At 49.8% G+C, this 139,691-nt stretch overlaps 4 protein-coding genes and 1 long non-coding RNA gene across 22 annotated transcripts in view; 2 read left to right on the top strand and 3 right to left on the bottom strand.

Annotated features, from left to right (window-relative positions):
* Positions 1 to 12,403, top strand: part of KMT5A (lysine methyltransferase 5A) — a 26,840-nt gene extending 14,437 nt beyond the window's left edge. For all 6 annotated transcript variants that reach the window (XM_033220186.1, XM_033220184.1, XM_033220188.1 and 3 more), the window contains 3 exons: positions 5,257 to 5,316; positions 6,846 to 7,036; positions 10,537 to 12,403. In XM_033220186.1, the coding sequence (XP_033076077.1) occupies positions 5,257 to 5,316; positions 6,846 to 7,036; positions 10,537 to 10,747 (462 nt within the window). In that variant the 3' untranslated portion in view covers positions 10,748 to 12,403. The remainder of the gene's footprint in view (positions 1 to 5,256; positions 5,317 to 6,845; positions 7,037 to 10,536) is intronic.
* On the bottom strand, positions 10,821 to 39,180 carry RILPL2 (Rab interacting lysosomal protein like 2). Of its 3 annotated transcripts, XR_004439506.1 has the most exons (5): positions 38,438 to 39,177; positions 31,265 to 31,416; positions 23,980 to 24,093; positions 13,569 to 13,670; positions 10,821 to 12,481 (listed from the first exon to the last, which is right to left on the bottom strand). XR_004439506.1 is itself a non-coding variant. In XM_033220190.1 (4 exons), exons 1-4 carry the CDS (start codon positions 38,798 to 38,800, stop codon positions 18,163 to 18,165), a joined length of 660 nt encoding a protein of 219 aa, XP_033076081.1. In that variant the 5' UTR covers positions 38,801 to 39,170; the 3' UTR covers positions 17,653 to 18,162. The 3 variants fall into 3 exon arrangements, 2 of the variants coding, with proteins under 2 accessions (XP_033076081.1, XP_033076080.1); XM_033220190.1 differs by lacking the exons at positions 10,821 to 12,481; positions 13,569 to 13,670 and adding an exon at positions 17,653 to 18,193 and having other exon boundaries at positions 38,438 to 39,170; XM_033220189.1 differs by lacking the exons at positions 10,821 to 12,481; positions 13,569 to 13,670 and adding an exon at positions 19,618 to 19,716 and having other exon boundaries at positions 38,438 to 39,180.
* Positions 26,848 to 28,276, bottom strand: LOC117089220. The gene is made up of 2 exons (XR_004439507.1): positions 27,738 to 28,276; positions 26,848 to 27,403 (listed from the first exon to the last, which is right to left on the bottom strand). It is a non-coding gene; the product is annotated as an uncharacterized LOC117089220 (long non-coding RNA).
* A 22,653-nt stretch (positions 39,181 to 61,833) lies between the features above and the next one.
* SNRNP35 (small nuclear ribonucleoprotein U11/U12 subunit 35) lies at positions 61,834 to 72,188 on the top strand. Of its 7 annotated transcripts, XM_033220176.1 has the most exons (3): positions 62,290 to 62,411; positions 67,706 to 67,751; positions 71,337 to 72,188. In XM_033220176.1, exon 3 carries the CDS (start codon positions 71,340 to 71,342, stop codon positions 72,078 to 72,080), a length of 741 nt encoding a protein of 246 aa, XP_033076067.1. In that variant the 5' UTR covers positions 62,290 to 62,411; positions 67,706 to 67,751; positions 71,337 to 71,339; the 3' UTR covers positions 72,081 to 72,188. The 7 variants fall into 7 exon arrangements, 6 of the variants coding, with proteins under 6 accessions (XP_033076069.1, XP_033076067.1, XP_033076071.1 ...); XM_033220178.1 differs by lacking the exon at positions 67,706 to 67,751 and having other exon boundaries at positions 61,834 to 62,411; XR_004439505.1 differs by lacking the exons at positions 67,706 to 67,751; positions 71,337 to 72,188 and adding an exon at positions 63,154 to 63,201 and having other exon boundaries at positions 62,298 to 62,411.
* Positions 72,189 to 78,107: 5,919 nt separating this feature from the next.
* Positions 78,108 to 138,723, bottom strand: RILPL1 (Rab interacting lysosomal protein like 1). Of its 5 annotated transcripts, XM_033220174.1 has the most exons (9): positions 137,754 to 138,723; positions 129,274 to 129,424; positions 108,195 to 108,313; positions 107,321 to 107,542; positions 94,119 to 94,291; positions 92,375 to 92,467; positions 81,998 to 82,085; positions 81,701 to 81,724; positions 78,895 to 78,976 (listed from the first exon to the last, which is right to left on the bottom strand). In XM_033220174.1, exons 1-8 carry the CDS (start codon positions 138,060 to 138,062, stop codon positions 81,722 to 81,724), a joined length of 1,158 nt encoding a protein of 385 aa, XP_033076065.1. In that variant the 5' UTR covers positions 138,063 to 138,723; the 3' UTR covers positions 78,895 to 78,976; positions 81,701 to 81,721. The 5 variants fall into 5 exon arrangements, with proteins under 5 accessions (XP_033076063.1, XP_033076064.1, XP_033076062.1 ...); XM_033220173.1 differs by lacking the exon at positions 81,701 to 81,724 and having other exon boundaries at positions 78,112 to 78,976; XM_033220171.1 differs by lacking the exon at positions 81,998 to 82,085 and having other exon boundaries at positions 78,112 to 78,976.
* Positions 138,724 to 139,691: the final 968 nt, after the last annotated feature.

Raw genomic sequence — 139,691 nt, 5'->3', positions numbered from 1 at the left:
TGGGACTACAGGTTTTTGCTGCCACACCTGGCTAATTTTGTATTTTTTTTCTTTTAGTAGAGACGGGGGTTTGTCCATGTTGGTCAGGCTGGTCTCGAAGTCCCGACGTAGGGTGATCCGCCCACCTGAGCCTCCCAAAGTGCTGGGATCACAGACGTGAGCCACCACGCCTGGCCTGCTAGGTCTCTCTTAAAGACAGCACTGGGCCAGGTGTGGTGGCGCATGCCTGTAATCCTAGCACTTTGGGAGGCTCAGGTGGGCGGATCACCTGAGGTCAGGAGTTCGAGACCAGCCTGGCCAACATGGTGAAACCCTGTCTCTACTAAAATACAAAAATTAGCCGGGCGTGATGGCAGGTGCCTGTAATCCCCGCTACTCGGGAGGCTGAGACAGGAGAATCACTTGAACCCTGGAGTTGGTGGTTGCAGTGAGCCGAGATCACGCCACTGCACTCCAGCCTGGGTGGCTAAGCGAGGCTCCGTCTTTAAAAGAAAAAAAAAAGACAGCACTGCAAAGGGTGAGGTGGTGCCAGGCCACAGAATCCCAGACACCTCCCAGCAAGGGCTGGAGCTGTGGCGTGCCCACACAGAGGGCCCCTACTGAGCGCCCATCAAGGGCTGCTGTGGACTTTAGGGTGGGGAGAGCTGAGTGGCCTTGTTAATAAGAAGCAAGAGTTTGTGCTGGGCAGAGTGAAGGCTGCGATGGGACAGGATGCAGGTCTGCTAAATCTTGCGGCAGATAAGCAGAAGGGAAGGATGCACTTGCTTCCCTAAAGCATGGTCTGCAAACACAAGAAAGCTTGCCCTGTTCCTGGACCAGGAGCTGTGCTGTGCCCCGACTGTTTGTGTTGGCTCTGCTGAGTGCAGCCATGGAAGTTGTTGCTGGCCAGGGCAGGGAGGCCGTAGCTGGCCGGGATGACGTGGCTGAAGCTGGTTAGGGTGGAGTATTTTCTGACTGCACAGATAAAGCTCAAGAATGGGACAGCTGGGGCTCATCTGAAGGATGGGGTCAGTCCTGACCTGACTGCCATGTTGGGCCCAGGCTGTGAGTCCAGGAGGGTGGGGCATAATAGAGCCTGTTGTTGGCCAGATGGTCTGGGGCGAAATTGCAGTTCAGAGCCTCTTGTATACCTCCACTGAGGCTGAAGGCAGCAGCCAGGGCGGGCGTAGCGCCAGGGCGTGGGTCCTGGGCAACCGGGTGGGATAAGGGCTGCTGGGTTTGGACACAAGGTGGGCTTTGGAGAGATGCCCTACCCGCCGAGTGCTTCACTACTGGGGCCCCTTGGCTGGCCAGCCTGGCTGCGGGTGGGGTGGCAGCCAGCAGCAGGGCAGGGACCATGCCTCTTGGCAATGCCTGGGCTTCTTCATGCCCAGCTCGACCCCAGGGCCAGATGTGCAAGCAGTCTGCTGATTCCACTCGGGAAGGTCCGCTCCTTCCTTGTCACAGGTGCTCCTCACCAACCCTAGTTCCGACCTTGTATTGCTCCCACTCCATCTGCCTCTAGGCCTATCTGTGGGCTTCTGCCAGAATTCCCTTTAGGAAGCCCAGGGCTGGTTGTTTGCAGGCTCCAAACTCCAGGCCTTTGGGAGACTCAGCCTCCCTGGCTTTGTGCTGGGGCATCTGGCCTCGTCCCAGCTTCCCTCTGCGCATCTCCTACCTGCCGTGTTCGGTCCCAGCAGAAAAACCCCCATTCCATTACTGCGGTCTTTCTATGATCACTCCCATTTCCATGGGCCCCCGTACTGCTCAGCACTCTCTGCACAGTTGTAATGAATGGGTCACGCAGCAAGGCGGTGGTGTGTGTGATGGCGGTGGTGTTGCTTTGAGGGCCTGCTGTGTGCACTGTTCTAGACCAGGAGATTCCACAGTAAACTAGACCAGCCCCTGGGACTCATGGGGCTTATTTTCAAATGGGGAGTAATTAACAACAAAAAAGACACCAGCTACTTGGGAGGCTGACGTGGGAGGATTACTTGAAAGCAGGAGTTCAGCACCAACCTGGGCAACATCGTGAGACCCCATCTTTTTTGGCTGGTTGGTTGATTTGTTTTTGAGACAGAGTTTCACGTTGTCACCTGGCCTGGAGTGCAATGGCGCGATCTCGGCTCACTGCAACCTCCACCTCCCGAGTTCAAATGATTCTCCTGCCTCAGTCTCCCAAGTACTGAGATTAGAGGCGCGCACCACCACACCCAGCTAATTTTTTGTATTTTCAGTAGAGATGGTGTTTCACTATGTTGGCCAGGCTGGTCTCAAACGCCTGACCTTGTGATCCACCCACCTCGGCCTCCCAAAGTGCTGGGATTACAGGCGTGAGCCACTGAGCCTGGCTGTGAGACCCCATCTTAAAAAATAATTAAAAAGGCCAGACGTGGGGGCTCACACCTGTAATCCCAGCACTTTAGGAGGCTGAGGCGGGCGGATCATGAGGTCAGGAAATGGAGACCATCCTGGCTAACACGGTGAAACCCCATTTCTACTAAAAATACAAAAAATTAGCTGGGCATGGTGATGGGCGCCTGTGGTCCCAGCTACTTAGGAGGCTGAGGCAGGAGAATGGCGTGAACACAGGAGGCGGAGCTGGGACTCCAGGCGCCGGCCACCACGCCTGGCCAATTTTTTGTATTTTTAGTAGAAACGGGGTTTCACCATGTTAAGTCAGGATGGTCTCGATCTCCTGACTTTGTGATCCGCCTGCTCGGCCTCTCAAAGTGCTGAGATTACAGACGTATATCTTTCTTTCTTTTAACCTTCTTGACCTTTATCTTCCATATCTTTTAAGTGGAAAATTTAGTCCATTTATGTGAAAGGTTAATATTGATATGTGAGGTTTTGTTAGGTATGTTACTATTAAGTAAGTTTATGGGAAGGTTTTTTTGGTTTTTGTTTGTTTCTTTCTTTTTGAGACGGAGTCTTGCTCTGTCTCCCAGGCTGGAGTGCAGTAGTGCGATCTTGGCCTACTGCAAACGCCACCTCCTGGGTTCAAACGATTCTGCTGCCTCAGCCTCCTGAGTAGCTGGGATTACAGGCATGCACCACCATGCCCAACTAATTTTTGTGTCTTTAGTAGAGACGGGGTTTCGCCACTAGGCTGGTCTCAAACTCCTAACCTCAAGTGATCTGCCCACCTCAGCCTCCCAAAGTGCTGGGATAGCAGACGTGAGCCACCATGCCTGGTCACGTTTTCTGTTTTTTTAAGACAGGGTCTCACTCTGTTGCCCAGGCTGGAGTGCAGTGGCGCAATCATGGCTCACTGCAGCCTCAGCCCCCTGGGTTCCAGCAATCCTCCTTCCTCACCCTCTAGAGTAGCTGGGACCAAAGGTGTGTGCCACCACACCCAGCTTATTTATTTTTTGTAGGGACAGGGTTTGGATCTGTTGCTTAGGCTGGTCTCTAACTCCTGTCCTTAAGCAATCCCTCCTCCTGGTCCTCCTGATATGTTAGGATTATAGGAGAGAGCCATCGCACCTGGCTTCATTTACATTTTATTTTATTTTATTTTTTATTTTATTTTATTTTATTTTATTTTATTTATTTTATTTTATTTATTTTATTTTATTTTTGGAGACGGAGTCTCGCTCTGTCGCCCAGGCTGGAGTGCAGTGGCCAGATCTCAGCTCACTGCAAGCTCTGCCTCCAGGGTTTACGCCATTCTCCTGCCTCAGCCTCCCGAGTAGCTGGGACTACAGGCGCCCGCCACCTCGCCCGGCTAGTTTTTTGTATTTTTTTTTTTTTTTTTTTTTTAGTAGAGACGGGGTTTCACCATGTTAGCCAGGATGGTCTCGATCTCCTGACCTCGTGATCCGCCGGCCTCGGCCTCCCAAAGTGCTGGGATTACAGGCTTGAGCCACCACGCCCGGCCTCATTTACATTTTAAAAGACCCCTCTGGCTGCCCTGTGGAGAACTGAGTGTTCTCTGGGGTCAGAGTGGAAGCCTGGTGACTAGCGAGGGGGCGGGGCCATGGCTGGGCTGCTGGGCAGCTGTGGAAATGGAGATGGAGAGGAGGTGGCAGGATTTGGAACTGTCCTTGAGGTTACTCATTCACAATTGTTCCCAGCACAGACTGCAGGGCCTGGCACGTTGCAGGTGTGGACTGAGTGCCTGGAAAAGCTGCAAGCTGGTTTGGGCCTCTGTGTAGGGGGAGTGGGTTGAGCTCAGCAGTTGGTGTCAGGCTCCTGACATGTGCCATCTGGTTTGGTGAAAGTCTGTGCCAGCAAGACATGCTGGTTTGGGGTGAGCCACACTGGTTTGGAGCTTCTGGTCTGTCTTCATTTGGTTCCCTTTTGCTCCGTAGTATCTGTGCGATGGCAGAACAGTAGAACCCAGGGATAGGGATGGAGGTAGGTGCAGGAGGGGTGGCCTTAGAGGAGAGGTGGATCCCTGGGTGCCCCCTTCCTGTTCTCTGTTCAGGGCTGTATTGACCCTCGGGATTGGAGGCCCTCTTCCCATCCATGGTGGTGGCCTCCATACAGGTGAACCTCAGAGATCCTAAACATTTTGATAGCAGTACGCGCCATCAGACCAGAGGGATGTGGACCACGTGTGTCCCATCCAAAGGGCACAGCCTCTGATCTGCTGTACCCGATTTTCTTTTTTTTTTTTTTTGAGACAGAGTCTTGCTCTGTCACCTAGGCTGGAGTGCAGTGGCACAATCTCAGCTCACTGCAACCTCCACCTCCCAGGTTCAAGCGATTCTCCTGCCTCAGCCTCCCTAGTAACTGGGACTACAGGCTCCTGCCACCACACCTGGCTAATTTTTGTATCTTTAATAGAGACAGGGTTTTACCATATTTGCCAGGCTGGTCTCGAACTCCTGACCTTACGATCCGCCTGCCTTGGCCTCCCAAAGTGTTGGGATTACAGGCATGAGCCACCACACCTGGCCCGCTGTACCTGATTTTCTATGAAGTCAGAGGCCTGATTTTCAGGTGTGGGCAAGTTGGACATTTTTTAACGTGCTGCATGGGCAACAGAACATATCTACAAGCCCCATTCTGTTCTTGGGTCCTCACTGTTTCCCCCCGATCCAGTTGAACCTCAGGTGACAGATCTTCCACAACAGATGGGTGATGAGAAAAGGAGGGATACTTGGGAGCTTTGCCATCAGTGGGGACCCGTCATCCCCAGTGATGCCAAATGAGGCCGACTGTGGCCCTGTGGGCATGGCCTGGGGCAGTCAGGGCTCAAGACCATGAAGCTACCCATGACGGGCCTGGGAGAGGATACTGATGCTGCTTTTCTTTCTCTCCACCCAGTCTGAAGAAAGGAAAAGAATAGATGAATTGATTGAGAGTGGAAAGGAAGAAGGGATGAAGGTAAGGGGCTGCTTACTTGCTGCATCGTAGCTGAAGCTGGAAGAGCTCACCTTCCCTGGTCCCGTGGCTGAGAGTGGCCACCGTGTGGCTTTAACCCTCTAATGGCCATGGTGACCAGGCAGACTCTCTTAGGTTGTCAAAGAGCCAAATACTAAAACTTGTTAAGGAAATGTCTTATGAAGGAAACATAAATGGACTTTGTATATAAATGCTATCCAGGGGAAACTTTTCTTAGAAATTGTGGTTAAAAAATTCAGTGACTTTTTGTACATTCACAATGCAATACAACCATCATCCCTGTCTAATTTCAGAATTTTTTCATCCTCCCAAACGGAAACCCTTACCCATTACTTAGCACTGCCCACCATCCCTGCCTGTCCCCTGCCCAGCCCCTGACAGCCACTCAGCTGCTTTCTGTCTCAGTGGAATTGATCTTCTGTACACTTCATATAAATGGGATTATACAATATATAGCTGATGCCCAGGAAAACTTTTTTTTTTTTTTTTTTTTTGAGACGGAGTCTCGCCCTGTTGCCGGGCTGGAGTGCAGTGGCCGGATCTCAGCTCACTGCAAGCTCCGCCTCCCGGGTTCATGCCATTCTCCTGCCTCAGCCTCCAGAGTAGCTGGGACTACAGGCACCCGCCACCTCGCCCGGCTAGTTTTTTGTATTTTTTTTTTTTTTTAGTAGAGACGGGGTTTCACCGTGTTAGCCAGGATGGTCTCGATCTCCTGACCTCGTGATCCGCCCGTCTCGGCCTCCCAAAGTGTAAAAGGAGAAACTAATACATTTTTAAACTCTGTTTTCCCAGATAGTGACAATGCCCAAGAAATGTGCTTTTCTCTTACTGTATTTCAAACATACGCAGTTTGGGCAAGAGGAGAACTCTACAGGGGGGCTCAGATTGGGCCTAGACTAGGGCTCAGGGCTCAGAAAGCTTCCACTTCCAACCACCACCTAGGGAGATTCCAGCTTAAGTCCTGGGCCCCTAAGAGCAACCCCATCCAACTCCATGTAGGATAGAGTGAGGAGACAGAGGAGAGAAACTGTGGAACGAGTCAGAGACCCAGACCACTGGGCCTGCTGTTCCCCTAGGAAGGCATAGCGCACAGCCCCTAGACAGAGAAACCAAGTGTGTGGATTTGAGCTGTGTCACTGCCTAGCTGTGTGGCCTCAGACACGTGGCTGTGCCTCTTTTAAGCCTCAGTTTCCTCATCTACAAAATGGGGCAGTCTCCACCTAGCAGATCTCTCACGAGCTCTGATATAACTGCTTTGCAGATGAGCACCAAGGAATCACGTTTGTGGAGTGAGGGAAATGTTCTACAGCTGGCCTGTAGTGACGGTTGCACAGGTGTATACACTTCATAAAACCCATCAACCTGTACATGTAAAGCAAGTGAATTTTATGGCATAGCTCAGTACAGCTGTTAAAGATTGGGGTAAGCCCCCAGCTCCCCAGAGACCTGCCGTGGACAGTGGCATCCATTGCTATTATGAACCAACACACTCTCTTATCACTTCCTGACAGATTGACCTCATCGATGGCAAAGGCAGGGGTGTGATTGCCACCAAGCAGTTCTCCCGAGGTGACTTTGTGGTGGAATACCACGGGGACCTCATCGAGATCACCGACGCCAAGAAACGGGAGGCTCTGTATGCACAGGACCCTTCCACGGGCTGTTACATGTACTATTTTCAGTATCTGAGCAAAACCTATTGGTGAGTCCACTGTTGCTTTGAGTGGCTTTTCTGTCCTCTGGGCAGTGAGGAAAGTCCAAAGGGCCAGGAACTCCTGATTCTGTTTGGTGGCCAGTCTTCTGGTTTTATTGTTGTTGACTTTTTTTTTTTTTGAGACAGAGTCTTGCTCTGTTGCCTAGCCTGGAGTGCAGTGGCGTGATCTCAGCTCACTGCAACCTCCTCTCGGTCTCAAGGAATTCTCCTGCCTCAGCCTCTGGAGTAGCCCGGCTAATTTTTTTTTTTTGCATTTTTAGTAGAGATGGACTTTTGCCGCATTGGCCAAGCTGGTCTTGAACGACCTCAGACGATCCACCTGCCTTGGTCTTCCAAAGTGCTAGGATTACAGGCGTGAGCCACTGTGCCTGGCCTGTTACTGCCTTTTTTCAAAGCTGTGATGCAGCTATCCCCTGCTTCCCTTTTTTTTGAGTTTCAATCTGTCGCCCAAGCTGGAGTGCAGTGGCACAATCTTGGCTCACTGCAACCTCCTCCTCCCAGGTTCAAGGGATTCTCCTGCCTCAGCCTCCCACAGAGCTGGGATTACAGGTATGTGTCACCATGCCCAGCTAGTTTTTGTATTTTTTTTAGTAGAGATGGGGTTTCATTATGTTGGCCAGGCTGGTCTGACCTCAGATAGTCCGCCCGCCTCAGCCTCCCAAAGCGCTGGGATTACAGGTGTGAGCCACTGCGCCTGGCCCCCGCTTCCCTCGAGACGGAGTCTCTCTCTGTTGCCCAGGCTGGAGTGCAGTGGCACAATCTTGGCTCACTGCAACCTCTGCCTCCCGGGTTCAAGTGATTCTCCTGCCTCAGCCTCTTGAGTAGCTGGGACTACACACACATGCCACCATGCCCGGCTAATTTTTTGTATTTTTAGTAGAGATAAAGTTTCATTGTGTTAGCCGGAATAGTCTCGATCTCTCAACCTTGTGATCCACCTGCCTTAGTCTCCCAAAGTGCTGGGATTACAGGCATGAGCCACTGTGCCTGGCCACCAGCTTCTTCCCATTTTTAATCTTTGGAATTGGAGCTGTCCTGGATGTTATCTCATCCAACGAAGGGGAGAAGTGGACTAGTCACATGAAAACCTGTTAAGCAGCTCACCTGGCTCTCCTTCAGGGCATTTGGCCTGAGCAGCTCTGGAAATCACTAATTGCTTTTTCCTGGCTATGACCAGTGGTGTTGATTTTTTTTTTTTTTCTTTTTTTTTTTGAGATGGAGTTTCACTTTTGTTGTCCAGGCTGGAGGGCAGTGGCGTGATCTTGGCTCACTGCAACCTCCACTTTCCAAGTTCAAGCGATTCTCCTGCCTCAGTCTCCCGAGTAACTGGGATTACAGGCAAGCACCACCATGCCCAGCTAATTTTGTATTTTTAGCACAGACAGGGTTTCACCATGCTGGCCAGGCTGGTTTTGAAATCCAGACCTCAGGTAATCCACCTGCCTCAGCCTCCCAAAGTGCTGGGGTTACAGGCGTGAGCCACCACCCCTGGCGGGGTTGATTTTTTTAATCCATGTATTTGTTTTGGGAAACTCTACCATTTCCTCCTGTGCCTCCATAAAGAGCCGTTTGGGTCCCACCCCATCCCCCCACCCAGGTCCTGTGCAGGCTCTCAAAAATAGCTTTGTGGGCCAGGCGTGGGTGCTCATGCCTGTGATCCCAGCCCTTTGGGTGGCTGAGGTGGATGCATCATGAGGTCAGGAGTTTGAGACCAACATGGCGAAACTCCGTCTCTACTAAAAATACAAAAAAATTAGCCTGGCGTGGTGGTGCACACTTCTAATCCCAGTGACTCAGGAGGCTGAGGCAGGAGAATTGCCTTAACCCGGGAGGCAGAGGTTGCTGTGAGCTGAGATCGTGCCACTGCACTCCAGCTTAGGCGACAGAGCAAGACTCTGTCTCAGGAAAAAAAAAAATAGCTTTGTCAATTGGGCCAGGTGCAGTGGCTGATGCCTGTAATCCCAGTACTTTTGGAGGCTGAGGCAGGAAGATTGATAGAACCCAGGAGTTTGAGACTTGGGCAACATAGGGATATATCCTGCCTCTACAAAAATTTTAAAAATTTTTAAAAATTAGCCAGCCTTGGTGGTGAACACCTGTAGTCCTAGCAACTCAGGAGGCTGAGGTAGGATGATCACTTGAGCCTAGGAGGTTGAGGTTACAATGAGCCATGATCGTCCCACTGCACTCCAGCCTGGGTGACAGAGTGAGACCCTGTCTCAAAAAATACATTTAAAGGCCGGGCGCGGTGGCTCAAGCCTGTAATCCCAGCACTTTGGGAGGCCGAGACGGGCGGATCACAAGGTCAGGAGATCGAGACCATCCTGGCTAACACGGTGAAACCCCGTCTCTACTAAAAATACAAAAACTAGCCGGGCGAGATGGCGGGCGCCTGTAGTCCCAGCTACTCGGGAGGCTGAGGCAGGAGAATGGCGTAAACCCGGGAGGCGGAGCTTGCAGTGAGCTGAGATCTGGCCACTGCACTCCAGTCCCGGCGACAGAGCGAGACTCCGCCTCAAAAAAAAAAAAAAAAAAAACATTTAAAAACAATGCTGGCCGTGCGTGGTGCCTCACACCTGTTATCCTAGCACTTTGGGAGGCCAAGGCGGGCTGATTACCTGAGGTCAGGAGTTCGAGACCAGCCTCACCAACATGGTAAAGCCATGTTTCTGCTAAAAATACAAAAATTAGCTGGGCATATTGGTGTGCACCTATAGTCCCAGCTACTTGGTAGGCTGAGACAGGAGAATCTCTTGACAGGAGAATCTCTTGAAGCTGGGAGGTGGAGGTTGCAGTGAGCCAAGATCGTGCCACTGCACTCCAGCCTGGGCAACAGAGTGAGACTCTGTCTCAAAAAAAAAGAAATCCCGTCTCTACTAAAAATACAAAAATTAGCTGGGTGTGGTGGCGCATGCCTGTAGTCCCAGCTACTTGGGAGGCTGAGGCAGGAGAAACACTTGAACCTGGGAGGCAGAGGTTGCAGTGAGCCGAGATCACGCCACTGCACTCCAGCCTGGGTGACAGAGCGACGAGACTCCCTCTCAAAAAAAAACAGACCTAGTGGCTCATGCTTGTAATCTCAAAAACTCAGGACGCCAAGGCCAGAGGATCACTTGAGCCCAGGAGTTGGAGACCAGCCTGGGCAATGTAGGGAGACCTTGTCTCTACAAAAACAATTAAAAATTAGCCTGATGTTGTGGCATGTACCTGTGGTCAAAGATACTGGGGAGGTTGAGGTAGGAAGATGACTGGAGCCTGGGAGGTGGAGGAGGTTGCAGTGAGCTGTGATCGTGCCACTGCTCTCCAGCCTGGGTGACACAGCGAGCCCCCTCTAAAAAGGAAAAAGAAAATAGCTTTGTGAACTGAATCTTTCCAAAACACGTGGCTTTAAATCAACATCCCACCAGAGCTGAGCACAAGTGTGACTCTCTCCGGGTTAAAAAGCCTCTTTATCAATTTAATCCTCTCTGGCCCTCCCTCCCCTCCAGCGTGGATGCAACTAGAGAGACAAATCGCCTAGGAAGACTGATCAATCATAGCAAATGTGGGAACTGCCAAACCAAACTGCACGACATTGACGGCGTACCTCACCTCATCCTCATCGCCTCCCGAGACATCGCGGCTGGGGAGGAGCTCCTGTATGACTATGGGGACCGCAGCAAGGCTTCCATTGAAGCTCACCCGTGGCTGAAGCATTAACCGGCTGACCCCACACCCTCCCCACCCCACCTTCCCTTCTGCAAAGGACAAAGTGCCCTCAAAGGGAATTGAATTTTTTTTTTTACACACTTACTTAATCTTAGCGGATTACTTCAGATGTTTTTAAAAAGTATATTAAGATGCCTTTTCACTGTAGTATTTAAATATCTGTTACAGGTTTCCAAGGTGGACTTGAACAGATGGCCTTACATTACCAAAACTTTTATATTCTAGTTGTTTTTGTACTTTTTTTGCATACAAGCCGAACGTTTGTGCTTCCCGTGCATGCAGTCAAAGACTCAGCACAGGTTTTAGAGGAAAGAGTCAAACATGAACTAGGAAGCCAGGTGAGTCTCCTTTCTCCAGTGGAAGAGCCGGGGACCTTCCCCCTGCACCCCTGACATCCAGGGACGGGGTGTGAGGAAGACGCTGCCTCCCAATGGCCTGGACGGGATGTTTCCAAGCTCTTGTTCTCCTAACGTCTCGACAGGCGCTCACTGAAGTGTATGAATATTTTTTAAAAAGGTTTTGCAGTAAACTAGTCTTCCTCTCTGCTTTCTCGAAAGCTTACTGAGCCCTGGGCCCTGAGCCTGGGCGGGGCATAGATTTCCTCTTCCACAAGCTGCCGCTTTTCTGGGCACCTTGAAGCATCAGGGCGCGAAATCGAATTAGATGTGGGCAGGGAGAGTGTTGCTTACCTGCCCTGCGGGGGCCGGGTTTCCTGAAACTGGGTTAATTCTTTATAGAAATGTGAACACTGAATTTATTTTAAAAAAAATAATAAAAATTAAAAAAAATTAAAAATAAAAAAAAAAAAAACCACAGAAAACAACTTACATGTATATAGGTCTTGAAGTGAGTGAAGTGGCTGCTTTTTTTTTCTTTTTCTTTTGCTTTTTTTTTGCTTTTTGTAGAAGAGATTGAGAATGGTACTCTAATCAAAAATAAAGTTTTGTAGTGGGACCAGAAATTACTTACCTAACATCCACCCCCATTTCCCCTCATCCTGCTGGGGTTGAAGGTTCCAGACCTGCTGTCAAGGCCTTGTGTTTGTCAGACACCCGGCATCCTTCTGCAAGGACGCAACTGTGAGCTGAGGTGTGAGCCTAGGAGCCCAGGAGCCCTGACCCCAGCCGCTGCTGCCAGCCTCCGAAAGGCACCCAGGTGTGCAGGGGAGCACACAGGGCCTGGCGGCCCCCAGGAATCACAGATAGGGTCAAGGTTTTCACCTTAACTGTGAAGGCAGGAGTAGGTGGCTGCCTCCTCCCGTCCTTCACAGAACTGATCCTCACTCTCTGTCCCTTCAGCCCGGGGGGCCAGGGCTCAGGAGCCATGACCTGGTGTCTCCTGCCAACCTGGTCCCAGGTAAATGTGAATGGAGACAGGTATGAGAGCCCGTCCTAGTCTTTGATTCCCCCCCAACCCCACCTTGGGCCTCGCGACGGTGCTACCTAAGAAAGTCTTCCCTCCCACCCCCGGCTAGCCTGGTCAGTGGTCAGCAAATTGGAAGAGGATCCGACAGGAGTGTAAATGTGAGACACAATGTCGATTATACCTATTTGTGGTTTAGCTTTGTATTTAAACAAGGAAATAAACTTGAAAATTATTTGTCATCATAAAAATGAAACAAACATTAAAATATTTATTGCCAGGCAAGGCCACCTGTGTGTCTTTCTGTTTTTACAATTTGACTGTGTCACACCAACATGAGTCTCAGCTTTGGTAAGCGTCCTCCTGGGGAACCAGAAAAGCGTACTGATGTGATTTTGAGCATGTTTTCTAGAACTCTTGAGTTCTTTGGTTTCCTTATCTGTATACTGGGGACCATAGGGTATGTGAAGATTAAAAGGTAATGCTTTTTTTTTGGAGACAGTCTCTGTTACCTAGGCTGGAGTTCATGGGGCAATCTCAGCTCACTGCAACCTCCTAGGTTCAAGCGATTCTCGTGCCTCGGCCACCTGAATATCTGGGATTACAGGCATACGCCACCACACCCAGCCTTTTCTCTTTTCTTTGAGATGGAATTTCGCTGTATCGCCCAGGCTGGAGTGCAGTGGCACGATCTGGGCTCACTGCAACCTTCACCTCCCAAGTTCAAGCGATTCTGCCTCAGCCTCCCAAGTAGCTGGGATCATAGGCGCCCGCCACCATACCCAGCTAATTTTTTTGTATTTTTAGTAGAGACGGTCTTTCACCATGTTGACCAGGCTGGTTTCGAACTTCTGACCTCAAGTGATCTGCCCGCCTTGGCCTCCCAAACTGCTAGGATTACAGGTGTGAGCCAGTGCACCCGGCCACAGTAGAGACGGTTTCCCCATGTTGGCCAGGCTGATCTCAAACTCCTGACCTTAAGTGATCCCCCTGCCTTGGCCTCCCAAAATTCTGGGATTACAGGCATGAACCACCACACCCAGCTTAAAAGTTAATGCATTTTGAGCCTTAGAACAGTGCCTGGCACATAATAAGCATCATAAATTTTAGCTGATGTAATTGTCATTGTGACTTATAATTTACTAGACTTGATGATTCTCAGGACGCTCTGAATCATCACTGCACCTGTCTTGTGTTGGAAGTCCCTATTACCAGCCCAGATCCCTGTCCCCTCCATGCTTGGGCACTGGTGGCAGATTGGAACGGTGGTGAGTAGAGCCCTTGGTTTAGATACAAGAGATCCAGTTCCAGCATTAGTTTTAAGTGTTTGTCAGCTGTGTGACATTGGTCAATTCCCCTCTCTGAAACTTGCCTGTCAAATAGAGATAATCTCTGCCCACTTGACTTGCCTCCTCCCCCAATGATTCAGGCATCAGTATTATAGCCTCACCTTGGAGGGGGCATGTGGCTGCTGGAACAGAACCTCTGCTTCCAATCCACTGCTGTGTAACTCGGGCAGGTACGTAGTCTCCTTGTGCATCAGTTTCCCTCCCTGTAACATGGAGACGGTAATAATACTTGTACGGGGCCAGGCGCGGTGGCTCATGCCTGTAATCCCAGGACTTTGGGAGGCTGAGGTGGGCGGATCATGAGGTCAGGAGATCGAGACCATCCTGGCTAATAAGGTGAAACCCCATCTCTACTAAAAATACAAAAAAAAAAAATTAGCTGGGCGTGGTGGCGGGTGCCTGTAGTCCCAGCTACTCAGGAGGCTGAGGCAGGAGAATGGCATGAACCCAGGAGGTGGAGCTTGAAGTGAGCTGAGATTGCGCCACTGCACTCCAGCCTGGGTGACAGAGCTAGACTGCATCTCAATAAATAAATAAATAAATAAATAAATAAATAAATAAAAGTAATACTTGTATGGGGTGATTGCGAGGATTTAATGAGTTAATACGAAAAAAAAAGCACTTGGAACAGTGCCTTGCACATAGACAATCTTCAGTAATCAGTATTAGCTATTATTAGAATTAAAAATTTGGCTAGCTTCTATTCAGTGTTTACAAGTGCTCAGGACTAATAGCTAATAAGTGCCTCCAGGTTCTGATATGTAGTTGCTATATTTATTTGTTCATTTTATTTTTTGTAGAGATAGGGTCTCATTATGTTGCCCAAGCTAGTCTCAAACTCCTGGCCTCAAGCGATTCTCATGTCTCACCCTCCCACAGGGCTGTGATTACAGGCATGCGTGAGCCACTGTGCCTGACCTATTTGTTCTTTTTCTTTTTTTTTTTTTTTTTTTTTGAGATGGAGTCTTGGTCTGTCTGTTGCCCAGGCTGGAGTGCAGAGGCGCAATCTCAGCTCACTGAAACCTCCACCTCCTGGGTTCAAGCAATTCTCCTGCCTCAGCCTCCTGAGTAGCTAGGATTACAGGTGTGCGCCACCACACTCAGCTAATTTTTGTACTTTTAGTAGAGATGAGGTTTCACCATGTTGGCCAGCCTTGTCTCCTGACCTCGTGATCTGCCCATCTCCCAAAGTGCTAGGATTACAGATGTGAGCCACTGCGCCCGGCCTTATTTGTTCATTATAAAAGATGACTGCTGGCAGGGCACGGTGGCTCACGCCTGTAATCCCACCACTTTGGGAGGGCGAGGCAGGCGGATCATGAGGTCAGGAGCTGATATCGTGCCACTGCACTCCAGCCTGGGCGACAGAGCGAGACTCCGTCTCAAATAAGTAAATAAAATAAAAGATTATTGCTACAGCAACTACTTCCTGTGCCTTCTGAGGCTTGGCTTGAAAATCTACTTCTTTTTTTTTTTTTTTTTTTTTTTTGAGATGGAGTCTCACTCTGTCGCCCAGGCTGGAGTGCAGTGGTGTGATCTCAGTTCACTGCAACCTCTGCCATCCAGGTTCAAGCAATTCTCCTGCCTTAGCCTCCTGAATAGCTAATTTTTGTATTTTTAGTAGAGACAGGGTTTCACCATCTTGGCAAGGCTGGTCTTGAATTCCTGACCTTGTGATCCACCCACCTCAGCCTCCCAAAGTGCTAGGATTACAAGCGTGAGCCACTGCACCCAGCAACAAACCTACTTCTAAGCCTGTTCCCCCTCCCCAGGCTAGGTTTGTAGTTGGAATCCTGCAGTGTGAGAACCGCCAGAGCTCAACTGACGTCACAACTCTGTTATCTGTGGTCAAGCTAGGCCCGTCTCTGGGAGAATCACCCCCCAGGACTTACTTTCCAGAATGCCCACCTGCCAGCATCGGATTTTACCAAGAGTTGCACTCCAGGCATTTCTCACCGTAACTTTTTTTAGTCTTTTTTTAGTACCAGAGCCACCCGTGCCATCTTAACCTGGCATTTCTTTCGGAGTGGGTTCTCCCACCCTATCTATCCCCACAGGGAGGCAGGGGAGCATTTATATATTTGGAGACAGGGTCTCACTCGGTCACTCAGGCTGGAGTGCAGTGGTGTGATCATAACTCACTGCAGCCTTAAACTCCCGGGCTCAATTCATCTTCTGGCCTCAGCCTCCCCAGTACCTGGGACTACAGGTGCTCACCACCATGCCTGGCTAATTTTTTATTTTTTTGTAAAGACAGGGTCTTACTATGTTGCCCAGGCTGGTCTTGAACTCCTGGGCTCAAGCAATTCTCTCACCTTGGCCTCCCAAAGTTCTGGAATAACGGGCTTGAACCACTATGCCTGGCCAGGGTTGCAGTGTTACACAGGGTTCTAGGGATCAGGAGCCCTGATCTAACGATGCTGTTGAAACAGTGTTATGGACTAGACTCTTAAACACTGCCAACTCTTCCTGGAAGGCAGAGTGGTTGAAGCCTGGGTCTGGACTTTGTATCTGGGCTGAAGTCCTGCTTCTACCACTTTCTAGCTGAGGATCTTGGATAAGTCTTTTCACCCATGATGCCTTAATCTCCTTGGGAGGACCCCAAGGACAAGGACAACAGTGATCCCCATCCCACAAAGGCATGTGAGACAGCGTCAGAAAGGTACTTAGAATGATGCAGGCAAAGTATACAGTAACTTATTAATATTAAATTATTAATATTAGACTTGCCAGTGACTCTGGACCCATAGAGCTTGGCAGCTCCCAGCCTGGGCCTTGGAATCAGGCCTGCATTTGCCTCCTGGGCAAGCTGCTTCCTAGCTCCACAGCCAGAGTTTCAGTTTCTTTTTTTTTTTTTTTTTTGGGACAGAGTCTTGCTCTGTCGCCCAGGCTGGAGTGCAGTGGCCAGATCTCAGCTCACTGCAAGCTCCGCCTCCCGGGTTTACGCCATTCTCCTGCCTCAGCCTCCCGAGTAGCTGGGACTACAGGCGCCGCCACCTCGTCCGGCTAGTTTTTGTATTTTTTAGTAGAGACGGGGTTTCACCGTGTTCACCAGGATGGTCTCGAACTCCTGACCTGGTGATCCGCCCGTCTCGGCCCCCCAAAGTGCTGGGATTACAGGCTTGAGCCACCGCGCCCGGCCCAGAGTTTCAGTTTCTAAACCTATAAACTGGCCGGGCACGGTGGCTCATGCCTGTAATCCCAGCATTTTAGGAGGCTGAGGCAGGCAGATCATGAGGTCAGGAGTTCGAGACCAGCCTGACCAATATGGTGAACCCCCATCTCTACTAAAAATACAAAAATCAACCCAGTGTGGTGGCACATGCCTGTAGTCCCAGCTACTTGGGAGGCTGAGGCAGGAGAATCACTTGAATCTGGGAGGCAGAGGTTGAAGTGAACCCAGATGGTGCCACTGCACTCCAGTCTGGGCAAGACTCTGTCCCCTGCCTCAAAAAAAAGCCAGGAACGGTGGCTCACGCCTGTAATCCCAGCACTTTGGGAGGCCGAGGTGGGCGGATCACGAGGTCAGGAGATCGAGACAATTGTGGCTAACACGGTGAAACCCCGTCTCTACTAAAAATACGAAAAAATTAGCCGGGTGTGGTGTCGGGCGCCTGTAGTCCCAGCTACTCGGGAGGCTGAGGCAGGAGAATGGCGTGAACCCGGGAGGTGGAGCTTGCAGTGAGCTGAGATCACGCCACTGCACTCCAGCCTGGGCAAGAGAGAGAGACTCCATCTCAAAAAAAAAAAAAAAAAATCTATAAACTGGTGCACCAGTACCAGTTCCCATCTACCCAGGTTATAAGGAACAAATGAGATAAGCCACAGAGCAGGTGAAACACACTGAGTAAGCCACTGTTCTTTACTAAGAGGACAGGCTCACAGAATGGGTGCGGTAGCCTCATTAGTTCCTTTGCAAAGTGCAGACACCGACTCTGTTCCATTGATTCCTAAATGCATTTTGTTCACATCTTAACACCTCTGAAATCAGGATGAGTCCTAAAATCAATAGCTTCTTAACATTTTAGTTTGCAGCAATCTTTCCCTTCATAGTGACACCAAATAATGATTTATTGCTTAGATTCAATGAATGCAATTGATTCATTATACAATGAAATGTATATATGTGACATATACACATATACATCACCGTGTATACCATCATAACTAAGAGACCACTCTAGATAAGCTATAGAAAGTATAAAAGTCATTTTACTTTAATACAAAATCACATAAAGAAAGGCATGTTGGCTAAATCAAATATTCACTAAATATCAGTGAAGTCACCACTGGAATATCAATAGCACATTTTCCTGCTTTCTTTTCTCCTTTCTGCTAAACATTGAAGACCAGGGTCATCCCTGGGAGCAGATGAATAGGACATGCATCTGCACGCTGGAGGCCCTGGGGGTTGACGGGGGAGCAGGAAGTGGGCCCCAACCCTCACACATCCCTTCTGTTTTTCTTGATTTCTGCTTCACTGGCCCAGGCCAAGTCTTCAAGGGTGTCTAGTTCCGCAGTCAGGGAGAAAGTGATGCCAAGAGAACCTTGTCTCCTCCCTCCTCAGTCTGCTTTGAAGGGGAAATGAACACACAGGCCCAGTGTGTCTGTGTGGCACAGAGAGGTGGCTTTGCCAGGCATCTTGGAAGGCTGTCATCTAGAATCAGAGCCATAGCTTTAGTTGTGGCCTTGGATCTAGGTATGTTTCCCCGATCGAAAAAAGAACCTGGTGTGGAGAGAGAGAGGGGTCAGGGTAAGCAGAAGGTACAAAGCAAGGGGTGCAGAACCCCTGTAAAATCTCTAAGTAGCTCTTGCAACTGTTGACTCAAAAATATGTCTAGGCCAGGTGTGGTTCACGCCTGTAATCCTATCACTTTGGGAGGCTGAGGCAAGAGGATGAGAATCACTTAATCCCAGGAGTCTGAGACATGCCTGGGCAGCATAGTGAGACCCCCCATCTCTAAAAAAAAAAAAAAAAACTAGCCGGGCATGGTGGCGTGCACCTGTAATCCCAGCTACTCAGGAGGCTAAGGCAGGAGAACTGCTTGAACCCGGGAGGCAGAGGTTGCAGTGAGCCGAGATTGCGCCACAGCACTCCAGCCTGGGCAACAGAGCAAGATCCTATCTCAAAAAAAAAAAAAAAAACCCGGGTGCGGTGGCTCACGCCTATAATCCCAGCACTTTGGGAGGTGGAGGCGGGTGGATCACAAGGTCAGGAGATCGAGACCATCCTGGCTCACACAGTGAAACCCCGTCTCTACTAAAAATACAAAAAATTAGCCGGGCGTGGTGGCGGGCACCTGTAGTCCTAGCTGCCTCAGGAGGCTGAGGCGGGAGAATGGCGTAAACCCGGGAGGCGGAGCTTGCAGTGAGCTGAGATTGCACCACTGCACTCCAGCCTGGGCGACAGAGTGAGACTTTGTCTCAAAAAAATAAAACAAAACAAAAAAAACCACTCATTCATTCATTCATTCATTCACTCATTCATTCTAGTAGCTCATTAAGTTTATCTGAACCTGAAAGGGTGGCCTCACGTTCATTAGCCACTAGCCACATGTCCTCAGGCTAGCTCATGCACAGAACACACACTTCACTTTTGCCCTATCAGGCTCAAACTCCACTTAGGTGTCCTAAGCTCCCGTAGAAGGACGCTGAAATAAACCAGTCGTTTATGCCTTCTGGAAGCCTGATTTGCAACAAGATAGCCAGTGAAAGTCCTAAATGAATACCTTCAGGTCTGACACGGGGTGGAGGTGCGCTTTCATTATCTTACCTCAGAAGACCCTTCCTTGTGGAAGAAACACTTCTATTAGGCTGGGTGCAGTGACTTATGCCCCTAATCCTAGCGCTTTGGGAGGCTGAGGCGGGCAGATTGCTTGAGCTCAGGAGTTCCAGACCAGCCTGAGAAACATGGAGAAACCCCATCTTTACCAAAAATACAAAAATTAGCTGGGCATGGTGGTGAACATCTGTGGTCCCAGCTACTTGGGAAGCTGAGGTGGGAGGATCACTTGAACCTGGGAGGCGGAGGTTGCAGTGAGCTGAGATCGAGCCACCACACGCCAGCCTGGGTGACAGAGTGAGACCCCATCTCAAAAAAAAAAAGGAAAGAGAAACACCCACCTTGGCCTTGCTTTGACCCTGTCTCCCAACCCTTCTCCACAAGGCAATCAGAGTGAGCTTTTTCTGTGTAAATACTGTCATGTTACTCTCCAGCTTAAAACCATCCAATGTCTCTTCCCAATGCACCTAGAATAAAATCCACAGTCAGCACCAGAATCCAGGTGGCCCTGGGTGACCCAGCCCCTCCCACCTCTCCAATCTTGCCTTCATTCTCTTCCCTGTTCCAGTCACCATGGTCTTCTGTTCTGAAAATTTCTTTTTTTTTTTTAAGACAGAGTTTCACTCTGGTTGCCAGGCTCAAGTGTAATGGCAAGATCTCGGCTCACCGCAACCTCCGCCTACCAGGGTTCAAGCAATTCTTCTGCCTCAGCCTCCTGAGTAGCTGGGATTACAGGCGTCTGCCACCACGCCTGGTTAATTTTGTATTTTTAGTTGAGACGGGGTTTCTCCATGTTGGCCAGGCTGGTCTCGAACTCCTGACCTCAGGTGATCCACCCGCCTTGGCCTCCCAAAGTGCTGGGATTACTTGATTTCTGAGAATCTGAATTCCACACAAGCACCTCACTCTTGGTATAAGAGGCAGCATCTGAAGAACTATGGGATCAACCCCGGTGCACAGACATGAGGGAAGCATTCAGAGGAAAGTGCATAGCATGTTCCAATGCTGGGACATGGGCTCATTCAAGAGGAGTGGTCCCAAGTGGGACAGGGAGAGATCCTCGGGCATTCCCCACAGCCAGGCTGAAACTGCCTGTTGCTCCTGTTCTATTCTGGTTAGCAAGACGACATTGACTTCCCTTTTTTTTTTTTTTTTTGAAATGGAGTCTTGCTCTATCGCCCAGGCTGGAGTGCGGGGGTGAGATCTCAGCTCACTGCAACCTCCTCCTCCCAGGTTCAAGTGATTATTCTACTTCAGCCTTCTGAGTAGCTGGAATTACTACAGAAATTACTACAGAGGCCACCGCCACACCTGGCTAATTTTGTATTTTTATTTATTTATTATTTATTTATTTATTTTATTTTTATCTATTTATTTATTTTTTTGAGACAGAGTCTGGCTCTGTCGCCCAGGCTGGAGTGCAGTGGTGCAATCTCGGCCCACTGCAACCTCTGCCTCCCAGGTTCAAGCAGTTCTCCTGCCTCAGCCTCCTGTGTAGCTGGGACTACAGGCATGTGCCACCACACCCAGCTAATTTTTGTATTTTTAGTAGAGATGGGGTTTCACCATGTTGGCCAGGATGGTCTCGATCTCTTGACCTGGTGATCCACCTGCCTTGGCTTCCCAAAGTGTTGGAATTACAGGTGTAAGCCACTGTGCCCGGCCGATTTTTATTTTTTTGAGACAGTCTTGTTTTGTTGCCTAGGCTGGAGTGCAGTGGTGCAATCTCAGTTCATTGCAACCTCTGCCTCCTGGGCTGAGGCAATTCTCCTGCCTCAGCCTCCCGAGTAGCTGGGATTACAGGCACCCGCCACCAGGCCCGGCTAATTTTTGTATTTTTAGTAGAGACGGGGCTTCACCACGTTGGCCAGGCTGGTCTCGAACTCCTGACCTCAGGTGATCCTCCCACCTCAGCCTCCCGAAGTGCTGGGTTTACAGGCATGAGCCACCGTGCCCGGCCGAGTTTGACTCTTGATTCCATTTCCCGGGCATCACCATGTGCAGCAGGAAACATTCTGGAAAGGGGTTTTTCCTGCCGTAGATTCTATGTAGCCCAAGATTAAGGGCGAATGAACTTAGGAGGTAAATAGATGCAGCTTCAGGTCTGAGTTTCACCACCACCAACCCGCTGTGTAACCTTTGCAAGTCACTGATCTTCTCTGACTCTCAGTTTGCCCATCTGTAAAACGGACCTCCTGACTAGATGTTGACTCAGCTCAGTGTATGGCACATAGCAAATGCTCACTAAGTGGGAGCTATGGTGAATCTTTTTTCTTTTTTTTTGAGACAGGGTCTCACTGTCACTCTGTCACTCAGACTGGAGTGCAGTGGCACCATCTCTGCTCACCTCAACCTCCACCTCCCAAGCTCAAGTGATTCTCCTGCTTCAGCCTCCTGAGTAGCTGGGATTACAGGCGCATGCCACTACCACCCCGCTAATTTCTGTATTTTTTAGTAGAGTCAGGGTTTCACCATGGTGGCCAGGCTGGTCTCAAACTCCTGACCTTAAATGATCCAGCCACCTCGGCCTTCTCAAGTGCTGGGATTACAGGTGTAAGCCACTGCACCTGGCTCAGCTATGGTGAATCTTAAGGTACAGGGAATTATCTTTTCCTTTCCTCAGTCCTGCTTTATCTCCTCAAATTAAACCAACAGCCTCTGAGTAATACTGGGAAGAAAACTGCTATTTCCTTGCCCACCATACTGAGCTCACATGAACCACTGCCCCCAGAGGAAGAACCATGACTCTGCTCTCCGGAAGCTACATGCCTGGCTGCCTCTTCCTTTGCTTCTTTCCGGAGCTGCTGCTGCTGCTGCTGCTGCTGCTGGGCCAGAGGTGTTCTCCTCTGTGCTCCTGCCCTTTGCCCTCTGCCCCCTGCTCCCTCCCAAGATCCTCAAGGTCCTGTCCCTGAGAAAGAAGGCCTGGGATATTCCTTTTTTTTTTTTCGAGTCTCGCTCTGTCACCCAGGCTGGAGTGCAGTGGCATGATCTTGGTTCACTGCAACCTTTACCTCTCGGGCTCGAGCGATTCTCCTGCCTCAGCCTCCTGATTAGCTGGTATTACAGGCATCTGCCACCATGCCCGGCTAATTTTTGGATTTTTAGTAGAGATGAGGTTTTGCCATGTTGGCCAGGCTGGTCTCAAACTCCTGACCTCAGGTGATCTGCCCGCCTCAGCCTCCCAAAGTGCTTTGATTACAGGAGTGAGCCACAACGCCCGGTCATCGTTATTCTCATTTTTGTTTTCTTTCTTTTCTTTTTTGTTTCTTTTTTTTCTTTCCTTTCTTTTCTCTCTCTCTCTCTTTCTTTTTCTTTCTTTTTCTGTCTCTCTCTCTCTCTTTCTTTCCTTCCTTCCTTTTTTTTTTCTTTTTCTTTTTGTTTTTTCTTTGAGATAGGGGCACGCTCTGCTACCCAGGCTGGAGTGCAGTGGTGTGATAATAGCGATAATACCTTACTGTAGCCTCGAACTCCTGGGCTTAGGTAATCCTCCAGTCTCATCCTCCTGAGTGGCTGGGACCACAGGTGCAGGACATCACACCCAGCTAACTTCACTTGATCTCAGCCAAAAGTCTGACAAATGATACCAGCTAATTAAAAAAAAAAAAAAATTGGCTAGGCTCAGTGGCTCAAGCCTGTAATCCCAGCACTTTGGGAGGCTGAGGCAGGTTGGTCACGAGGAGTTCGAGACCAGCTGGACTAACATGGTGAAACCCCATCTCTACTAAAAATACAAAAATTAGCCAGGCATGGTGGTGCATGCCTGTAATCCTAGCTACTCAGTAGGCTGAGGCAGGAGAATTGCTTGAACCCGGGAGGTGGAGGTTGCAGTGAGCTGAGATTGTGCCGCTGCACTCCAGCCTGGGCGACAGGGCAAGACTTTGTCTCAAAAAAAAAAAATTTTTTTTGGTTGACATGGGGTCTCACTTTGTTGTCCAGGCTAGTCTCAAACTCCTGGCTTCAAGTGATCCTCTTGCCTCAGCCTCCTGTAATCTCTGTTGAGATTACAGGTGTGAGCCATGTACCCAGCCTGGTCAAACATCACAGAGAGGCCGGGCGCGGTGGCTCAAGCCTGTAATCCCAGCACTTTGGGAGGCCGAAACGGGCGGATCACGAGGTCAGGAGATCGAGACCATCCTGGCTAACACGGTGAAACCCCGTCTCTACTAAAAAATACAAAAAACTAGCCGGGCGAGGTGGCGGGCACCTGTAGTCCCAGCTACTCGGGAGGCTGAGGCAGGAGAATGGCGTAAACCCGGGAGGTGGAGCTTGCAGTGAGCTGAGATCCGGCCACTGCACTCCAGCCTGGGCAATAGAGTGAGACTCCGTCTCAAAAAAAAAAAAAAAAAAAAAAAGAAAAAAACATCACAGGGAGGCAGTAGAGTGTAGAAGCCAGATTTCCTTGGGTTCCTGACTTCACTATTTACCATCTGTGCGACCTTGGGCAAATTACCTTACCTCTCAGTAGCTATTTCTCCACCTGTAAAATAGTATCTACCTTGTAGGGTCACTGTGATGATTCGATGAATATATGCCAAGTGCCTAGGCTACTGCCTGGCAGATATCATTATAATACACTGGCATTGAGTTTTCCCATGAGCTGCAGCACCACAGCCGGGCGAGTGGAGGCAGCTGCCCACCTGCCCTGGGCAGCTGGCCAGCCTCTTCTTGCCCCCAACTACTTCCTTGAGTTATTATTTAGCGCGACCGGGGGGCAGCAAGGTGACACTTACAGCTTTTTTATGATTGTCTTCTCCTCCTTGTTCCTGCCAGCATTGTTGGCCCTAGTAACCACAGCATCTTTTTCTCTTCTTCCTCCTGGGCCTTCTCTTGGTGGAATCAGGCCACTGGAAAATGGGGCAAAAAATAAATGGATTATTTTTTATTACAGACCTTTTTTTTTTGAGTTGGAGTCTTGCTCTGTTGCCCAGGCTGGAAGGCAGTGGCGCCATCTCAGCTCACTGCAACCTCCGCCTCCCGGGTTCAAGCAATTCTCCTGCTTCAGCCTCCTGAGTAGCTAGGACTACAGGGGCCCGCCACCATGCCCAGCTAAGTTTTGTATTTTTAGTAGAGATGGGCTTCACCATGTTGTCCAGGCTGGTCTCAAACTCTTGACCTCAAGTGATCCATCTGTCTCAACCACCCAAAGTGCTGGGATTACAGGCATGAACCATTGAGCCTGGCTTTTATTACAGACCTCTTATCTTTGCAGCTCTGAAAATAAAGGGTCTTAATGATGATGATGATTATAGTAATATTATGGTTGAAAGAACTAGAGTCAGAGAAATTCTGTTTATTTTATTTTATTTTATTTTTTTTGAGACGGAGTCTCGCTGTGTCGCCCAGGCTGGAGTGCAGTGGCCGGATCTCAGCTCACTGCAAGCTCCGCCTCCTGGGTTCACGCCATTCTCCTGCCTCAGCCTCCCGAGTAGCTGGGACTACAGGCGCCCGCCACCATGTCTGGCTAATTTTTTTGTATTTTTAGTAGAGACGAGGTTTCACCATGTTAGCCAGGATGGTCTTGATCTCCTGACCTCGTGATCCACCCGCCTCAGCCTCCCAAAGTGCTGGGATTACAGGGTTGAGCCACCACGCCTGGCCAAAATTCTGTTTAAAATTAGAATCTTCCCTCTACCTTTCCAATGTGATGCCTCTTATTTCTTTCTCTTACCTAATTGCATTGGCTACTGCTTCAAGCTTCTCGGTTTTCTAGGAACATGATTGTGTATAAATTCTCTAACTTAAGCCTTGGTTTCCTAACCTATAAAATGAGTCTAATAATAGTACCTACCTCAAAGGATTGAGAGATTATGTAAGATAATACATAGTGATTAACATTCAACAAATATTTATTAAGCTACCTACTGTGGTTAATACATATTTTGTCTCTGAACTGTTTTTTCTCTGAACAAAATAGACAAAATATCTTCTCTCAAGTAATCTATATTCCAGTGGGAGAAGGAAACAGTCAATAAAGAAATAAGTAAAATAAAAGTACAAATTGTAAGACAGATGGTGTTAAGAGTTAGATTTTTTTTTTTTTTTTTGAGACAGTTTCACTCTTGTTGCCCAGGCTGGAGTGCAGTGGCATGATCTCGACTCACCATAACCTCCTCCTCCTGGGTTCAAATGATTCTCCTGCCTCAGCCTCCCAAGTAGCTGGGATTACAGGTGTGCATCACCATGCCTGCCTAATTTTTTATTTTTAGTAGAGATGGGGTTTCTTCATGTTGGTCAGGCTGGTCTCAAACTCCCAACCTCAGGTGATCCACCCACCTTGGCCTCCCAAAGTGCTGGGATTACAGGTATGAGCCACTGCGCCCACTCATTACTTAATATTATCAATAATTAAAAAAAATTTTTTGAGACAGGGTCTTGATCCATCACCCAGGCTCGTCTTAAACTCCTGGGCTCAAGTGTTCCTCCTACCTCAGACTCCCAAAGTGTTGGGATTACAGGCATGAGCCACCGCACCCAGCCTAAATTTTTGTAATTATAAAATATTATATTATTTATATTCTAATTTTATTTTATTTTTGAGACAGAGTCTCACTCTATCGCCCAAGCTGGAGTGCAGTGGCAAAATCTCTGCTCACTGCAACCCCCACCTCCTGGGTTCAAGTGATTCTTGTGCCTCAGCCTTTTGAGTAACTGGGGTTATAGGTGTGCGCCACCACACCCAGCTAACTTTTGTATTTTTAGTATTGACAAAGTTTTGCCATGTTGGCCAGGCTGGTGTTGATTGAACTCCTGACCTTAGGTGATCCACCCTCTTTGGCCCCCCAAAGTGTTGGGATTACAAGTGTGAGCCGCCCACCCAGCTGATATTTTATTATAGATACTTATTATAATAATGGTTTAACAAGAAGCATCATCTAACATTTCCATTTTTCCATGATCTATTATTACATAAATTAAACCTGGTGACTAAAAACAACGGTGACATAATCTCCAATGATGACTCTTTCTTATAATTGGCTTTTTTTTTTTTTTTTTTTAGATCAGGTCTTACTGTGTTGCCCAGGCTGGAGTGCAGCTGGTCACAGGTGCAATCATTGTCCACTGAAGCCGCACATTCCTGGTCTCGTGGGATCCTCCTGCCTCAGCCTCCCAAGTAGCTGAGACTATATGCACTGAGACTATAGGTGCACGCTGCTGTGCCTGGCTTCCTATGGTTGGCTCTGTGGTCCTGCTAGCCTGAACTTCTCACTTGGCTGTGTTCAGTGGGGCATCGGCAGAGGGCTGTGCACAGCTGGGGCTGTCCACAGGTGCGCCCTGGTTCTCCTTCCCATGACCTCTCCATGGGACTCCACCTTGAGCTTCCTCACAGAATGGTGGTCTCAAGGCAGGATTCTAAGAGCACAGAAACAGAAGCAAGACCTCTTACCACCTTAACCCCAGAAGCCTAACAGCGCCACTTCCCCTTCCACTTCCCGCAGTCCAAGCAAGTCACAGAGCCAGCCTACATGCAAAGAGAGGGAACACAAAATCCACCTCTTGAGGAAAGGAGTGGCAAAGTCTCACTGCAAAGTACGCAGGGTGGGAAACACTGCTGCGGCTCTCTTTGGAAGCAACTTACCATATTTCCCTGGAATTACAATTTTTTTTTTTTGTGATAGAGTCTCACTCTGTCGCCCAGGCTGGAGTGCAGTGACACATCTTGGCTCAAGGCAACCTAAGCCTCCTGGGTACAAGCAGTTCTCCTGCCTCTGTAGCTGGGACTACAGGCGTGTGCCACCATGCCTGGCTAATAATTTTTGTATTTTTAGTAAAGACGGAGTTTCACCATGTTGCCCAGGCTGATGACGAACTCCTGACCTCAGGCAATGTGCCCACCTCGGCCTCCCAAAGTGCTGGGATTACAGGTGTGAGCCACCTTGCCCAGCTGTAATCACGATTTATTACCAGTATATTATCTGTATGAGTTTGTACCTTCGAATGGATGCAGTTGCCATGAGAACATCTCAGTTGGCATGCTGGCTTCTCTAGAATATCTAACACTAGAGACAAAGCTGAATCCTGCCTCTCTTGGCCTGTGCCAGATGGAAAGTGTACGTCTCTTGTTCTCTGAGAATTCAAAACTAGAAAGTGTGTGGTTTTGCCCACTAACAAGCTGCTCATGACACCAGCAGCTTGGCAGTTTCTCTTTTTAACTACCTGTGCCTGGCCGGGCGCGGTGGCTCAAGCCTGTAATCCCAGCACTTTGGGAGGCCGAGACGGGCGGATCACGAGGTCAGGAGATCGAGACCATCCTGGCTAACACGGTGAAACCCCGTCTCTACTAAAAAAATACAAAAAACTAGCCGGGCGAGGTGGCGGGCGCCTGTAGTCCCAGCTACTCGGGAGGCTGAGGCAGGAGAATGGCGTAAACCCGGGAGGCGGAGCTTGCAGTGAGCTGAGATCCGGCCACTGCACTCCAGTCCGAGCGACAGAGCGAGACTCCGCCTCAAAAAACAAACAAACAAACAAACAAACAAAAAAAAAAAACTACCTGTGCCTGAACTACTTATTAAATGAGACGAAGGTCTTTCCATGAACACGGTCCCAGCCTTAGCAAAAGAGAGACAATAAATTTGGCTTCTTACAATGCTTCTGCTGTATCTCTGCTCTCTTAAAGGTGCTACATTTAAAGAATTTAAAGAATCATATCACTTGGGCTTTGTTTCATTTTTGATCAGGGTACATCCTTAATTCCAAGCTGTCATGATCTAAATGCGGCATGCTAATTAAAAGCACAGGCTCTGATGTCACACTGTCTGAGGTCACATCACCGCTGTTGCCACCACCGTTTAAGCAGGTGCCCACCTCTCTGGTCCTCAGCTCACCATAGTGATAACATCACCTCTACTCACAGTCTTGCTGTGAGAACTAATTGAAATGATGTTTGGGATACATTTAGCAGAGTGCCTGGCACATGGTGAGTATCAATAAATACTAGCTAACGTGACATTTGTATTTCTCTGGTTTTTCCTTCCTCTACCTATAAGAAAACATGCTTTGTTTAACTCGGTGTTTCCCAGAATTATTTGACAATAGCCGGGCGCGGTGGCTCAAGCCTGTAATCCCAGCACTTTGGGAGGCCGAGACGGGCGGATCACAAGGTCAGGAGATCGAGACCATCCTGGCTAACACGGTGAAACCCCGTCTCTACTAAAAAATACAAAAAACTAGCCGGGCGAGGTGGCGGGCGCCTGTAGTCCCAGCTACTCGGGAGGCTGAGGCAGGAGAATGGCGTGAACCCGGGAGACGGAGCTTGCAGTGAGCTGAGATCCGGCCACTGCACTCCAGCCCGGGCAACACAGCAAGACTCCGTCTCAAAAAAAAAAAAAAAAAAAAAAGACAATAGACCCTCCTTTTCAAAAAATACCTATGTAAAGGAAACCATTTTGGGAATAACACAAATGGAAACAGCTACGAGTCCCAACGTGATTATGGCAACAGCTTTTTTACAGCCTCTCTTGCTTGTCCCACAATCTATTCTGTCTGTGGTACCACTGCAGTCTTTTTTAACTTTCCTTATTATTCTTTTTTAAATTTCTCTTTAGAGACAGGGTCTTGCTGTGTTGCCCAGGCTGGCCTCCAACCCTCGGGCTCAAGTGATTCTCCCGCTTCAGGCTCCCTAAGAGCTGGGATGTAACACTGCACTAGGCGTTTTTGTTTTTGTTTTTGTTTCGTTTTGTTTTTGAGACAGAGTTTTTGCTCTTTCGCCCAGGCTGCAGTGCAGTGGCGCAATCTCGGCTCACTGCAACCTCCACCTTCTGGTTTCAAGTGATTCTCCTGCCTCAGCTTCCCGAGTAGTTGGGATTACAGGTGTCCGCCACCATGCCTGGCTAAGTTTTGTATTTTTTAGTAGAGATGGGGTTTCACCATGTTGGCCAGGCTGGTCTCGAACTCCTGACCTTGTGATCTACCTGCCTCGGCCTCCAAAGTGCTGGGATTACAAGGGTGAGCCACCGCGCCCAACTGTGTTTTTTTTTTTTTTTTTTTTGAGACAGAGTCTTGCTCTGTCACCTAGGTTGGAGTGCAGAGGCACAATCTTGGCTCATTGCAACTTCTGCCTCCCAGGTTCAAGTGATTCTCCTGCCTCCCTCTACCGAGTAGCTGGGACTACAGGCATGTGCCACCACGCCCAGCTGATTTTTGTATTTTTAATGGAAACTGGCCTCTTGTCATTCTCTTGATCAAAACCTTCTAATGGCGAGGTGCGGTGGTTCACACCTGTAATCCCAGCACTTTGGGGAGGCTGAGGCAGGTAGATCACTTGAGTCCAAGAGTTTGACACTAGCCTGGGCAACATGGTGAGACCCTGTCTCTATAAAAAATACAAAAATTAGCCGGGCATGGTGGCATGCACCTGTGGTCCCAGCTACATGGGTGGCTGAGGTGGGAGGATCACCTGAGTTTGGGGAGGTCAAGACGACGGTGAGCCGTGATCATGTCACTGTGCTACTGTGCTCCACCCTCAGTGACAGAGTGAGACTCAAAACAAAGAAACACTTTCCAGTGGTCACCTGAAATCCCATCACTTTGGGAGGCCACGGTGCGAGGATCACTTGAGCTCAAGAGATCGAGACCAGCCTGAGCAACATAGCAAGACTTGTCTCTGAAAAAAAAAAAAAAAGGTTAATTAGCTGGGCATTGTGGCACATGCCTGTGTTCCCAGCTACTCGGGATGCCAAGGTGAGAGGATTGGTTGAACCCAGCAGGTCGAGGTTGCAGTGAGCTGTTATTGCACCCCTGCATTCCAGCCTGGGCAACAGAGCAAGATTCTGTCTCAACAAAACAAAACAAACCAAAACCTTGCAATGACTTCTCATTACACTCACAATAAAGTGAAAGCTCAGCCAGGAGGGATGGCTCATGCCTGTAATCCCAGCACTTTGGGAGACTAAGACAGGTGAATCACTTGAGGCCAGGAGTTCAAGACCAGTCTGGCCAACATGGTGAAACCCCATCTCTACTAAAAATACAAAAAATTAGCCGTGCGTGGTGGTGGGTGTCTGTAGTCTCAGCTACTCCGGAGGCTGAGGCAGGAGAATCGCTTGAACTCGGGAGACGGAGGTTGCAGTGAGCCGACATCGTACCACTGCACTCCAGCCTAGGCGACAGAGCAAGACTCTGTCTCAAAAAAAAAAGATAATAATAATAATAAAATAAATTAATTAATAAAGTGAAAGCTCCTTCCTGCAGCCAAAAAGGCGTACGCTCCTAGTTTCTTTCCAACCATCTTCCCCCTGGCTTTCCTGGTTTCGCCTTCTTGGGCCCGTTTAGTGTAAATTAGCCAAGCTGGTTCCCACCGCAGGGTCTCTGCACTTCCCGCTCCATTTTTGCGCCATCAAATCTTGACAGGGTTGCCTCCTTTTCATCTTTCCTGAGAGAGGTCTGTCCTGACCACCCCTCTAAGACAGGCCCTGCCCCTCCCACGTCCCTGCTGGCCACATAGTCTTGTGCCTCCTTCAGAGTACCTGCCACCATCCCCACGTGTTTATTTTGGGTTTCCTTGTTGATTGCTTGTCTCTGGCACTGGACTAGCAAGGATTTCCACTCACTTCGTTTTGTTCACTGCAGTGCCCCTGGGCCCGGCACAGTGTCTGACACATATTAGATCTTCAATGAATTGGTTGAATGAACATATAACAACAAATCCGGGCTGGGCGCGGTGGCTTCCGCCTGTAATGCCAGCACTTGGGGAGGCCGAGGCGGGCAGATCATGAGGTCAGGAAATCGAGACCATGGTGAAACCCCGTCTCTACTAAAAATACAAAAAAATTAGCCGGGTACGGTGGTGGGCGCCTGTAGTCACAGCTACTCGGGAGGCTGAGGCAGGAGAATCACTTGAACCTGGGAGGCAGAAGTTGCAGTGAGCCAAGATCGCACCACTGCACTCCAGCCTGGGGGACAGAGTGAGACTCCATCTCAAAAAAACACAAAAAACAAAACCCAAAAAACAAATACGTAACCTAGCAAGGAATTCTGGGCCAGGTCTGGGTGCAGGACCCTCCAGGCGGTAGAGCCCACCTCTTGTAGCACTGCAGCTCTTCCTGCACCACCAGCAGCTGCGACTTGAGTTTGTTGCGTTCCTGCAGCACATCCCTTAGCTCCTGCAGAGTGAAGCGGGGTCGGTTGGGATCTGTCAAGTCAACCACCATTTTATTTGGGCTCAGGTTCACCTGGAAGAAAAGATGCAACCTTTGCAAGCAACTCTATATAATTAAATTATTATTATTAATATATATATATGTTTTAGATGGAGTCTCTGTTGCCCAGGCTGGAGTGCAATGGCACAATCTTGGCTCCCTGAAACTTCTGCCTCCCAGGTTCAAGCGATTCTCCTGCCTGAGTCGCTGGGATTATAGGCGCCCACCATCATGCTTGGCTAATTTTTGTATTTTTATTAGAGACAGGGTTTTTCCTTGTTGGCGAGGTTGGTTTCAAACTTCTGACCTCAGGTGATCTGCCCGCCTTGGCCTCCCAAAGTGCTGGGATTACAGGCGTGAGCCACCGTGCCTGTAGCATGGCCATTCTTTTAAAAATTAAAAATAGAATTACGATTTGATCCAGCAATTCCAATTCTGTGTATGTTTCTGGAGCACTGAAGGCAGGACCTAAAGAGATATTTGCACACCCATGTTCATAGCAGCACTATTTATTTATTTATTTTTGAGATGGAGTCTTGCTCTGTCACTCAGGCTGAAGTGCAGTGGCATGATCTTGTCTCACTGCAACCTCCGCCTCCTGGGTTCAAACGATTCTCCTGCCTCAGTCTACTGAGTAGCTGGGATTACAAGTGTGTGCCACCACGCCTGGCTAATTTTGTATTTTTAGTAGAGATGCGGTTTCACCATGTTGTCCAGGCTGGTCTCAAACTCCTGGCCTCATGTGATCCGCCTGCCTTGGCCTCTCACCACAGCAGCACTATTTACAGCAGCCAAGGGGTAGTAGTAGCAACCCAAGTGTCCATCAACAAATGAATAGATAAACAAGTGTCCATCAACAAATGAATAAACAAAGTATAGTATATGCCTCCAACAGAGTATTATTTGGCCTTCAAAGGCAAGGAAATTCTGACATGTGCCACAACATGAATCAATCTTGAGGACATTATGCTGAGTGAAATAAGCCAGGCACTTAAGACAAATACATGATTTCACTGATATGAACAACCTACAATAGGTAGATTTAGAGGGACAGAAAGTAGAAAAGTAGTTACTGGGGGCTGGGGGAGGGGAAGGAGAAGTTGTTACTTAACACGTTAGAGTTTCAGTTTTGCAAATTGAAGAGAGTTCTGGAGACAGATGGTAGTGATGGCTGCACAACAGTGTGAATGGACTTCATGAAGCTGAACTGTACACTTAAAAATAGTTAAGATGGGCCGGGCGCAGTGGCTCACGCCTGTGTAATCCCAGCACTTTGGGAGGCCGAGGCGGGCGGATGACGAGGTCAGGAGATCGAGACCATCCTGGCTAACATGGTGAAACCCCGTCTCTACTAAAAAAATACAAAAAAGTTAGCTGGGCGTGGTGGCAAGCCCCTGTAGTCCCAGCTACTCGGGAGGCTGAGGCAGGAGAATGGTGTGAACCTGGGAGGCGGAGCTTGCAGTGAGCTGAGATCGCACCACCGCACTCCAGCCTGGGCGACAGAGCAAAACTCCATCTCAAAAATAAAAAAAGTTAAGATGGTAAATTTTATGTTACTTGTATTTTACTACTTTTTTTTTTTTTTTTTTTTGAGGCGGAGTCTCGCTCTGTCGCCCAGACTGGAGTGCAGTGGCGCAATCTCGGCTCACTGCAAGCTCCGCCTCCCGGGTTCACGCCATTCTCCTGCCTCAGCCTCCCAAGTAGCTGGGACTACAGGCGCCCGCCTCCTCGCCCGGCTAGTTTTTTGTATTTTTAGTAGAGACGGGGTTTCACCATGCTAGCCAGGATGGTCTCGATCTCCTGACCTCGTGATCCGCCCGTCTCGGCCTCCCAAAGTGCTGGGATTACAGGCTTGAGCCACCGCGCCCGGCGTATTTTACTACATTTTATTTTATTTTATTTTTTTCTTTTGAGACAGTCTTGCTCTGTTGCCCACGTTGGAGTGCAGTGGCATTATCTCAGCTCACTGCAACCTCTGTCTCCCAGATTTAAGCAATTCTTCTGCCTCAGCCTCCCTAGTAGCTGGGATTACAGATGCCTGCCACCACGACCAGCAAATTTTTTGTATTTTTAGTAGAAATGGGATTTCACCATGTTGGCCAGGTTGGTCTTGAACTCTGACCTCAGGTGACCTGCGCCCACCTTGGCCTCCCAGAGTGCTGGGATTACAGGCATGAGCCACTACACCCAGCTTTACTACAATTTAAAAAACCAAAAAGAGGTCAGGAATAGTGGCTCACACCTGTAATCCCAGAACTTTGGGAGGCTAGGGAGGGTGGATCGTTTGAGCCCAGGAGTTTGAGACCAGCCTGGACAACATGGGAAAACCTCATCTCTAGAAAAAATACAAAAATTAGGTGGCCGGCCGGGCGCGGTGGCTCAAGCCTGTAATCCCAGCACTTTGGGAGGCCGAGACGGGTGGATCACGAGGTCAGGAGATCGAGACCATCCTGGTCTACACGGTGAAACCCCGTCTCTACTAAAAATACAAAAAACTAGCCGGGCGAGGTGGCGGGCGCCTGTAGTCCCAGCTACTCGGGAGGCTGAGGCAGGAGAATGGTGTAAACCCGGGAGGCGGAGCTTGCAGTGAGCTGAGATCTGGCCACTGCACTCCAGTCCGGGCGACAGAGCAAGACTCCACCTCAAAAAAAAAAAAAAAAAAAAAAAAAAAAAAAAATTAGGTGGCCATAGTGGCGTACGCTTATAGTCTCAGCTACTAGGGAGGCTGAGGTGGGAGACGTGAGCCCAGGGAGGTTGAAGCTGCAGTGAGCAGTGTTCAAACCACTGCATGCCAGCCTGGATGACAAAGTGAGACCCTGTCTCAAAACATACAAAGGAAAAAACAAGGCATATTTTTGTGAACTGTCTAGTGGCACTAAACATTCATTTTCTTAATTCATGCATTTTTCCCTATCCCAGTTCTTAAGGCTGCGGTTTGGGAAGAAAATATGCCATCTCATCTGCCGCCCGATGAAACTTGTCCACCTTGCCCCATACGGGAAACTACCCAGCCCCTGTGCACACCACACTGTTCTCAGCTCATAATGGGACTTCCTCCATATCCTTGTGCCCGGAGATGGAGGCAAAAATAACACAGAATGTGGCTGAGCAATCCTGTGCAAGTCATTCAACTTTCCTTGACTCTCAAAAGCCAGGATACAAGTCATCACACTTAACCATGTCACTTGACAGATACTAAAGTAGAATATTATCTAGAAATACAATTGTCACCATCACTTAGGAATAGGTGAAATAAACTACCGGGCTCAGAGAAAGTATGAGGTAAATAATAATAACAATTAAAAAGAAGAAGAAGAAGGAAAAAAAAAAGTTACCAGAGAAGCTACTGGGAAACTTCACACTTCCCTGTGAATCTCAGTGACTCCGTTCCTGTTCTTTCTAGGCTTACTTCTTGGTTTGTATACTTTTTTTTTTTTTTAAGACAAAATCGTCTCGCTCGGTTGCCAGGCTGGAATGCAGTGGCGTGATCTCAGCTCAATGCAACCTCCCCCTCCCAGGTTCAAGCGATTCTCTTGCCTCAGCCTCCCAAGTAGCTGGGAATACGGGCGCGTGCCACCATGTCCAGCTAATTTTTGTATTTTTAGTAGACGTGGAGTATGTTGGCCAGGATGGTCTCGATCTCTTGACCTCCTGATCTGCCTGCCTCGGCCTCCCAAAGTGTTGGGATTACAGGCATCAGCCACCGCGCCCAGCCTTGGTTTGTATACTTGGTTTTTGTTTGTTTGTTTGTTTTTGAGACAGTCTTGCTCTGTCGCCCCGGATGGAGTCCAGTGGCATAATCTCGGCTCACTGCAACCTCCGCCTCCCGGGTTCAAGTGATTCTCGTGCCTCAGCCTCTGAGTAGCTGGGATTACAGGCGTGTGCCACCAGGTCCAGCTAATTTTGTATTTTTAGTAGAGACAGGGTTTCACATGTTGCTCAGGCTGGTCCCGAACTCCTGGCCTCAAGTGATCTGCCTGCCTCGGCCCCGCAAAGTGTTGGTATTACAGGTGTGAGCCACTGCGCCTGGCCTGGTTTGTATACTTGTGTCCTGGTTCTAGGACTGTGTGTCTGGCCTCTCCCACTAGATGTGAGCTTCTTGAGGGCAGGGACCTTGTCTACTTTATCTCCATAGCCCCAGAGCCTAGCATCAGTTACTGCACTCACTCATCAAATGTTAGTACAACAAGTAAGGTCAAATGTCTGTATTTGCCGGGGGCGGTGGCTCAAGCCTGTAATCCTAGCACTTTGGGAGGCTGAGATGGGTGGATCACGAGGTCAGGAGATCGAGACCATCCTGGCTAACATGGTGAAACCCCGTCTCTACAAAAAATACAAAAAACTAGCCGGGTGAGGTGGTGGGCGCCTGTAGTCCCAGCTACTCGGGAGGCTGAGGCAGGAGAATGGTGTAACCTGGGAGGCGGCCTTGCAGTGAGCTAAGATCCGGCCACTGCACTCCAGCCTGGGCGACAGAGCGAGACTCCGTCTCAAAAAAAAAAAAAAAAAAGTCTGTATTTTAGGATGGAGTATTTAGGACTAGCATCTCTGAATGAAGATCCTGACTTCACCTCTTACTTGCCGTTAAGTCCTTAGGCAAATTACTTAATTGTTCTGTGCCTCAGTTTTGTAAAACAATAATAGTGTGAAGATTAAAAAAGACATCGTCCACTTCCAGCAGCTTTTTTTTTTTTTAACTGTGGCTGGAGACATGCTAGTAGGTCATAACATTAATGAGTTTCGACAAGAATTTTAAAAAACTAGGACGAGTGCGGTGGCTCACACCTGTAATCCCAGCACTTTGGAAGGCTGAGGTAGGCATATCACTTAAGCCTAAGAGTTTGAGACCAGCCTAGGCAACATGGTGATACCTCGTCTCTACAAAAAATACAAAAGTTAGCCAGGCGGTTGGTGTGTGCCTATAGTCCTAGCTACTCGAGAGGCTGAGGTGGGAGGACTGCTTGAACTCAGGAGTTTGAGGCCTCAGTGAGCTGTGATCACACCACTGTACTCCAGCCTGGATGACAGAGAAAGACCCTATACCCTAAAAAAAGAATTTTTTTTTGAGACGAAATCTCGCTCTGTCACCCAAGCTGGAGTGCAGTGGTACGATCTCGGCTCAGTGCAACCTCTGTCTTCTGGTTTCAAGTGATTCTCCTGCCTCAGCCTCCCAAGTAGCTGGGATTACAGGTACCCGCCACCATGCCCGACTAATTTTTTTTGTAGTTTTAGTAGAGACTGGGTTTCACCATGTTGGCCAGGCTGGTCTCGAAATCCTGACCTCGCGATCTGCCCGCCTCGACCTCCCAAAGTGCTGAGATTACAGGTATGAGTCACAGCGCCCAGCCAGATGATTTTTTTTTTTTTTTTTTTGAGACGGAGTCTTGCTCTGTCGCCCAGGCTGGAGTGCAGTGGCCGGATCTCAGCTCACTGCAAGCTCCGCCTCCCGGGTTTACGCCATTCTCCTGCCTCAGCCTCCCGAGTAGCTGGGACTACAGGCGCCCGCCTCGTCGCCCGGCTAGTTTTTTGTATTTTTAAGTAGAGACAGTGTTTCACTGTATTAGCCAGAATGGTCTCGATCTCCTGACCTCGTGATCTGCCCGCCTCGACCTCCCAAAGTGCTGAGATTACAGGCATGAGTCACAGCGCCCGGCCCGGATGATTTTTAACATATGTGTAGATCCCTATAACCATACCCTGATTAGGATATAGGACACTTCTAGCTCTCTATCAATTTCCCTTCCATTCCCCCCACTGCCAATTTGCCTTCTACAACTATAAATTATTTTGCCTGTCCCTGAATTTTATTTAAATGTACAGTAGGGCCAGGTGAGGTGGCTCACGCCTGTAATCCCAGCACTTTGGAAGGCTGAGGTGGGTGGGTAACTTGAGGCCAGGAGTTTGAGATCAGCCTGGCCAACATGGCGAAACCCCGTCTCTACTAAAAACGAAAAAAAAAAAAATTAGCCAGGCATGGTGGCAAGCGCCTGTAATCCCAGCTGCTCAGGAGGCTGAGGCAGGAGAATTGCTTGAACCCAGGAGGTGGAGGTTGCAGTGAGTCGAGGTCACGCGACTGAACTACTACACCTGGGCAACAGAGCAAGACTCTGACTCGAAAAAAAAAAAATCTACAGTAGTTTCTCTTTTGTGCCTGGCTTCTTTCTCTCAATGTAACATCTGTGAGATTCATTCACACTGCTATGTGTATCAGCACCCTGTTCTTTTTCTGTTGCACAGTATTCCATATATCACAATTTCAAAACTCAAACTGGGTTGCATTTAGATTGTTTCCAGTTTGGCAGTTGAGACTAAAGCTGCTCGGAATCTTCTTGTCTATGTCTTTTTGTGGTCATATGCACTAATTTCTCTTTAGGTAAAATGTGTTTCTTGCCCAAGTGTGGTGGCTCACATCTGCAATCCCAGCACTTTGGGAGGCCAAGGCAGGAGGATTCCTTGAGCTCAGGAGTTTGAGACCAGCCTGGGTAACGGTGAGACCCCCATCTCTACAAAACATCAAAACAGTTAGCCAGGCATGGTGGCACATGCCTGTACTCCCAGCTACTTGGAAGGCTGAGGCAGGAGAATTGCTTGAGCCTAAGAGGCCAAGGCTGTAGGTGAGCCGTGTTTGCACCACTGTACTCTAGCCTGGGCGACAGAGCAAGACCCTGTGTCAAAAAAAAAAAAAAATTGTGTTTGTTGCTCTAGGTCAAAGGTTCTCAAACTGTGGACCCTGGGCCAACAGCATCAGCATTAACTGGGAACTCGTTAGAAATACAGATTCTGGCCAGGCAAGGTGGCTCACACCTGTAAACCCAGTACTCTAGGAGGCTGAGGCTGGAGGATCACTTGAAGCCAGGAGTTTGAGACCAGCCTGGGCAACACAGAGAGATCCCATTTCTTTAAAAAAAAAAAAAAAAAAGGAAAAGAAAGGAAAGGAAAGGAAAGGAAAGAAAAAGAAAAGAAAAGAAAATAAGGTGTCTTCCTGCTAGTAGGCGCCCTCCTACGCCCCGCAGGCGCTGTGGGCCCAACACCCTTGCGCTATGGGCCCAACACTCACCTCCCGGCTGGTCGGAGGGTCCTGTCTCCGCAGCCCCTCCACCTCCTTCCTGAGGTTGTCCCTCTCCATCTTCAGCTCCTCCAGCGCCAGGCTGCCCTCATTCACCAGCGCCTCCAGCATCTCCAGGACGCGGACGACTTTGAACTGCAGCTGCGTCACCCGGGGGTCGCTGCCCAGGGCCATAAGTTCGCGGCCCAACAGGTAGGAGATGTCATACACGTCCTCGGCGGTCAGCTGGAAGGGGCTCTTGCCCAGCGCCCCTTCGGGCCCAGCCTCGTCCCTCTCCTCGTCCTCAGTCTCGTCCCTCTCCTCGTCCTCCTCTCCCTCCTCCTCTTCCTCTTCTCGCACAGGGGGCTCCTCCATGGCCACCCAGACCCCCGCCGACCCCGGAGCTGCTGTCCTGGAGTCTCCCAAAGGTTGAACTTCCTCCCGGCACCCAAAACTTTCCGCTGGGCAGAGTCCCTACCTGCCCAATCAGCGCGGCCCGAGGGTGGGCCCGGGGTGGGGGTGGGGGATGGAAAAAGGGGCCGCGCACGCGACTCTAGGGCCCACGCCTCGGGTGCACCGTCTCCTCTGCAGGCCGCGCGGGCAAGTGCGCTCCAGGATGTGATTTGGGGCGCGAAGGGACAACGGAAAAGGAGGGCGGCCGAGAAGAGGAAAGTTCAGTGGTGAGGGCAATCGCCCCAGCCTGGGAACAGTTGCAGCCCGCGGGGGAGAGCCGCCCTGAGCCCCGCCCCTGGCGACCGCTGCCGGGAGGCGCGTTCCCGTGGAGACGGACTTTCCACCGCGCAATCGAGAGCAGGGCAAAAAGAACGCAACTTTTTCCTTTCTACCTTCGTGCTTTCCAGCCGTAGAATTTGCATCGTACGTGATGGAAGATCCGGGTCTCTCTTTGAGGGAGTTTTCTGGAACCTGCGGCCAAATAGAAAGCAGCTGTTGTGGGCAGCGCGACAGAGTCCCCAAGGCTTGAGGATCTGGAAAACTCCCAGCAAATTGTCATTAGGGTCTGGGGCATCTGACTTCTGTGACTCTCAATAAAATGGAGAATTCCTACCCTGCTCACTTCGCTGGGTCCTCGGCTCCTCCACGTAACCAGCGCTGACACCTTGGCAAGTTACTTAACGTCTCCAAACCTCAGTCTCCTCTTCTGTAAAATGGGGGCAATAGCGGGACCCAGGTGGCAGGGTTGCTGCGAGGAACATGAACTTATGAGATCATGTGTGTGACACCTCACGTACTTAGGAAGCACTTACATATGTGATTGTGATCCTTCATTCTTTCTTCCACAGCGCTAGGGAGGAATTGCTGGTGTTGGAGACACCTTGCTACTTGCGTGAGAGAAGGAGGTGTAATTAACAAGAGAGAAACCCCTGTCTGAAAATCACAAAGCATTCGACACATATGCAGAATCCATATTACTGAGAATATTAGCAGTGTGGCTTAGAAACTTGAGTTATTCGCTGTGGCTCATGCCTTAATCTCTACACTTTAGGAGGCTGTGGCAGGAGGATTGCTTGAGCCCAGGAATTCGAGACTAGCCTGGGCATCATAGTGAGACCCTATCTCTACAAAAAGTAAACAAAATTAGGTGGACACGGTGGTTCATGCCTGTAGTGGCAGGTACTCGGGAGGCTGAGGTGGGAGGATCGCTTGATCTCAGGATGTTGAGGCTCCAGCGAGCCAAGATCGCACCATAGAGTGGTGCCTGTGACGGAGTGAGACCATGGTGACAGAGTGAGACCATGTTTCAAAACAAAAGCACAACAAATCTCAAGTTATTTTAGGTTCCATTGGAGGTCTGTGATAGTCTCAGGCAGAAAGCTCAGCAACAGGCAGTCTCAGGCAGAAAGTTCAGCTTATCTTTCCTAGGAATGTATTGGCAGCTTTCCTTGTGATAGGTGTGTCCATTTTCTTCACACTGAGGTACTAGAATCTCAATGGAGAATGTACACGGATTAAACCAACCAACTAAAGCAAAGCAAATTAACAAAACATGACCGGGCGCGGTGGCTGAAGCCTGTAATCCCAGCACTCTGGGAGGCCGAGATGGGCGGATCACGAGGACAGGAGATCGAGACCATCCTGGCTAACAACGGTGAAACCCCGTCTCTACTAAAAACTACAAAAAACTAGCCGGGCAAGGTGGCGGCGCCTGTAGTCCCAGCTACCCGGGAGGCTGAGGCAGGAGAATGGCATAAACCCGGGAGGCGGAGCTTGCAGTGAGCTGAGATCCGGCCACAGCACTCCAGCCTGGGTGACAGAGTGAGACTCCGTCTCAAAAAAAACCAAAAAGATAGGCCGGGCGCGGTGGCTCAAGCCTGTAATCCCAGCACTTTGGGAGGCCGAGACGGGCGGATCACGAGGTCAGGAGATCGAGACCATCCTGGCTAACACGGTGAAACCCCGTCTCTACTAAAAAATACAAAAAACTAGCCGGGCGAGGTGGCGGGTGCCTGTAGTCCCAGCTACTCGGGAGGCTGAGGCAGGAGAATGGCATAAACCCGGGAGGCGGAGCTTGCAGTGAGCTGAGATCCGGCCACTGCACTCCAGCCTGGGCGACACAGCGAGACTCCGTCTCCAAAACAAACAAAAAAAAAACAAAAAAAAAAACAAAAAACAAACAAACAACAACAACAACAAAAAAAAACCATACTATTTTCAGAGGGCCGTTTTTATTTTATTTACTTATTTATATATTTTTAGTTTTACTTATTTATTTTTTTTGAGACGGAGTCTTGCTCTGTTGCCCAGGCTGGAGTGCAGTGGCACAATCTCAGCTCACTGCAACCTCCACCTCCCAGGTTCAAGCAATTCTCCTACCTCAGCCTCCCGAGTAGCTGGGACTACAGGCGCATGCCGCCACGCCCAGCTGATTTTTTCTATTTTAGTAGAGATGGGGTTTCACCGTGTTGCCCAGACTGGTTGTGAACTCTTGAGCTCAGGCAATCCTCCCACCTGGGTCTCCCAAAGTGCTGGGATTACCGGTGCACGCCACCATGCATGGCTAATTTTTTGTATTTTTAGTAGAGATGGAATTTTATCATGTTGCCCAGGCTGGTCTTGAACTCCTGACCTCAGGGTGATCCACCAGCCTTGGCCTCCCAAAGTGCTGGGATTACAGGCGTGAGCCACCGTGCTTGGCCTTTCTTCTTCTTCTTTTTTTTCTTTTTTTGAGACGGAGTTTTGCTCTTGTAGCCCAGACTGGAGTGCAGTGGCACGATCTTGGCTCATTGCAACCTCTGCCTCCTGGGTTCAAGCAATTCTCCTGCCTCAGCCTTGCAGGTAGCTAGGATTACAGACATGAGCCACCACACCCAACTAAGTTTTATATTTTTAGTAGAGATAGGGTTTCACCATGTTGGCCAGGCTGGTCTTGAACTCCTGACCTCAGGTGATCTGCCCCCCTCACCCTCCCAAAGTGCTGGGATTACAGGTGTGAGCCACCGTGCCCAGCCCATTTTTTCTTAAGAGATGAGGCCTTGCTCTGTCACCCCAGCTGGAGTGCAGTGGCATGATCACAGTTCACTGCAGCCTTGAACTCCTGGGCTTAGGTGATCCTCCCACCTCAGCCTCCCGAGTAGCTGGGACTACAGGTGCTTGCCACCATACCTGGCTTTTTTTTTTTTTTTTTTTTTTTAAAGAGACAAGGCCTCATTCTGTTGACCTGGCTGGTCTCAAAATCCTGGCCTCAAGCAATCCTCCCACTTCGGCCTCCCAAAGTGCTAGGATTACAGGAATGAGCCACTGTGCCCCGCCACCAATGTTGTAATAATCAAAACAAAGCTCCTGGGCAAGGGACTAAAAGCCCACAAATCACAGAGTGACAACATCCAGTGGTTAAATACTGAGATGAAACATTAGGCCTGCCATACGTAAAAGAAGGTATGTCTATCCAATAGAATAGTATTCAACCGTAACAAAGAATGGAAAATAAAATAGAGAGCTGATAAATAAATGCTTGCACATATTGGCAAATGATTTTCAATAAGGGAGCTAAGATCATTCAATGGGGCAAGGACAGTCTTTTCAACCAATGTAGTTCACCATATACAAAAAATTAACTCAAAGTGCATGTAAAGGGCCATCACAGTGGCCAGGAGTTGGAGACCAGTCTGGGCAATACAGTGAGAACCCTCTCTACAAAAAATAAAAAAGGAGCCAGGCGCCGTGGCTCATACCTGTAATCCCAACACTTTGGGAGATGTAAGTGTGCAGATCATTTGAGGTCAGGAGTTCGAGACCAGCCTGGCCAACCTGGTGACGGAGAATGGAGAGTTGTTGTTTAATGGGAATAGAGTTTCAGTTTTGCAATCAGAAAGTTCTGGAGATTCGTTGCATTCGTTGCATGTGTGCCCGGCCAAGAGGTGTTAATTTTGAGCAGCCTGGTGGCTCATGCCTGTAATCCCATAGCACTTTGGGAGGATTATTTGAGGCCAGGAGTTCCAGACCAGCCTAGGCAACAAAGTGAGATCCCATCTCTACTAAAAAAAACAAAAAAATTAGCTGGGTGTGATAGTGCATATTTGTGGTCCCAGCTACTTGGGAAGCTGGGGTGGGAGAATCACTTGAGCCTGAGTTCTAGGCTGCAGTGAGCCGTGATCATGCCACTGCACTCTAGCATGAGCAGCAGAGCAAGACTTAGTCTCAAGAAAAAAAAAAAATTAAAATAAATAAATAAATAAATAAGTAAAATAAAGCTGGGTGTAGTGGCTAATACCTGTAATCCCAGCACTTTGGGAGGCCGAGGTGGGTGGATTGCTTGAGGCCAGGAGTTTGAGACCAGCCTGGCCAACATGGTGAAATTCTGTCTTTACCAAAAATACAAGAATTAGCAGGGCTTGTGCTAAGCACCTGCAATCTCAGTTACTTGGGAAGCTGAGGTGCAAGAATCACTTGAACCTGGAAGGGGAAGTTGCAGTGAGCCGAGATCATGCCACTGCACTCTAGCCTGGCTGACAGAGCAAGACTCAGTCTCGAAAACAAAAAAAAGGCCGGGCGCGGTGGCTCAAGCCTGTAATCCCAGCACTTTGGGAGGCCGAGACGGGCGGATCACGAGGTCAGGAGATCGAGACCATCCTGGCTAACACGGTGAAACCCCATCTCTACTAAAAACTACAAAAAACTAGCCGGGCGAGGTGGCGGGTGCCTGTAGTCCCAGCTACTCGGGAGGCTGAGGCAGGAGAATGGCGTAAACCCGGGAGGCGGAGCTTGCAGTGAGCTGAGATCCGGCCACTGCACTCCAGCCTGGGCGACAGAGCAAGACTCCGTCTCAAACAAAACAAAACAAAACAAAAAAACATAAAATAAAGACGTATGAATTTGATTAAACAGTTTATCTTCAATAACCTAGACATGAGTCCACAGATGGCTTCTATGGTTTCATAGCTGTCTCTCACAGCTTTGGTGAGTTTGTTTTCTGACTTTCAGTCACGTGCTTCTAAACTCAACAAGAAACTCCCTCACCGCAGCTGGGCTTCTCACTGCCCTAACTTTTCAGACAAATCAAAGACCCAACCAGTGCTACAGTCTGCAGTGGTAAGCCCGCTCGAGGAACTCGGCGTATTTGCCCAGGATTTAGTCCACAAACACTCAAGCAATTTGCAATTCAAAGAAGATTTGAAATATAAAGACTTCCAAGGCATCATATGCTCGCCCGTTTATGATAAAGGATGTTTCGGAGGATATAGATGAAAGTGAGGAATGCGGGGAGGGGGCAGAGCTCCCAGGCCCTCCCCAGGGCACCACCCTCCAGGGACCTCCCCTTGTTCAGCTGTACGGAAGCTCAAAGAAGGTACTATATCTTGCTCTTGGTGGAGGTCACATGAGTATACACGAAGGTAAAAAGTTGAGGTTGGGCAGGGTGGCTTACGCCTGTTGTCCCAGCATTTTGGGAAGTTGAAGTGGGAGGATCGTTTCAACCCAGGAGTTCAAGACCAGCTTGGGCAACATAGTGAGATCTTGTCTGCATAAATAATTAAACAATTAGGCAAGCGTGGTGGTGTGCACCGGTGGTTCCATCCATTTGGGGGGCCAAGGTAGGAGAATTGCTTGAGCCTGGGAGGCCGAGGGTGCAGTGAGCCATGACGGAACCACCGCACTCCAGCCTGGGTGACAGAGCGAGACTATCTCTAAACAAATAGCCGGGCACAGTGGCTCATGCCTGTAATCCCAGCACTTTGGGAGGCCCAGGTGGGCGGATCACGAGGTCAGGAGATCGAGTCCATCCTGGCTAACACGGTGAAACCCCGTCTCTACTAAAAATACAAAAAGAAAAAAAAAAAGTTAGCCAGGTGTAGCAGTATGAGCCTGTAGTCCCAGCTACTGGGGGGTGCTGAGGCCACAGAATGGCGTGAACCTGGGAGGCAGAGCTTGCAGTGAGCCGAGATGGCGCCACTGCACTCCAGCCTGGGTGACAGAGCGAGACTCCATCTCTAAAATAAATAAATAAATAAACAAATAAATAACAAAAAACTGTGGAACTATTCACTTATCTGTGCATTTCCTTTAGGTAAATTCTGTCTCGATAAAGTGCTGGGGAGAAAGGAATGAAGCACTGGCATACGCTACACCAAGGATGAACCTCGAGAACACCATGCTGAGTGAAAGACGCCAGACACAAAAGTCTGCGTAGTGTATGCTTCTATTTACATGTAATAGCCAGAAGAGGTTAAATCCATAGACACAGAGTACATTAGTACCCAGTCTAGCCTCATTCTAGGGCTGGGAAAAATGGGAAATGACTATTTCTGTGTATGGGGTTTCTTTTTTTTTTTCTTTTTGAGACATAGTCTCACTCTATCGCCCAGGCTGGAGTGCAGTGGCCGGATCTCAGCTCACTGCAAGCTCCGCCTCCCGGGTTCACGCCATTCTCCTGCCTCAGCCTCCCGAGTAGCTGGGACTACAGGCGCCCGCCACCGCGCCCGGCTAGTTTTTTGTATTTTTAGTAGAGATGGGGTTTCACCGTGTTAGCCAGGATGGTCTTGATCTCCTGACCTCGTGATCCGCCCGTCTCGGCCTCCCAGAGTGCTGGGATTACAGGCTTGAGCCACCGTGCCCGGCCTATATGGGGTTTCTTTTGGGGGGTGATGACAATGTACTAAAATTAGATTGTGGTGATGGTTGCACAACTCTGAATACACTAAAAACACCGAACTGTGTATTTTAAACAGGTTGATTTTATATGTAAATAATGCTCAATTCTGTTGAGTGGAATTAGCCTTCCTAGAACAATGCCATCAGGAAGAATTAAAAGTGAGTTTCAGCTGGGCACATGCCTGTAATCCCAGCACTGTGGGAGGCCGGGCTGGGCAGATCACGAGGTCAGGAGTTTGAGACCAGCTGGGCCAACATAGTGAAACTCCGTCTCTACTAAAGATACAAAAAATTAGCTGGGGTGGTGGTGCGTGCTTATAATCCCAGCTACTCTGGAGGTTGGGGCCAGAGAATCGTTTGAATTTAGGAGGCAGAGGTTACAGTGAGCTGAGATTGCACCATTGCACTCCAGCCTGGGCGACAGGGCTAGAATCTGTCTCAAAAAAAAAAAGTTTCCTTTAACTTTCACTGCTCCTACTCTTCACTGCTGGAATTGTCCACGTCAAAAGTTTCTTCTGGGCCCAGTGTGGTGGCTCATGCCTGTAATTCCAGCATTTTGGGAGGCTGTGGCAGGCGGATCACAAGCTCAGGAGTTTGAGACCAGCCTGACCAACATGGTGAAGCCCTCATCTCTACTAAAAATACAAAAATTAGCAGGGCGTGGTGGCATGCGCCTATAATCCCAGGTACTCAGGAGGCTGAGGCAGGAGAATCACTTGAACCTGGGAGGTGGAGTTTGTAGTGAGCCGAGATCACACCATTGCACTCCAGCCTGGGTGACAGAGCGGGACTCTGTCTCAAAAAAAAAAAATTTCCTTCTGGGCCAGGCACAGTAGCTCACATCTATAATCCCAGTGCTGCAGGAAGCCAAGGCAGGAGGATCACTTGAATCCAGGAGTTCGAGACCAGCTTAGGCAACATGGGGAAACCCCATCTCTACAAAAAAAAAAAAAAACAAAAAAAACACGAAAATTAGTCGGGCATGGTGACACACACCTGTAGTCCTGGCTACTTGGGAGGCTGAAGCCAGAGGATCTCTTGAGGCAAGGAGGTCGAGTCTGCAGTGAGCCTTGACTGCATCACTGCACTCCAGCCTGGGCAACAGATTAAGACTCTGTCTCAAAACAAAACAAAACAAACAAACAAAAAACAAAGAATCTGTTTATTCATTAATGATTATTGTATTGAGATTATTGAGATTATTGTTCAAAGGCTGAAATGTCCTACAAGGCTGTAGAGTTAAGCAGTCTTTGCTTTGAACCTCCCAATTGCTACATACTTGCTGATTCACAAACTTGATCGAATTTCCTCATCTCTCCAAATCCAGTTTCCTCACTGTACACTGGGAAAAATAAAAATATCTGTTTCCCAAGACTGATGTAAGGATTGTATAATACAATGCATAAAAGTGTCTAGGATACTATAAGCATCAATGGATGTTGGCTACTATTACAAAGTGTTAAGAAACCTAACTCTTAGATCCCTCATAGAATTGGACAATCTGTTGATAGGTAATGATGGCCCTTCTCTCTCCACTGGGAAATTATGGAAACAATTACAAGTTATAGCGGAAGTTCTTTTTTTATTTCCCCCAGAGACAGGATCTTGCTTGGTCACTCAGGTTGGAGTGCAGTGACATGAACATAGCTCACTGCAGCCTTGAGCTCCAGGGTTCAAGAGCTCCTCCTGCCTCAGACTGCCGAGGAGCTGGGACTACGAGTGCCTGCCACCACACCTGGCTAATTTTTCAAAAATTTTTTGTAAGCCGGGCACGGTGGCTCACACCTGTAATCCCAGCACTTTCGGAGGCCGAGGCAGGTGGATCACCTGAGGTCGGGAGTTCGAAACCAGCCTGGTCAACATGGTGAAATCCTGTCTCTACTAAAAATACAAAATCAGCTGGGTGTGGTGGTGCATGCCTGTATCCCCAGCTACTCGGGAGGCTGAGGCAGGAGAATCACTTGAACCTGGGAGGCAGAGGTTGCAGTGATTCAAGATCATGCCATTGCACTCCATCCTGGGCAACAAGAGCCTTTGAAACTCCATCTCAAAAAAAAAAAATTTTTTTTTGTAGAGGCAGGGTCTCCCTATGTTGCCCAGGCTGGTCTCCCACTCCTGGCCCCAAGCAATCCTCCTGCTTCAGCCTCCCAATGTGCTAGGGTTACAGATGTGAGCCGCTGTGTCTGGCCGATAGCAGAAGTTTTAAAGTGTGGTCCCAGGGTCAGCCCCATTAGCATCACTTGGAAACTTTTTAGAAATGCAAATTCTTGACCCACTGATTCAGAAACATTGAGGGAGGGCTCCAGCATCTGTGTTTTAAAGCCCTGTAGATGATTCTAGTGTGTGCTTAAGTTTGAAAACCAGTGAGTGATAGCAGAGTGTTCAGGAGGCTGACTTTGGCTGGGTACAATGGCTCATGCCTGCAATCCAAGCACTTTAGGAGACCGAGGCAGGCAGATCACTTGAGCATAGTAGTTCGAGACCAGCCTTGGCAACATGGCAAAAAACCGTCTCTACAAAAAATACAAAAAATTAGCCAGGCATGGTGGCATGTGGCTGTGGTCCCAGCTACTCGGGAGGCTGAGGTGGGAGGATCACTTGGATCACTGGAGCCCAGGAGGTCAAGGCTTCAGTGAGCCAAGATTGAGCCACTGCACTCCAGCCTGGGTGACAGAGCGAGACCCTGTCTCAAATTTTTTTATTATTATTTTTAAATTTTTAAAATTATACTTTAAGTTCTAGGGTACATGTGCACAACGTGCAGGTTTGTTACATATGTATACATGTGCCATGTTGGTGTGCTGCACCCATTAACTCGTCATTTACATTAATTATATCTCCTAATGCTATCCCTTCCCCCTCCCCGCACCCCACAACAGGCCCCGGTGTGTGATGTTCCCCACCCTGTGTCCAAGTGTTCTCATTGTTCAATTCCCACCTATGAGTGAGAACATGTGGTGTTTGGTTTTCTGTTCTTGCGATAGTTTGCTGAGAATGATGGTTTCCAGCTGCATCCATGTCCCTACAAAGGACACAAACTCATCCTTTTTTGTGGCTGCCTAGTATTCCATGGTGTATATGTGCCACATTTTCTTAATCTAGTCTGTCATTGATGGACATTGGGTTGATTCCAAGTCTTTGCTATTGTGAATAGTGCCGCAATAAACATACGTGGGCATGTCTTTATAGCATCATGATTTATAATCCTTTGGATATATACCAGTAATGGGATGACTGGGTCAAATTGTATTTCTAGTTCCAGATCCTTGAGGAGTCACCACACTGTTTTCCACAATGGCTGAACTGGTCTGTAGTCCCACCAACAGTGTAAAAGTGTTCCTATGTCTCCACATCCTCTCCAGCACCTGTTGTTTCTAGGTAATACCATTGAGGACATAGGCATGGGCAAAGACTTCATGGCTAAAACACCAAAAGCAATGACAACACAAGCCAAAATCCCTGTCTCAAATTTTAAAAAAAGAAAGAAAAGAGTCTGGCTTCTAGAGCCAGAGCATAAATCTTAACTCTCCTTCTTGCAAGCAAATTAATCCCCTGCTCCAGAGCTCAAGTCTCCCAACTATAAAATTAGGATAAGAATAGAACATACTTCTTAGTGTTTTTTTGTTTGTTTGTTTGTTTGTTTTTTGAGACAGGGTCTCCCTCTGTCACCCTGGCTGGAGAGCAGTGGCACAATCTCGGCTCACTGCAACCTCCACCTCCCAAATTCAAGCGATTCTCCTGCCTCAGCCTCCTGAGTAGCTGGGATTACATATGCATGCCACCACGCCCGGCAAATTTTGGTATTTTTAGTAGAGACGAGGGTTTCACAGTGTTGGCCAGGCTGGTCTCGAACTCCTGACTTCAGGAGATTCGCTTGCCTTGGCCTCCCAAAGTGCTGTGATTACAGGTATGGGCCACTGCCCCCAGTCTGTACTTCCTGAGATTGTTGTGAAGTAAGCATTTAGAACAGTGTCTGGGCCAGGTGCAGGTGCAATGGCTCACATCTTATAATCCCAGAACTTTCAGAGGCCAAGGCAGGAGGACTGCTTGAACCCAGGAGTTCAAGACCAGCCTGGGCAACATAGTGAGTCCCTGTTTCTATTTTAATAAATATATATTTTATATATATATAAAAAAAGAAGGGGCCGGGTGTTGTGGCTCACATCTGTAATCCCAGCACTTTGGGAGGCTGAGGCAGATGGATCACTTGAGGTCAAAAGTTCCAGACCAGCCTGGCCAACATGGCAAAACCCCATCTCTACTAAAAATACAAAAATTTGGTTGGGTGCGGTGGCTCACATCCATAATCCCAGCACTTTGGGAGGTTGAGGTGGGCAGATCACGAGGCCAGGAGATCAAGACCATCTTGGCTAACACGGTGAACCCCGTCTCTACTAAAAATACAAAAAATTGGCTGGTCATGGTGGCAGGTGCCTGAAGTCCCAGCTACTCAGGAGGCTGAGGCAGGAGAATCGCTTGAACCCAGGAGGCAGAGGTTGCAGTGAGCCGAGATCGTACCACTGCACTGCAGCCTGGCAACAACAGCAAAACTCTGTCTCAAAAAAAAAAAAAAAAGAAAAGAAAAGAAAAAAAAGAAAAGACTTATTCTGCTTGGTGTACCAAACACAACCACCAGCTACTTGCCATTGGAAACGTCCTATTTGTGGACATTCGCCCCGAAAACATTTACTGTTCCGTTTGTATTGCATGACCCACCCATCTGCTTTTTTTTTTTCCATTTCACTTTTTCCTTTGTTTAACCAAAAATACGGCATGATCTTCTGTCTTGTTGCCTTTTTAGTCCCTCTTTGGTTTTCCGCTCAAAGGTGGGGCAGGGAAGGGACGAGGGGAGTTCCGTCACATACTGCGGCATACCTGTCTTAAATCTCAGGGGAAGTGTGTTCTGGAAATTCTTTTTAAAACTTTGTATAATGATGTATCATTTGGAATTTTTAAAGGCTTTATTTTGGCAATAGATGTAGTTTGCAATAATAATAGCTAACATTTATTGACAACTTACTATGTGCCGGACACTGTCCTTTCTTGATTTTTTATTTTTATTTATTTCTTTTTGAGACGGAGTCTTGCTCTGTCGCCCAGGCTGGAGTGCAATGGCACGATTGCTGCTCACTCCAACTTCAGCCTGCCAGGTTCAAGTGATTCTCCTGCCTCAGCCTCCTGAGTAGGTGGGATTACAGGCATGCATCACCAAGCCCGGCTAATTTTGTACTTTTAGTGGAGATGGGGTTTCTCCATGTTGATCAGGCTGGTCTCGAACTCCCGACCTCAGGTGATCCGCCCGCCTCGGCCTCCCAAAGTGCTGGGATTACAGATGTGAGCCACCGCGCCCGGCACCAAGCAGAATCAGTCTTAAGGTCTTTTGCATATAGTAGTGCCATTTATTTATTTCCCAAGTGGTACACTCAGGATGGCTTCCTTCCTGTTCGCTCTGTTATTTTCAGGTCTTGTTATTCTTAAATCATACGTGGAAACAACAAGGATTTTGGAGATTTCCCAGCCTAGTTTAAATGCCTGGGATGCTCAGTCAATGATTTTATCTGGAGCAGTTTAGGGGAAGGAATCTAGCTACAGGAAGGGTGGTGCCCAGGGCACTGTTTTGAGTCTGTGTTTGCATAAGGCAACAGTAAAAAAAAAACAATTGTGATTTGTTTATTCAGCGTGGTGGGTGGGAGGGCATTATAACTGAAGTTCTCTGCTCTCCCCTCCAAGTCGGCCCTTGCTGCACCACTGGAATGCAACAATCCCCTCCTTACAGAGCAGTTAAGGGAATGAAATGAGCTTGGCCCAGGGCCAGGTAGTGAACGCTAAATGTTCCTTTGAGATTCTATTAGTGTGAAACTTCTGTAGAAATATCTGCCTTCCCTAGTGCCCTCCAGTCTCCTGCTTGGTTTGTAAAATGTTTTATAATAAATGTTTAGCTATATAGACTTAGCAGTCCTGGAGATGCACCTATCTGATTGCCTTTCAAGAGACTAACAGGGGCCGGGCGTGGTGGCTCACGTCTGTAATCCCAGCACTGTGGGAGACTGAGGCAGGAGAATTGCTTGAACCCAGCAGGCAGAGGTTGCAGTGAGCTGAGATGGCACCACTGCACTCCAGCTTAGATGACAGAGCAAGACTCCATCTCTAAATAAACAAACAAATAAATAAATGTAGAATTCCATGTGATCCAGAAATTCCCCTTCTGGGTGTGTACCCAGAAGAATTGAAAACAGGATCTTTTTTTTTTTTTTTTTTTTGAGGTGGAGTCTCGCTCTGTCGCCCAGCTGGAGTGCAGTGGCGCAATCTCGGCTCACTGCAAGCTCCGCCTCCCGGGTTCACGCCATTCTCCTGCCTCAGCCTCCCAAGTAGCTGGGACTACAGGCGCCCGCCACCTCGCCCGGCTAGTTTTTTGTATTTTTAGTAGAGACGGGGTTTCACCATGTTAGCCAGGATGGTCTCGATCTCCTGACCTCGTGATCCGCCCGTCTCGGCCTCCCGAAGTGCTGGGATTACAGGCTTGAGCCACCGCGCCCGGCCGAAAACAGGATCTTAAAGAGATATTTGGGCACCCATGTTCATAACAGCACTACTCACAATAGCCAAGGGGTGGAAGTAACCCAAGTGTTTATCAGTGGATCAATGGAGAATGTGGTCTGTCTATACAGTGGACGTGATTCAGCTTAAAAAGGAAGCTGAATCTACAACATAGATAAACCTTGAAGACGTTATTCTTAGTGAAAGAAGCCAGTCACAAAAAGACAAACACTACGTGATTCTGTGTACAGGAAGTCATACGCATATAGGAAGTCATACGCATATAGGAAGTCATACGTGGAATCATGTCGTATTTGTCATAGAGACAGAAGGTAGAATGTTGGGTGCCAGGGGCTAGGGTGGGGGAAAAGGGAGTTAACGGGGAGAGAGTTTCAGCTTTGCAAGATGAAAGAGTTCTGGAGATGGGTTGCACAATAGTGTAAATATACTTAACACTACTGAACTGTACACTCAGAAATGATTAAGATTATACATTTTATGTTATGTGTTTTTCTTACCATAGTTAAAAAAATATGGCTGGGGCCGGGCACGGTGGCTCAAGCCTGTAATCCCAGCACTTTGGGAGGCCGAGACGGGCGGATCACGAGGTCAGCAGATCGAGACCATCCTGGCTAACACGGTGAAACCCCATCTCTACTAAAAATACAAAAACTAGCTGGGCGAAGTGGCGGGCGCCTGTAGTCCCAGCTACTCGGGAGGCTGAGGCAGGAGAATGGTGTAAACCCGGGAGGCGGAGCTTGCAGTGAGCTGAGATCCGGCCACTGCACTCCAGTCCGGGCGACAGAGCGAGACTCCGCCTCAAAAAAAAAAAAAAAAAAAAAAAAAAATATGGCTGGGCGTGGTAGCTCACGCCTGTAATCCCAGCACTTTGGTAGGCCAAGGCAGGAGGATCACCTGAGGTCAGGAGTTCAAGACCAGCCTGGGAAACATGGCAAAACCCCCTCTCTACTACAAATACAAAAGAATTAGCCAGGCATGGTGGCGGACACCTGTAGTCCCAGCTACTCAGGAGGATGAAGCAGGAGAATCACTTGAACCTGGGAGGTGGAGATTGCAGTAAGCTGAGATTGCGCCACTACACTCCAGCCTGGGTGACAGAACGAGACTCCAAATTGAAAAATAAAATAAAATAAAAATAAATAAATACATAAATATTTTAAAAAAATATTTAAAAAGAGCTTGCGAGTGAGTGCAAGGAGTACAGTTGCCTCCTCCAGCTGCAGCACCTTCCATCCTGCTGGGAACACCATTTTCACAGGCAGCCCTCTGTCCATGACTAAGCCCAGCCGGGCCATTTCTGCCCAACAAGGGACAACTCTATCGGCGATCTTTACCCTGGAGTAACCCCTTGGGTTTGTCAAGCCTGTGCTGTAGTCTGAGGCCCTTGTTTCCTGACTGCTTTCTCCCGTTTCCATTCTCAGATGTCAGATGGCATCAGAGTCCAGGGCTTTCCCTGCCCAACCCTGCTTCATCACTCTTTGTGAGTCACAGGTCATAAGCCTCCACTCACCCTAGCCCTATGTAGCCCTGACCCTTACATTACTAACTGGTCCTGACTCTCTGCATACTGGAGGACCCAAGTAACACAAGAGACAAATTGGGGTCCATGCCTCACACCTGTAATCCCAGCACTTTAGGAGGCCTAAAGGAGGTGGGAGGATCACTTGAGTCCAGGGGTTTGAGTTTAGCCTGGACAATATAGTGAGACACTGTGTCTACAAAAAATGCAAATATTAGTCAGATGTGGTGGCACGTGCCTACCGTCCCAGCTGCTGGAGAGGCTGAAGTGGGAGGGTCACTTGAGCCTAGAAGGTTGAGGCTATAGTGAGCCATGATTATACCACTGCATTCCAGCTTGGGCAACAGAGGGAGACTCAGTTTCAAGAGAAAAAAAAAAAAGAAATAAAAGAAGAAAAAACATGAATACCTGCTTATTGTAAAAAGTGTGAAATGTTACTAAGTAGTATAATTAGAAGTGAGAGTAAGGAAGGAGACCACTACTGCTCCTGTTGCCCTCTTCTCCCCACCTTGCCTAGTTCACAAGACAGGAGGAAAGAGAGAAAGAAACAAAAGTAAGATAAATAGCCAGACAACCTTGGCACTACCACCCGGCCCTAGGAGTTAAAAAAAAGTAATAATAATAACATCAACCCCTCACCTAAACTACTTGTGTTACCTGTAAATTCCAGACACCGTACGAAAAAAAGCATTGTAAAACTTTTTGTTCTGTTAGCTGATGCATGTAGGCCCAGTCACGTTTCCCACGCTTGCTTGATTTATCACGACCCTTTCACGTTGACCCCTTAAAATTGTAAGACTTTAAAAAGGCCAAGGATTTCTTTTTCGGGGAGCTTGGCTTTTAAGACGCGAGTCTGCCGAGGCTCCCGGCCGAATAAAAAACCTCTTCCTTCTTTAATCCGGTGTCCGAGGAGTTTTGTCTGTGGCTCTTCCTGCTACAAGAGGTCTTCCTCCACAATGCCACCATGATCCCCAAGCAACTACTGTTAACAGTTTGATGTAACCTTTTAGACCTATTACAGTAGCCACCAGCATGTCACTGCCAAGCACTTGAAATGTAGTGAGTCCTAATTGAGATGAGCTGTAAGTATAAAAATACATCTTGAATTTCATCTGGGTGTGGTGGCTCATGCCTTCAATCCGAGCACTTTGGAGGCCAAGGCGGGTGGATCATAAGGTCAGGAGCTCGAGACCAGCCTCACCAAGATGGTGAAACTCCGTCTCTACTAAAAATACAAAAAATTAGCCAGGCATGGTGGCGGGCACCTGTAATCCCAGCTACTCAGAAGGCTGAGGCAGGGGAATTGCTTGAACCCGGAGGCAGAAGTTGCAGTGAGCTGAGATGGCGCCACTACACTCTAGCCTGAGTGACAGAACAAGACTTTGTCTCAAAAAAAAAAAAAAAAAATCTTGACTTTCGTCTGGGTGTGGTGGCTCATGCTTGTAATCCCAGCACTTTGGGAAGCCAAGGTGGGCAGATTACCTGTAGTCAGGAGTTCAAGACCAGCCCGGCCAACATGGCAAAATCCTGTCTCTACTAAAAATACAAAAATTAGCCAGATGTGCCTGTAATCCCAGCTAGTTGGGAGGCTGAGGCAGGAGAACCGCTTGAACTCGGGAGGCTGAGGTTGTAGTGAGCTGAGATCGCGCCACTGCACTCTAGCCTGGATGACAGAACGACACTCTGTCTCAAAAAAAAAAAGAAAAGAAAAGAAAAAAAAAACCTTGCATTTCTTTTTTGTTGTTGTTTTGAGACACCAAGGCTGGGGTGTAGTGATACAATCTCAGCTCACTATAATCTCAACCTCCCGGGCTCAAGTAATTCTCTTGCGTCACTCTCTGGAGTAGCTGGGACTACTGACACATGGCACCACACCTAGATTTTATATATATATATATATATTTTTTTTTTTTTGAGATGGAGTCTCACTCTGTCGCCCAGGCTGGAGTGCAGTGGCATGATCTTGGCTCACTGCAAGCTCCGTCTCATGAGTTCACATCATTCTCCTGCCTCAGCCTCCCAAGTAGCTGGGACTACAGGCACCCGCCACCACGCCCGGCTAATTTTTTGTATTTTTAGTAGAGAGGGGTTTCACGGTGTTAGCCAGGATGGTCTCGATCTCCTGACCTCGTGATCCGCCCACCTTGGCCTCTCAAAGTGCTGGGATTACAGGCGTGAGCCACCGCGCCCGGCCATTTTTTTGTATTTTTTTTTTTTTGAGATGGAGTCTTGCTGTGTCGCCCGGGCTGGAGTGCAGTGGCCGGATCTCAGCTCACTGCAAGCTCCGCCTCCCGGGTTTATGCCATTCTCCTGCCTCAGCCTCCGGAGTAGCTGGGACTACAGGCGCCCGCCGCCTCGCCCGGCTAATTTTTTTGTATTTTTAGTAGAGACGGGGTTTCACTGTGTTAGCCAGGATGGTCTCGATCTCCTGACCTCGTGATCCACCCATCTCGGCCTCCCAAAGTGCTGGGATTACAGGCTTGAGCCACCGCGCCCGGCCTTTTTGTATTTTTTCTAGAAATGGGAGTTTCACCATGTTGCCCAGGCTGGTCTTGAACTCCTGGACTCAAGTGATCATCCCACCTCAGCCTCCCAAAGTGCGTGTACTGGATTTCTAAGACAGCACCAGAAAGAGAAAAAAAAAGATCTCACTAATAATGTATCTACTGATTGCCATGTTGAAACAATGCTTTGGATATTTTGGGATAAATAAAATACTTGTTGAAATTAGCTTCTTTGTTTCTTTTTACCTTTTCAATGTGGCTACTAGAAAATACAATGCCACATGTGGCTCACACTTGATTTCTTTTCTTTTTCTTTTTTTGAGACGGAGTTTCGCTCTTGTTGCCTAGGCTGGAGTGCAATGGCACTGTCTCCACTCACCACAACATCTGCCTCCCGGGTTCAAGTGATTCTCCTGCCTCGGCCTCCTGAGTAGCTGGGAAACTATAGGCATTTGCCACCACGCCCGGCTAATTTTGTATTTTTAGTAGGGACGGGGTTTCTCCATGTTGGCCAGGCTGGTCTCAAACTCCGGACCTCATGTGGTCCGCCCGCCTTAGCCTCCCAAAGTGCTGGGATTACAGGCGTGAGCCACCATGCCTGACCAAGCTCACACTTGATTTCTATGGAACAGCACTGTCCTACACCATGCCATCTGACAGGACTTACTACAATGATGAAATGTTCTGTACCTGCACTGTCCAGTACAAGGGCCTGCAGTGGTTCAGGCCTGTGATTATTACAATACATCATTTGGCAATGTTGTGACGAGAGAATTGCTTGAGGCCAGGAGTTCAAGACCAGCTTCGGCAACATAGTGAGATGCAATCTCTACAAAAATGACAAATATTAGGCCGGGCGCAGTGGCTCACGCCTGTAATCCCAGGACTTTGGGAGGCCGAGGCAGGCGGATCACGAGGTCAGGAGATCGAGATCATCCTGGCTAACATGGTGAAACCCCGTCTCTACTAAAAATGCGAAAAATTAGCTGGGTGTGGTGGCGGGCGTCTGTAGTCCCAGCTACTCGGGAGGCTGAGGCAGGAGAATGGCATGAACCCAGGAGGCGGAGCTTGTAGTGAGCCCAGATTGCACCACTGTTCTCCAGCCTGGGCGACAGAAGGAGACTCCATCTCAAAAAAAAAAAAAGACAAATATTAGCTAGGTATGGTGGCACATGCCTATAGTTGAGTTAGAGGTCACAGTGAGCTAAGATCTGGCCACTATGCTGCTGTACTCCAGCTTGGGTGACTGAGCAAGACCGTGTCTCAAAAAAAAAAAAAAAAAAAAAAAAAAAAAGGCGGCTTATGCCTGTAATCCAGCACTTTGGGAACCTAGGTAGGACAATGGCTTGAGCTCAGAAGTTGGAGGACCAGCTGGGCAACATAGTGAGACCTTCCCTCTACTAAAAAAAATTAACTGGGTGTGGTGGCATGAGCCTATAGTCCCAGCTACTTGGGAGACTGAGGCAAGAGGGTCACTTGAGTCTGGGAGGTTGAGGCTGCAGTGAGCCATGATTGTGCCACTGAACTCCAGCCTGGATAACAGAGAAAGAGCTTGTCTCAAAAAAATGGATAGCTGGGCACGGTGGCTCATGCCTGTAATACCAGGACTTTGGGAGGCTGAGGTGGGTGGATCACCTGAGGTCAGGAGTTTGAGACCAGTCTGGCCAACATGGTGAAACCCAGTCTCTGCTAAAAATACAAAAATTAGCTGAGTGTGAGAGGCTGAGGCAGGAGAATTGCTTGAACATGGGAGGCAGAGGTTGTAGTGAGCCAAGATCATGTCACTGTACTCCAGCCTGGGTGAGTGAGACTGTCTCCAAAATATATATATAGTAGCCACTAGCCACATGAGGCTATTAAGTGCTGGAAATGAGGCTGGTACAACTGAGAAACTAAGCTTGTATTTATTTATTTAAAACTTTAAGTTTTTTGTAGACATGGGATCTTGCTAAGTTTCCCAGGCTGGTCTCGAATGCCTGCACTCAAGTGATCCTCCTGCTTTGGCGTGAGCCACGGTGCCTGGTCTAATTTTTTTTTTTTTTTTTTGTGTAGAAATGAGTTCTTACTATGTTGCCTAGGCATGCTCTACTTTCTGGGGAGTGGAGTTATGTCCGTAAGTTATTTGCAGTTCTGCGTGGGAGATTTGCCTCTTCTCTCCACTTTATTTATTCAATCACTTATTTATATCAGTAGGGACTGGTGGACATTTATTTATTTATTTAGAGACGGAGTTTCGCGCTTGTTACCCAGGCTGGAGTGCAATGGCGTGATCTTAGCTCACTGCAACCTCCGCCTTCTGGGTTCAAGCGATTCTCCTGCTTCAGCCTCCCGAGTAGCTGGGATTACAGGCGCCCTCCACCACGCCCGGCTAAGTTTTTGTATTTTTAGTAGAGACGGGGTTCCATCATGTTGGCCAGGCTGGTCTTGAACTCCTGACCTCACGTGATCCACACGCCTTGGCCTCCCAAAGTGCAGGGATTACAGGTGTGAGCCACTGTGCCTGGTCTGATATTTATTTTATTATTATTATATTTTGAGACAGAGTCTCACTCTGTTGCCCAGGCTGGAGTGCAGTGGAGCAATCTCTGCTCACTGCAACCTCTACCTCCCAGGTTCAAGCGATTCTCCTGCCTCAGCCTCGTGAGTAGCTGGGATTACAGGTGACTGCCACCATGCCCAGTTAAGTTTTGTATTTTTTTTTTTTTTGAGATGGAGTCTCGCTCTGTCTCCCAGGCTGGAGTGCAGTGGCACAATCTCAGCTCACTGCAAGCTGCGCCTCCCGGGTTCACGCCATTCTCCTGCCTCAGCCTCCCAAGTAGCTGGGACTACAGGCACCCGCCACCATGCCCGGCTAATTTTTTGTATTTTTAGTAGAGATGGGGTTCCACCGTGTTAGCCAGGATGGTCTCAATCTCCTGACCTCGTGATCCACCCACCTCAGCCTCCCAAAGTGCTGGGATTACAGTTGTGAGCTACCATGATTGGGCGAATTTTTTATTTTTTATTTTTTTGAGACAGGGTCTCACTCCAGCTGGAGTGCAATGGTACTCTCTTTGCTCACTGCAGCCTCAAGCTCCTCGGCTCAAGCAATCCTCCCACCTTAGCCTCCTGAGATGCTGGGAGTACAGGCATGCACCAACAGGCCTGGCTAATTTTGTACTTTTTGTGGAGACGGGGTTTCATCATGTTGCCCAGGCTGGTCTTGAACTCCTGAGCTCCAGTGATCCACCCGCCTCAGCCTCCCAAAGTGCTGGGATTATAGGCGTGAGCCACTGCACCTGGCCTTCTTGTGTATTTTTTATCCCAGTTCTAGAGTCAGCTATTTCTCCAAGGAGCACTGGTTACTTTCATTGGAGAATGATACCAGAAACCAAGATCTTGGAGCTAGGTTATGCTCATTGCTACCAGGGTACACAGACATTTTAATGTATATGTAACATGAAATTTACCTTTTTGACTTCATTTTCATTTATTTATTTATTTTTTGAGACGGACTTTGCTCTGTCGCCCAGGCTGGAGGGCAGTGGCGCGATCTCGGCTCACTGCAACGCCTCCTGGGTTCAAGTGATTCTCCTGCCTCAGCCTCCTGAGGAGCTGGGATTACAGGCACACGCCACCACACCTGGCTAATTTTTGTATTTTTAGTAGAGACAGGGTTTCACCAAGTTGGTGAGACTAGTCTTGAACTCCTGACTTTGGCCACCTCGGCCTCCTAAAGTGCTGGGATTACAGGCTTGGGCCACCACGCCCAGCCTTTTTTTTTTTCTCCAATACCGGGTCTCCCTCTGTCGGGCTGGAGTAAAGTGGTATACTTTTAGCTCATTGCAGCCTCGAACTCCCGGGCTCAAGTGATCCACCCACCTGAGCCTCCCAAAGTGTTAGGATTATATAGGCGTGAGCCATGGCACTCGGCTTCGTTTTCACTATTTTTTTTTTTTTTTGAGTCATAGTCTCACTCTGTTGCCCAGGCTGGAGTGCGGTGGCCTGATCTTGGCTGACTGCAACCTCTGCCTCCCAGGTTCAAGGGATTCTTGTGCCTCAGCCTCCCGAGTAGCTAGGATTAAGGGTGTGCGCCACAACCCCTGGCTAATTTTTGTATTTTTAGTAGAGACGGGGCTTCACCATGTTGGCATGGCTGGTCTTGAACTCCTGGCCTCAGGCCTCTGCCTTCCTTGGCCTCCCAAAGTGCTGAGATTATAGGCGTAAGACACTGTGCCTGGCACTTTTTTTTTTTTTTTTGAGATAGATTTTTGCTGTGTCACCTAGGCTGGAGTGCAGTGACACAATCTTGGCTCACTGCAACCTCTGACTCCCAGGTTCAAGCTATTCTCCTGCTTCAGCCTCCCAAGTAGCTGGGACTACAGGCGCCTGCCATCACACCCAGCTAATTTTTGTATTTTTAGCAGAGATGGGGTTTCACTATGTTGGCCAGGCTGGTCTTGATCTCCTGACCTCGTGACCCTCCCAACTTGGTCTCCCAATTACAGGACTTAGCCACCTCGCCCGGCCGGTTTGTTTTAACTATTAAATAACATTAGGTAGATTCACATTGTTATGAAACCATCTGTACTATCTATTTCCAGAACTTCTTCTTCATCTCAAATTGAACCTCTGTATCTGTTAAACAATAACTCACCATTCTCCTAACACCCACAGCAGCCCCTGATAACCACTATTGTACTTTCCAACCATGAATTTGACTATCCTAGGTCCCTCATATAAATGGAACCATACAGTATTTGTCCTTATGTTTCTTTCACTTAGCATGGTTCATCCATGAACTAGGTTCATCCATGATGTTGTAGCAATTAGAATTTCATTCCTTTTTAAGGAGAAATAGTATTTCATTGCATGTACTGTACATACAACTCGTGTGTGTGTGTGTCTGTATGTTTAAAAGCATAGGAGTTGGCAGGGCGTGGTGGCTCACACCGGTAATCCCAGCACTTTGGGAGGCTGAGGCAGGTGGATCACCTGAGGTCGGGAGTTCAAGACCAGCCTGACCGACATGGAAAAACCCCGTCTCTACTAAAAATACAAAATTAGCCGGGCATGGTGGCGCATGCCTGTCATCCCAGCGACTCGTGAGGCTGAGTCAGGAGAATCGCTTGAACCTGGGAGGTGGAGGTTGCAGTCAGCCAAGATCACACCATTGCACTCCAGTCTGGGCAACAAGAGTGAAACTAAAACAAAACAAAACAAAACACAAACAAAAAAAACAAACATAGGGGTCTTGCTCTGCTGCCCAGGCTGACAGGCTGAACTTGAACTCCTGGCCTCAAGCCTCATCGCTCAGCCTCCCTAGTGGCTGAAACTGCAGATGGCCTCCACCAACAATGGCTAGCATACATTTTCAAACATGAAATTTTAAGGTATAGATGTTGCTTTTTTTTTTTTGAGATGGAGTCTTGCTCTGCCACCCAGGCCGCGGTGCAGTGGCATGATCTCGGCTCACTGCAAGCTTCGCCTCCCGGATTCATGCCATTCTCCTGCCTCAGCCTCCCAAGTAACTGGGACTACAGGCGCCGGCCACCACGCCGGGGTTTCACTGTTTTAGCCAGGATGGTCTTGGTCTCATGACCTCATGATCTGCCCGACTGGGCCTCCCAAAGTGCTGGAATTATAGGCGTGAGCCACCGCGCCTGGCCTTTTTTTTTTTTTTTTTTTTTTTTTTTTTTAAGAAATTGGGGCCGGGCGCGATGGCTCACACCTGTAATTCCAGTACTTTGGGAGGCTGAGGCAGGCGGATCACTTGAGGTCAGGAGTTCGAGACCAGTTTGGCCAACATGGCGAAACCCCGTCTCTACTAAAAATACAAAAAATAGCCGGGAATGGTGGCGGGCGCCTGTAATCCCAGCTACTCGGGAGGCTGAGGCAGGAAAATCGCTTGAACCCGGGAGGCAGAAGTTGCAGGGAGCCGAGTTCGCACCACTGCACTCCAGCCTGGGCGACAGAAGGGTGTCTCCGTCTCAAGAAAAAATAATAAATAAAAATAAATAAATAATAAAGTAAAATGCCCCAGGTAACTGCATATTCGATAGTCTTTCTTTCAACTTAGTTGTTGAATTAGCAATTTTTCTCTTAAAATTTTTTTTATTTTAAATAAAGCTTATTGTCTTCGAAGATAACAACCTCGACGCACGCGAGTAAAACTTTAAAGATAAAACAAACAGGAAATGGGCGTCGGCGGCGAATCTGCTGTTACCAATGTAAAGGTCGGGCCCAGGCCGGCGCGGGGAATCTGCCGTCACCTGCAGCCGCTCGTCTGTCTCCGCGGGAAGGGAGCCCGAGCTTTGCTGAGGTAAGTGGAAGCGGCTCGGAGGGAGCGGGCCCCAAGCTGGAGAGAAGGAAGAGGGAGTGCAGCCCAGACGCTGTGCCCGCGCTTGTGTGGGGCGCCATGTTGGAACCTGGCAAAGGGGACGACATTCTGGGTTGCGTTGCGGGGAGTGGGCACGAGAGCTGGGTTGGAAGGATGGCCCCTTACTCCCTGCGACCCCCACAGAAGGAGAGGGGTAGGGGGCCGGCCTCAGGGCCGGCGGCCAAGCTGGACGCTGCATGGGAAGGATAGGCTTTTCCACAGAAACACGTGTTTGCCTCCGAGGCCCACTGCGCATGCCCTGGAGGGCTCTGTGGGTCCTGCCTTCAGTTTTGCTTTGCACAAAAAGGAGAGGAGGGGCAAAGTTTTTTTTTTTTTTTTGAGACAGAGTCGTGCTCTGCCGCCCAGGCTGGAGTGCAGTGGCGCGATCTCGGCTCACTGCAACCTCCGCTTCCTGGGTTCAAGCGATTCCACTGCCTCAGCCTCCCGAGTAGCTGGGACTACAGGCGTGCACCACCACGCCCGGCTAATTTTTTTGTATTTTAGTAGAGATGGGGTTTTACCAGGTTGGGGAGGGTGGTCTCGATCTCCTGACCTCGTGATCCGCCCGCCTCGGCCTCCCTAAGTGCTGGGATTATAGGCGTGAACCACCGCGCCTGGCCAGGAGGGGCAGGGTCTTACCCCGAAGACCCAGGAAGAGGCAATTTATTTTTTTGTTTTTCCCCAGAGACAGGGAGTCGTCCAGGCTGGAGAGTGGTGGCGCGATCTTGGCTCACTGCAGCGTCAACATCTCGGGTCAAGTGGTCCTCCCGCCTCAGCCTTCCAAGTATCTGGGACGATAGGCACGACCCCACCCCCGGAGAATTGATTGATTGATTGACTGATGGAAACGGAGTCTCACTTTGTTGCCCAGACTGGCCTCGAATTTCTGGGCTCAAGCGATCCTCCAGCCTCGGCCTCTCAAAGTGCTGGTATTACAGGCGTGAGCCACGGCGTGCCTGGCCAAAATTTTTCTAAATTTGTATAATAATTTATAATTGTAAAGCATTTTTGTGGACACCATATGATCTAATCTTCACAAAAACCTAGTGAAATGACATTTGGCTACATTTCACAGTAAGAAACCTGAAGCTTAAAATTTACTGACCTCAAATGATCCACCAATCTCAGCCTTCCAAAGTGTTGGGATTACAGGCGTGACCCACCGCACCTGGCCCCCACCATTCATTTCTGGTCTCATCCCCTGTATGAATAAAATGAGAGAATGAGGCCGGGCTTGGTGCTTCACACCTGTTATCCCAGCACTTTGGGAGGCTGAGGCAGGCTGGTCATCTGAGGTCAGGAGTTTGAGACCAGCCTGGCCAACATGGTGAAATCCTATCTCTACTAAAAATACAAAAATTAGCTGGGCATGGTGGCGGGCACCTGTCATCCCAGCTACTTGGGAGGCTGAGGCAGGAAAATCACTTGAACCCAGGAGGCAGAAGTTGCAGTGAGCCGAGACTGGCCATTGCACTCCAGCCTGGGTGACAGAGCGAGACTTTGTCTCTAAATAAATAAATAAATAAATAAAGTAAAAAAGAGAATGTAAAAATCGAAAGAGACTGTTGTAGGAAATCTCAACCTAATGCTGCCCGGGAGGAAGTGCACCAGGAAAGATTAATGAGAAACAGTGAAACCAGCTATTAGTATCTATAGAAGCATGCAGATGAGAGAGAGAACAAAATCCATGCTTATCCCTTTGTAATTCTCTTCCATTTTAATTTGAAGAAGTCTTAAAGCTTTGAACAGGAGCTTTGTGTACAATAATATCAGTTTTATTTGGTAGATCTTTGTGACTCCTGACTTCAAATGATCCACCCATCTTGGCCTCCCAAAGTGCTAGGATTACTAGCGTGAGCCATCACACCAGGCCCCTTGTGACTTTTTTTTTTTTTTTTTTTTTTGAGACGGAGTCTGGCTCTGTCGCCCAGGCTGGAGTGCAGTAGTGCGATCTCAGCTCACTGCAGGCTCCGCCACCCGGATTCATGCCATTCTCCTGCCTCAGCCTCCCGAGTAGCTGGGACTACAGGCAACGGCCACCACACCCGGCTAATTTTTTTTTGTATTTTTAGTGGAGACGGGGTTTCACTGTGTTTGCCAGGATGGTCTGGATCTCCTGACCTTGTGATCCACCCACCTCGGCCTCCCAAAGTGCTGGGATTACAGGCGTGAGCCACCGCGCCCAGCCCCCTTGTGACTTTTTAAGGTTGAATGGGGAGGGGTTCTTTTCCTTCAGGAGAGGAGGGATGGGTCTCAGCCTCAGACACCCAGAATACTGGTTTGTGTTTTTCTTTTTCTCATCTTTATCTCCAAAACCTTATATTTTATGAAAAGCATCAGAGGAAATTGATTGAGAGCTTTAGCTCTGGAGTCCACACTGCCCATGATTCTAACTCCTCCACTGGGCTACTTCTTAGCTTTAGGATTTTGGGCAAAGGTTGCCTTTTTGTGTCTGATCTTTCACATCTGAAAAGGCAATAATAATATAGTACCTAAGTCCTGGTATTGTTGAGAAGTGAGAGGAGTTAAGAGGTTAGTACAGGCTGGGTTCAGCGGCTCACACCTGTAATCCCAGCACTTTGGGAGGCTGAGGCAGGAGGATAGCTTGAGCCCAGGAGTTCAAGACCAGCTTATGCAATATAGTGAGACTCCATCTCTTAAAAAAAAAAAAAAAAGTTAGCTGGGTATGGTGGCGCATAGTGAGTAATTCCAGGTACTCACGAGGCTGGGGTGGGAAGATTGCTTGAGCCCAGGAGGTTGAGGCTGCAGTGAGCCATGACTGTGCCACTGTACTCCAGTCTGGGCAACAGCAAGACCCTGTCTCAAAAAAAAATTCAAGCGATTCTCCTGCCTCAGCCTCCCGAATAGCTGGGATTACAGGCATGCATCACCACGCCTGGCTAATTTTGTATTTTTAGTAGAGACGGGGTTACTCCATGTTGGTCAGGCGGGTCTCGAAGTCCCAACCTCAGACAGTCTGACCACCTCTGCTTCCCCAAGTGCTGGGATTACAGGCGTGAGCTGCCGCACCCGGCCTTTTTTTTTTTTTTTTTTTTTTAAATAGAGACAGGGTCTCACTATGTTTCCCATGTTGCCCAGGTTAGTCTTGAACTCCTGGGCTCAAGGGATCCTCCTATTTTGGCCTCCCAAAGTGATGGGATTACAGGCATGAGCCACCACGCCCAGCCTCTTCTTTTTTTCACATGGAGAAATTCCAGCCATGAGAGAAAACACAAATTGAGTTAGAGCCAGAGCCCAGACCAGGACTGAAACTGTCTCCCTCTCATCCTGTGCTCCTTCTGTCACTCCATCTGTTTTTCATTCTTTTACTGACAGCGGAGAGGCAGCCTCTGCACAGTTGCTTCTTGATGATGACAGACATATTGCCCTCCTTTTACCGTGTGGTGGTAAACAGTGTCATTATCCCGCTTCTCATTTCTCAACGATCAGGTTTGCCTGATTTGGACTAAAAAAAGTTCTATGATTTTTTTTTTTGAGACGGAGTATTGCTGTGTTGCCCAGGCTGGAGTGTAGTGGCATAATCTCAGCTCGCTGCAACCTCTGACTCCAGGTTTCAGGTGATTCTCCTGCCTCAGCCTCCCAAGTAGCTGGGATTACAGGCACCCGCCGCCACACCCAGCTAATTTTTGTAGTTTTAGTAGAGATGGGGTTTCGCTATGTTGCTGAGGCTGGTCTTGAGCTCCTGACCTCGTGATCCCGCCCGCCTTGGCCTCCCAAGGTGCTGGGATTACAGGCAAGAGCCACCGCGCTGGGCCAGTTCTATGATTTTTTTTTTTTTTTTTTTTTTTAGAGAGAATCTTGCTTTGTTGCCAGGCTGGAGTGCAGTGGCACCATCCCTGTTCACCACAACCTCCGTCTCCCGGGTTCAAGCAGTCCTCATGCCTCAGCCTCCAGAGTAGCTGGGATAACAGATGCATGCCACTACCGCCCAGATAATTTTTGTATTTTTTGTAGAGATGGAGTTTCACCATGTTGACCAGGCTGGTCTCGAACTCCTGACGTCTGGTGATCCACCCACCTCGGCCTCCTAAAGTGCTGGGATTACAGGCGTGAGCCACTGCGCTGGGCCAGTTCTATGATTTTTGACTGGAGTTGGTTCAGTTCCCCAGCATTTATCAGAAAGCATCCTAGGATCTGGAGCCACCAGCCTGAAGAGTGTTTACTGTGTGTTGGGCAAAGCATGATCAGGACTTTAGAAGGTTCAGTGAGCTGTGGGAGAGACACAATTGCTTCATGATGGAAGGAGCTGAAGCTGGACTTGACAGGCCCAGGAGAATTCCTGCAAGTGGATATGGGAGAGAGAGGCAGGGAGAGGATATTCCCAGGAGAGGAAATCATCCTGAGATGTTTGCACTAATGGTTTAGGCCAAAAAAAAAGAAAAAATGTACTGGGAAAGGCATGGGGCTGGGGAATCAGGGCACATTCAAGGAAGGAGGAGCAAGCCTGGGTAGTTTACAAACAGGCTTTGTTCCTGTTGAAGGGATCAGGAAAAAAGTAGAATACGTTTTATGATGGGACATGGTGAGAGGCTAAGTGAGGGTCAGAGATCTTTTTTTTTTTCTTCTGAGACAGGAGTCTCACTCTGTTGCCCAGGCTGGAGTGCAGTGGCATGATCTCGGCTCACTGCAACCTTCGCCTCCTGGGTTCAAGTGATTCTCCTACCTCAGCCTCTCAAGTAGCTGGGACTACAGGTGTGCACCACCATGCCAGCTAATTTTTTGTATTTTTAGTAGATAGGGGTTTCACCATGTTGGCCAGGCTGGTCTTGAACTCCTGACCTCAAGTGATCCTCCATCTTAGCCTTCTAAAGTGCTGGGATTATAGGTGTGAGCCACCGTGCCTGGTCTAGGGTCAGAGGTCTTGAGTGCAGTGCCATTGATTTTGGATTTTATTCTTTTTTTTTTTTTTTTTGATACGGAGTCTCGCTCTGTCACCCGGGCTGGAGTGTAGTGGCTGGATCTCAGCTCACTGCAAGCTCCGCCTCCCGGGTTTACGCCATTCTCCTGCCTCAGCCTCCCGAGTAGCTGGGACTACAGGCGCCCGCCACCTCGCCCGGCTAGTTTTTTGTATTTTTTAGTAGAAACGGGGTTTCACCATGTTAGCCAGGATGGTCTCGATCTCCTGACCTCGTGATCCACCTATCTCGGCCTCCCAAAGTGCTGGGATTACAGGCTTGAGCCACCGTGCCCGGCCAATTTTGGATTTTATTCTGTAGGTGTTTGGCTTTTTTACTGAGGAAAAAAAAACCTCACAGTGCACCTGTAAGTAATCACTCCCCTATATAACCCATCAACTGAGGAAGAAATAAAGCAGAAAGATCCTTGAGGAAAATTTGAGTAAGAGGAAAAATGTTATAGATATTTTAATAAATATTATGGAAAAATGCTGTTAGGAATAACTACTGTACATATTTCACAGAAACCTGGTTTTTTGTTTTTGTTTTTTTTTTGAGACAGGGTCTCACTCTGTTACCCACACTGGAGTACCGTGGCATGATCAAGGCTCACTGCCGCCTCAAGTTCCAAGGCTCAAGCCATCCTCCTGTCTCAGCCCCCCTAGTAGCTGGGACTACAGGCGTGCACCACCATGCCTGGCTGATATTTTTGAATTTTAGTAGAGATGAGGTCTTGATATGTTGCCCAGTCTGGTCTTCAACTCCTGAGCTCAAGTGAACCTCCCACTTTGGCCTCCTAAAGTATTGGGATTACAGTTGTGAGCCACTGCGCCAGGCCAAGTTTTTTTTTTTCTTTTTTCTTTTTTTTTTTTTTTTGTGAGACGGAGTCTCGCTCTGTCGCCCAGGCTGGAGTGCAGTGGCCGGATCTCAGCTCACTGCAAGCTCCGCCTCCGGGTTCACGCCATTCTCCTGCCTCAGCCTCCCGAGTAGCTGGGACTACAGGAGCCCGCCACCTCACCGGCTAGTTTTTTGTATTTTTTAGTAGAGACGGGGTTTCACTGTGTTAGCCAGGATGGTCTCGATCTCCTGACCTCGTGATCCACCCGTCTCGGCCTCCCAAAGTGCTGGGATTACAGGCTTGAGCCACTGCGCCCGGCCTAAGTTTTTTTTTTTTTTTCTTTTTTTTTTTTTTTTTGTGAGACGGAGTCTCGCTCTGTCGCCCAGGCTGGAGTGCAGTGGCCGGATCTCAGCTCACTGCAAGCTCCGCCTCCCGGGTTCACGCCATTCTCCTGCCTCAGCCTCCCGAGTAGCTGGGACTACAGGAGCCCGCCACCTCACCCGGCTAGTTTTTTGTATTTTTTAGTAGAGACGGGGTTTCACTGTGTTAGCCAGGATGGTCTCGATCTCCTGACCTCGTGATCCACCCGTCTCGGCCTCCCAAAGTGCTGGGATTACAGGCTTGAGCCACTGCGCCCGGCCTAAGTTTTTTTTTTTCTTTCTTCTTTTTTTTTTTTTTGAGACAGACTCTTGCTCTGTTGTCCAGTCTGGAGTGCGATTATGTGACCTTGGCTCACTGCAACCTCCGCCTCCCGGGTTCACGCCATTCTCCTGCCTCAACTTCCTGAGTAGCTGGGACTGCAGGCGCATGTCACCATGCCTAATTTTTTTTTTTTTTTTTGAGACAGAGTCTCGCTCTGTCACCCAGGCTGGAGTGCAGTGGCCGGATCTCAGCTCACTGCAAGCTCCGCCTCCCGGGTTCCCGCCATTCTCCTGCCTCAGCCTCCCGAGTAGCTGGGACTACAGGCGCCTGCCACCGCGCCCGGCTAGTTTTTTGTATTTTTTTAGTAGAGATGGGGTTTCACCGTATTAGCCAGGATGGTCTCGATCTCCTGACCTCGTGATCCGCCCGTCTCGGCCTCCCAAAGTGCTGGGATTACAGGCTTGAGCCACCGCGCCCGGCCGTCCTAATTTTTTTATTTTTAGTAGAGACGGGGTTTCACCATGTTGTCCAGACTGGTCTCAAACTCCTTGACCAGAATGGTCTCAAACTCCTGACCTCGTGATCTGCCCTCCTTGGCCTCCCAAATTGCTGTGATTACAGGTGTGAGCTACTGTGCCTGCCAGTTTTTTTTTCTCTTAACTTTTGGAACTTCTTCCAGGAAAAAGCTGGTTTTTTTTTTTTTTTTTTTGGGACGGAGTCTCCATCTGTTGCCCAGGCTGGAGTGCAGTGGCGCGATCTCGGCTGACTGCAAGCTCCGCCTCCTGCGTTCACGCCATTCTTCTGCCTCAGCCTCCCAAGTAGCTGGGACTACAGGTGCCCACCACCATGCCCAGCTAATTTTTTTGTATTTTTAGTAGAGACGGGTTTTTTCCGTGTTAGCCAGGATGGTCTCGGTCTCCTGACCTCGTAATCCTCCCGCCTCGGCCTCTCAAAGTGCTGGAATTACAGGCGTGAGCCACTGTGCCTGGCCGGAAAGACCTGGTTTTTAGTGGTTGGTTTTTTTTTTTTTTTTTTTTTTTTTGGAGACAGAGCCTCGCTTTGTTGCCCAGGTTGGAGTGCAGTGGTGCAATTTCGGCTCACTGCAACCTCCGCCTCCTGGGTTCAAGCCATTCTCCTGCCTCAGCCTCCTGAGTAGTTGGGATTACAGGCACCCACCACCTTGCCTGGCTGTTTTTTTTTTTTTTTTTTGAGATGGAATTTTGCTCTTGTTGCCCAGGCTGGAGTGCAGCGGCGCCATCTTGGCTCACCACAACCTCCACCAACCCGGTTCAAGCGATTCTTCTGCCTCAGCCTCCTGAGTAGCTGGGATTACAGGCATCTGCAACCGTGCCCGGCTAATTTTGTATTTTTAGTTGAGATGGGGTTTCTCCATGTTGGTCAGGCTGGTCTTGAACTCCTGACCTCAGGTGATCCACCCACCTCAGCCTCCCCAAGTGCTGGGATTATAGGCCTGAGCCACTGTGCCCAGCCAGCCAAGGTTTTTAAGTAACATATTTCAGCATTGGCTCTACAGCTTTGCAGGTTGGTCACATAAGCATTAGCCGGGTCTGAAATGTTAGTAAGCATTTTATTATTCCAGCAAAGATTCACATGAATTAATTATGTATCAGAAGGCATGACAACTGAAGTGCGCTTGCTGGGCAAAAAATTACCATTGCAGTAAATTATCATGCTCCCAGGCTAAATGGATTACCAGCCAGGCAGCTGAGAAGAAATCCCGTGTTCCTTTTGAACCAAATAACTCCCTGCTGGTCACTGTAGCCTTAGTTTTGTTGTCTGTTTACTGCAGAATGGTGCATCCAAATCCCCATTTTCTCTTGTACTTTTTAAAAGGTCTGTATCTTTTAATGATGCGTAGTAAAAACTTTCCACATGAACGATGCAATATCTAGCATTTGTTTCAGAATTATCTGGGGGCAGCTTATTCTGGCCACATGTGCATGGTGGTGCTAGTTGAGCCAGGTGAGTTTGTGGAGGGTTATTATATGATTCTCTATGTTGGCATTTGTTTGAAATTCTTGGTAGTAGAGTTTTTAAAATGCCATTTTCCACCAGCAGTTCCTGGGCTAGTTTTCCTATGATCATTTTTAAGGTTCTGAAAGGGAAGTCTGGTTTTGATCCACGCTGCCACATTGTAATGTATTCTTAGTTGGTAAGTGCCCTCCCGTGGCTGAGCCAGATGATGCATATATGGATGAAACCCAAGCACGCCTCCCTCTGCTTCCCAAGAGGGCATTTGCAGGAGTGGGTAAGGGCTTCTCTGGAGCACAATTGCCTGGCTTTGATGCTGTCTCCCCCACTTACTAGCGGGAAGGACTTAGCCTCTGTGGGTGTTCCCTTCCTTTCCTGTCTTCAAGAAGGGGTGAATGATAGTATCCATTTCATGGGGTTGTAAGGGTTGAATGAGTGGCTTGGAGTAGATGCTCCATCCATGCTTGCTCTTATTCTTAGAACATGAATGATTGGATGCCCATCGCCAAGGAGTATGATCCACTCAAAGCGGGCAGCATCGATGGCACCGATGAAGACCCACATGACCGTGCGGTCTGGAGGGCAATGCTGGCACGATATGTCCCCAACAAAGGTGTCATAGGAGATCCCCTCCTCACCCTGTTTGTGGCCAGACTAAACTTGCAGACCAAGGAGGACAAATTAAAGGAAGTCTTTTCCCGCTATGGTGACATCCGGCGGCTTCGGCTGGTCAGGGACTTGGTCACAGGCTTTTCAAAGGGCTACGCCTTCATCGAATACAAGGAGGAGCGTGCTGTGATCAAAGCTTACCGAGATGCTGACGGCCTGGTTATTGACCAGCATGAGATATTTGTGGACTACGAGCTGGAAAGGACTCTCAAAGGGTGGATCCCTCGGCGACTTGGAGGCGGTCTGGGGGGAAAAAAGGAGTCTGGACAACTGAGATTTGGGGGACGGGACCGGCCTTTTCGAAAACCTATTAACTTGCCAGTTGTTAAAAACGACCTCTATAGAGAGGCAAAACGGGAAAGGCGGGAGCGATCTCGATCCCGAGAAAGACACTGGGACTCGAGGACAAGGGATCGAGACCATGACAGGGGCCGGGAGAAGAGATGGCAAGAAAGAGAGCCCACGAGGTTGTGGCCTGACAATGACTGGGAGAGAGAGAGGGACTTCAGAGATGACAGGGTCAAAGGGAGGGAGAAGAAGGAAAGAGGGAAGTAGAGGCCCAACAGCAGACCCCAAAGTGAAGATACACTGGGAATGAGTGGAGGGGGATTGTCTTTCAACGCAGCTCGAGTCTAATGGTTGAATAAAACTTCCTGATGATCATGGGGTTTGGAATAGTTTTCTTTCCAGTCTGGAACTTTGGTTCAAGCTGATATGAATTTGTCATCTTCCTCACATAGTTCTAAGGACATGTTATTTAAGAGGATCAAGAAGCAATTTTGTCGTTACTGGCATCTGTACAGAAGGGCAATTTCTTTTCTTTTCTTTTCTTTTTTTTTTGAGACAGAGTCGCACTCTGTTGCCAGAGCTGGAGTGCAGTGGCGTGATCTTGGCTCACTGCAACCTTCACTTCCTGGGTTCAGGTGATCCTCCTGCCTCAGCCTCCCCAGTAGTTGGGATTACAGGCATGTGCTGCCATGCCCGGCTGATTTTTGTATTTTTAGTAGAGACAGGGTTTCACCATGTTGGTCAGGCTGATCTCCAACTCTTTTTTTTTTTTGAGACAGTTTCACTCTAGTTCCCCAGGCTGGAGTGCAATGGCGTGATCTTGGCTCACTGCAACTTCTGCCTCCCAGTTCAAGTGATTCTTCTGCCTCAGCCTCCCAAGTAGCTGGGATTACAGGCACGTGCCACCGTGCCCAGCTAATTTTTGTATTTTTAGTAGAGACGAGGTTTCACCATGTTAGCCAGACTGTTCTCGAACTCCTGACCTCAGGTGATCCACCTGCCTCGGCCTCCCAAAGTGCTGGGATTACAGGTGTGAGCCACCGGTCCTGGCCTGGTCTCCAACTCTTGACCTCAAATGATCCACCTGCCTCAGCCTCCCAAAGTGCTAGGACTACAGGCATGAGCCACTGCGTCCGGCCAGAAGGGCATTTGTAAGGAGCTAGTATTCAAATTTAATTTGGCAGTAGAGAATGTGATTCTCTCCCATCTATTTGAAATGATCATCTTGAGTACGTGGCAAAAAGAGGTTATGATGTAATCACACTCCTCTGAGACTCCTGAGAGGAGGAACACTAAACTGGTCAGAATAAATTGGATCCTTTTTATCTTTATATCCATAGCCCAAGGGTTTGCTGAATTGAAATAAAAATGGGATAGAAAAGTGAATCCAAGGAGAATGTCCAGAGTCCTAATACCAGAAGGCAGTCTGCACAGCCAGGTCAGCATTCTTGAACAAATGTACCTCCACTCTCACTTAAAATGCCGACTGCCTTTCTTCTTTTTCTGGCTGACATTTAAAATTAAAAACCAAAGTTGCTGGGCTGTGATCTATGGCAGCCTTCCAGCCCTTTGAAAAGATAAAGTTCGACAGAAGTGGTGGTGAAATGAAAATGAAGAATAAGGAGTGGTCAGGATCAGTGAAAGAATTACAGCCAATTCTGATGGATTGATTTTTCCTTTCTCTCTTGATTATCTAGTCTCTGGTGTGCTTGAGAGCTGGATCTGCTGACCTTAACTTCTGAGGACTTTGAGCAAGTACCATACTGTTCAGATGATTTTCAAAAAAGTGACATTTAGCATTTTGATAAATGGCTGTCTTTGAAAGTTCACATTGTGAAAATTCAAGATGTTTCATGCAAAATAAATGATTTAGTACCATTGCTAGGTTTTCACATAGGAGTTTGAATCTCTCGTGATATTACGCAGGAACTGGACCAACCTGCTGTGGCTTAAAATTGTTGTCAGCTGTTAGAACAGTTTTAGAAAAATAGGCACTTCGTGAATTTCCGGTACAGATTTTTATTATTTCCCAAGTCTCAGAAAACAACCTTGCAGGAAACCTCTCTGATTTCACTCACATTTCATTTACAAAGTGTTCCCTTATTAGGGCTCCAGAAGTGTGTTGTGGACAAGGGTTGGTAGGTTGTCTAGAAAGTAAGACTGACTGCATTAGGGAAGCCTTGTGAGATACCATCAGGACAAAAAGCAAAGCCAGTTGCAGTGTTTGTATAGTTGTCAACTCTGAGCATCAGAACAGGAAGAGATTGAAAACATGCACACTCGGCTAGGCATGATGGCTCAGAGCTGTAATCCCAGCACTTTGGGAGGCTGAGGCGGGTGGATCACCTGAGGCCAGGAGTTAGAGACCATCCTGGCCAACATGGTAAAATCCCGTCTACTAAAAATACAAAACTTAGCCGGGCGTGGTGGCGGGAGCCTGTAATCCCAGCTACTCAGGAGGCTGAGGCAGGAGAATGGCTTGAACCTGGGAGGCGGCGGTTGCAGTGAGCCAAGACCATGCCACTGTACTCCAGCCTGGTGACAGAGCAAGACTCTGTCTCAAAAAAAAAAAAAAAGAAAAGAAAAAACAAAACATGCACACTCAGGCTGGGTGGTGATGGCTCATGGCTGTAATTCCAGCACTTTGGGAGGCCATGGCAGGTATATCGCTTGGAGCTCAGCACTTCAAGACCAGTCTGGGCAATGTGGTGAAAACCTGTCTTTATGAAAAACAAAAATTAGCCTGGTTTTGGTGGTACGTGCCCATAGTCCCACCTACTCGGGAGGCTGAGGCTGGAGAATTGCTTGAGCCCGGGAAGCGGAGGTTGCAGTGAGCTGAGATTGTGCCACTGCACTCCAACCCGGGTGACAGTGAGACCCACCCTGTCTCAACACAAAAAGCATGCACACTCAGACTCCAACACTGTACATTTGGGCTTAGTGGTCTATGGGCTGTGGTGACTTTGAAAGAAAAACAATGGTACAGCTTCCATGGCAGTCTCCATGAACATGACAGAAGCAAGGACTCTTTGACTTAGCAATTCTGCTTCTAGTTTATTCTGTAGACCTCTGTGTGTGTGACAGTGTGCAACACTTTTTGAGAGTAAAGGATTGGAAGGAAGCTACCTGTCCGTCAGTGGCCTTAGATAAACATTAATACATATCACCTCCATATGGTAGACCAGGGCACTGCAGGATGTTCACTAGCACCTTGCTTGGTGTTCATCCATAGATGACAGTATCCTCTCTCCCCCTCGAGTTGTGACAACCAAAAATGTCTCCAGACTGCCAAATGTCCCCTGGGGGGCTCAGTCATCCGTGGTTGAGAGCCACTGTCTTTTATTTCTTTTTTTTTTTTGAGACGGAGTCTTGCTCTGTCGCCCAGGCTGGAGTGCAGTGGTGCAATCTCGGCTCACTGCAAGCTCCGCCTCCCGGGTTCAAGCAATTCTGCCTCAGCCTCCCGAGTAGCTGGGACTACAGGTGCCTGCCACCACGCCTGGCTAATTTTTTTGTGTGTATGTGTGTATATTTGGTAGAGACGGGGTTTCACTGTGTTAGCCAGGATGGTCTCGATCTCCTGACCTTGTGATCCGCCTGCCTCAGCCTCCCAAAGTGCTGGGATTATAGGTATGAACCACCACTCCTGGCCATGAGAGCCACTGTCTTATGTACTTACATGGAGTTATTGCTAGAATTTTTTTCTTTTTTGAGGCAGGGTCTCACTCTGTCTCCCAGGCTGGAGTGCAGTGGTGTGATTACAGCTCACTGCAGCCTTGAACTCCTGGGCTCAAGGGATCCTCCTGTCTTAGCCTCCCAAGTAGCTGAGATCACAGGTGTGTACCACCACACCCACCTATTTTTTTAATTAATGTTTTGTAGAGATGGGTTATTGCTATGTCACCTAGGTTAGTCTTTTTTTTTTTTTTTTTTTTGAGACGGAGTCTCGCTCTGTCACCCAAGCTGGAGTGCACTGGCCAGATCTCAGCTCACTGCAAGCTCCGCCTCCTGGGTTCACGCCATTCTCCTGCCTCAGCCTCCCGAGTAGCTGGGACTACAGGCGCCCGCCACCTCGCCCGGCTAGTTTTTCGTATTTTTTAGTAGAGACAGGGTTTCACCGTGTTAGCCAGGATGGTCTCGATCTCCTGACCTTGTGATCCGCCCGCCTCGGCCTCCCAAAGTGCTGGGATTACAGGCTTGAACCACCACGCCCGGCACCTAGGTTAGTCTTGAACTCCTGGGGTCAATTGATCCTCCCTACTTGACCTCCCAAAATGTGGGGATTATAGGTGTGACCCACTCACCTGGCCCTCTCTAGGATATTTCAAGTGGAAAAAAGAAAAGCACAGAATAGCATGTATATATTAGGCTGCCATTTAAATAAAAAGAAGGGCCAGGTATGGTGGCTCATGTCTGTGGTCCCATCTGCTCGGGAGGCTGAGGCAGGAGGATTGCTTGAGGCCGGGAGTTTGGGACCAGCCTTGGTGACATAATAAGACCCTGTCCCTTAAGAGAAAAGGAAAGAAGGAATATATACACACATATACATGTATATGTGCTTTTTGTTCTTGATTATTTTTTACATAATTGCATGTATAAACTTTCTGATGGATTGATTTTTCCTTTGTCTCGATTATCTAACCTCTGATTTGCTCAAGAGCTGGATCTGCTGACTTACCAAAAAAGTGACATTTGGCCGGGCACAGTGGCTCACACCTGAATTCCCAGCACTTTGGGAGGCTGGGGTGTGAGGATCACTTGAGCCCAGGAGTTTGAGACCAGCTTGGGCAACAAAGTTAAGACCTTGTCTCTACAAAACATAATTAGCTGGGCATGGTGGTGCACATCATTAGTACCAGCTACTTGGGAGGCTGAGGTGGGAGGATTGCTTAGCTGCAATGAGCTATGATAGCGCCACTGTACTCCAGCCTGGGTGATAGAGCAAGACCCTGTGTCCAAAAAAAAAAAAGGCCAGCCACAGTGGCTTACACCTGTAATCCCAGCACTTCAAGAGGCCAAGGCAGGTGGATCGCTTGAGGTCAGGAGTTTGAGACCCTGAGACCAGCCTAGCCAACATGGTGAAACCCCGTCTCTACTAAAAATAGAAAAATTAGTCAGGTATGGTGGCACACACATGTAGTCCCAGCTACTTGGGAGGCTGAGGCATGAGAATTGCTTGAACTCAAGAGGCGCAGGTTGCAGCAAGCGGAGATGGTGCCACTGTACTCTGGCTTGGGTGACAGAGCAAGACTCTATCTCAAAAAAAAAAAAAAAAGGGGGGACATTTACTGTTTAGGAAAGATAACCAAGAAACTGGCAATTTTGGTTACCTGTTGGAAAGGCAACAAAGGTGGCCGGGGTGGGAGAGGAATTTATCAGTATACCTACTTCTATATTCTTTGAGAATAAATTCTAGTAATTCCAATGGGCACTCAGGTTTGAAAACCACTGCTCTAACGCAGCAGTAATTACCCTGTCTGATCTTTTTTTGTGTGTTTTTCAGCAATCTGGAAGCAGAGTCCATTCTAAAATCTGCAAATTCACCTGATGGTTTCTTTTTTTTTTTTTTTTTTAAGATGAAGTCTTGCTCTGTCGCCCAGGCTGGAGTACAATGGCACGATCTAGGCTCACTGCAACCTCTGCCTCCTAGGTTCAAGGGATTCTCCTGTCTCAGCCTCCTGAGTAAGCTGGGATTATAGGTGTGCACCACCACACCTGGCTAAGTTTTTTGTATTTTTGTAGAGATGGGGTTTCACCATTTTGGCCAGGCTGGTCTTGAACTCCAGACCTCAAGTGACCCACCCAGCTCGGCCTCCCAAAGTGCTGGGATTACAGGCGTGAGCCACTGTGCCCGGCCTCACTGATGGTTTCTTAGCAAACTTCAGTAGAATGTTTAGAATGTGGCCTTGATAAACCTGAATGCTGGTAGGAGGTGCTACCTCGCTCAATCTATGAGCACCCAGCCCTGTGCCCTGGATGCTTGGCAGGTGGAGAGAAAGACAGTGTTATGTGGGCAAGCCTCCAACTCACCAGTTGCAGCAGAGCATCTGGCTCTCCGTCTGCTGCTGTAGCCCTGTGAGTCAGTCAGACGTGTGGCCCCCAAGTCAGCTTCCCACCTAGCACCCTTGTTCTGCTACAGCTCCCCCACCTGCCCTCCTGCATTGCCTAGGATCCCACGCTTCACTTTCAATCTGCTATGGGACGTTTGTCGTCTTCTTTGCAGGGGACTAAGTATATGACTTAATGAATCCTAAAAGGAAAAAAAAAGATGTCAGGAAAAAAAAGGCACACAAGAAATGTTGCAACATCTCATCCTTAGCAACTTTGTTTGGTTAGTACTGCATAACTCACAGCAGATTCCAAGGCACCTGCCTTGAACATTGCTACATGCTCTAGGCATTATCAGGAATGCAGCCAGGGTGCCTGCAAAGTTGTCTCCAGTTTCTGCGTAGGAGGACCATCATCCATATTGTCTGTGGCTTTGTGTCTGAGTTGGGCTACTGAGCCTGTGACTTCAGACCCCTTGTCTGCCTGATGGATACATTCTGTTTAAGATGCTGCCATCACAATTTCATGAATCTAACTAATGAAGATCTAGCCCTTCCATGCCTCCTGCTGAACTATGTCACCTGTGATAATAACACCTCTCCACATAGCATTTTATAGAAAGCAAGTCAAACAGCAATGATAGTGGCAAGTGATGTATTTGGCTTAAAGAAGCTTGTGTTACTGAAGTTAACGCAGAAGTCTGGCCTCCGTCTGTGGGATTATTAAATATATATCCTATGGAATCAGAGTCATCTATTAGAAACAGTGATAGCCCTGGGTATAAATAAACATTTCTTTAGAGTTTGGCGTCAGTTTTTCAATGTCCATCCTCAAATCAGTCAGTCTGTTTGATGGGTCGTTTTCCGGGTGCACCTGCACCGAGAGGCTTGAGGCAGCAACGACCCTGGGCTGCGGTTCGGCTGCAGGCGCTGGTGGCGGGCAGTCCAGGTTGGAGGGTGGAGATGGGCCAAGGTCACAGGTGCTGCAGGGCTTCCTGTCCTTGCTCTGTGTAACCGTCATCACGGTGGGTGTTTGCCCACTGTCCAAAGGACTCCTGGATGTGCACGTTTCTCTGCGTGTTGGCCAGGCGCTTCTTATCTCGGGAGAAGAAGCTAAACCTTTGGAAGGGAAAGCAAACACAGAAATGAGAACTGACCCTTTGCTGTGCACGTCACATTTTTTGCAGTGCCGGAGACAAACAGCAGCAAACTCAGAAGAGAGCAAATCAATTCAAGGTGTGAAAGACACAGTCGGGGGTGCAGGTCAAAGTTATTCTAAGAAAGCAGCGGGGTATTCTGCGTGTCATTTGGACACGGTACCTTGGAGGTCACGCGGTATGGTCAAGGCATGCATGTTGATGTGATGTGTGAGGTGTCCTCCACCTTAGCCGCTACGGAGGATTTATCCCGTTACCAGTGGAAATCAAAAGCTACTGAAACAAGTCATGGGTTTCTTTAATTACTGTAACGATGCAGAGGAAAGAAAACTTGAAAGCCATGTGGAATATAAGAAGATTCTGTTGTAAACAGATGCGTATTTTTAATTTCAATAGTTCTGTATTTGTTTAATGTCAGGAAACTGTGGCCCAGAGTTCATGGACATTACTGCTCAGGATGAGGCTAAAGGATGTATTTAAGAAAAATGAGACAATAAAAAATATATTATGGGCTGGGCGCAGTGGCTCACGCCTGTAATCCCAGCACTTTGGGAGGTCGAGGCAGGCAGATCACTTGAGGTCAGGAGTTTGAGACCAGCCTGGCCAACATGGTGACACCCTGTCTCTACTAAAAATACAAAAATTATTCAGGCATGGTGGCTCATTCCTGTAATCCTAGCTACTTGGGAGGCTGAGGCAGGAGAATCGCTTGAATCTGGGAGGCGGAGGTTCCAGTGAGACAAGATCATGCCACTGCACTCCAGCTTGGGCAACAGAACGAGACTCTGTCTAAAAAAAAAAAAAGAAATATATATATATGTGTGTGTGTGTGTGTGTGTGTGTATATATGTAAAACGTGGTATGCATGCTTCTCTGATACAAAATTTGGGAAACATCAATTTGCACTTTCAAAAATGGATTTAATGGTAAAAGCCTTTAGACTGTATCACTGTAACCAGCTACAGAGCCACAGTTAGTCTGGCCTCAGACTTTAACTGAGGTAGACCAATAGGTCTTTTTAAAAGAGCTGTGACTGTTGCATATTGATCAGAGAGAGCCATCAGGAACTTTCAGATGCCTGAAAGATGAAGGCAGAAGTCACAAGCATACTTGAGTTTGTTACTGTAGAAAAAAGAAAGAAATAAAAACAAAAGAAAAAAAAGTCACAAGCAAAAACCTTGCAAGGTAGTCCATTTATTTTATTTTATTATTTTTGAGATGGGGTTTCGCTGTCTTTGCCCAGGCTGGAGTGCAATGGTGCGATCACGGCTCACTGCAACCTCCGCCACCCCGGTTCAAGCGATTCTCCTGCCTCAGCCTCCTGAGTAGCTGGGATTACAAGCACCCGCCACCACACCTGGCTAAGTTTTTGTATTTTTAGTAGAGATGGGGTTTCGCCATGCTGGCCAGGGTGGTCTCAAACTCCTGACCTCAGGTGATCCACCTGCCTCGGCCTCCCAAAGTGCTGGAATTACAGGCGTGAGCCACTGCGCCCGGCCAAAGTATCCATTTAAAACAAGATCTGCTTTGAGGTCATGTAAACGAACTAGGACCCTGGTCAGTGAACCTGAAATTGGCCTACCTTGAGGAATTCCCAAAAGCTCTTCCTAAAACTGTCCTTTGATACTACCAGGATCTACTAAGATTCATTCTGTTGTCATCAAGTTCTAATACTTTTTTTTTTTTTTTTTTTGTGATATGGAGTCTCGCTTTGTCGTCCAGGCTGCAATGCAGTGGCTTGATCTCAGTTCACCGTAACCATTGCCTCCCGAGTTCAAGCGATTCTCCTGCCACAGCCTCCCAAGCAGCTGGGATTACAGGTGCACACCACCGCCCCAGCTAATTTTTTTGTATTTTTAGTAGAGATGAGTTTCACCATGTTGGTCAGGCTGGTGTCAAACTCCTGACCGCAAATGATCCACCTGCCTCAGCCTCCCAAAGTGGGTGCTGTGATTACAGGCATGAGCTGTTGAGCCCAGCTGTCACCAACGCCTGGGATTACAGGCGTTCGCCACTATGTGAATGATGGCTCTGAACTTGGTAAGAGATATCATATAATAGCTATGTTATGTTTCCTGGGAGGCAAGAATAGGAACAAAGCCACTGTGAAATCAAAGCTTCAGATAAACTATTTTTGATTGCCTCTGTTTGCTGGTTGCTAATGTTGCAGCCTGTAGAGTTTAGTTTTAATCACACCTGGGTGAAAATGATTTCACTCTTCTATGGTTACTGGATCCTACAATCACTTTCTACCAGAAATAAACTGATCTTTCATTGCAAAGCTACGGCAAGCCAAGTTTATCTGATGAAACTCTCCCTAGCAACTAAGATGCCTTTTCTCTGTGACAGGTAAGTGTGCTGGTGAATGAAGGCGTGATTCTCACACCGGGTTATTTGTGAGCTCTTTCCATAGGGTAATCCAGGCAATTAGCTGGCCAAAAATACAGCAGCAACACATCACGATTATGCTTCACCTCTCCCTGACTCAGGTAAGCAGGAAGGCCACTTAGCACTTCCGACAGACAGAATCAAAACACTGGTCCCTCCTCTGCCTTTCTTTTTAAAACAAGATCAAATGGCTGACTTGAAGATGGCTTGGAAAACAAAGCAGTTTAGAAAGCTACAGGGCGAACAAAAACACAGGGTTAGTGTCACTCGGGGACCGCAGTGGGCGTTGATTACTGACCCGTCACTTAAAGGACCTTCTTTACTGGATCATGGGCAAGGTGGTTTTAGAACAGAAACAGAAGAGACAAAAAGAATGGTCGGTAACAGAGCCGAGAATTCTGAGGCTTCGCTCGAGTAGACTGAGCACAGCCATGGCACAGCTGAAATCACACTCAACATCCACTTCAAATGGAGCACACTGGTGGTGGCCATGCAGCTTCAGTGGCCAGGGGAGACAGGTCAGCCCCAGCAGTAGCCGAAGCAGACATTCCAAGGGCATAGCTCAAACAAAACCCAAAACACACACGGTGCCTACAAGGGAAACAAGCCGTCGGACAGGCTGCAGTGTGGGGTCATCTATTATCAGTCCAGCTGCTACCATAGGCATTATGGCTGTAAAGATCCTGGTTAGAGAAGTACAGATAGACACAGAGAAGATAAAAACAGGGGAGGGATGAAAAAGAAACACTTCACAGACACCAGTGGAAGGGTTTGATGAGGGTCTAAGATGGGGGTTGAATTGTGTCCTCTGTCTCTAAATTCACTTAAATTTTCTTTCTTTTTTTTTTTTTTTTTTATGAGATGGAATCTCACTGTCTCATCCAGGCTGGAGTGTGGTGGCACAATCTCAGCTCACTGCAACCTCCTCCTCCTGGGTTCAAACGATTCTCCTGCCTTAGCCTCCCAAGTGGCTAGGGATTACAGGCGTTTGCCACCACGCCCAGCTAATTTTTGCATTTTTGGTAGAGACAGGGTGTTACCATGTTGGCCAAGCTGGTCTTGAACTCCTGACCTCAGGTGATCTGCCAGTCTCAGCCTCCCAAAGTCTGGGATTACAGGTGTGAGCCACCGTACCTGGCTATTTCTAAAAAAAAATTTTTCGAGGCTGGGCGTGGTGGCCCACGCCTGTAATCCCAGCACTTTGGGAGGCTGAGGGGGGCGGATCACCTGAGGTTGGGAGTGCAAGACCAACCAGATCAACATGGAGAAACCTCGTCTCTACTAAAAATACAAAATTAGCCAGGTGTGGTGGCGCACGCCTGTAATCCCAGCTACTCAGGAGGCTGAGGCAGAAGAATTGCTTGAACCTGGGAGGTGGAAGTTGTGGTGAGCTGAGATCACACCATTGCACTCCAGCCTGGGCAACAAGAGCAGAACTCCATCTAAAAAAAAAAAAAAGGCCGGGCGCGGTGGCTCAAGCCTGTAATCCCAGCACTTGGGAGGCTGAGGGGGGCGGATCACCTGAGGTTGGGAGTGCAAGACCAACCAGATCAACATGGAGAAACTTCGTCTCTACTAAAAATACAAAATTAGCCAGGTGTGGTGGCGCACGCCTGTAATCCCAGCTACTCAGGAGGCTGAGGCAGAAGAATTGCTTGAACCTGGGAGGTGGAAGTTGTGGTGAGCTGAGATCACACCATTGCACTCCAGCCTGGGCAACAAGAGCAGAACTCCATCTAAAAAAAAAAAAAAGGCCGGGCGCGGTGGCTCAAGCCTGTAATCCCAGCACTTTGGGAGGCGAGATGGGCGGATCACGAGGTCGGGAGATTGAGACCATCCTGGCTAACATGGTGAAACCCCATTTCTACTAAAAAATACAAAAAACTAGCCGGGCGAGGTGGCGGGCGCCTGTAGTCCCAGCTACTCCGGAGGCTGAGGCAGGAGAATGGCGTAAAACCCGGGAGGCGGAGCTTGCAGTGAGCTGAGATCCGGCCACTGCACTCCAGCCGGGCGACAGAGCGAGACTCTGTCTCAAAAAAAAAAAAAAAAAAAGAAAGAAAGAAATAGGGTCCTTACAAATGTAACTAGTTAAGATGAGGTTATCCTGGAGTAGGGTGGGTTCTAATCCAGTATGACTGGTATTCTTATAAAAGGGGGATATCTGGACAGAGATAGCACGTGAGGAAGGTGGAAATGGATATTGAGGTGAGGCTTCTGCAGGCCGAGGACTGCCAATGACCGCCAGCAGCCACCAGAAATGGAGAGAGGTGTGGGGCAGATTCTCCCTTACAGTCCGCAGAAGGAGCTGGCCCTGCTGACGCCTTCATCACGGCCTTCTGGCCTCCGGAAGTGGGAGGCTATACCTGACTGTCGTTGAAGCCCCTGAGTCTGCAGTACTTTGTTACAGCAGCTCTAGAAACTGATGCAGTATATATGACAGCCAGCAAGGGACGACAGATTGGCTCCCCGGGGCTAAAATGCAGGGTTGTGTGTGGGGAACAAAGAAGGCAAAACATGCCTTGGGGAGGTGGTGGTGATGCCCTGGCAAGGGGGCCTTTCAGTGTCCTCCTGAACTGCGATGAGCTGCAGGCACCATGACCCTAAGCCCAGGGGAGAACTAGGAGAGACCGTGAGGCAGAGAGGGGCCAGGCAGGACAAGGGCTCAGGCAGAGCCTGCAGAATCATCAGATATTCTGGTCCAAGCCCACAGTAAATAAATGCTCATCTGTTCCTCAGCTGGGCAGAGGAAATGAAGATGAAACGCCAACCATGCCACTACAGCTTATTTTGAAAAGCTATACTTTTTAAAAAAAAGTTGGTTGGGGCCGGGCGTGGTGGCTCAAGCCTGTAATCCCAGCACTTTGGGAGGCCGAGACGGGCGGATCACGAGGTCAGGAGATCGAGACCATCCTGGCTAACACGGTGAAACCCCGTCTCTATTAAAAAATAGAGAAAAACCAGCCGGGCGCGGTGGTTCAACCCTGTAATCCCAGCACTTTGGGAGGCCGAGACGGGCGGATCACGAGGTCAGGAGATCGAGACTATCTTGGCTAACATGGTGAAACCCCGTCTCTACTAAAAAATACAAAAAACTAGCCGGGCGAGGTGGCGGGCGCCTGTAGTCCCAGCTACTTGGGAGGCTGAGGCAGGAGAATGGTGTGAACCCAGGAGGCGGAGCTTGCAATGAGCTGAGATCCGGCCACTGCACTCCAGCCGGGCGAGGTGGCAGGCGCCTGTAATCCCAGCTACTCAGGAGGCTGAGGCAGGAGAATGGCGTAAACCCAGGAGGCGAAGCTTGCTGCGAACTGAGATCCAGCCACTGCACTCCAGCCTGGGTGACACAGCGAGACTCCGTCTCAAAAAAAAAAAAAAAAATTCGTTGGATAAAGATAAAATAATTATCTCAAATGAGGTTTGGAGATGCTCCAGGTGTTTGGATCACCTCTGATGTGCTTCACAGAGTAGCTGGGAATTGGTGTCTTTTCTTTTCTTTTCTTTTTTTTTTTTTTTTGAGACAGAGTCTCGCTTTGTCACCCAGGCTGGAGTGCAGTGGCACAATCTCTGCTCACTGCAACCTCCACCTCCTGGGTTCAAGTGATTCTCCTGCCTCAGCCTCCCGAGTGGCTGGGACTACAGGCGTGCGCCACCCTGCTGGGCTAATTTTTGTATTTTTAGTAGAGATGGGGTTTCCCTGTGTTGGCCAGGCTGGTCTTGAATTCCTGGCATCAAGTCATCCACCCACCTTGGCCTCCCAAAGCGCTGGGGTGAGCAACCACGCCTGGCCAGGAGTTGGTGTCTTTGCAGAACCTCCTGGATGGTTTCTCAGGATGACATGGAGAAGATGAGATGCCTTCTGCTAAGTGAATGGGCCCCAGAGGCCAGGCTACTGGGCACAGTTAGCTTTCCAGGGTCTCCAAACCACACCATTTTATAACCACCTTTGCCACGACACCCAAAGAGGGTGCCCACAAAGATACGGTCATTGTGTGGGAAGTGGCCTTAAATACAGAGATGTTACCACCGGAATGCTGGACTTTGTTTAGGGCCTTGTCAGGGGGTGACCAATGCTCAGGGGCCTGGGACACCTGGAGTGTTCGGACGGAGTTACTCCATCTGTGTGTCTTTTTTTTTTTTTTTTTTTTTTTCAGAGACAGGTCTTGCTTTGTTGCTCAGCTGGAGTGCAGTGGCGCAATCTGGGCTCACTGCAGCCTCGACCTCCTGGGCTCAAGTGATCTTCCTGCTTCAGCTTCCTTAGTAGCTGGGACTACAAGCATGTGCCACTGCGCCCAGCCAATTAAAAAAAATTTTTTTTTTTAGAGATGGGGTCTTGCTATGTTGCCCAGGCTTATCTCCCCACCTCGGCCTCCCAAAGTGTTGGGATTACAGGCATGAGCCACTGCGCCCGGCCCTGTCTGTGTCTTGCTGGGCTCACTGAGTGGGCAGCCCCTCCCCTTACTATTCCAGGGGCTGCCTCCTCTAGAGGTACAGCAATTTCCATAAAAACATTGACTTGTTTTGGCCCGAAGTTTGTCTTGAATACCCTGTAGCTGGTTTTAACTCCCCACTCCCCGCCAAATATTTCTGGAAGACTCAAACCAAATGAACAGTGGCATTTCAGGCAGTGTAATGGGCGGCTGTGAAGAAGCTATTCCTGGGCTGGAACGAGGGGGTGGTGGGTGGGAGGACAGGGATAGAATGCACTGTCATGGCTACCCTTGGACACCTGGGTGGCCACCCACTCCAAAGCCAACCTTTCCGGTCCTCGAGGCCAGTTCCCATCCCTTGCTTCTCCGGCCCCCTCTACCTCCACCTGTCTTCTTATTTCCCAATCAGCCCCTGGCCCCTGCCCTGCAAAAGGCAGCTGTGTGCGTCGATGGGACCATGACTGAGAGACAGGGACCACACAGAGGGGGGCACTGGTGCCTGGTGTTCACTGGGGACGAGGCTGAAGTCACTCCAGCACTCCCTCGTGACCTTCCTGGGCAGTGCCAGCCTGGCCTCTCTGGCCAGCAGCTGCTCAATCACAAACTATTCTTGGAACATCTTCGGGGCACACTGTTTTGACTGGCAGCAGGAGTTTCTGGTTCCCTCGTCCGGTTCAGTCTAGAAATGTGAAGTCTGACGCCTGTGACTCATGGTGCACTGTGCAGACAAGGGGCCACCACCAGGGACTCGGGGAGGAGAGCGGGAAAACGGTGGGGGTGGTGTGGGAGCAGAAAAGGCATGGGTTCAAATCTGAAGACAGCCTTCCCAACAGTTTGATCTAAATGAGGTCAGTGGGCTTCTCTGGGCCTCAGTTCCCTCATCTGAGAAATGGGGATAATTATCCCAGCTCTGGGTCCCCGACAGGATGGAAGATACCTTAGTTCAAGTGCTCTAAGCTGCCAAGGCCCCTGAACCCTCCTTGGCTGCTATGAATTGCTGCAGGAGGAGGGGTGGGATAAATAAGTTAACAATGTGAAGCAGAGCTGAAGAGTCGCCCTGAGCGACCGCATGGCTGATACTCTCTGGACGAAGGGCGGAAGAGACCCGGCAGACCAGGTGGGTGCAGGAGGACTGAAGGATGGGAGGATGCTCAGAACCGCCTCAGAAACTGTCATTTCCTGCCCCAGCCCAGGGAAGTCTGTCCCTGCCCAGGCTCCTCCCAGCCTCTGGGCTCACAGGCCACACTGGTATAGCTTCCAGCCAGCAGTAGAGGTGGACAAAGGCGACCAGTGTCCGGCCTGCACTGGTCAAAAGCCCTTTGTGCCAGATTGCTCTCCCAGTTATCCCCCAGCAAGTGGGGCTGCCACGGGACTGGTCACCCACACCCTGTGGCTGGGAGGTTCTGGTCTCACTCTCTTGTCTTTCTCTTGGGCTCCCTGATTCCAGCTGCTGTCCATGCCAGGCTCAGAGCCCCACATTTTCCTGAGCAACCAGAAGCCAACCTAAGTGGGGAAGAGTTCTGAAAACAGGGCCCCAGGGTCCTTTCTGGAACAATCTGGAAAAGAAGGACAGACACCACAGCCTATTCAGTTGTGGGCAGAAGAACTAGTGGAAAGATTCGCTGGCTAATTCTGATGACTTTCCTCTGGATTTCACCCAATACAAAATTTGCAAAGCCAACTTAATAGTCTGTTTAGAGAAAGAGGCCCAGAGTAGAAAATTACAGTTAGAAAAACTCGGCTCTGGAAGGAATTTTTAGAATTACATCTGACTGTGGGTGCTGGAGGCTCTGAATCCTGCACATTGGAAGTGAAAGTGAAGGTGCTAGAAAGGCTGAGTTTTTTTTTTTTTTTTTTGAGATGGGGTCTCGCTCTGTTGTCCAGGCTTGAGTGCAGTGGTGTGATCTCGGCTCACTGCAACCTCCTCCTCTGGAGTTCAAGCAATTTTCCTGCCTCAGTCTCCTGAGTAGCTGAGATTACAGGCACCCGCCACCACACCTGGCTAATTTTTTTGTACTTTTAGTCGAGACGGGGGTTTCACCATGTTGGTCACACTGGTCTCAAACTCCTGACCTTGTGATCCACCTGCCTCAGCCTCCCACAGTGCTGGGATCATGGATGTGAGTCACTGGGCCTGACCTGAAAGGCTAATTCTTTTTTTTTTTTTTTTGAGACGGAGTCTCGCTCTGTCGCCCAGGCTGGAGTGCAGTGGCCGGATCTCAGCTCACTGCAAGCTCTGCCTCCCGGGTTTACGCCATTCTCCTGCCTCAGCCTCCCGAGTAGCTGGGACTATAGGCGCCTGCCACCTCGCCCGGCTAATTTTTTGTATTTTTTAGTAGAGACGGGGTTTCACCAAGTTAGCCAGGATGGTCTCGATCTCCTGACCTTGTGATCCGCCCGTCTCGGCCTCCCAAAGTGCTGGGATTACAGGCTTGAGCCACCGCGCCCGGCCTGAAAGGCTAATTCTTAATGACCTGGGAACAAATGGCTGAAGGATGCAGAGCAGAATTCTCTTGGTCTCCCCCTCCCTCAGCCCATGCAGAGACTATCTGGGCTCATGAAGCTTCTTGCAGTTTCTCCAGGCCTGAAACTCAAAGTTGTAGCTATCAAAGCCTACAAGATAGATTCTGCTCTTTCTCACATAGGAGTGGGGCTGGCGAGTGAGTCGGAGTTTAAGCAAAGCCAGTCCCATTTCCGAACAAGCACTGGATGAGAAACTTTTCCTGGCACTAAGTACTGCACAGAATCAAGACTGAAGGGGCTTCCTCCTCCCAAGGTGAGGCTACCTCCTCCCAAGGAGTGTCTATCTAGCACTCTGATCTTGCTTGGGGACCTGTCCCTTCCCCTACTTTCAGGCCACATGAACTAGAAAAGTGCTTTGAGCCTCAGGGGTGAGAAGGAGTCACAGGCCTGGACAATCAATATGCTGTCCTGTGATTGGGTTAGGGACAGTCATGTGACCCAGCTGGAGCCAACGGGACTCATTTCTGTGACTGATGGAAATCTTGGGAACAGAGAATCTGTACTGGAGTTTCAGACGGAAGAAAATGAAACCTGGCTGGGTGCGGTGGCTCGTTCCTGTAATCCCAGCACTCGGGGAGGCTGAGGCGGGTGGATCACCTGAGGTCAGGAGTTCGAGAGACCAGCCTGGCCAACATGCAGAAACCCCGTCTCTACTAAAATTACAAAAATTAGCCGGACGTAGAGGCAGATGCCTGCAATCCCAGCTACTTGGGAGGCTGAGGCAGAAGAGAACTGCTTGAACCTGGGAGGCAGAGGCTGCAGTGAGCTGAGATTGTGCCACTGCACTCCAGCCTCAGCAATGGAGTGAGACTCCGTCTCAAAAGAAAAAAAAAACAAAAAAAACAAAAGAAAAATGAAACTTGAGCCAAGGGCTGCCATGCTGCCATCCTCAGGCTGGAAAGGACACCCAAGAATGGTGCCCACAGACGAAAACCAAGTCAGGGGTGGAGGAAACAAGGCCTGGATCCAGCTGAGCCCCACGCTGTGGCAAGTTGGAACTTTTAGTTCCTTAGCCAAATTTGTTTTCTTCTTTTTTTCTTTTTTCTTTTTTTTTTTTGAGACGGAGTTTCACTCTTGTTGCCCAAGCTGGAGTGCAGTGGTACGATCTTGGCTCACAGCAACCTCTGTCTCCCAGGTTCAAGTGATTCTCCTGCCTCAGCCTCCCAAGTAGCTGGGATTACAGATGCATGCCACCGTGCCTGGCTAATTTTTTTATTTTTAGTGGAGATGGGGTTTCTCCATATTGGTCAGGCTGGTCTCGAACTCCCGACCTCAGTTGATCCACTCGCCTAGGCCTCCCAAATTGCTGGGATTACAGGCGTGAGCCACCGAACCTGGCCCCAAATTTGTTTTGTTTTCTGTTTTTGAGACGGAGTCTCACTCTGTCGCTCAAGCTGGAGTGCAATGGCACAATCTCAGCTCACTGCAACCTCCCTCTCCCGGGTTCAAGCAATTTTCCTGCCTCAGCCTCCTGAGTAGCTGGGACTACAGGCAAGCGACCGCCATGCCCAACCACGCCCAGCTAATTTTTGTAGTTTTAGTAGAAATGGGGTTTCACCATGTTGGTCAGGATGGTCTTGAACTCCTGACTTCGTGATCCACCCACCTAGGCCTCCCAAAATGCTGGGATTACAGGCGTAAGCCGCCGCGCCTAGGCCTCCAAATTCGTTTTCTTAGGTCACTTTGAGTTGAGTTTCAATTGCAAATGGAAGGTTACTACTGAATCCATGATCTAAATGGTGTTGGGATCTAGAGGAAGCTTTTCTGGCGCTATGCTTCTTCCCTAGGAAATGTTCATCTCTAACCAGAACTGGGGCCACACTCCCTCCCCAGTGCATCAGGGACCTGGGGCCAAACTCCTAAGCAGCCTGAATGAAGCTGGAAGGGAGTCATGTACCAGCCTGTACTCTCTAGGAATATCGGGCCAATTTAAAATTTTTTTGTAGAGACAGGGTCTCACTCTGTGGCCCAGGTTGGTCTCAAACTCCTGGCCTCAAGTGATCCTCCTGCCTTGGCCTCTCAGAGTGCTGGGATTACAGATGTGAGCTGCCATGCCCAGCCAAGGGCAAGGCATCATTTTCTTTCTTTCTTTTTTATCACTCTCTCTTTTCTTACCCTTTTTGTGTGTGTGTGTGACAGGGTTTCACTCTGTCACCCTAGTTGGAGTGCAGTAGTACAATCTTGGCTCACTGAAGCCTCGACCTCCTGGGATCAAGCAATCCTCCCACTTCAGTCTCCTGAGTAGCTGGGACCACAAGTGCATGCCACCATACCCAGCTAATTCTTGTACTTTTTGTAGAGAGGTGGTTTCACCGTGTTGCCCAGGTTGGTCTTGAACTCCTGAACTCAAGTGATCCTCCCACCTCTGCCTCCCAAAGTGCTGAGATTACAGGTGTGAGCCACTGCACCCAGCCCCAAGGGCACCAATTTCTTTTTTTTTTTTTTTTTTTTTTTTTTTTTTTTTTTTGAGACGGAGTCTCGCTCTGTCGCCCAGGCTGGAGTGCAGTGGCCGGATCTCAGCTCACTGCAAGCTCCGCCTCCCGGGTTCACGCCATTCTCCTGCCTCAGCCTCCCGAGTAGCTGGGACTACAGGCGCCCACCACCTCGCCCGGCTAGTTTTTTTGTATTTTTTAGTAGAGACGGGGTTTCACCGTGTTAGTCAGGATGGTCTCGATCTCCTGACCTCGTGATCCGCCCGTCTCGGCCTCCCAAAGTGCTGGGATTACAGGCTTGAGCCACCGCGCCCGGCCAAGGGCACCAATTTCTAAGAGGAGAGGGCCCAGCAGTGACAAACCCGCACGGTTCTGCATTGTCAACTCACAGGGCAAGAACTAACCAAAAATTTCCAAACATAACTGGATTTTAAAGGTTGGGGCATATGGGTAACACTCCGCTTCTTCTCCCTACACAATCCATCTGGCTTTCCAACCCACATGCCCTGTTTTCACAAAGTTTCTTCTGGGTTTTGGAGGAAAGAACTGAAGCCTCTTCTGTACTAAGCCTTGGATAGAACTGGAAGGCAGGCCCAGAGCCTAGAAGACCCTCTCAGGGGAGAGAATGCAGCTCCAACACTGCAGGCACAAGGCTGTCTTGCAAAGAGCTCACAGCGTGGGCTCTGGGGCCAGGCTACCTGGGTTTGAGCCCTGGCTCTGCCTCTTCTGAGCTGAATGACCCTAGGCCGGCGCCTCCATTTCCTTAACTATAAAATGGGAATGATGATGCCTCCACCCCACAACACCACGCTGAGGGCTCAGGGAGATATTCTGTGGGAACAGGACCCAGCGCGTGTTAGCTTCTTAGTAGATACTGTCTAACGAGACCAGAGGTGTTAACCCTGTATCTGAAGAGCCTTGGGGGTCCATGAACCTCCTGAAATTGACACAAATTTTACAGATTTCTCTGGGGGAAATTTCAGGAGGTTTTATCAGAACCTCAAAGGAATCTGTTGATGCCAAGAACCAAGAACCACTGAAGTAGCTGAAAGTCTAGTTGAGGGCAGGGACTGGGTCACTCTCTTTTGGGGGTTCTCCTGAAGGCCTGACTCTGCATGCATAATGCAGTAACCCATGCTTAATGGACAGAGGGCTACACAGATGAGTCATCAGAGAACTGCATAGACGGGGTGGACCCAGGGCCACTCGACATCTCAAGAGCTGAGGTCTCAAGCTTAAAATGCACAAACCACCCTCTACCTCCCTACCCTTATTTCCTGTCCTCAAAGGCCTAGAGATGCACCCCACCCCCCGAAACACACTCAAGCAAGCTCCTGAGTATCAGCCACTGGCCCAAGCCTCTCTCCTCTCACCTCCCGCACTCCCCAAACTTCTCTGCCCAGAGACCCCCCGGAGGAACTCAGCATTCGGGAAGGGAGATGAACTCAAAAAGTCGGAAGCCAGGCCAGACGTCTCAGCAGGATGTGGTTAGTGACAAGCCTGGCCCTGGGAGCAGGTGCCAGGGAGGAAAAGTCAAAGGACACGTGAACCTCCAGGTCAGCCGAGCGCAGAAGCCGGCAGCGCATCACTTACAGTCGCTTGATGCCCGACTCCGGCTGGGGGGACGTCCTCGGGTGGGCAATGGGTGGGGGTTGGGGTATTCGATTTTCCTCTTCCATTTCTTCACTGGAAGGAGATGACAGGCATGAGATAAAAGAGTCAAAAGTTCCTTGAAAACTGGAACATTCCAAAAGAGAACTGTCTGAGGGTCTGAGAGGGTGCACGCTTTTTAGGGGACCCGCATCTATATTTCCAGTTTATTCTGAAGAGTCCAGCCAAATAGAACCACTCCCCGTTTCCTGTCTTTACACAGGCTTCCCTGTCTCTACACCTCTGTGGTTTCTTCTACCCAGAATATACCCGTCACCCCTCAACATCTCCCATATCTAAATACTACCCTATCCCTCCAGGAAGGCCCAGTTCAAATGCTGCCTCCTCCAGGAGGCCCTCCAATTTCCACCCCATCTACAAACCAGATCTCTGCCACTCTCCCATCTTTTTTTTTTTTTTGAGACAGGGTCTCATTCTATTGCCCAGGCTGGAGTGCAGTGGTACAAATATAGCTCACTGCAGCCTTGACCCTGGGCTGAAATGATCCTCCTGCTTCAGCCTCCCAAGTGGCTGGGACTACAGGGTGAGCCACCACACCTGGCTAATTTTTCAAAATTTTTGTGTAGAGATGGGGGTCCCACTACATTGCCCAGGCTGGTTTTGAGCTCCTGGGTTCAAGTGATCCGCCTGCCTTGGCCTCGCAAAGTGCTGGAGTGACAGGCGTGAGCTACCGCGCCCCGCCTCTCCCATCTTTGAACATCCAGTGTACAGTCAGTAAACCTTTCTTTTTTTTTTTTTTTTTTTTTTGAGACGGAGTCTGGCTCTGTTACCCGGGCTGGAGTGCAGTGGCCGGATCTCAGCTCACTGTAAGCTCCGCCTCCTGGGTTCCCACCATTCTCTTGCCTCAGCCTCCGGAGTAGCTGGGACTACAGGCACCCACCACCTCGCCCGGCTAGTTTTTTGTATTTTTTTAGTAGAGACGGGGTTTCACCGTGTTAGCCAGGATGGTTTCGATCTCCTGACCTCGTGATCCGCCCGTCTCGGCCTCCCAAAGTGCTGGGATTACAGGCTTGAGCCACCGCGCCCGGCCAAACCTTTCAATAAAAATGTGTGGTATTATATTTTTTATGCATCTCTGATCTTCCCCACTGGAGCAGCGACCACCTCTGGTGCATGGGTCCTTCCTTCCAGCTTCCTATTCAACAGCTATTTGTTGTGCACCTACTATGTGCCAAGCTCCATTCTAAGTACTGGGAACTTAGCCATGGACAAGATAAATAAGACTTCTGGTCTCATGTTGCTTGTGGTCTCATGTGGAAACCAACAATAAAGCAAGCATGAGAGTGAACAGGATAATGGAGGAGGTGAAAAGGGTCACAAAGACAGTAACCACGGGACCGGGTTTTATTCATTCATTCATTTAAAAAAGAGATGAGGTCTCGCTTTGTTGCCCAGGCTCGTCTCGAATACCTGGGCTCAAGCCATCTTTCCGCCTCAGCCTCCCAAAATACTGGAATTAAAGGTGTGAGCCCCGGTGCCTGGCCTGGGCCCAGGAGTTTCAGAAAGGGGTTGTGAGCTTGTATGTAAGTTCTTTAGGCCGGAGAGGGTACCCAAAACAGACACTGATGAAATGCTTGTCCTCCAGGGGGTGAGAAGGTAACTGTACAGAAACTGGCTAACCTCAGGAAGGAGCCAGCTTGGGCCGCCCAGCCCCAGGGACACTTGCCTCTTGTAGTAAGCCAGCTCCTCCTGCAATAAGAACACCTTGGACTTGAGCTCGTTCCTCTCGTGCAGCACATCCCGCAGCTCCTGCAGGGTGAACCGGGGGCGGTTGGGGTCCTTGAGCTCCATAGCCACCTTCTCTGCGTCGGAGATGCTCTCCTCTCCAACCGGCTCTGTCTGGAGGAGGCAGAGATGCTGCTAATGAATTCTTGGCAGCCACTGCCGGCACCCACTCTCTATCCTGAAGGAGCCCGAATTCTCCCCCTCCCCGGGCGCCAGCAGCCTGCGGAGGGTACTATTTTCAGCACTCGCGGGCGGCCCCTGCTCACGTTCTGTACAGTTTCCCTCTGGAGGTGGAAACCAGCGGCCACCTGTTCATTGTTCGCCTTCCCAATAGCCGAACCCACGGACCCCGCACCTCCCCACTTGACTCGGGGTTTCATTACAAACATGACAAGGCGTCCAGGGAGGAGCTGTCACACCTCCCCTGCCCCCACCCTCGTACATCTGCTGCTTCCCCTTCCAGGCCTCCTTTCATCTCCTTACTAAGACCACTGCTAATTTGGCCAGAGTGGCTGGAATCTCAGCCCACACACAATTCTCCATTCCTTTTTCATTTGACAGTAAGTCATATCCAGTTTCCCTGTTGTTACGGGCCTTCTGGTTAAGTCCTTTCCTCCCCAGTGGCTTTGGGTATCTGGAGTTCAGTGGAAGCCCGACGGGGGTGCACACTCAGCCATTTCTCTGTGATGCAGGTGACAGACAGATCCCAGCATCATGCTAAGTCACCTGCCCAGGTCACACCCACACCCACCCTCTCACCTTCTTGCACAGGAAGGGAGCCTTTTAAAAAAAAAGTGGTAAAATATACATAATCTACAATTTACCATTTGAACCTTTTAAAGTGAACAATTTGGAGGTGGCATTTAGTATACTCGCATGTCACACAACCACCACCTCTGTCCAGTTCTAGAACATTTTCTTCACACCAAAAGGAAAACCAGTACTTATTATTATTTTATTTTTTTCTGAAATGGAGTTTCACTCTGTCACCCAGGCTGGAGTGCAGTGGCATGATCTCAGCTCACTGCAACCTCCACCTCTTGGGTTCAAGCGATTCTTATGCCTCAGCCTCCCAAGCAGCTGGGATTACAGGTGTGCACGCCACACCAGGCAAATTATTTTTTTTTGAGGTGGAATCTCACTCTGTCACCCAGGCTGGAGTGCAGAGGCATGATCTCAGCTCACGGCAAACTCCGCCTCCCAGGTTCAAGCCATCCTTCTACCTCAGCCTCCCAAGTAGCTGAGTTTACAGGCGCCTGCCATTATGCCTGGCTAATTTTTGTATTTTTAGTAGAGACAGGGTTTCACCATGTTAGCCAGACTGGTCTTGAACCCCTGACCTCAAGTGATCCACCCACCTTGGCCTCCCAAAGTGCTGGGATTACAGGCACGAGCCACCGCACCCTGCTGAAAACCTGTACTTATGAAGCAGTCACTCTCTACTTCCCTATCCTGAGCCCTTGGCAAATGCCAATGTACTTTCGATGGACTGCCTACCGTGGACATTTCCCAGAAACAGAATCATACACTAAGCGGCCTTTTGTGCCTGGTTCCTTTCACTTAGCATGGTGTTTCCAAGGTTCATTCATGTTGCAGCACACACTAGCACTTCACTTTTTTTTTTTTTTTTCTGTGAGATGGCATCTCACTCTGTCACCCAGGCTGGAGTGCAATGGCATGATCTCAGCTCACTCCAACCTGTGCCTCCTAGGTTCAAGCAATTCTTCCGCCTCGGCTTCCTGAGTAGCTGGGATTACAAGCACCTGCCATCATGCCTGGGCTAATTTTTGTATTTTTGTAGAGAGAGGGTTTCACCATGTTGGTCAGGCTAGTCTTGAACTCCCAGCCTCAGGGGATCCACTCGCCTCAGCCTCCCAAAGTGCTGGGATTACAGGGGTGAGCCACCGTGCTGGCTCACTTCACTCTTTTTTTTTTTTTTTTGAGACAGAGTCTTGCTCTGTTGCACAGGCTGGATGGAGTACAGTGGCACGATCTCGGCTCACTGCAAGATCCGCCTCCTGGGTTCACACCATTCTCCTGCCTCAGCCTCCCGAGTAGCTGGGACTACAGGCGCCGGCCACCACGCCCAGCTAATTTTTTGTATTTTTAGTAGCGACGGGTTTCACCGTGTTAGCCAGGATGATCTCAATTTCCTGACCTCGTGATTCACCCGCCTCGGCCTCCCAAAGTGCTGGGATCACAGGCGTGAGCCACCGCGCCGGCTCACTTCACTCCTTTTGATGGCTGAACCACGTTCCACTGTACAGACGTGCCACAGTGTGTTTATCCGTTCTGCAGTGGATGGACATCTGGGTGGTTTCCACTCTTCGGCTAATGTGAACAGCAATGCTCAGAAGTTTATCAGTGTGGACACCTGTTTTCAGTTCTTCTGGGTGTTTACCTGGGAGTGGGACTGCTGGGTCATAGGCTAAGTCTGTGTGTAACTGGCTGAGGAACTGTCAAACCGTTTCCCACAGCAGCTGCTCTATTTTACAGCAATGCACAAGGGTTCCAATTTCTCTACATTCTTGCCAACAGTTATTTTCCTTTTTTTTTTTTTTTAATCACAAGGAAGCTTTTGCAAGTCAGCCAGTCAATCTACAGGTGGCTCACACTCTCAAGGTAATGGAGCGTCCCCAACACTCCTAAGCCACCAATGTCCCATGACCAACCAGGAGTGGACAGAGGTCAGAACAGCAGCGAAAAAGCTCCAGAACGGGGAAAGGGAGAGGGAAATAGACGTCCCTCCCCACCTCAAGAAAAACTCCATAGGCCTGGCACCACGGCTCACACTTGTTAATTCTAGCACTTTGGGAGGCTGAGGCAGGAGGATCACTAGAGCCCAGGAGTTTCAGACCAGCCTGGGCAACATAGCAAGACCACATGTCTACAAAATAGAAAAGAAGGAAGATTAGCTGGGCATGGTGGCTTGCCCCTGTAGTCCCAGTTACACAGGAGGCGGAGGCATGAGGATCGCCTGAGCCCAGGAAGTGGAGGCTGCAGTGAGCCGAGATTGTGCCACTGCACTTAAGGCAGTGTCTCCAACGAAGTGAGACCCTGTCTCAAAAAAACAAAACAAAACAAACAAAAAAACCCCATAGCAGCACAGGGAGAAGGGGACTAACTCCAGCCTGGATGTGCCCTGGACAGGAGGCTGAGGGATTCCAGAAGGCAGAGCTGAGATGCTTCACACCCTGGGGGAGGCTGGAACCGGCTGTTCTGGGAAAGGACGTGTGAAAGGAGACACCACCCACTGCTGGGGCACTTCAGGTGCCAGCAGAGCCATGCAGCAGGCCCAGGTTGGGGGAGCAAGCTGATGCTGCCCAGCCTTGGGATCGGAGTCAGCACGGGGCAACAGAAGAGGGGCCTCTATGCAGCGGGAAGCTGAAATCTGGCCTGCGCCGCCGTCGCAAGCTGTGGGCAGCTGAGGGGCCTTTTCCCACCCAAGAACAAGGGGAGGAAATGTTGGAGGATTTAATTTCCAAAGAAAGTATTCTAGGCGTCTGCTGATACCACAATTTAGGCGGGCTGTGTCCTCAGAGGACATCTTCAACGTCCGATCTCCTCTGCAGCGCCTCCAGGGATGCTCTGGAACCACCCGGCAGCCATACACTCCATGTCTCCACCCAAGACCACATAGAGCAGGTGACGGATACGTGGCCGGCATTCAACCGCACCAGTTCTCCTCTTTCCCTGGCCCAGCTTTACCAAGGAGCAACCCTGGACATCTAATTAGCCAATGCTTACTGAGAGCTAACTTTGTGCCTTGCCAGCCACAAAGCTCAGCCCTGGGAACAGAGTCAGACAGATGGGGCTGAACTGAAGAAACACATAAATAGAAACTTATGGCCAGGTGCGGTGGCTCAACACCTGCAATCCCAGTACTTTGGGAGGCTGAGGCGGGCGGATCACCTGAAGTCAGGAGTTCGAGACCGGCCTGGACAACATGGTGAAACACTATCCCTACTGAAAATACAAAAATTAGCCGGGCAGCTGGGCGCAGTGGCTCATGCCTGTAATCTCAGCACTTTGGGAGGCCGAGGCGGGCAGATCACGAGGTCAGGAGTTCAAGACCAGCCTGGCCAATATGGTGAAACCCCATCTTTACTAAAGAAATACAAAAATTAGCCAGGCGTGGTGGTGCGAGCCTGTAGTCCCAGCTACTCTGGAGGTTGAGGCAGGAGAATCACTTGGACCTGGGAGGCTGAGGTTGCAGTGAGCCAAGATCGCGCCATTGCACTCTAGCGTGGGCGACAGAGTGAGACTTTGTCTCAAAAAAAAAAAAAAAGAGCCAGGCGTGCTGGTGGGCATCTGTAATGCCAGCTACTTGGGAAGCTGAGGCAGCAGTATCGCTTGAACCCAGGAGGTGGAGGTTGCAGTGAGCCAAGGTCATGCCATTGCACTCCAGCCTGGGCGACAAGAGCAAAACTGTCTCAAGAAAAAAAAAAAGAAGAAAGAAAGAAAGAAACTTACAAGGTAGCCTAATAAAAGAGAAAGAGGTGCACCACCGGGCGCGGTGGCTCACGCCTGTAATCCCAGCACTGGTGGGTGAACCACAAAGTCAGGAGATCAAGACCAGTCTGCCCTACATGGTGAAACCCCGTCTCTACTAAAAAATACAAAAATTAGTCAGGCGTAGTGGTGGGCACCTGTCATCCCAGCTACTCGGGAGGCTGAGTCAGGAGAATTGCTTGAACCCCGGAGACGGAGACGGAGATTGCAGTGAGCTGACATGGTGCCACTGCACTCCAGCCTGAGCGACAGAGTTAGACTGTCTCAAAAAAAAGAAAAAAAAAAAAAAGGAAAAAAAAAGGTGCACAGACACCAAATCTAACTGGAGAGAATCAGGGAAGATGTTAATCAGATGTGGTCTCTATGCATGGAGTCTTAAAGAATGTGTAGGAGTTCACCAGGAACTCTGGGCATTAGTGGTATAGACCAGAGGTTGCAAACTAAGTTCTTAGAACATCCCAGTGCTGCTGGCCCACGTTTTGTTTGGCCCTCACTGTGTTCTAAAACTCTGTTGAATTAGCTGCCAACTCTTTCAGATCAGATTTCATCTTGAAGTTTGTGTTTTGGGCTTCCTGTGGAAAGTGCACTGGAAGATCAGGCCCCACTGGCAACGCCAGGCTGTTTCTGAGCAGCAGCTGCTCCCTTTTCCATCCCCTTTCTCCTTCTCCTGCCTGGACCCCACAGGCAGCAGTGGCCCCCGCTGTGGACCTGAACTCTAAGTTTCCTCCAACCCCTTCCTCCCTAGACAGCTTGGGTCCTGCCTTTCATAGCAGGCCAGGGCCTTGCCTCTCCTGTGTCTCTGGGAGGGACCATCTGACAGCCGTCCCCACACCCTGGGGAAAGAGCAAAGCCCTTCAAGGGAACTCCCAAACCCTCACCTCTGGAGAGGCCCCTGGGCAAAGCCACCTGCCCCTCTGTCTGCGCTTTCATCTCCCCATCTAGCCCTTCATAGCCCAGAAACATTGCCAAGGGCCCTTCCCACCCAGGTACCTGGGGATTTCTGTGAACACACTTTCAAAGCCACAGGAATTTCCTGCTCACTCCTATTAGATTTTCCTTAGAAAACCTATCAGGGCTTCCTTAGAACCTGAGTTCTTTTTTTCTGAAGAAGGGACAGTTCATTTCTGGGGAGGAATGGCCTGATTCTTTTAGAGTTTGGGGAAATCCCAGCAAGGTATGCAAAGTCCTTACTCTCTTTTTTCTTATTTATTTTATTTTTATTTCATGAGAGATGGGGTCTCACTTTGTTGCCCAGGCTGGTTTCGGACTCCTGGGCTCAAGCAATCCTCCTGGCTCAGCCTCCCAAAGTGCTGGGATTACAGGCGTGAGCCATTGTGTCTGGCCCCAAAGTCCTGACTCTGTTTTTTTGTTTTTTGTGTTTTTTTGAGAAGAGTTTCTTTCGTTGTCCAGGCTGGAGTGCAATGGTGCAATCTCAGCTCACCGCAACCTCTGCCTCCCAGTTCAAGCGATTCTCCTGCCTCAGTCTCCCAAGTAGCTGGGATGACAGGCATGCGCCACCATGCCTGGCTAATTTTGTATTTTTAGTAGAGACGGGGTTTCGCCATGTTGGCCAGGCTGGTCTCGAACTCCTGACCTCAGGTGATCCACCCGCTTCGGTCTCCCAAAGTGCTGAGATTACAGGTGTGAGGCACCGCGCCTGGCCTGACTTCTAATACTATCACCTGAAAGCACAGGCAGAAGGACAGCCCTGGGCTCCAGCTTCTCCAGAGGCCACCAGGCAGTGACCGCAGTGCCGCGGGCAGCCCAGGACTATCTGGTTCAGACCGAGAGAGACCAAGGAGGCTCTTTCCAAGATGGCAATCAAGCCCCATCGGCCATGGTCCTCCTAGGCTTACTCCATGAGGGACCGGGAGTCGGCTCGAGTTAGCTGAGATAAGCCGGGGCCTCTTCTGTGGGGTGTCTGCTGGTCCCCGGAGGCACTTTGGGCACACCTTCAGGGCGACAGCCTGAGGCCTCGGCTGCCCAGAGGAAGGCCCAAGAGACCAATTAACAAGCCATAGGACTGCCCAGAGGCCTCAGGGAGGCAGCATCCTGGGCCAGGGCCTCCACCCCGAGGCCTTGGGAATGCTCCTCGCTGCCTGCGTGCCTCAAAGCACCCTGCCCTCCCACGGCAGCCCCTTCACGGTACTTCTGAGCAGCCCCTGGCCCAGCAATGGGGAACGACTGTGCTCTGGTCACACTTGGCACCTCCAGGCCTAGCATAAATTCAATGCATAAATTCTGCCTGCCTTTCAGCCAGCGTACGCCTGTCTGCTTTCCCAGTGCAGGCAGCCCGCACTTTACAAAACAAACACAAAACCCGTTACGAAATCAAAACATGTGGCCAGGCACGGTGGCTCACGGGTGTAATCCCAGCACGTTGAGAAGCTGAAGTGGGCGGATCACTGGAGGTCAGGAGTTCGAGACCAGCCCGGGCAACATGGTAAAACCCTGTCTCTACTAAAAATACACAAAAATGAGCTGGGTGTGGTGGCGCACACCTGTAATCCCAGCTGCTCGGGAGGCTGAGGCACAAGAATTGCTTGAACCCAGGAAGCAGAGGGTGCAGTGAGCCAAGATCACGCCATTGCACTCCAGCCTGGGTGACGGAGTGAGACCCTGTCTCAAAAAAGAAAAAAAGAAAAAAATTCATGGCCGGGCGCAGCAGTTCATGCCTATAGTCCCAACACTTTGGGAGGCCGAGGCAGGCAGATCATTTGGGGTCAGCAGTTCAAGAGCAGCCTGGGCAACATGGGGAAACCCTGTCTCTATTAAAAATACAAAACTTAGCCTGTCATGGTGGTGTGCACCTATAGTACCAGCTACTCAGGAGGCTGGGGAAGGAGAATGGCCTGAACCCGGGAGGTGGAGGCTGCAGTGAGCCGAGATTGTGCCACTGCACTCCAGCCTGGGTGATAGAGTGAGCCCCTGTCTAAAAAAAAAAAAAAAAAAAAATATATATATATATATATATACATACACACACACACAGTCTGTGAAAGGCAGGAAACCTTGAGTTGAAATATGAGGACCTGGATTAATGAGAAAACATGCTAAGTGAAAGAAGCCAGGGAGGACCACATGTTGCAGGATCCCACTGATGCCACGTCCTGAACAGGTGAATACACAGAGGGAAACCGCCTGCTGGTGGCCAGGGGCTGGGGGAGGGGAGGAGGCCGCTACCGCAGGAGCAGGGGTTTCTGATGGGGGTGATGGGAATGTTCTGGACAGTGGTGATGAGCACACAAGAGCTAAAGTGCGTGGCATATTAATTACATCTCAATAAGGAAGTTATAAAAATAGAAAGAGCCTTGTCTCCTGGTGATCACACGGCAATGACAGTGACACAGCTCAAAAAGAATTGCGTGGCAATGATGAGAGAGATTCCTTTCTAGCTCTGCAACCCTCCATAGCTCTCACGTCCTCCAAACCCTGCCCTGGGACAAACCCCCACGTTCTCCAGCCTGGCTCACTGTTCCCCCTGCCCGGAATGGCCTGTCCACAGTCCACCCTGGGACACGCTACCTATCCACAGGATCCGGCCTGATGCCTTTGAGATCTGTTCTGACCCGGCCTCTTTTTTTTTTGAGACGAAGTCTTGCTCTGTCATCCAGGCTGGAGTGCAGTGGCTTGATCTTGGCTCAATGCAACCTCCACCTCCCGGGTTCAAGCAATTCTCCTGCCTCTGCCTCCCCGAGTAGCTGGGATTACAGGCACCTACCACCACGCCTGGCTTTTTTTGTATATTTAGTAGAGACGGGGGTTTCATCATGTTGCTTAGGCTGGTCTTGAACTCCTGACCTCAGGTGATCCAACTGCCTCAGCCTTCCCAAGTGCTGGGATTACAGGCGTGAGCCACCGCGCCCAGCCCTGTCCCTTCCTCTTGACTTCACCAAGCCCTCCTCTGATCTTACAGTCCTCTCTCCCAGCTGCGCGAAACAGTGAATCTATGAGTCAAGCTCATTCCCCTTCTTTGTCAGATGGCAAAATTGACCACCAAAGAGATGGACAGGCCCAGGTCACACAGCAGCAAGTGGTGAAGCCACTCACTGCAACCTACAGCTCCCCTGTGTGACTGACAAGCATCCTGAACTCACACAGCTGCAAGGGATGGATGTGAACCCAGCAAAGCTGCCCTGAGCCTGGGAAAGCGCACTGCAAAGCAGCCCTGTGGGTTCACATTACCGCAGCCTGATTTTACTCCCTCATTTCTTCCCTGCGCCGTTGGCTGCCAGACAGGGAAGCTGAAACTGACAGGCAGTCGGGCCAAGGTGTGAAATGTCCCTTGTTGCTAAAGAGTCCTGGAACAGGGCTGGGAGTCTTGATGTTCTTGAGACCTGGGTTTGGCCCGGGGCCTGCCTGGCCAGGAGACTGGCCTGAGCTCTTGTGGGGCCTGAAGGTTGGAAGGGGCACACTAGGAGCAGGGGGCAGGGCAGAGGTGGAGACCGCCCCACGCTGGGCCTGGAGGTTATGTCTTTGGCACCGGCCTCCTTCCCACTGCCACAGATTGAGTTCAGCCCTCACCTTCTCACCTGGGTCACTGCAAACCATGTGTGCCTGGGTCCTGACAACCATGTGTGCCACAAGCTCATTCCCTGTCCTCCTCCAGTGTAACAGCTGAGTGTGTCGCCAGCCTGCTGAACCCCTGCAAGAGACCCGCACCCCCGCTGCTCGGAGCTCTGTGTGGTCCCTGGGTGCCGACTCCCTAGCACTGCAGACCACAGCTGTTGTCTCTGCCTGGCCTTTATCCTTCCCTCAGGTCTTTGCGCTGTCACCGCCGTTTTCTTCTGGAGAAAGACCTTCCTCCCACTTTCAGTCCATGTGGCTTGGGTTGCAAACATGTGACTCAGGAATAAACATGCATATTCTAGGTCTCTGGACACAATAGTTGCTTCAGTGATGGGCCAATGAGGATTCCCTGAGGCTTTTGCTGGGACTCCAGGGAAAGAGGCCATTTCTTTTGACTGGGGTTGCTATGCTGGTCAAATACTAGTGGCGACTGTATGGCAAAGAGCCTGGCTGAGAATAACAACAGCACAGAGGAAAGCAGGGTCTGAGAAGGTCAGAGCCACATTCCCAAGAGCAGCTCGTGAGCACCTGGAGCCAGCCATACCTGAAGCCACCCCTAACTCGGAGCTTTTAGTTACACAGTCAATAAATTCCTTTTTTCCCTCTGAAACCTTTTCTTTTTTTAAAAAAAAAACGGAGTCTCGCTCTGTTGCCCAGGCTGGAGTACAATGGGGCTATCTCAGCTCACTGCAAGCTCTGCCTCCTGGGTTCACGCCATTCTCCTGCCTCAGCCTACCGAGAAGCTGGGACTACAGGTGCCCGCCACCACGCCCAGATAATTTTTTTGCATTTTTAGTAGAGACAGGGTTTCACCATGTTAACCAGGATGGTCTCGATCTCCTGACCTCGTGATCCACCTGCCTCAGCCTCCCAAAGTGCTGGATTACAGGTGTGAGCCACTGCACCCGGCCCCACTTTTTTTTTTTTTTTTTTGAGACAGAGTCTCGCTCTTTTTCCCAGGCTGGAGTGCAGTGGCACAATCTCAGCTCGCAGCAACCTCCACCTCCCGAGTTCAAGCGATCCTCCTGCCTCAGCAACCCCCCCGCCCCCGCCCAGTAGCTGGGATTACAGGCATGCACCACCATGTCCAGCTAACTTTTGTATTTTTAGCAGAGACGGGGTTTCGCCATGTTGGCCAGGCTGGTCTCGAACTCCTGGGCTCAAGTGATCCACCCACCTCAGCCTCTCAAAGTGCTGGGATTACAGGTGTGAGCCATCACGCCTGGCAACTACTCCCTTTTAAGACTTCTCTCCCTGACCTTCCTCATGTGTATCCCAGATGCCTGTCCTGTCCTACAGCAACCCTGGAAGGGTACTGAATGACTGTACTGGGACCTCAACCCACCTGACTGTGAGCTTGTCTGTCCTACCTCCCCTACCTATAACTCAGGTTACTAGCACAGGGTCTGCAAACTTTCTTTTTTTTTCTTTTTTCTTTTTTTTTTTTGAGATGGAGTCTTGGTCAGTTGTCGCCCAGGCTGGAGTGCTGTGGCGTGATCTCGTCTCACTGCAAGCTCCGCCTCCCGGGTTCACGCCACTCTCCTCTCTCAGCCTCCTGAGTAGCTGGGACTACAGGCGCCCGCCACCACGCCCGGCTAATTTTTTTGTATTTTTAGTAGAGACGGGGTTTCACTGTGTTAGCAAGGATGGTCTCTATCTCCTGACCTTGTGATCCGCCCGCCTCAGCCTCCCAAAGTGCTGGGATTACAGGCGTGAGCCACTGCGCCCGGCCTGCGTCTGCAAACTTTCAACAGCTCATAAGTATCTTCTGGGAGAAACCACAAGCCTGAGTGTGCCCCTAAAGTTCACTCTACTTTTGTGAAACAGCATCTCCATTTTCCACATTTCTACCTGTCAAAGTCTTAGCGTTGTTAACACTGATGCCCAGCTTCAGGAACAGCTCTTCCCTGAAGCCCCACCTCCCCACCTCTGCTACGATGAAGGATCTCACCCTCTGTGTTCCTGGCACAGTCTGGGGGCACATTTAAGGATCAGACACCCCTAGTGCCCACCTTGCAGCCCTGGACCTACCTGGATGTTAGCTGTGGCTGTGATGGACAGCTCTGGCCACGCGGACAGTAACGTGCAGTGTTGTGCAACCATCACCAATCTCTAATTCCAGATCATTTCCATCACCTCCAAAGGGAACCCCATGCCCATCAGTGTCACTCCCCATTCCTCCCTCCCCAGCCCCATCCGGACACCCATCTACTTTCTGGCTCTATGGGTTTGCCTGTTCTGGGACATTTCATGCAAATGGAGTCACACACTGGCCTTTTGGGCCTGGCTTCTTTCACTCCACATGATGTTTTCGCGGCTCATCCATGCTACCGCGTGGCCCGGGCTGCATTCCTCTTTAGGGCTGAATCATATCCCCCCATTCATCCATTTATCCGCTGATGGACGTGTGGGGTGTTTCCACCTTTTGGCGACTGTGAATAGTGCTGCTACAGGGTCTTACTCTGTTGCCCAGGCTGGAGTGCAGTGGCTCAATCATGGCTCACTGCAGCCTCCAACTCCTGGGCTCAAGTGATCCTCCTGCCTCATCCTCCCAAGTAACTGGGACTATAGGTGCCACCACACTTAAGTTTTTCTTTTTTTTGAGATGGAGTCTGACCCACTCTGTCGCCCAGGCTAGAGTGCAGTGGCGCAATCTCAGCTCACTGCAACCTCCGCCTCCCAGGTTCAAGCGATTCTCCTGCCTCAGCCTCCCAAGTAGCTGGGATTACAGATGCTCACTACCATACCCAGCTAATTTTTGTATTTTTAGTAGAGATGGGGTTTCACCACGTTGGCCATACTGGTCTCAAACTCCTGACCTCAAGTGATCTGCCTGTCTTGGCCTCCCAAAGTGCTGGGATTACAGGTGTGAGCCACCACACCCGGCCCAAGGTTTTTTTTTTGTTTTGTTTGTTTGTTTTTGAGACGGAGTCTCGCTCTGTCACCCAGGCTGGAGTGCAGTGGCGTGATCTCGGCTCACTGCAACCTCCACCTCTCGGATTCAAGCAATTCTCCTGCCTCAGCCTCCCGAGTAGCTGGGACTACAGGCATGGGCCACCACGCCCGGTTAATTTTTTTGTATTTTTAGTAGAGATGGGGTTTCACCATATTGGCCAGGCTGGTCTCGAACTGCTGATCTTGTGATCCACCCACCTCGACCTCCCAAAGTGCTGGGATTACAGGCATGAGCCACTGCACCCAGTCAAGTTTTTAATTTTTAAAGAATTTTTTGTAGAGATGGGGTCTCACTATGTTGCCCAGGCCAGTCTTCAGCTCCTGGCCTCAAGTGATCTTCTTGATCCCTTTGCCTCAGCCGCTCAAAGGGCTGGGATTACAAGCGCAGGCAACTGCACCTGGCCTTCATGTAAAAGTTTGAACACCTGCTCTCAATTCTTTTGGATATGTGCCTAGGAGTAGCCTGGGCCACAAAGTGAATTGCTGGGTCATATGGTACCGTGTGGTACTGACTAAGGTCTGGACTAATTAATGTCTGCCTCCCACACTAAACTGTAAGCTCCATGTGGACAGGGATCATGTCTGTATTTTGCTCGCTATTTTATCCTCTGGGCCGGCTACATGGTCAACAACCATTGGTATGAATAAATAAATAAATGGCAGGTACCTAATAACCACCACTGAGGTGGGAGAATGCTGGGAGTCTGGGGTTCCAGCCCCTCAGCTGTGTGTCTTCAGGCCAGTAGCTTGACTCTCTGAGCCTCTCGTTTTCTCTCTCTCTCTTTTTTTTTTTTTTTTTGAGACAGGTCTGGCTCTGTTACCCAGGCTGGAGTGCAGTGGTGCAATCACGGCTCACTGCAGCCTTGAACTCCTAGGCTCAAGTGATCCTCCTGCCTAAGCCTCTCAGGCAGCTGGTACTACAGGTGTGCACCACCACGCATGGGCTAATTAAAAAAAAAATGTTTGTAGAGAACTGGGGTCTTGCTATGTTGCCCAGGCTGGCCATTTTCTTAAGTATAAAGGGGAAAACAAGGCAACCCTGCCTGCCTTGAGCCAACCCCCAGACTTACCCTCCACTACCACCTCTGCACCCAGCTTCCTGCTCACCTCAGACTCCTCCTCCCCATTCTGGCTGTGCTCCCCCTGCAGCCTCTCTCGCAACTTCCCCAGCTCTGCTCGCAGACTGCCCATCTCTTGCTCCTTGGTCTGCAGGTCTGCCTCCAGCTCCACCTTCTGTTCGATCAGGGCTTTCCCCTGGGCCTCCACCACCGTGACCCGGTGCCGAAGGTCATGGTTGATCTTCATCAGCCGTGTCTGCTGCTGCTGTAACTGTACAAAAAGGGAGACCATTGTGCAGGGCTGTCACCTGCAGTAGCTCAGGTTGTGCACTGCACAATGGCAAACCATCCTTAGGTGTGCCATTTATATTGCAGACATCTTTGTTTGAAAGTTGTTCATATTCTTATAACTGATGATGCTAGAGATGGGCAATTTGTGTATTTACTATGATAATTTTATGGCAAATGGAAGTGTTTCTTGCTAGAATTAATACATTATGAACATTTCCCAACAGATGGAAGTAACATGCCTTCAGAAAGGGGCATTTTTTTCTGATTTACACAAAAACACTGTATGGGTTCCTGGAGCACGCTGGACCCTGCTAAGTCTGCTCACAGAGAGGCATGAAGTTGGGGAGCTGGAGGAGGCCTTGGGGTCAGAGCTAAGGCTGCCAAGGCCTCGGGACCTTCCCAGGAGGTGGGAGGAGCCTGCTCACTGGGCAGTGCCACGTTCCCTCCTGCTCTGCCAGTGAAGTCTTGCTGTTTCCAGGCTGGGCCCGCCAAGCCATGAACAGGATCCACACCCCACGGAGCCCTAAGAATGAGAGCAAGGGACAGAAGGGACCTGCTGAGTGGAGGGTCTGGTCTCTGGCTGGCACCTACTGGCTGGGAGGGCGGACACAGGTCAGGGGTGTGTCACTCACAGCCTCGACGTCCTCATTTTTCAGGCCCAGCTCCCTGTCCTTGGCACGGATCTCGTCGCGTTGTTTGTCCACCACCTCCTTCAGCTTCTTCATCACCTGCCGCTCCCGCTCTGACATGCCTGGGTGGGCAAGTGAGACCGGCAGGTGAACCCACCTTACTCCTCTGTGGAAATCATCCACTGCTTCTGCTGAGGATGAAACTGAGATCTCAGTGGCCCCCAGCCTCATCCTCTACGCCCTCCACTCACTCCCTTCGCCCTCCCCAGTGCCTGCTTGATATTCCTTGATTCCCTCTGAGCTCATTCCCACCTTGAGGCCTCTTCCTTCTCCATTAGTCCCTTCCTTCTCACCTCCCCATGGCTGGTGTACCTCATTTTTCAGGCCTCAGCTCAAACGTCACCACTTCACAGATGCCTCCCGTCCTCTGACCACCCAGTGACAGCCCCCACCTCCCACCCACCCCACTCGTTCGTTTCCCTCCATCCCTGACCCACCACGTATTACCTTTATGGCACTTTTTTACAATTCCTATGTGTGTCTTACATTCTTTTTTTTTTTTTTTGAGATGGAGTCTTGCTCTGTTGCCCAGGCTGGAGTGCAGAGGCCGGATCTCAGCTCACTGCAAGCTCCGCCTCCCGGGTTTACGCCATTCTCCTGCCTCAGCCTCCCAAGTAGCTGGGACTACAGGCGCCCACCACCTCGCCCGGCTAGTTTTTTGTATTTTTTTAGTAGAGACGGGGTTTCACCGTGTTAGCCAGGATGGTCTCGATCTCCTGACCTCGTGATCCGCCCGTCTCGGCCTCCCAAAGTGCTGGGATTACAGGCTTGAGCCACCCCACCCGGCCACATTCTTTTTTTTTTGAGACGGATTCTCACTTTGTTGCCCAGGCTGGAGCGTAGTGGTGCAGTCTTGGCTTTCTGCAACCTCTGCCTCCTAGGCTCAAGTGATCTTCCCACCTCAGCTTCCCAAGTAGCTTGAGACAACAGAAATGTGCTACCTCGCCTGGCTAATTTTTGTATTTTTAGTAGAGATGGAGTTTCACTATGTTGACCAGGCTAGTCTCAAACTCCTGACTTCAAGGGATCCACCCACCTCGGCCTCCTAAAGTGCTGGGATTACAGGAGTGAGCCACCGCGCCTGGCCTCTTACATTCTTTTATCTGACGAAAGATGACACAGTACAGTGATTCACAGGGTGAGCTCGAGCTCAGACACAGGCTCTCCTGTTTATCAGCGGTTTGGTTTGGAGCTAGTGTCTTTGTGCCTCAGTTTCCACCTCTATAAAGTAGTGATAACAGTCCCCACAACTCATAGGGCTGTTGTGAGGATTGATTGTGTCAACCTAAATAATAAACAGAGAAAGTTCTCTAAAATAAGAGATGGGCCAGGCAAGGTGGCTCATGCCTGTAATCCCAGCACTTTGGGAGGCTGAGGCGGGTGGATCACCTGAGGTCAGGAGCTTGAGACCAGCCTGGCAGACATGGTGAAACCCCGTCTCTACTAAAAATACAAAAACAATTAGCCAGGTGTGGTGGTGCATGCCTGTAATCCCAGCTACTTGGGAGGCTGAAGCAGGAGAATTGCTTGAACCTGGGAGGTGCAGGCTGCAGTGAGCTGAGATCGTGCCATTGGACTCCAGCCTGGGTGACAAGAGCAAGACTCTGTCTCAAAAATAAAAAGTAAATAAAATTTAAAAATAAAATAAAATAAAAGATGGCCATACATGTTGGCTCACGCCTATAATCCCAGTGCTTTGGGAGGCTGAGGCAGGAGGATCACTGAGGCCAGGAGTCTGAGAGCAGCTTAGGCAATATAACGAGACCCTGTTTCTACAAAAATATATATTTTTTAAACTAGCCAAGCGTGGTGGTGTCCACTTGTAGTCTCAGCTATTTAGGAGGCTGATGAGGGAGGATCACTTGAACCCAGGAGTTTGAGGATGCAGTGGGCTCTGACTGTACCACTGTACTCCAGGCCTGGGTGACAGAACAAGACCTTGTCTCAAAAACAAAACAAAACAAAAACAAAAACAACCCAGAAAACAAAACAAAAACTGTAATCCCAGCACTTTGGGTGGCCCAGGCAGGCAGATCACCTAGGTCGGGAGTTCTAGACCAGCCTGACCAACATGGAGAAACCCTGTCTTTACTAAAAATACAAAATTAGCCAGGCGTGGTGGCACATGCCTGTAATCTCAGCTACTCGGGAGGCTGAGGCAGGAGAATCGCTTGAACCCGGGAGGTGGAGGTTGCGGTGAGCGGAGATCGCACCAGTGCACTCCAGCCTGGGCAACAAGAGTGAAACTCCATCTCAAAAAACAAAAAAAAGGAAAAGCTATTTATTTTGGTAGTAGAGTGTTGCAATGGGAATCTGCCTGCCATAGTAAACTATGTGTATTCAGGGAGGTAAAGGAAGACAAAGATTTTCAAAGGAAAAAATAAGGAGGGTTACATAATTGTTTTAAAATATTAATAATTATCCTTGGCTATAAAGATAGATCAATAACAAGGGTGACTGTAGTCTGAGGCTGGACCGGCTACTGCCAGGCAGACGTCCTGGCAGAAGTCTTTTTGTGTAAGGTTACAAAGGCCTTTGTGCAAAGCTGTCGTTTTTCCACAGTCTTTTTTGTTATCGGGCATGCAAGCGTGAAAACCCTCTCTTCATGGCCTTCCCGGGTTCCATGCGTCAGGGTTTTGGGTAACACTGGTGACCCCATTTTGATTCAGACAACTTTCACAGTTAATATACACAGAACCCTGAAGATGATGTCTGGCACACTGCAGGCGGGCGAGGTCCACCCTCATCCCTACCCCCAACTAGACTGTCAGCCACAGGAGGGCAAGGCCCTGTCTGCCCTAGTCACTGTTACATTCCCTGGGCCCCACATGGTGCCTAGCACACCGCAGGTGCCTGTGAAGTTATTGTTGAATTAATGACCTGTGAGGATGGATGCTGTGTCAGTATCCTGCACCTGCTGTAACAAATGACCAATAATTTTGGTATCTCAACACATCAGAAATTTATTTTCTCATAGCTCTAGAAGCCAGAAGGTCCAAATGAGCCTGAAATCAAGGTGTCACCAGGGCCATGGTTCCTCTGGAGCCTCTAAGGGAGATTTTTTTTTTCTTTTTTGAGACAGAGTCTTGCTGTGTCACCCAGGCTGGAGTGCAGTGGCATGATCTTGGCTCACTGCAGCCTCTGCCTCTTGGGTTCCAGTGATTCTCCTGCCTCAGCCTCCCAAGTAGCTGGGATTACAGGCACGTGCCATCATGACTGGCTAATTTTTTCTTTTTTTTTTTTTTTTTTGAGACGGAGTCTCACTCTGTGGCTCAGGCTGGAGTGCAGTGGCATGATCTTGACTCACTACAAGCTCCGCCTCCCAGGTTCACGCCATTCTCCTGCCTCAGCCTCCTGAGTAGCTGGGACTACAGGGGCCTACCACCACGCCTGGCTAATTTTTTGTATTTTCAGTAGAGACAGGGTTTCACCAAGTTAGCCAGGATGGTCTCGATCTCCTGACCTCGTGATCTGCCTGCCTTAGCCTCCTAAAGTGCTGGGGTTTACAGGCGTTGAGTCACTGTGCCCAGCCTTTTTTTTTTTTTTTTTTTTTTTTTTTTGGAGATAGAGTCTCACTCTGTAGCCCAGACTGGAGTGTAGTGGCGTGATCTCAGTTCACTGCAACCTCTGTCTCTGAGGTTCAAGCGATTCTCCTGCCTCAGCCTCCCAAGTATCTGGGATTACAGGCGCCCACCACAACCCAGCTACTTTTTTTGTATTTTTAGATTGAGGCCAGGCACGGTGGTTCATGCCTGTAATTCCAGCACTTTGGGAGGCCAAGACAAGAGGATTGCCTGAGCCCAGGAGTTCGAGACCAGCCAGGGCAACATAGGGAGACCCCGTCTCTACAAAAAATTAAAAAATACTAACTGGGTGTGATGGCACACGCCTGTAGTCGCACTTACTCAGGAGGCTGAAGCAGGAGGATTGCTTGAGCCCAGGAGTTTGAGGCTGCAGTGAGCTATGATCGTGCCACTGCATTCCAGCCTGGGTGACAGAATGAGATCAGGTCCCCCCAAAAAAAAGACAGGTAATAGGATGTATGTGTGTATGTATGAGGATTTGGAGAAATTAGAACCCTACTGCTGGTGGGAAGGTAAAATGGTACAGCTAGGCCATGAGTGGTGGCTCACGCCTGTAATCCCAACACTCTGGGTGGTGGCTCACGCCTGTAATCCCAGCACTTTGGGAGGCCAAGGTGGGCAGATCGCTTGAGGTCAGGAGTTTGAGACCAGTCTGGCCAACATGGTAAAACTCCGTCTCTACTAAAAATACAAAAATTAGTTGGGTGTGGTGGCGCATACCTGTAATCCCAGCTATTTGGGAGGCTGAGGCATGAGAATTGCTTCAGCCTGGGAGATGGAGGTTGCAGTGAGCCAAGATCTCACCACTGCACTCCAGCCTGGGCAACAGAGCAAGACTCTTGTCTCAAAAAATAAAATAAAATGGTACAGCTGCTGTGGAAGACAGTGTGGAGGTTAAACACAGAGTTACCATTTAACCCAGCAATTCCAATCTAGGTAGAGACCCCAAAGAACTGAAATCATATGTCCACATAAACACCTGTACACAAACATTCATCACAGCCTAATTCATAATAGCCAAAATGGGAAACAAGCCAAAAGTCCCTCAACAGATGAAAATGAATCAACAAAAAGGGATACATCTTTTTTTTTTTTTTCCCTTCAGACAGAGTCTCACTCTGTGCCCCAGGCTGGAGTGCAGTGGCGCGATCCTGACTCACTGCAACCTCTACCTCCTGGGCTCAAGCGATTCTCCTGCCTCAGCCTTTTGAGTACTGGGATTACAGGCGTGCGCCACCAGACCCGACTAGTTTTTGTGTTTTTAGTAGAGATGGGGTTTCACCATGTTGGCCAGGCTAGTCTTGAACACCTCACCTCAAGTGATCTGCCCACCTTGGCCTCCCAAAGTGCTGGGATTACAGGTATGAGCCACCGCGCCCGGCCATGATGCACTTTTTTTTTTTGAGACAGAGTCTCGTTCAGTCGCCCAGTCTGGAGTGCAGTGGCGCGATCTCGGCTCACTGCAAGCTCTGCCTCCTGGGTTCATGACATTCTCCTGCCTCAGCTTCCTGAGTAGCTGGGACTACAGGTGCCCACCACCACGCCCAGCTAATTTTTTGTATTTTTAGTAGAGACGGAGTTTCACCATGTTAGCCAGGATGGTCTCGATTTCCTGACCTCGTGATCCGCCCACCTCGGCCTCCCAAAGTGCTGTGATTACAGGCATGAGCCACCACGCCCCATGATACATTTTTACAACGGAATATCATGTAGCCATAAAAAGGAATGAAGCACTAATTCATGCTACAACATGAATAAAGCTTGAAAACATGATGCTGAGTGAAAGAAGCCAGGCACAAAGTTGTACGACTCCAGCTACTTGGGAGGCTGAGGTAGGAGGATCACCTGAACTGGGGGGTTTGAGGCTGCAGCGAGCTATGATTGTGCCACTGCTCTTCAGCCTGGGTGACAGAGTGGGACCCTGTGTCAAAAAAACAAAAATGTTGTACGACTCCATTCACATAAAATGTCCAGAATAGGTTAGTCCACAGAGATAGAAAGAAGACCAGTAGCCAGGCACGGGGGCTCCCACCTGTAATCCCAGCACTTTGGGAAGCTGAGGCGGGCGGATTGCACTCCACCTGATGTTGGGAGTTTGAGACTAACCTGATCAACATGGAGAAACCCTGTCTCTACTAAAAATACAAAATTAGCCGGGAGTGGTGGCACAGGCCCGTAATCCCAGCTACTTGGGAGTCTGAGACGGGAGAATCACTTGAACCTGGGAGGTGGAGGTTGCAGTGAGCTGAGATCATGCCACTGCACTCCAGCCTGGGCAACAAGAGTGAAACTCCATCTCAAAAAAAAAAAAAGATGACCAGTGGTTGCCTAGGGCTAGGGGGGAATAGGGTGGATGGGGGATTGCTTTTGGGATGACAAAGATTTCCAAAAATCAGACAGTAGTGAGAGTTGGACAACTTTGTGAATATTCTAAAAACCACTGAGTTAGGCCAGGCGTGGTGGCTCATGCCTGTAATCCCAGCACTTTGGGGGCCAAGGCAGGAGGATCACTGGAACTCAGGAACTCAAGACCAACCTGCGCAAATAATTGAGACTCGTCTCTAATAAAAATAAAACATTTAGCCAGGCGCGGTGGCCCACGCCTATAGTTCCAGCTACTTGGGAGGCTGAGGCAGGAGGATCACCTGAGCTGGGGGGTTCGAGGCTGCAGCGAGCTATGATTGTGCCACTGCTCTTCAGCCTGGGTGACAGAGTGGGACCCTGTGTCAAAAAAAAAAAAAACAAAAACAAAGAACCCACTGAGTTGTCCACATTTAAAAGGGTGAATCTTATGATTTCTCAAATTCCAAAAAGCATATACTGTATGATTCCATGTATATAAAGTTCAAAACAAGGCTGAATTAATCTCTGGAGACAAAGATCAGAGTCAGGGTGACCTTGTAAAGTTTTGTCTGGGAAGGGACGAGAAGGTGCATTCTGGGGTGTTGAACTATTCTCTATCCTGATCTGAACATACATGCAAAAATTCATAGAGCCGTACACTTAAAATGTGTTCACTTCACTCTAAGTTATACCTCAATTTAAAATGTTAAGGCCGGGCACAGTGGATCACGCCTGTGATCCCAGCACTTTGGGAGGACAAGGTGGGAGAATCGCTTGAGCCCAGGAGTTAGAGGCTGCAGTGAGCTATGATTGCATCATTGCACTCTACCTGGGTGACAAACTGAGACCTCATCTCAAAAAAACAAACAAACAAACAAAAACAAAGTTGTTAAAAAAAAACAAAGTTGTTAAAAAAAAACAAAAAAACAATAGCCAAGGCTGCATGTGGTGACTCACACCTGTAATCCCAGCACTTTGGGAAGTGAAGGAGGGCGGATTACTTGAGGTCAGGAGTTGGAAACCATTCTGGCCAACATGGTGAAACCTCGTCTCTACTAATAATACAAAAATGAGCTGGAAATTGCTTGAACCTGGGAGGCAGAGGTTGCAGTGAGCCGAGATCACGCCACTGCACTCCAGCCTGGGCAAGAAAGTGAGATCCAAGACTCTGAGACTCCGTCTCAAAACAACAAACAAACAAAAAAACAATAGCCAAGAGGTGGAAGCAAGCTAAATGTCCATCAACGGATGAATGGAATAAAGAAAATGTGGTCTGTCCATACAATGGAATGTTACTCACCCTTAAAAAAGAAAGGAAGTCGGCTGGGCACTGTGGCTCATGCCTATAATCCCTGCACTTTGGGAGGCCAAGGCGGGTGGATCACCTGAAGTTGGGAGTTTGAGACCAGTCTGACCAACATGGAGAAACCCCATCTCTACTAAAATACAAAATTAGCCAGGCGTGGTGGCGCATCCCTGTAATCCCAGCTACTTGGGAGGTTAAGGCTGGAGAATCACTTGAACCTGAAAGGGGGAGGCTGCAGTGAGCTGAGATAGTGCCACTACACTCCAGCCTGGGCAACAAGAGCAAAACTCCATATAAAAAAAAAAAAAAAGGCCGGGCAGCGGTGGCTCACGCCTGTAATCCCAGCACTTTGGGAGGCCGAGGCGGGCGGATCACGAGGTCAGGAGATCAAGACCATCCTGGTGAACACGGTGAAACCCCATCTCTACTAAAAATACAAAAAAAAACTAGCCAGGCGTGGTGGTGGGCGCCTGTAGTCCCAGCTTCTCGGGAGGCTGAGGCAGGAGAATGGCATGAACCTGGGAGGTGACAGAGCTTGCAGTGAGCGGAGATCGCGCCACTGCACTCCAGCCTGGACACAGCGAGACTCTGTCTCAAAAAAAATAAATAAATAAATAAAAAGAAGGAAATCCTGTCACATGCTGCCACAAGGATGAACTCTGAAGACCTTATGCTCAGTGAAAAGGCCAGGCACAAGGGACAAACGACATATGATTCCACTTACAGGAGGAGCTCCCTAGAGAAGTCAAACCCACAGACACGGACGTGGAGTTTTCGTCGGCAAGATGAAAGCGGTCCAGCGCTCTGCTCTTCACCCTCGTGCACACAGTAAACACCGCTGCCCTGTGCACTTACACAGGTGCAGAGAGGCAATTCTGTGATGTGTTTTCCACCAGAATGTTTAAAAGGAAAAGATAAGAAACACTAGCTGGCCAAGGGCCCTTCTGGTACAATTCATCTCCGCCTGCTGATCGGGGGAGATGATGACCACCGGTCCCTGGAGCGGAGGCCTGGCAGGCGTGGGGCAGGGGCTCCCGACGAGGAAGATGTGGGAAGACAGGGGAAGGCCCCCCGGACCCCTAGGGAGCCCAGCAGCAGGGCAGGGTGTCAGCAGGTGGCCGCGGGAGTTGCTCTGCGTCCACTTTCTCTAAGTGCAGAACCGGCGACCAAGCCGGGCCCCCCGCTTGCAGTTGTGAAGTGGGCCCTCTCCCCGTCAGTCCTGCACTCCTGCCTCCGGCCATGGGTCCTGTGAGGGATCCCCGGGCCACCTGGGGGGCCACCTGTGTCCTCTCTTCTCTCTATGCCCCAGGGCCACTGCTGCAGAGCACTGCTAGGTGGAGCTGGTGGGACCCAGGGACACAGCTAATGCTTCCCAGAAAGGCGACCCTTGGGCACGTGGGGGGTGTGGTGTGAGGTGTGTGTGTGTGTGGGGGGGGTGAGTGTGTGAGGTCTGTGTGTGTGGTATATGTGTGTGATGTGTGTGTGGTGTGTGAGGTCTGTGTGTGTGGTATATGTGTGTGATGTGTGTGTGGTGTGTGAGGTCTGTGTGTGTGGCATATGTGTGTGATGTGTGTGTGGTGAGGTCTGTGTGTGTGGTATATGTGTGTGATGTGTGTGTGGTGTGTGAGGTCTGTGTGTGTGGCATATGTGTGTGATGTGTGTGTGGTGTGTGAGGTCTGTGTGTGTGGTATATGTGTGTGATGTGTGTGTGGTGTGTGAGGTCTGTGTGTGTGGCATATGTGTGTGATGTGTGTGTGGTGTGTGAGGTCTGTGTGTGTGGCATATGTGTGTGATGTTTGTGTGGTGTGTGAGGTCTGTGTGTATGGTATATGTGTGTGATGTGTGTGTAGTATGTGAGGTCTGTGTGTGGTGTGTGTGTGAGGTCTGTGTGTATGGTATATGTGTGTGATGTGTGTGTAGTATGTGAGGTCTGTGTGTGGTGTGTGTGTGAGGTCTGTGTGTGTGAACGTGGGGTCTGTGTGTGTGTGGTATATGTGTGTGATATGTGTGTGGTGTGAGTGTGAGGTCTGTATGTGGTGTGTGTGTGAGGTCTGTGTGTGGTGTGAGTGTGAGGTCTATGCGGTGTCTGTGTGAGGTATGCATGTGTGTGTGGTGCGTGAGGTCTGTGTCTGTGTGTGGTGTATGTAAGATTTGTGTGTATGTGGTGTGTGAAGTCTGTGTGTGTGGTGTGTGCAGTGAGTGTGTATGTCCATGTGGTGGCGTCTGTGTGTGTGGTGTGTGAGGTCTGTGTGTGGTGTGTGAGTCTGTGTGTGTGTGTGAGGTCTGTGTGTGTGTGGTGTGTGAGGTCTGTGTGTGGTGTGTGCAGTGAGTGTGTATGTCCATGTGGTGGCGTCTGTGTGTGTGGTGTGTGAGGTCTGTGTGTGAGGTCTGTGCGTGTGTGTGATATGTGTGAGGTCTGTGTGTGTGGTGTGTGAGGTCTGTGTGTGAGGTCTGTGTGTGTGTGGTGTGTGAGGTCTGCGTGTGTGTGGTGTGTGAGATCTGTGTGTGTGTGGTGTGTGAGGTCTGTGTGTGTGTGAGGTCTGTGTGTGTGTGTGATATGTGTGAGGTCTGTGTGTGTGGTGTGTGAGGTCTGTGGTGTGTGCAGTGTGAGCGTGTATGTCTGTGTGGTGGTGTCTGTGTGTGGTGTGTGAGGTCTGTGTGTGTGTGGTGTGTGTGAGGTCTGTGTGTGTGTGAGGTCTGTGTGTGTGTGGTGTGTGAGGTCTGTGTGGTGTATATAAGGATTGTGTGTATGTGGTGTGTGAGGTCTGTGTGTGTGGTGTGTGAGGTCTGTGTGTGTGTGGTGTGTGTGAGGTCTGTGTGGTGTATGTAAGGGTTGTGTGTATGTGGTGTGTGAGGTCTGTGTGTGTGGTGTGTGCAGTGAGTGTGTATGTCCATGTGGTGGCGTCTGTGTGTGTGGTGTGTGAGGTCTGTGTGTGAGGTCTGTGCGTGTGTGTGAGATGTGTGAGGTCTGTGTGTGTGGTGTGTGAGGTCTGTGTGTGTGTGAGGTCTGTGTGTGAGGTCTGTGCGTGTGTGTGATATGTGTGAGGTCTGTGTGTGTGGTGTGTGTGAGGTCTGTGTGTGTGTGAGGTCTGTGTGTGAGGTCTGTGTGTGGTGTGTGAGGTCTGTGTATGTGTGGTGTGTGTGAGGTCTGTGTGTGTGTGAGGTCTGTGTGTGTGGTGTATATAAGGATTGTGTGTATGTGGTGTGTGAGGTCTGTGTGTGTGGTGTGTGAGGTCTGTGTGTGTGTGGTGTGTGTGAGGTCTGTGTGTGTGTGAGGTCTGTGTGTGTGGTGTATGTAAGGGTTGTGTGTATGTGGTGTGTGAGGTCTGTGTGTGCGGTGTGTGAGGTCTGTGTGTGTGGTGTATGTAAGGGTTGTGTATATGTGGTGTGTGAGGTCTGTGTGTGTGGTGTGTGAGGTCTGTGTGGTGTGTGCAGTGTGAGTGTGTATGTCTGGTGGTGTCTGTGTGTGGTGTGTGAGGTCTGTGCGTGTGGTGTGTGAGGTCTGTGTGTGTGTGGTATGTGCAGTGTGAGTGTGTATGTCTGTGTGGTGGCATCTGTGTGTGTGTGGTGTGTGAGGTCCGTGTGTGTGCGGTGTGACTGTGAGGTCTGTGTGTCTGTGTGTGTCGTGTATGTGGGTGGGTGTGGGTGTATATGTGTGTCTGTGTGTGTGGCGTATGTATGTGACATGTGTGTTTGGGGGCTGAGTTCCCATGTAGACAGAAGTCAGTGCCAAAGCCACAACCCCCCCACCCCCGCCTCCTGTCTGAATACTTGTCCCGACATGCCCTGTGCTGGGGCGCCAGGACCTCTCATTTACTCCTTGCTGGGGCTGCCTTGGCTCTCCAGAGAGAGAGGTGGGCGGCAGGTGAGCATGCGGAGAGAGGGGTGGCTGGGTCCATGTGGAAGCCCAGCAGCCTCATCACCTCCCTGGGCGGCACCGTAGGAGCTCTGAGACCCAGGCAGGAGTCTGGGGCCTGACTCCGATCCTGGCTTCGCCTCTTAGTTGCTTTCCCCTCAGGCCTCGGTGCTCTTGAGAGGCCTGTGCATGGTTCACCCATGTGAAGTGCTCACAGCAGAGGGGCCCAGGGCCACAGTGTCTAAGTGTCTCTTAAGTGCCGGCTGTCATTGTATCCTGCTCACCGCTAAGAGAAAGTACAAGAGTGCTTTGGAAAACTAAAAGAAGGCCAAGTATTCTTAACAGACACTGTTAAAAGCTGAAAGGGTTGTGAGCCGTCGCAGACACCCAGCAATTCAGGATCTGGGGACCTAGATTTTAGGAGACACTTGGGCAGGGGGATCACGGAGAAGCTCGCCTGTGGCTGGCCACGGCAGCCGTGTGTGGGAGTGAGAACCTGGCAGTGAGCTAACGTCCACTTGCAAGGCACCGTCCAGGCAGTGGACACCACGAAACACGACGTGCGATTGAAAACACTGAGATAGACGGTTAAGTGACAAAGTTCACAGCAGCACTATTTGCAACAGATGAAAGATGGAAGCTGGCCGGGCGCGGTGGCTCAAGCCTGTAATCCCAGCACTTTGGGAGGCCGAGACGGGCGGATCACGAGGTCAGGAGATCGAGACCATCCTGGCTAACCCGGTGAAACCCCGTCTCTACTAAAAAAATACAAAAAACTAGCCGGGCGAGGTGGCGGGCGCCTGTAGTCCCAGCTACTCGGGAGGCTGAGGCGGGAGAATGGCGTAAACCCGGGAGGCGGAGCTTGCAGTGAGCTGAGATCCGGCCACAGCACTCCAGCCCGGGCGACAGAGCGAGACTCCGCCTCAAAAAAAAAAAAAAAAAAAAAAAAAAAAGAAAGATGGAAGCCACCCAAATGTCCCCCCGCTGAGAATGGATAAACACAACGTGCTCAGTCCACACAGCAGAGGACGATTCAGCCATAACGAGGAAAGCAGCTCTGACACGCCACCGCACGGATGAACCTCGAAAATGACATGGGGTCTAAGACCAGACCCCAAGGTTGCATACGGTGTGATTCCATCAATAGGAAACGTCCAGAACTGGCAAATCCACAGAGGCAGAAAGCAGATTAGAGGTTACCAGCGGCTCTACCTGCAGGGAGGGAGGGCAGAGACAAGAGGCTGGGGAGAGACCTGACAGGTGCAGAGTCACCTTAGGAAGGTGGTGAAAATGTTTTGGAACAAAACAGGTGATGGTTGTACAACACTATGATAATTTAAAAACAAATTTTTTTTATTTTTGAGAAATAGTCTCACTCTGTTGCCCAGGCTGGTGTACAGTGGCGCAATCTCAGCTCACTGCAACCTCTGCCTCCTGGGTTCAAGCGATTCTCCTGCCTCAGCCTCCGGAGTAGCTGGGACTACAGGCATGTGCCACCACGCCTGGCTAATTTTTGTATTTTTAGTAGAGACGGGGTTTCACCATGTTGGCCAGGCTGATCTCCAACTTCTGACCTCAAGTGATCCACCCGCCTCAGATTCCCAAACTGCTGGGATTACAGGTGTTAGCCACCGCCCCCAGCCCATTGTGAGTAAATTAAATGATATACTACATGCTACTGAATTAAATGATATACTACATGCTACTGAATTGTATGTACTTTAAAATTGTTAATTGTATATTACATGAATTCACCTCAATTAAAAAAACAGACAACCCAAACAATAAATACATAAATACCTTTTTTTAAGAGACAGGGTGTTGCTCTGTTGCCCAAGCTGGAGTGCAGTGGTGTAATCGAGGCTCACTGCAGCCTTGACCTCTTGGGCTCAAGAGATTCTCCCACCTTAGCCTCCTGAGTGGCTGGGACTACAGGTGTGCACCACCATGCCTGGCTAATTTTAAAAATTTTTTGTAGAGACAGGGTCTCACTATGTTGCCCAGACTGGTCTCAAATTCCTGGTCTCAAGCAATCCTCCTGCTTCAGACTCCCAAAGTGTTTAATTTCATAAATTAAAATACATAATTTTAATTAAAATTTATTATTAAAATACATAATTTTAATTTATAAAAAAGGACAAGTAACAATTCAGAGCACAATCTCTTTTATTTTGAAAACAAAATAAACAGAGAATTTGTGTGTAGATGGATAGAAAGGGAAGGTTTTCCTTCCCGCAGCGCGGTGGGGATGAAGCAAAGGGGAGTGTCACGTCTTGTGCATAGTTTTATTTGACTCTTACACAGTAAGAGTAATATATATACTACGGTGTGTTTTTGTTGTTTTTTTGTTTGTTTGTTTGTTTGTTTTTGAGACAGAGTCTTACTCTGTCACCAGGCTGGAGTACAGTGGTGCGATCTCGGCTCACTGAAACCTCTGCCTCCCGGGTTCAAGAGATTCTCCTGCCTCCGTCTCCCGAGTAGCTGGGATTACAGGTGCCTGACACCATGCCCAGCTAATTTTTTTGTATTTTTAGTAGAGATGGGGTTTCACCAGGTTGGCCAGGATGGTCTCGATCTCGTCACCTCGTGATCCGCCTGCCTCGGCCTCCCAAAGTGTTGGGATCACAGGTGTGAGCCACTGATCCAAACACCAGGCTGGGTGTGGTGGCTCACGCCTATAATCCCAGCACTTTGGGAGGGTGAGGCGGGCGGATCACCTGAGGTCAGGAGTTCGAGACCAGCCTCATCAACATGGAGAAACCCTGTCTCTACTAAAAATACAAAATTACCCGCACGCAGTGGCACAGGCCGTAATCCCAGTGACCCAGAACCTCAGGATGCGGTCTTATTTGAAAACAGGGTATTTGCAGATGTAATTAGTTAAGATGAAGTCATGGTGGATGAGGGGTAGGCCCTAAATCCAATGCCTGGTGTCCTTATAAGACAAAGGAGGTTGGGCATCATGCCTCATGCCTGTAATCCCAGCACTTTGGGAGACCAAGGCAGGCAGATCCTTGAGCCCGGGAGCTCGAGACAAGCCTGGGCAACATGGTGAAACCCTGTCTCTACAAAAAGTATAAAAATTAGCTGGGCGTGGTAGCACATGCCTGTAGTCCCAGCTACTTGGGAGGCTGAGGCAGGAGGATTACCTGAGCAGGAGATGAGGGAGGCAGAGGTTGCAGTGAGCTGAGATAGTACCACTGTACTCCAGCCTGCAGGAAAAAACCCCATTAAACAACAAAAGATAAAGGAGAGGGAGATGAGACACATAGACACGGAGGAGAACATTTGGCTGCAGAGGCAGAGACTGGGATGGTGTAGCCACAGGTGAGGATGCCGGCAGCCCCCAGAGGCAAGGAAGGACTCCTGCTGAGAGGCGCTGGAGGGAGTATGGCCTTGCTGACATGAGACTATGAATCTCTGGCCTCCAGAACTATGAGAATAAACTGTTTTCAGCCACCCAGTTTGTGGTCATTTATTATGACAGCCCCAAGAAGCCAATATGGCAAATATATGGAGAAAGGCCCAGACAGAGGGCACAGCAATTTTGGTTTTTTATTTTTGTTTTTGTTTTGAGAGAGTCTCGCTGTGTTGCCCAGGCTGGAGGGCAGTGGTGGCAATCTCAGCTCACTGCAACCTCCGCCTTCCGGGTTCAAGCAGTTCTCGTGCCTCAGCCTCTCGAGTAGCTGGGATTACAGGTGCACGCCAGCACGCCTGGCTACTTTTTGTATTTTTTGTAGAGATGGAGCTTCGCCATGTTGCCCAGGCTGGTCTCAAACTCCTGGCCCCAAGTGATCCACCTGCCTCAGCCTCCCAAAGTGCTGGGGTGACAGGCATGAGCCACCACGCTTCTGACAGCACGGTTGAGCCCCATGTGTCCAATTCGGCAGCCACCAGCAGCCACTGAGCACTTGAAATGGGGCCCATCCAAATGGACATATGCTGCAAGCATAAAATACACATTGCCATTGTCAGCTGACGGATAAACAAACGTAGGCCCTGCACACAATGGAATGTACTCAGCCTTAGAATGGAAGGAGATTCTGACATGGGCTACAACATGGATAAACCTCGAAAACATTGTTAGGTGAAATAAGCCAGACACAAAAGGAAAAATACGATATGACTCCACTTATAGGAGACGCCTACAGTAGTTAAATCCATAGAGACGGTAAGTAGAATGGTGGGTGCCAGGGGCGAGTGGGAAATTAGTGTTTAATGGGACAGTGTTTCAGTTTTGCGAGATGAGAAGAGTTCTGGAGAAACACTGTGAATGTACTTAATGCCCCTGAACTGTACACTTAAAAATGACTAAGACAGGGCCGGGTGTGGTGGCTCACGCCTGTAATTCCAGTACTTTGGGACTCCAAGGCAGGAGGATTGCTTGACGTCAGGAGTTTCAGACCAGCCTGAGCAACACAGTGAGACCCCCATCTCTACCGAAAAAATTTAAAAATTAGCCAGGCATGGTGGTGCACACCTGTCGTCCCAGTTACTTAGAAGACTGAGGTGGGAGACTCTTTTGAGCCCGGGAGGTTGAGACTATGGTGAACTATAATTGCGCCACTGCACTCCAGCCTTGAAGACAAGCCCTGTCTCAAAAAAAAAAAAAAAAAAAAAAGGGAGAGCGGGGGTTAAGATGGTAAATTTTATGTAAAATGTACATTACGTTTTTTTCACAATAGAATATGAATATATACACATATACACATGTATGTATCCTACCAGATTTCAAAGACTTAATATAAAAAAATGCAAAATATCTCATTGATAATCTCAATGATAATTTTTATATTGATTACATGTTACAAGGAAACTTACTGCTTTGGATCTATTGGGTTCAATAAAATATATTATAGAAATTACTTTCATCTGGCCAGGCACCATGGCTCACGCCTATAATCCCAACACTTTGGGAGGCTGAAGCAGGCGGATCATGAGGTCACCATCCTGGCTAGCACAGTGAAACCCCATCTCTGCTAAAAATACATAAATTAGCTGAGCGTGGTGGCACATGCCTGTGGTCCAGGCTACTCGGGAGGCTGAGGCAGGAGAATCACCTGAACCCGGGAGGCGGAGGTTGCAGTGAGCTGAGATCGCCCCACTACACTCTAGCCTGGGTGACAGAGAGAGACTCCATCTCAAAAAGAAAAAGAAAAATTACTTCATCTGTTGCTTTTTTTTTTTGTTTTTTGAGACAGAGTTTCACTCTTGTCACCCAAGCTGGAGTGCAGTGGTGCGATCTCGGCTCACTGCAACCTCTGCCTCCCAGGTTCAAGCGATTCTCCTTGCCTCAGCCTCCCAAGTAGCTGGGATTACAGGCACCAGCCACCATGCCCAGCAAAATTTTTTTTTTTTTTTGAGATGGAGTCTCGCTGTGTCACCCAGGCTGGAGTGCAGCGCCGGATCTCAGCTCACTGCAAGCTCCACCTCCCGGGTTTACGCCATTCTCCTGCCTCAGCCTCCCAAGTAGCTGGGACTACAGGCACCCACCACCTCGCCCGGCTAGTGTTTTTGTATTCTTTTTTTAGTAGAGACGGGGTTTCACTGTGTGAGTCAGGATGGTCTCGATCTCCTGACCTTGTGATCCACCCGTCTCGGCCTCCCAAAGTGCTGGGATTACAGGCTTGAGCCACCGCACCCGGCCTAATTTTTTTTTTTTTTTAAGTAGAGACGTGGTTTCACTATGTTGGCCAGGCTAGTTGTTGGCTAGGCTAGTCTCGAACTCCTGACCTAGTGATTCACCCACCTCGATCTCCCAAAGTGCTGGGATTACAGGAATGAGCCACCGTGCCCAGCCTCTTTTTACTTTTTTGAATGTGCCAAGTAGAAGAATGACAATGACTTCTCTTTTACTGAGCAGTGTTGTTCTGCAATGCCCTTCAGAAAATGACAACGTGGTCAGTTTTCCTCTTTCCCTGGTGACTAAGCTGTTCCTTTAGAGCCCAAAGATTTTTTTCCAGACCCATGAGCAAATCTTCACACCCCATCCCCCGGCACGATGGCTTGCATACCTGTCATTCATTTCTGCATGTGCTAACAAGTTTCTGTGCGCTGCCCTCCAGCTGACAAGCTGGATTTCCACAAACAGCCGGGAGTGAAGTGCTTTTTAATCTGGAGACTTCCGGGGGTAGAGGAGCCTGCCAGGTGCCTCTGAGCACAATGCCACAGTTGAACTGCTGGGAAGGCCATACTGTTCCATGCAGAGCTGGCTCCTCTCAGCACCCCCTCACCTCCTACACAGGAAATGGAGACTGCACCCCCAAGTCCTCAGTCTACCCCTGCCTCTGCCCGGTCCATTCTCAGCCCTCACTTCCCGGGCTCCACCTTCTTCCAAGGACCTTGTTTGTCCCAGGTCTGTTCTCCCAGCACGTGGAAGACATGCTTTGTCCGTGCTGTGTTCCCATGGTTTCCCATGCAAAATAAAAATAACCATGAAAGGCACGCCTGGCATCTGCCTGGTCTTTCCACTCAGGCGGGAGGGCTACTGCCATGTGCCTCCTGAGCTAACCCTTTGGGAGCTAACCCTTTGGGAGCCGGACCCACGCTAGATGCCATTTAAGTGTGTCTCAGATTGCTCACACGTGGGCTGATTCATGACAAGCCCAGCAGGGATGTGGAAGGCTGTGGAAGCAAAGCAAAGCTCCCCAGGTGGAGGGTGCTGCGAGCGTGTGTGCACTGATGCACAGGGAAGCGGCTCAGAGCCCTCAGGTCCAGGCCCTGTGGGTCCCTGAGGCCTCTGGGCTCCCTGCAGAAGTGTCCGAAGTTTAACATAGTTTCCCTATGGCCCAGCAATTGCACTCCTCGGTATACACCCCAAAGAACTGAAAACAGAGGTCCACACAAAAGCTTGAGCGCAATGTTCACAGCAGCATAATTCACAACAGCCAAAAGGTGGTGACGTCTCACAGGTCCATCCACAGATGAATGGGCAAATGACATGCAGTATGGCCACAGAACGGAATATGATTCAGACATGAAAAGGAAAGGCCAGGCACAGTGGCTCACGCCTGTAATCCTAGCACTTTGGGAGGCCAAGGTGGTCAGATCACCTGAGGTCAGAAATTCAAGGCCAGTATGGCCAACATGGTGAAATCCTGTCTCTATTAAAAATAGAAATATTAGATGGATATGGTGGTGCACACCTGTAGTCCCAGCTACTCGGGAGGCTGAGGCAGGAGGCTCACTTGAACTTGGGAGGTGGAGGTTGCAGTGAGCCAAGATTGCACTACTTCATTCCAGCCTGGGTGACGGAGTGAGACTCCATCTCAAAAACAAAACAAAACCAAAAAGTCCTCCTTCTTGGGCTGAAGGAAATTGGGATAGAGTGTCCGGGATCCTCCAGGCCCAGGCTTACTTTGCTGCTAGAAAACTTTCTAATGTGCAAGTCACTGCAGCAGGGAGACCTAAGCCCCAGCATGTGCCTCCCTGCCCTGCCTCCAACCTGGCAAAGTCCAGAACAGGCACAGAGCGGGCACTCCATCCGAGATAAGGAAGACAAAGGAATGCATGGCAGGCCTCTGTCTGGAATCGTAAGCTCTTGGGCCGTGGAACGCCACGGCGGACCAATCCATGGCGGGCGTGATTTCAGTCTCCCCCGCAGCCTTAACCACAGGGTCTCCAGCAGCCCTGGGTCAAAGGGTCCTAGAGAGACATAAGCCTTCCTTCAGGGAGCTGATTTCAGCCGATCTGGGTTCCACTTCTGACTCTGCCACTAACTTGCTGTATGACCTTGAACAAATCACTCTCCCTCTCTGAGTCTAAACTTTTCTCATCTGTTCAATCAGTAGGTTGGACTGGATAACGATAACCCATAGTAATAATAGCTAATACTTGCTGAGTGTACCAGGTAAGATTCTAAGGGGTCTATACAGATTCACTGATTTTACCCTCATGACAAGCTTCTGAGGGAGGTATGGTCATTTCTCCCATTTTTACATGGGGGGGCAACTTAGGCACATGAAGGTCATGTGACTTGATCAAAGTCACATAGCAGGGAGGTTTCAGGGTCAGGACTCAAACCTGAGCCGCCTGGCTCCAGAGACAGTGCTTAGAATCATGAGAACTTTTGTTTTCATTGTTACTAATCACATCTCAACAAAGGAAATCCAAGGAAAAGAGAATCCAGACCTGAATAAAACTTTTCATTTTTCCTTGGTTCCCACAGTCCTTTGCAGTGCCATATATGCTTTTATATATACATTTATATATATATATATATATACACACACACACACTTTTTTTTTCTGAAACAGAGTCTTGCTCTATCGTCCAGGCTGGAGTGCAGTGGTGCAATCTCAGCTCAATGCAACCTCCACCTCCCAGGTTCCAGCGAAATCACCTGCCTCAGCCTCCCGAGTAGCTGGGACTACAGGCACACACCACCACGCCTGGCTAATTTTTGTATTTTTAGTAAAGATGGGGTTTCATCACGTTGGCCAGGCCTCAAACTCCTGACCTCAAATGATCCACCTGCCTCGGCCTCCCAAAGTGCTGGGATTACAGGCGTGAGCCACCGCGCCTGGCCTTCAGTGCCATATTTGATTCTGCAGAGTGGTCACCACACATTCTGAAGTTGGGCACCCACCCAAGGTCCATCCCCATCCCATCAAACATGAGGAGGAGGCTCATGTGGGGAGCCAAGGAGTTTCTCAGAAGTGATGACTCTGAGATTCCTTGGGGTAAACTGTAGGAGGCAGCCCTGCTTTAGCGGGCAGGAAGCTGCAGGGCTGAGCAGAACAGGTACTGCCCACAGTCCCGCCTGGCCCGAATCTTGCGGCCCGTCTGTCCTTTTCCCAGCACCAGAAGAGGCCCTGTATGAAGGTTCTAGACAAGTGCTTACTGGATGAGTGACAGTTCCGGGGCTCCAGCGCCATTCAGGTCTGGGATGCCATCCCAGGCTGCTCACTGGTAAGTGTGTGCCTGTGATAAGAGCCTGCAATCTCTTCCCAGCATAGTTAGAATAAAATCCAAACTTTAGTCTCTACAGAGCTATATGACCTGACCCCTGTGACCTCATCTCCAATCTCCCGAGGCCTCAATCATCTTCTGATACCCTAGCCTTCTTTTTTTCATCTTATTGTCGCTCAGGCTAGAATGCAGTGGTATGATCTCAGCTCACTGCGGCCTCAACCTCCTGGGCTCAAGTGATCCTCCTGTCTCAGCCTTCAAGTAGCTCAGACTACAGGTGTGCACCACTGCACCTGGCTAATTTTTAAAAAAATTTTTTAGTAGAGATGGGGTCTATGTTGCCCAGGCTGGTCTTGAACTCCTGGCCCCAAGTGATCTTCCTGTTCCAGCCTCCCAAAGTGCTGGGATCACAGGTGTGAGCCACCACGCCTGGCCTACACTAGCCTTCTTGGTTTCCCTCAAATGCTCATGTCCCAGGGCCTTTGCACGACTGCCCCTGCAACCCCGACAGAACACGCGCAGATATTTGTGTGGCTCACTCTGTTACTTCATGAGGGTTCAAATGGGACCTCCTCGGAGGCCTTCCCTTACAGCTGTATCCAAAGATGTCCCTACCAAGTCACTCTATCACATGCCCCGCTGCAGCTCTCCCAGAGCACGGCCGCCCCCGGACCTATGGCATCTGTGTGTTTACATGTTAAGCCCCTTTCTCCTCTGCACAGCACACAAGCTTCCCAAGGGCAGGTTTAACACGTATCCCAGGGCCAAGAGAGGAGCCTGACAAACAGAGGGGAACCTGTGACAGTTTGTTGAAAGGACCTCTGTGTTACCATCTGTAAACTGAGGCTACAGTATGTCTCTCTGGCAGGGTTATGGTGTGAATCAATATGACACAGAAGGCAAAGGGCTTTGGGAATCAGCCAGCACTGCATCAACGTCCAGGGGCGGTGGCGACCATCGCTGATGTGGGCGATGAGAAAAGGAACGGCCGGCCCCCTTGCATTGGCGCCGGCCCCCGCTTACCTTCATGCTTCTGGAACTCCTCCTCTGAGAAGTTGACATCCTTGTGGGAGAGGTTGGTCATGAGCTGCTTGTTCTCCTCCTGCAGCTGGGCGATCTGGGAGAGGAGGTCCTGCGCCTCCCCTCGCCACACATCCTCCACCAGCTCCAGCTCCTGCCATGGCGAGGGGACAGCGTGGGGTCACTGCCCGCCCAGGGCGGAGGCTCTACCCACCCCGACCCTCAGGGGCAGCTAGGGTTGCCGGGACTTTAGGCTGTCCCCTTCCTCGTGAGAAGTGGGCATCAGACAGCTGGGCCAGCAAGGCCACCATGAGCCCCATATGGCACCTTTGCAAGAAACAGAAGGCACCTTCCTTGGGGCAGATGCCTGTGTTTATGCTGTTAGGACCTGGCCCAGTGAGAACTGCCCCAAGGACAACTACAAAGCTGGTGCCGCATCTTGGAGCTCTCTTCAGAGCAGACAGAGCTGCCCCAGGATAGAGGGGTTCTAACATTCCCAACCTCTGGGGGCACACCCTCGGTCTCTGGACAGACAGTTGGGACAAATCTCTCTCCAGGAGAGCCAGAGGCCTTGAGAATCCTGGGGATGCCGAGGCAGACAGGGGCCCTGGCCCCAGCGTTCCTTAGGTGTCTGATCCAGGTATCTCTCCATGGGGTCTTCAACCACTGACGTGACCACCCTGAGCCTCAGTTTCCCTCAGTGGGGGAACCAGAACAAAGGCTCACAAAGTGAATGTGAGGATAAATAAAATCGGTCTATTAAAGTTATTTTGTGGGTGGCTGTAGTCAAAGAAGTAGCCAATAACAAGTGCTGACAAGGATAGGAAGAAACTGGAACCCTCCTACACTGCTGGTGGGAATGGAAAATGGTGCGGACGTTTTGGAAAACACTCTGGCAGTTTTGTAAAACATTAACACAGAGTTACCGTAGGACCCAGAGATTCCAGTCCTTGGATCGGCTCAAGAGGTATGAACACAATGTCCACATGAAAACGAACACAATGTCCACGTGAAAACAAACACAATGTCCACATGAAAACGAACACAACGTCCACATGAAAACGCATGCAGGTGAATGTTCCTCACAGCATTACTGCTAGTAGCCAAAAGGCAGAAACAACCCCAGTGTCCATCAACTGACGAACGGGTAAATAAACGTGGCACATCCGAACAATGGAACATTATTTGGCCATGAAAAGGAATGAAAGTCTGACATATGCTGCAACATAGGTGGACCCTGAAAACATTGTGGAAAGAGGCCAGACACAAAAGGTCACATGTTATATGATCAGTTTTAGAAAATGTCTAATATCAGCAAATCCACAGACATAGGAAGCAGACTGGAGGTTGTCTAGAGCCAGAGTGCTAGAGGGGAGACGGGGAATGTCTGTGAACGGGTATGGATTTTCTTTTGGGGGGTGATGAAAATGTTCTAAAATTGATAGTGGCCAGGCACGGTGGCTCACACCTGGAATCCCAGCACTTCGGGAGGCCAAGGCAGGCGGATCACTTGAGATCAGGAGTCTGTGACCAGCCTGGCCAACATGGCAAAACCCCGTCTCTACTAAAAATACAAATATTAGCTGGGCGTGGTGGTGGGCACCTGTAATCCCAGCTACTCGGGAAGCTGAGCCAGGAGAAATGCTTGAACCTGGGAGGCAGAGGCTGCAGTAAGCCGAGATCAAGCCACTGCACTCCAGCCTAGGGCATACAGTGAGACTCCATGTCAAAAAATAAAAAATAATAAAATAAAATAAATAAAAAATAAAATACAATAAAATAAAATAGTGGTTCACTGGAGCCTGCTGACCCAAGTTTGAATCCTGTTTCTGCTGCTTACTAGCTGACCTTGGCGAGTTATTCAACCTTCTGGTGCCCCAGAAATAGGGAAACTAGTGTAGTATCTGCCGGGAAGGGTGGGCATGAGGATTAAATGGTTACTATAAGTAAAGTGCCTGGAACATGCCCGGCACCCAGAAAGCACTAACAATGTGTATGCTGATCTCTGTCCCATCCCTACAATCCATCACAAGTGGCCAGGTGGCCGGATGCTAGGCATGGCCTCTGTCCATCTTCTAAATAAGTTCTCAGACCCATCTCCTTTGTCACAAGCCTGCTGCACTGGGGAAGAGAGGAGTAAGAGCCTAGTATTTGCACAGAGGGCACAAGGTCACCAGGGGAGGTGAAGGGCAGGGCCAGGGTGGAAGTGGTGGTGAAGGGATGGAGAGGGCATGTTGATCTCCCACAAGCAGGTGGGGCCTGGAAGCAGAAAGAGGCTCATCCAGCTCTGTTCCTCTCTGTTCCCAACTGGCACAGGCTGGGCTCACACAGGGCTCAGAGAATATTAGTCAAGTGTAACTGGCTGGGGCAGGCAGAATAACAGCTCCTAAAGTCATCCAAGTCCTAATCCCTGAGAATATGTTAATTTATGTGGCAAAAGGGACTGTGCAGAGCTGATTAAGGATCTCAGACATGGCACGGTGGCTCATACCTATAATCCCTGTAATTTAGGAGGCCGAGATGGGAGCACTGATTTAGGCAAGGGTTTGAGAACAGCCTGGGCAACATGGCAAAGCCCCGTATCTACAAAAAATACAAAAATTAGCTGGGCATGGTAGTGCACGCCTGTAGTACCAGCTACTTGGGAGGCTGAGGTGGAAGGATCACTTGAGCCCAGGAGGTTGAGGCTGTCGTGAGCTGTGACTGTACCACAGCACTCCAGCCTGGGCGACAGAGCAAGATCCCACCTTTTTGAGACGAAGTCTCGCTCTGTCGCCCGAGCTGGAGTGCAGTGGCCGGATCTCAGCTCACTGCAAGCTCCGCCTCCCAAGTAGTTGGGACTACAAGCGCCCGCCACCTCGCCCGGCTAGTTTTTTATATTTTTTAGTAGAGACAGGGTTTCACCAGGTTAGCCAGGATGGTCTCGATATCCTGAACTTGTGATCCGCCTGTCTCGGCCTCCCAAAGTGCTGGGATTACAGGCTTGAGCCACCGCGCCCGGCCCCACCTTTTTTTTTTTTTAAAGGCTCTCGAGGCTAGGCGTGATGGCTCATGCCTATAATCCCAGCAATTTGGGAGGCCAAGGCAGGAAGATCACTTGAGGTCAGGAGTTTGAGACCAGCCTGACCAACACGGCGAACCTCCATCTACTAAAAATACAAAAATTAGCTGGGCTTGGTGGTATGTGCCTGAAATTCCAGCTACTCAGGAGGCTGAAGCATGAGAATCACTTGAACCTGGGAGGTGGAGGTTTCAGTGAGCCAAGATTGTGTCACTGCACTCCAGCCTGGGCGACAGAGTGAAACTGTGTCTCAAAAAATAAAAATAAAAAAAAAAGGCTCATGAGATGGGGAGATGATTCTGGATTATCTGGCTGGATTATCTGGTGGTCTGGTGGGCTGATGTCATGCCAGGGCCTTCATAAGAGGAGGGCAGGTCAGCATTAGAGGAATATGAGGGAGATGGGAAGAAGCTACACTGCTGGCTTTGAAGATGGAGGAAGGGGCCACAAGCCAGGGAATGCAGAGTCCATAAGTTGGGGAAGGCAAAGAAATGGATCTTCCTCCACAGCCCCACAAAGGAGTGGAGCCTTCCCAACACCTTGATTTGAACTCAGTGAGAGCCATTTCTGACTTCTGACGTCCAGAAATTTTTCAGTATTATTCATATTGCTATTACCCGTATGCCTCCATAATACTGTATGACATTGTATCCATAATATTGAATTATCCAGTTCAATAAGACAGTACGTTTCTGGCCAGGCGTGATGGGTCATGCCTGTAATCCTAGTACTTTGGGAGGCTGAGGCAGGAGAATCACTTGAACCTAGGAATCTGCGGCCAGCCGGGGCAACATGGCAAGACCCCATTTCTGCTGAAAATTAAAAAAATTAGCCGGGTGTGGTGGCACACACCTGCAGTACAGCTACTTGGGAAGCTGAGGCGGGAGGATCACTTGAGCCCACGGGGCTGAGGCTGCAGTGAGCCATGGTCACGCCACGGCACTCCAGCCTGGGCAAGAGAGTGAGACGCTGTCTCAGAAAGAAAAAAAAAAAAAAACACATTTCTGCTGTTTTGAGCCACTAAGTTTGTGTTCATTTGTTACAGCAGCCACAGGGGATGAACACAGACTTTAACCCTCAGTTCTCTTTTTTGCTTCTCTCAACGAACTGAAGTTGATGCTGGGGTTGCTGACTCTTGCCTCTGAGTTGACCACTCAGAATCTCACGCTGCCTCCATACCAGCTCAGTGGCTCTCCCGAGAAGTCAGCCCTGATCAGTTATCTCCTTCACGTTCCTCGCTCAGTGCCAAGAGTCCTCAAATTCCTCATCCGAGCCTACAAGCCCCAGCACCTTCCTGATTCATCTCCCAGTTCTCTTCCTCATTCGCTCTGCTCCAGCCACACTGACTCGGTGTTCCTTGAACACACTAAGTGCATTCCCACCTCAGGACCTTTGCACTTCTCACGTCTTCTGCCTGGAATGCCTCTCCCCCAGATCAATCTGTGGCTGGATCCTATCCTTCATTCAGATCTCAGCTCAGATGTCACCTCCTCAGGGAAGCCTTCCTGACTACCCCATCTGTTAGACCACCACCCTAGTGAGTCTCTCTCATATCTCCCAGTTTTATTTCCTTTATGGCACTTATCATAGGCTGATTTTTTTTCTGAGACAAAGTCTCGCTCTGTTGCTCAGGCTGGAGTGCAGTGACATGATCTCGGTTCAATGCAACCTTCACCTCCCAGGTTCAAGCGATTCTCCTGCCTCAGCCTCCTTAGTAGCTGGGATTACAGGCACATGCCACCACCACACCCAGCTAACTTTTGTATTTTTAGTAGAGATGAGGTTTCGCCATATTGGCCAGGATGGTCTCAAACTCCCGATCGCAAGTGATCCAGCTGCTTTGGCCTCCCGAAGTGCTGGAATTACAGGTGTGAACCACTGCGCCCAGCCTGAATTTTTTTTGTTTTTTTAATCTATCTTGACTAGGCACAGTGGCTCACACCCGTAATCCCAGCACTTTGGGAGAACAAGACAGGATGACTGCTCGAGCCCAAGAGTTCAAGACTAGCTTGGGCAACATAGTGAGACCTTGTCTCTAAAGGATAAAAAAAAATTATAGTGTGCCTGTAGGCTTAGCTGCTCAGGAGGCTGAGGTGGGAGGATCACTTGAACCCAGGTGTTCAAGGCTGCGGTGAGCCATGATGCCATCATTGCTCTCTAGCCTGGATAACAGAGTAAGTCCCTGACTCAAAAAAAAAAAAGGAGAAAAAAATCTCTGTCTCCTCCTCATGCTATGGCTGTTGAGCATTTGACATGTGGCTGGTCTGAGTGGAAATGTGCAGCAGGGGTTAAAGACACACCAGATTTCAAAGATGTAGTAGGAAAAAAAGAGTGCAGAATATCAAATTATAAGTTTTTATATTGATTATAGGTTGAAACGAAAATATTTTGGATATATTGGGTCCCATAAGATACATTAAGATTAACCTCACTGGTTTGTTATTTTGTTGTTTTTGAGACAGAGTCTCACTCTGTCACCCAGACTGGAGTGCAGTGGTGCGATCTCGGCTCACTGCAACCTCTGCCTCCTGAGTTCAGGCGATTCTCCTGCCTCAGCCTCCTGAATAGCTGGGATTACAGGCGCCCACTACCATGCCCAGCTAATTTTTGTATTTTTAGTAGAAATGGGGTTTCGCCATGTTGGCCAAGCTGGTCTTGAATTCCTGACCTCAAGTGATCCCCCTGCCTTGGCCTCCCAAAGTGCTGGGATTACAGGTGTGAGCCACCGCACCCAGCCAACCTCATTGTTTTTTATTAACATGGCAAAGCTGCATAATATTTCTATAGTATAGCACTGCACTAAAAAGTCAGGCTCATCAGGGCCAAGACCTCATCTGTCATGGTCATTACTGTCTCCCCAGGGTCCAGAACAACGCCTGGCACACAGTAGGTTCTCAGTAAATATATTTGCTGAATGGGTGAATGAATAGCGTAGTCTGGTATGTTACATGCAAGTGTATCAGCCCAGCCATTGCTTTCTAGAATTTATTTGTGTTTTCCCTTTCTTCCCTGTGACCTGCCTGCTGCCTGACATGAGAATTTGCTTTTCTCTGCAGAGCCATGGCACCAAGAAGGGCAGTGTGTTCACTATGGCCTGTCAACAGGGTTGCAGACTGAGTAACGAGACAGAACATGCCCCAACTGTGGCCTGCATCTGAGGGATGAGTGGAAGTGAGTGAGTGGGTCTGCTGGGAGGAGGAGTGGGGGGAAGAAAGTGCATGTGCTTTACTGGAGCCATAATTGCTGAAAGAGAGAGCAGAAAGGAAGGGGGAGGGGAAGAAGCAGGGGAAAGGGAAGAGGAATGGAGGCAGACAGACTAAACCAGGATATGCCAAAAAGACTTTTGTGGAAATATCACCTTGAAGAGCCTTTGAGACTTCAGGAAAAAAAAAAAAAATCAATACAAGTCTCTCTCCATCCCAAGAATGTGAAGTCAAGGGGTCTGGGGCTGGGGTAGGAAAGGAATGGCATCCTTGATTTAGAGAGGTCATCCTCAGTGTAAGTCAACAAGCCCTGGCCCTGAGCGCACGGTGTTCACTTCCCAGCTGAACGTGTTCCAGAGGCAACAAGTGCAGCTGCTGAGAATTCCATGTGACTTCAGACCTGGTGGCCTCCGACGGCTTCCAAGGATTTCTCCCAGCCCCTCTGCAATGGAACTAAAGAGCCCCAGTTTGGGGACAGTATAGATGCCAGGACTTCTGTGTGATCTGGTCAAAGCCCCTTGGTCCCTGTTAATTAGAGGCGCCACACGAGAGGATTTCCAAGGTCCCTTGCCTCCTTGACCCTCTATGAGAGATGGAAGCCTCTAGGGTAGGAGTAGAGGTGCTTGGGGAGGGGACGGTTTCCTAATATGAGCCTGTGAGCACCTCAATGAATGTCTCTCCAGGCCTGAAAAGAATTTTAACACTTGTAAAGCCCTTGCTATGGGCAGGCTCTGTCCTGAACACTTTCTATGTATTTATATTAACTCCTTTCAACCTCATCACGTTCTACTGGGGGGTACTATTACTATCCCATTTTAGAACTGAGGAAACTGAAGCACAGAGATGCTGGGTGATTTGCCCAAGATCGCACAGCCTGCAAGTGGTAGGGTTTGAAACCAGGCTGTCTAGCTCCAAAGTCCCAGCTTCTAGGAGTCTTGACATTAATTACAGGTAAAAGCATTTTCAGGCTCCCAGATACCCTGGAAATGCTGCTTGGGAGCCTGAGTTTCCTTCTTGCCCCAGGGCATACGAGCACAGTCAACTATGGCAATAGAGCTGCCACCTACCTGTGGGTCTGCCCTCAGGTTAAGGGTTCAGATCCAGCTTTGGCTATTTTCCTCCAAAACACAGAGATCCATCCGAGTATACAACAAGGGATGGCCTGCCCCTGAGGTTCAGAGAGGACAAGTGTATTTCCTGAGGCTGAACAGCAAGCTGGAGACTGCTCAGACACCCTGATCCCTCAAGGAAAGGTGTTTCCTCCCATTCTCAGTCTGAAGGGGCTGCCAAGAGCATCCCTGGCTGAGGTTAGGGCAGGAAACCACATGTCTTTCACTTCCTTTTCTCCAGGAACCTCGTCTGGACTCCAGGCCCAGTGGGGAGGCCTTGATTCTGAGAGGCTCCTGATCACAGGGCAGAGGCTTAGCCTTAAAGCCACCCCAAATCATCCCTCTCCCCCAATTCAAACAGGGTGGGGAGGAGACACGGGGCTGGGACTCTGTCATCACTAATTCGGGACAAATACCTCCTCCCATTGTGACCCTTGGTTTCTGCATCTGTAAAATGAAGATAATCTCTATAGAGTCCTGTGAGGATTAAGGATAAAATCAAAGAGGAGAGAACACAGGTTGCCACAGGTTCACAAGCTAGGGGAGTCCCGGGAAGAAAGTTGCAAGTATGAACTCAGAGACTGGGGGACAGCCTCAGTGGCTGGAGGTCACATTCCCTTTGCTCTGGGGAGACTGGGGGTGGGGGATGAAGAAAGGGTCCTGGGCCTGATGTCACATCTTCTTGGGAAACACGGGAGGGCAAGAGGCTTATTTCATGTCTGGAAAAGAATAATACTGTCTTAAGCACTTAGCTTATATGGCCCCATTTAATTCTTCTAAGGTGGGTCCTATTATGATCACCATTTGACAGGTGAGGAAATAAAGTACAGAGAGGTTAAGTAACTTACCCAAAGTCACACAGCTATTAAACTGTGTGTAAAGGTGGGATCGGAACTCCAGAGAACAGCTCTTAATCTCTCGGGTGGTATCTGCCAGCCACCCCTGGTCGGGCAAAAGAAGGTCAGGGCCTCCCTCCCTCCCCACGTAGGGTCCCCTCTGGTCCGGTCCCCGAACACACACACGTGTGCACCCACAGCTGCCCAATGCGGAAGAGCCCTTGGGTCCCCGCGGTCCCACTGCCCGGACGGACAGACCAAGGCCGCCGCCCACCTTCTGGTGCTTGCGCTCCTTCTCGATGCGGTCCATCCTCTCTAGACGCAGGCGGTCCAGCTCCAGGCGCAGCTCGTCCAGCTCGGGCGCGACGTGGTGGCGGCTGACCAGCACCTCCAGGATCTCCAGGACGCGCACGACCTTGGGCATGAGGCGCGCGATGGCCTCGCAGCCGTGCTGGTCGATGACCCGCTCGAACTCGTGGCCCACAAGCGACGCGATGTCGTACACGTCCATGACGGTCAGCTCGGCCACGTTCTTCTCCAGCGCCGACTCGGCCGCCAGCGCCGACCCCCGCTCCTCCTCCATGGCCGCCCTCCCGGCCTGTCCCCCGCCCCGCAAACTCGTGCAACTCCCAAACTTGCCGCTGTAGAGGGCCGGGCCGGCCGGGCCCAGCCTGGGCCGCGGGCGGGCGCGCTCAGCGGGCGCGGGGGGCGAGAGCGCAGCGGGCGGCGGGTGGCGGGCGGCGGACGGCGGGCGCGGGCACGGGCACGGGCGGCGGCGCGGGGTGCGCGGGGCCGCGGTCTGGGCGCACCGCTCGGCCCGGAGCTGCTCCCGAGTGGGCGGCGGCGGTGGCGGTGGCGGCGGGGAGGGCGCGCGCGTGCGCAGGCCCGCGGCGCCTCCCAAGTTGAGATCAGAGTTGCGCTCAATGGAGCCGGGCCGGGCGCCCCGGGGCGGTGCTGGCCTGAGGGGCGGCAGTGCGCCGGGCCCGAGAGGAAGGGCGGCCCGCGGCTCCTCCGGGAAACTTTGGCGGCGGCGGCGGAGAGGCTGGGTGACCGCTCCCCTGCAGGGAGGCCGCGCGCCCCGCCCCGATCCCGGCCTGGCCAGGGGCGCGCCCACTTTCCACCTCCCGGGGGCGCCCCGGAGTGCCCCCCAGCGCTGACTGCGCAGCCTGCACACCGGGCCCCCTCTCCAGGCGCCGGACCCGCGGCGCCCCTCGCCCGTGCTCCGGCCGCCCCTCCCCCGCCCGGCGCTGGCTCCTCCCACCACCGGTTGCGGAGAGGGGGCCGGGGGGCGCTGGTCTCGCGGGACGATTTGCTGCTCCGGGGAGCAGCCCCGGCCTTGGAAAGGGATGGAGGGGTCACGAGGAGGTCCCCGGGCTGGGGCTCATCCCGGGAAGAAAACGGGGACGCCCCGGCCCGCAGACCCTCCCCGCAGACCCGGCCACCTGCAGAGGCGCCCGGAGCCCCAGGGCGCTCCTCCCCGAGCCACATCCATCACTGGCTCCGTGTGACATAAACGCCACTTCACAGTAGGGCGAAGCCCGCTTGGCATCCCAGCACCACGAGTTTTCTTGTCCCAAGGCCCCCTGTCCATTTGGGCTGTCCAAATCCACTTGTCCATCAGACCCCCTCCCACTCCCGGGAGAACCTTTCCTGAACCCAGAACCCCAGCCACTCTCCCCGCCCCCACGCAGGAGTTAAGGACCCCCTTGCAAACTCACAGTCCCCTGCTTGCCCCACCAAAATTGCTCTTAGCATCCTGAGTTTTCACCGTGTAGTAGCAGATAGGTTTCCACCGTCTGACTGTTAGCTCCTTGAGGGAGGAAATCTTAATGCCCTTGTAGCCATAAAGTGCACCCCAACCTGGCACGTATTGATTAAAAATCTAAAAGTTGGCCGGGCGCGGTGGTTCACGCCTGTAATCCCAGCACTTTGGGAGGCCGAGGCGGGCGGATCACCTGAGGTCGGGAGTTCAAGACCAGCCTGACCAACATGGAGAAACGCTGTCTCTACTAAAAATACAAAATTAGCCGGGCTTGGTGGCACATGCCTGTAATCCCAGCTACTCAGGAGGCTGAGGCAGGAGAATCTCTTGAACCCGGGAGGCGAGGGTTGCAGTGAGCCGAGATTGCACCACTGCACTCCAGCCTGGGCAACAAGAGCAAAACTTCGTCTCAATAAAAAAAAAAAGGTTTTTTTTAAATTAATTTTTTCA

This window comes from Trachypithecus francoisi, unplaced genomic scaffold (assembly GCF_009764315.1).
Source record: "Trachypithecus francoisi isolate TF-2019V2 unplaced genomic scaffold, Tfra_2.0 Lachesis_group11, whole genome shotgun sequence".
Lineage (NCBI taxonomy): Eukaryota > Metazoa > Chordata > Mammalia > Primates > Cercopithecidae > Trachypithecus > Trachypithecus francoisi.
Note: the sequence above shows the minus strand (reverse complement) of the source record. Positions and strands in the feature narration are given on the sequence as shown.

What these genes read in the sequence shown, in the direction of transcription:
- SNRNP35 (XM_033220177.1), top strand. Translation starts at nt 71,065, where the DNA reads ATGATGCATATATGGATGAAACCCAAGCACGCCTCCCTCTGCTTCCCA. An exon ending in GAGGGCATTTGCAGGAGTGG is followed by an intron (nt 71,134 to 71,336) that starts GTAAGGGCTTCT and finishes TCTTATTCTTAG; the next exon opens with AACATGAATGATTGGATGCC.
- RILPL1 (XM_033220171.1), bottom strand. Translation starts at nt 138,062, where the DNA reads ATGGAGGAGGAGCGGGGGTCGGCGCTGGCGGCCGAGTCGGCGCTGGAG. An exon ending in AGGAGCGCAAGCACCAGAAG is followed by an intron (nt 129,425 to 137,753) that starts GTGGGCGGCGGC and finishes TCGCCATGGCAG; the next exon opens with GAGCTGGAGCTGGTGGAGGA. An exon ending in GGAGTTCCAGAAGCATGAAG is followed by an intron (nt 108,314 to 129,273) that starts GTAAGCGGGGGC and finishes TTGCCCACCCAG; the next exon opens with GCATGTCAGAGCGGGAGCGG.
- RILPL2 (XM_033220189.1), bottom strand. Translation starts at nt 38,800, where the DNA reads ATGGAGGAGCCCCCTGTGCGAGAAGAGGAAGAGGAGGAGGGAGAGGAG. An exon ending in ACCCTCCGACCAGCCGGGAG is followed by an intron (nt 31,417 to 38,437) that starts GTGAGTGTTGGG and finishes CTTTTCTTCCAG; the next exon opens with GTGAACCTGAGCCCAAATAA. An exon ending in GAGCTGCAGTGCTACAAGAG is followed by an intron (nt 24,094 to 31,264) that starts GTGGGCTCTACC and finishes CCCATTTTCCAG; the next exon opens with TGGCCTGATTCCACCAAGAG.